This window comes from Zalophus californianus, chromosome 14 (assembly GCF_009762305.2).
Source record: "Zalophus californianus isolate mZalCal1 chromosome 14, mZalCal1.pri.v2, whole genome shotgun sequence".
Classification (NCBI taxonomy): domain Eukaryota; kingdom Metazoa; phylum Chordata; class Mammalia; order Carnivora; family Otariidae; genus Zalophus; species Zalophus californianus.
In genome coordinates this window covers 54102837-54247015 of record NC_045608.1, presented here as the reverse complement: position 1 = coordinate 54247015, position 144179 = coordinate 54102837, and the positions used below count along the sequence as shown (strand labels likewise).

General features: G+C 39.8%; 1 protein-coding gene across 1 annotated transcript; it reads left to right on the top strand.

The window, feature by feature from the left end:
- The first annotated feature begins 38251 nt into the window (after positions 1–38251).
- KLHL14 (kelch like family member 14) lies at positions 38252–133746 on the top strand. Its single transcript, XM_027576446.1, has 8 exons — positions 38252–39249; positions 66017–66138; positions 111048–111137; positions 118943–119021; positions 126011–126201; positions 126283–126441; positions 129118–129275; positions 131602–133746. The coding sequence occupies exons 1-8, from the start codon at positions 38294–38296 to the stop codon at positions 131740–131742; spliced, it is 1896 nt and encodes a 631-aa protein (XP_027432247.1). The 5' UTR covers positions 38252–38293; the 3' UTR covers positions 131743–133746.
- Positions 133747–144179: the final 10433 nt, after the last annotated feature.

Below are 144179 nucleotides of genomic sequence, written 5' to 3'. Positions count from 1 at the left end.
GTCTGTCATAACCAGAGGTAGAAATGTTCTTCACATGCTTCTGAAATAACATTCCCTTAGAAAATTCCAATCTCTCTTAACTGTGCTAAGGTAAATGGAAAATACAAAAGGATTGTTTTTGGGGTTTTTTTTCCCCAGAAGTATTGCAGAATATTCCCAAGTCTGACCAAAGTGATGAAAAATTTGGTTCAGGTGAGAAAACCCTAAAAGGAAAGAAATTCCTACAGGAAATTTGAGTGTGAATGTTACAGCCATCCTTTCCATCTAGAGATTGTCCTTCTAGAACATAATGAGAATTATAAAACACATGCTAGCATGAAATGCTTCTAACTATACAAGTATCACTGCTGAGGACCGAAAAAGGTGATGCTGTGATAATCCACTCCAGGAGGACCTCACACATTAGATCAGCAGTGATTGGGAGGTAGGCAGATGTGGGATTGTGAAGGTGCTGGACAATGATACTTAGCACCAAAGAAAAAACTTTTGTGATCTCAAGGTTGGTTCTTCAATTTACCCTTGTCCAGGATTTGCCTCTACCTGGAATACTCTTTTCATATCAACATGACTGTGGAATCTATCTGCCCTGTTGCAAGTTCCCACTCAAATGTAAATGCTTAAGATTCTTGACTCCTCCAAACACCTAATTCACATATCCTATAGTGCTTCTGTGGAATTTCCATCTCTCTTGCTAACATTGTATTTATGAATACAATGAATGTATTCTCCCACTCAGAATTAAATCTCATTCCCGGCAGAGACTGAAATGTTTTCATTGTTTCCCCTGAAGTACGTTGTATTTGTAAATAGTTGTTGGCAAAATAATTACATTTAGAAGCTTAGCTTTAATGAAGGTCTATATAGCATTCAATGTAAATCAAAGTGCAAGAAAATTCTTTCCACTTGTAGTTGTAGATAGTGCAATATACCAAAATCTGAAAGATATATAATAATAATTAAGGTAAAGTATAATCACACTACAATAGTGGTGTGTGTGTGTGCGGGTCTGTCTGTATGTGTGTGTGTTTGTGTGTGTTGGTGGAAATGTTATCTTTTTCATCTAACAATGGACAGCCAATTGTTGATCATTAATTCCAACAAATTCGTGCTTCATTTGTAATTAGTTACGTTTATTTGGGTAACAACAATTCAAATAAAATCAACAAACATCTTGTTTGAGTTCCTACAATGCAAAACACTGTGTTGTGCATTCTGAGAACCACAAAGAAGTATAATAGGTTAACCCTACCCTCAATAGGGAACATTCTGAGAAGTTAAGACAGCAATACATTAAAACTGAAAAATATCAATAAAAGAATTTAAAAAATCAAATTGAAGGGATGTCACCGAGCAATACATGATTAATTGCCTAATGAATTATAGAGGCAATCATTGCACTAGGAATTGGATGCAGTGTGAGTGCTTCCCAGGGTAGTGGTGGACAGGGCTGCCACTGGTAGAAGAACGCATGTGTTCTGCACAAAAAGCCCTGGGGCTGGGGGCAGGGGGTGGGAGTGGGGCAGCTGAAATGCAACCCCACTTCCACTCCAGCCCTCTCCCCAGATAAAGCCTGCTTCAGACAAGCTAGGACGGGCCTTTTTATAATTCACGTAGAGATACCATATATGCCAGGAGAGTGAGGAATTTTATGAAAGATGTAAGATTTGAACAAGGTCTTGGAGAACTAGAATTACAGCAGGTGAAAAGTAGGTTTAGGAGCCACTAGTGCGGGGAGAGTAAAGTGTTTGCAGGGGGGTCGTATTTCCAGATAAGGAAACATATGGGGAAGATATTATATGAATGTATGTATACATGAATAACCTTGTACTTTAGGCTAAAGAGTACAGGATTTATCTTCGAGATATTTATAGCCAATAAATGTTTGAACAGGTTACAAGTGGTTGCTTTTTTAGTAATTTTTGTCTAATGCAATATACTGAATGACAGACAAGAGTCAGGGCATCTCCTTGGGACGCCATTGTAATTGTCCAGGCATGATATGATGAGGGTCTGGTCTAAGGTGATGGCGAATGTCATCGAAAGAAAAATGTAAAAGAAATGCACAAATAAATGCAAGATAATTGAAATACTAAGAGAATTGGAGAACTCTGGAAGAGAAGGAGTTTTATTTTATAATGAAGATATTTTAGTTATTAAAAGCAATATTTCTTGTTCAAATAAGTTTGATATTCCCTTTCCAATCTTGAGTTAATGTATTCAGTGGTTTTTCTTAACGGAATTTCACCAGCCTCAAAAAGTTCTTCAAAAGATCATCTTTAAGATTTTACTTAAATCTTGAGACGAAAGTAATGAGGTTGCACAGTGTTGTAAGATGGCTAGACGCATGTCCTCTGGGACTAGTCTTCCTGCGTTCCTTCAGCATTCAGGAGTTCTGTCACCTTGGGCATGTTACCCAGTTTCTCAGTACCTCAATTTCATCATCTGCAAAATGGGAGCAGGAGTACGATCGCGTCGCGGTGTGGTGAAGGAAGGACACAGCACCTGGCATGCAGTGCTGGCTGTTGTTCAGTCATTCTTTTCCTTATTATTTCTTGTGTTTCCTGGGCCATGTCGGCCTGGGGCTAAGGAAAGGGTCCTAACGGCCACAAAACAGCATTTCTCTGACTTCATCAACCAACCTGCTTTGGGGAATTTCAAGCTGCCCCCTCACACTGCCAAATGATTCTGGAAATCACTGAGGAATGTCTCATTGGGCCAGCAGGATATCCGGTCCTGTCCCTTTTTTAAAGGCTTATAATGGGGGTATCTCCACAGTCTTCACCGCTGCCCATCAGAAGCTCTGTCATCCTTGATGCCTAATGTACACAGCAATGCTTCCAATAGCCGATTTTGAGGACTCCAAAAACACCCCATGGACATACATACAATGTTCAGTGCCCCCACTGCCTACCCCACCTGGACGACTATCTCCAGCACGGCCACTTCCAGGGCAGCATGAAGCCATCCACCCCTGACCCCTGATATCAATGCCGCTTATACCTTGTGTTCTTACTATCCCTCAGAGCTAGAGAAATTGCTCATTTTATTTTTACTTGGTCTGCTTTTTTCACATGCCTCATCCTAAGGACTCAAGTTTAAGTCCTATAATTAGCCTACTAGACACTCCACTTGACAAGCCCCGTGCCATACTTAGAATCTCCCCTCCAACTTGAAGTTTACCTTTTGCCCTTGAACCTCCTGGAAATGAAGAGGAATGAAGGGGAATGAAGGGGGATGAAGGGGGATGAAGGGAGTGGAGATGACGTTTACTGAGCAACTATCCAATGCCACACACCCTGAGGATGCTTTCTCTTTCTTTCTTTCTTTCTTTCTTTCTTTCTTTCTTTCTTTCTTTCTTTCTTTCAAGTAACCTCCTTGGAAAGAGGGGTCTTTCCAAGGAGGTTACTTGATCCCAGAGGGTAATAGCCTGACTTCTAGAGCCTCTACCTCCAGGGGCATGTCAAAATCTTGGTAAATGCAACATGGGCTCAAACTGGGACTCCTTATGTACTTGGCTTAAAAAAAAAAAAAAAAGCCAAGCCATATAGAAAGACCACTTTTCTGAAAAGGATCAAATTCATAAAAATAAATATTAATGTGAAGAGGTATGTTTTTCTATAACAGAAAGCTAGGCAATGAACAGAAAAAAAAATGTGAAGGCATTAGAAAAATAAAAGTAGTCAACGTGTTGCAATTTCAATCCCCTGACAATGACTGATAGATCACAGCAATGGAGTCAGATGGATGCTTGTCTCTGAGTACATTACAAAAATGTTCCCTCACACAGCTTGTGGAGCAATCAACAGGACCAGGGGCTATTCTGGACTTAGTCCAAGGAAATGAAAGTAGGTGAAATGAATACTGTAACATGGAAACTAATAAACCCCTAGGGGAAAGTTATAATATCACCAGATTGGAACACACTTCTGAGAATATTTGTGAATGGTAATAGAAGTATAAAAATATTGGAAATGTGGAATGAGTTAAAAAAAAGTTGATTGGAATCAACTGTTGTGCACTATAATGGAAAGGTATACAGTGCTAAGAATGTATGACATTTGCTATCCTGAAATTCAATTCTAATAACAGAAGTCAGTGTAGTCTCATAAAAATGTAGTAATGGAAATCAAAAACAATTTCCTTATTTAAAAATACTATCAGCTTTGATATGGGATTAGATTCTGGAGATTAAAAAGAATGAAAGAAGTCACAAGCAAGCTTCCAAATGTATTTAAAACATAGTTTCAAAGGAAGCTGTACAGAATTGCAGAAAGAGCAGGGATTTGGGAGCCTGACTGGCCCGAATTCATGATGCTCGGCAAGTCACTTCTCTCTTTCCCTCTTCTACACAAAGGGTGTAGGAATACCGACTTTACAGGAGCTCTTGTTCATGGAGGAAAGTCAGAGCAGTCATGTGAAAGCACCCCTAGGGGGGCGCTTGGATTGCTCAGATGGTTAAGCATCTGCCTTCGGCTCAGGTCATGGTCTCCAAGTCCTGGGGCTTCGGCTCAGGTCATGATCTCTAGGTCCTGGGATTGAGCCCCACGTCGGGCTCCCGTCTGCTTCTCCCTCTCCCTCTGCCTCTCCCCCTGCTTGTTCTGTCTCTCTCTCAAATAAATAATCTTAAAAAAAAAAAAAGAAAGAAAGAAAGAAAGAAAGAAAGAAAGAAAGAAAGAAAGAAAGAAAGAAAGAAAGAGAAAGCATCCTCAGGGTGTGTGGCATTGGATAGTTGCTCAGTAAACGTCATCTCCACTCCCTTCATCCCCCTTCATCCCCCTTCATTCCCCTTCATTCCTCTTCATTTCCAAGGCAACAGTGTACCAGTCATTAGCTCTCCTTTCTCATTTTCTTCTTTCTTCTACCAAGATAGTCATATCCTCATTTCTAGGCCAACTCTTTTAAGTCTGATGGGCCAGTGGGAAAGATGTAAGAGTAGAAATGGCCTTGAGAAATCTTGAGAGATAAAACATGTGGATGAACCACGTTGTAGGAAGTGCTTTTCGCCAGCTGGTGAACACTGACCCAAATGAGGGTAGCTCTGAAATATGAAATAACGTTGGCAGATCAGCAGAGAATTGACTTTTTTTCTTCAGTGCATAATGGAGACAATGCAGACGTTAGATGGGTAAAACCAAATAATTTTAAGTCTCTTTCAAGCTCTCTCTTCTGATTCTAGGCAGACTGACATGTTCGTACTAAACTGGCTTCCAAGGAACAAGGTTGGTGATGCATGGTTTCCTCAGATCTGTACCCCCTAAAAGTAAGCAGTGCACCCTTGAGTACACAGAGGTGCCAAGCAGAACTTGTTCTCAAAAGCAACCAAAATTGTGCACTTTTAATATGAGAGCTGTGTCCAAGTTTACAAAAGAATGTACACTATGAAAGCAAGAGAAATATATCTGCTATTTTGGCCAAGCTCAGTTTACGAGATATACTCAAAATGTAATTTTAGGGCGCCTGGGTGGCTCAGTTGGTTAAGCGACTGCCTTCGGCTCAGGTCATGATCCTGGAGTCTCGGGATCGAGTCCCACATCGGGCTCCCTGCTCAGCAGGGAGTCCGCTTCTCCTTCTGACCCTCTTCCCTCTCGTGCTCTCTATCTCAAATAAATAAATAAAATCTTTAAAAAAATGTAATTTTATTTTGGTGTCCCCTCCTCCTTTAAAATGTACTCAATGGGAAGGTTTTCCCTTGCCATTAAGAAACCCCTTCATCAGGTTCCTTTAATTCTGTGTTTGTTGTTTACTAATAAATGGTTCCAAATTCACTTTAGGTTCATACCATGCCACGTCAGTAGTCAAATGCCCATTGCCAGCAAGTATGAAAATTTTGAACTTGGTTTAGAGTTAAATCCTCTGCTGTCCACCAGCCGGGCCAGTTTCAGGAGAGCTGCCTGTCACCTGGAAGGCAGGACACTCATCTTCTCTGTCCTAATTCTTCTACTTTTTCTACCCCACTCATTCGCTACGGTTTTTAACCCCTCCTGGGTTGAAACACAGGGAGCTCTCTAGAAGCAGAAAGGCAGGCAGGGAATTTTCTTGTATAAATTGCTATTGTTCTAAGCTGACTTTATGCTACCTGGGCAGAGAAGATTGTTTAAGCTGACTCTTTCTCTCGTGGAGGTTTTAGTGGCTAAATTTGGAAGGCCCTTGCTGCGCCCCTCCAGCTACACCTCTAGCTTCTGCTCCTCCTTCCGCTGCCCCACCTCCCCCTTCAGCCTCTGGCTCTTAGCTAGCCCATTCTATGGAGATCTTTCTCTGCTGGAGTCCTATTGCCTCTTCTAGGCCAGCTTCTCTGCCGGGACAGAAAGTAGCTTCAGGCCATTCCTACATTGGATCCCACTCCGGTACCTGGGGTTTTGCTTCTCTGAAACTGGCAAGAGAGAGGAGTTACTTTCTGGATGCCGAGGTGACTCATCTCCGAGTAGCTGTCAAACCAGCTCTCCAACACATCTCCTCTGCTCTTCGATTTCCTGAGCTGAAGTCAGACTCCTTCACTCTGGGCTCAAACCCAGAGGAGGAATCACAAGCTCTCTGAACAATTGTTGAAATTCTCCCTTCTGTTTGACAGAAGGCAGGGGTGTCTCCAGCCCTCCTCCCTTAGGGAAAAAGGAAGCTCTCGACGCAGCTTTCCCTGTGCAATGGTCCTCAAATGCTTTCCCCTTTCCTTTCTTAACATTTTTACATCCTCCATTTGGGTCAGTGTTTCCCTAGTGTCAAGCTCCAAATTTGTGAAACCAGCTCTTAACCTTTTGCTTTAAAATATGAGCATTTTGATCCAGCACCTTACTTCAGTGTGCAATATCTATTGTATGGTGAAAACTTTCTCGAAACTTAAATTTTAGCATGCTAATACATACACACATACACATTTCTAAAACATTAGATAAGGGGAAATATCCAGCATTTTTGTACGAGGGAAACATTGCACCTAAGTATGGGGGCTATTCAATGACACCTGAAACTCTGAGGCCTCCACGGACTCGTTCATTCATTCACTCAATATTAATTGAAAAAGCATAATATGTAGGCACTGTGCTTGGCTCTGAAAGCACAATAGTGAACCAAAAAAGGCACGGTCCCTGCTAATGGACTATACCTCTACAAGGAAGGCATCTGTCCCCATTTTTATTTGCCCTTTTTATTTTTCAAATAGAGACTTTATTAAACTCTTGTACTCTTGATTCAACATTGTAAGTTCACCCCTTTCGTCAATGTCAGCCTGTACAAGACAATTAAGTCAACATATATATGAGACAGCTCGTTCTTGCCAAAAAGTGGCTGGAGTATATGATATGAGGTTGTTACCTAAAGTCCTTGCCAAGGTTTTGTGTTATTGAAACCTGAATGTTCACTTAATCAGAAGTACTTCTTGGTAGAGCACCATGGGTCAGTAGGTGAAGCAATGGCACGGAAAGGACTCTGGGAACATGAATTTTAATTTGGTTCTGCCACTGACTACGACCTTGATCAAGTCCCCAGACTTGTATCTCAGTTTCCCTGCTGTAAGAGCAGGATGGGGCTTGTAATAAAATTGGTTGAGTGTTGTTGTGCTCTGTTTTCTTTACATCTGGAGAAGGCAAGTTAGCACTACAATATCTGTTTTGTAGATATTGCAACTGAGCTCCAAAAAAAAAAAAAAAAAAAAAAAACCAAAGATATTTCTATATTCACATAGCAAATGAGAAATGATATAAAAGTTGGAACTAGGGATCTGTAACTCCCCAATCTTTTATCTTGGCAGTATTCTTCACAATGTTAAATCTGAACTCAAGTTTTAGTGGTTCAGCTTCTGTTTCCTCTCTACCAACTTTCAAGGAAAGGATCTATCCTGACTCCTTTCTACCCTGTAGTGAAAGAAATGTATAAGCTGCCTCTTGAAGCCATATTTTTTTTTTTTACCTTGGGGTTTAATGATGACATGAGCTAAATGAAACAAAACAGGTACGGACCGTGGCCCCACTCTGAGCCAGACAGTGATAGGCGCTAAGCAGACTAAACAATGTGATCAATCTGAGCTCATTGTTGTTGAGGGCTTACTTCATGCCAAGTGCTTTCTGTGGATTTTTCTTTTAGTTATCAAAGCAAACCCTCTGGGGCAACAAACAGCCATTTTACAGATGATAAAACTAAGGCTCAGAGTAGTCAAACATCTTTTCCAAGATCACACAACTAGTAAGTGGAGGAAACAATAGTTTGACCTAAACCTTCTAACTCCAGAGTCCATATTCTTAACCACTAACTTACTCTGCCTTCCAAAGATGAATAAGATTAGATAGAACCTCTTGTGAAGAAGGTCATGGATGAATGGAGGAGAAAAATTCATAAATAACTGCTATGGAAGTACAGAAAAATGTGCAGTGACATTTGTTTGGGGCTGGAGCAAAGGAGTGTGTGAGGAAGTGTTGCAAAGGAGACAACATATGAACTTGAAGGAAGCAAATGAGGGATTGGAGATAGGCATTCCAGAGCAGGAGCATGGGGCTAAGGCACTGGAAATCTACAAGATGTATGGGAGAAGGAACTCTGAGTAGCTGAGTATGGCTTAAGCATAAGATAGTTGGCTCCTTCCTTTCTAGATGCCCATCCTCTCTCAGGCCTTTCAATGACTTCACAGAATCTGAATGTAGACATGAGACGTCTCACTATTCTATCCTCCAGCCCAAAGCGCATGGGGTAGGGAGAATCTACAACTGCAAAGATATTGTCCACATCTTATCAAACACTGAGAAAAAGTTCAAGTGACTAGTTTGTTCCCCAAGGGAAAACATAAAATTCTGAGATACCCTTAATCTATGGATGAGTGAGTTTTGTCTGATTGTAAAGCCAGCCACAGACTGATGGTAGCTTTTAGGACAATGGCCTTCTTGACCCCGGGATCCAGGTTGATCCCACCCTCCATGCAACACCAACATTTAGGCAACACAAATAAGTTAAGGTTCAGAAATGGATGTGAATAATACTATTGAAAATAAGACAATGGGAGGGAGTGAGTAGCAAGAATGGGAATGCAAGCAGGCATCATGAAGAAAGAGAAAATTCCATTCGAAAACATTTCTCAAGAGCCTATGGTAATCCAGGCTCAGATCTAGCCTAGAAAGCAAGGATCCTGCCCTTTATTTGATGTTACTTTAATATTTTAAATAAAGTGCTATGGAAGCTCAATGTGAAGAAAGGAAGAAAAGATTTTTTTTTCTTTGTAATGGCATCCATCAGTTTCTGCCTCAGGAGTCTTCCATCTATGGCTGGTTTTTGTTGTTGTTGTTGTTGTTGTTGTTTTGTTTTTTCCCATACCAATTCACAGGGAGTAGTTAAAATAGGATTTAAATTAAAACACATTCTAAACTACTCCACAGTTAAGTATCAATGGATACTTAAGTACTCATTTAAGTACTGACCACACACACAACAGAAAGCCTTATTAACTAGATTTCTCTGTAGGAAATCCAAAGAATCACATGGAAACTCATTTTTGTGTGGTTTTTGGGTAGGGACCATGTAAAATATTTGCCTTGTGAGAACAAGATAAAGAAGGATTTATACTTGCTCTTCTCAGGCTTTCAGTCCTTCTGGTACTTCAGTCCATACGACTAGATGGGCACCTCTGGATGGAAGCTTGGAAACCATTTTGGAGGGGGGTGTTGAACTATATTTCCTCATAAGCTTATTGCTGCTTACCAGGACTAATAACAAAACTAAACAAAGACTTTTTGAAAGAAGATTGAGTCACTGGGTTAAAAAAAATCGATGAGAATTGCCATTTTATAGAATACAATACTTGTATTCTGAAAGGAAAGGGATAAAATTCCTGAATAAAAAAATCCCGGTTTGTAATAATGAGGGCTATAGTAATAATCATGTCTACAACTAATAGTTTTACATCTATTATTTTTATATGTTGAGAATATTTTGCACTCTTGGATAGGTGTCATTTTCATTTTACACTTGAAGAAACCCTGTCTTTGAGAGGTTAAGTGCCTTATGCAAGTTCATATAGCTAATAAGTAGGGTGACATGGACTTGAACGCCTATCTACAATGTTACAGACAGAACTTCAGTGCTATGTTTTACTGCCTAAAAATCAAATGGCAGATTTAATCCTTAAGGAATGTGTAAACTCAGAAATCCAGCTTCACAGACAGCTTCCAAATATTTTATTTGAATGCTCTCACAAAACACTTAATTCTTTGCCCTGTCCTTCTTCTGATCAAAAAACTGCCTGCTTGTGGACTCAGATGGACATGCCTTCCCCTGTAACCAGCTCCGGCCTGAGTTCAAGAGCCACATCCAAGTGCTGAGAACCGCAGGATCACTCAACATCAATTCATGATTTCTGTTTACATCCTATGCCTCTTATTCAGACTTTTTGAACAGCTCCTAATCTCTTGTTGTTGAGGGGTTTTGACCTGGACTCATGACCCCATGTTGCCAAAAACTTCTTTTTCACCCCCTGACCTTGTGTGTTCCGGAATCCTAACCTCAATACCTGATCCCTAATGCCGGTCTCCCTGGATTCTCGCCCTCTTCCTTGCTAACCTCTCCCTCAGCTGACCTCTCTGGAATTAATCAATGGTCCACCTGCCAGTACATTTGTGCCTAACCAAACTCCCAGTCCTGGCTTCTCTCTGGTCCATTGTCTCCCAGACGCTGTTAGAATATGCTTTGAAGGAATAGTCTGATTTTCAAAGAAGCAAAATCAGTTTGAAGCTTTATAAAACAGGAGCCTTGAAAATAAACATATCTACGAAACCCCCGAACGGAAGCTATGGACATATGGATCACATGTCAACAGAGCATTGCACCAGTCAGGAGTCAAAAGAGGAAGGAGAGGAGGGAATATAGAAATCAATGAACCACTGGAATGGTATGAAGTTTCAAATGCACAGTTGTTTATGTCTAACTTATCTCTTCTCAATTACAGTCTCTTTGAAAGCAGAGATCTGAATTTCGTTTCATCGTAGATCTCACACAGTGTTCACTATAATGCCTGGGCCTAGTTAGCCCTCATAAAGATATATTGAATTAATGAACCGATTGACTAATGCTTAATGAATTAACTAACAACAGCCCTTTGATCCCTGGGTCCTCTTAGACTATCTTTAGCACCTCGATACACAAGTAAATAATGCATGTCTATACCTCTGTTTATCAGTTCACTTTTTCTACATCGTGAGGATTTCAGGAGTCAAGAAAGGCCCAAAATTGTCTGTGTTGTGGTGTGGCATTCATCTGCATTTCCTGAAAGAAAGAGAAGTTAAATAATAAACCAAAGTCAGACAAAAAGAATAACAGAAGTCCGTGTTGTTCAGGCTCATTTACAAGAAAATAAAAATATTTCAAGAACTATTTCAAGGTACATCTATATCTGGACACATTAGAGAAAGTTACAACCCAGGGCAAAATGAAAAGAGAGCCAAATGTCCTACTACTAACTTACATTTGGGAGCAAATGGAAAATAACACTGGGACTTTGAAAATACGGGGGGTGGCCTGAGGATTTCAACTGAACTGCCTTCCCTTCTGCTTGAACAACTGAACAAAGAGCTGAGGGGCCATGTTCTCGCCTGAGAGCTCCCCACGTGTTTGCATTAGTGAGGTAAGCAACTGCAAGGAGGGGACTTAAAAGAAGACTTTGTATTGTTCATGGAGTCTTTCAAGCATAGCAAGGGTGGAATTCCATCTGTTCAGTTCAGTTCGGTTCAGTGAGCCGGTTCACTTTTAATGGTTCACTGAGTTGTGACACCTAGTAGAAATTACAACCAATGTTTTAAGAACAACAACAAAAAAACCTTTACATGATCATTTTTGAAACTGTGTGGCATTTATGAAAGTTTACTTTAAAGTTTTCAGCTCTGTGTGTGTTTCTGATCTGTTTCCACTATGACTTTCCCCAGTGGGAGAAAAAAATAGCATGAAAAATTGCCACTGAAAAAGAGGAATACATTTGTTGAGCTCTGTTTTGCACACTGGCTTAATTTGTGCCTGATTTCAGACAAACACAGGAAGTTACAGAGTTCTCACTCAAGGTTTGCATTCACCTAACCATGAGCTCTTTATACGTAGAAAGAGCTATAAATGCCTAAGTCTCTGCAACAGCTTACCAGATACTCTACCTTGAGGAACAGGTAGAATTCCACTCTCCTCGCTTGAATGACTCACTGAACAATACCAACTTATTAAGTTTTTCAATAGGGAGAAGGTGATGGGGGAGGGTGCTCCATCTGATATCTGCTCAGTGGTGTCTCACAAAAAGCCTGTGTGCTTGCATGGACCTTTGCAGGAGGCCAGGTACTGTTCAGCAGTGATTGTGATCTCAGTTAAATCATCATTTTCACTTACCTAGAGGAGAAGAAATCAAGTGGCTCATTGCTAAGATGATGTAAAGTGATGAATGGTTATTTGCCGTGTATTTTGCAAATAGCACATTGGGCATGATGAAGGAGAACCCTTGTAAGAAGTTCAACAAATAACACAAGGCATTCCCACTACACTTTAAGAAACCCGCCTCAAAGCTGCCAGACCTATTTCTCACAGGGTGAAGGAAGCATGCAATCTATCGGGAGAAAAAAACAAAATAGAGAGAGGAATGTTTAAGGAGGATTTCCACTGCATGCACTGGAGATTTGCAAAGAATGAAGGCAAATCTCTAAAACAGAAATGTAAGGTAGAAGGAAATGCAAGGAGGCAGACCACATCAGGCACCAAGTCCGGTTGATTATGCCTTCATCACTGAATGCCACTGATGGTTTTGGCTTATCACACATCATACGCTTCTGTTGACTCCAAAAAGTAGCTCCAACATTTTCATCTGATCATTGCTCAGTACAGGAGGGGTCTGTAACACAAAACAGACAGGCTATCCCTGGGTGTCAACACTAAAGAGTTTCCTGTTGGCAGTAACCCTTCATCAAGCAAAAGGATCCAGATTTGTTTGTCATCAATGAAAAGGACGCCATTTAAAAGTAACTCCTTTAAATGATGCTTTTGCCATTTTTTGCTTCCTATACATCTCTGACATTACTGCATTTTTTTCAAGTTCAGCTTACCATTTTACTCATTCCAAGACTGTCCTTTTGAATTGTGCTCTTGTGTTTCTTCCCGATCACCTCGGGGGTTGTCATTGCCCAGTCAAAGCAGGTAGGGCAGAGCAATGCTTGCTACAAAGAAAGCATTTGATGCAAGTTTTGCTTCTCTGAGGTCTACTCATATCTCTGATGAGATTCTTCCCTCTAGACTTTCGGGCTGTTAGTTGTTGGATGTTTGTGTCTTGGTTATGTCCCTTTGCATTTGTCTCAGACTCTAACTTCTGAACTGTTCTCATCATCTTCCATCAGAGTGGTTGGATGTCTCATTTCCGGCCTGTGTAAGACAGGTCGACAGCATGCTATTAATACGTAGAGCACTTGCTATTCTTGGTCCAAACCCCTTTTAGCCTATTTTCTCTACACTAATCTTCCTTTCCAAAGCTTCTCACTTTGAACAGTAAATTCTATCCATCAAATTAGTTTTTATCACTTAAAAACGAGGTGGCCTGGGAAGCATCTAATAGAGCAACTTTGTCCACTTTACAGATCCACTTTTTTTTTAAAAGAAAAAAATGCTATAAAGTGTTTTTCATGTTTATCACCCCAACATAAAGTAAGCACACATACACACACACAACTGTAATTGGGCCTGAATTTTTACTAAAATTTATAACAAAATGAAGTGCTTCTCTCTAGAAATGAATATGAAAATAAAGGGAGAAAACTGACAAATACACTACAGGGAAAAAAAAGATGTTTCTGAGTACTCTCTGGAAAGTGCAGATCAGCTACTTGTGTGTCTGTGTGTCAAATCTTTCTTTGAAACTATTTCAGGAGCTAACCTGGGTGGCATTTAGAAAATCACAGCATGATTAAAGATTGCTGGCCTGCTTTACAAAAAGAAAAGAAAAAGAGGAAGGTCGGGCCTCACTAACTTCTTGGAATTTCTGGAAGACACAACTGACTATGGAGACTGAGAGAATAGAATGAACACCCTATTCTTTGCATTTTTTTAAAGAAAGCTTTTGATACTGGTCTGTGTGAGATACTGTGAAAAGTCTTAAAACAGGTGAACTCATTAGGACATGGGGAAGAAGTGAAAATACGTATAGTTGTTCCCTGAAAAATGGGTCTGTCTGTCCATTCAAAAGGTAACAAATATCAAAATGTGTGTGAAAACTTCTAAAACAGAAACAGAAAATAGACATTTATTGGACACCTACTGTGTCCGAGGCACGTCACACACTTGCTCTCAGTGAATCTTTGCTCAGCCCTGCAAGGTAGATACGGCTGTCCTCATTTACCACATGAGGAGGCTGATGCTCCATGAGATTAAATAGATAGTCTCAAGTCACCTGGCTGGTCACTGAGTTGGGGGAACAGGGATTCAAGCTCAGGTCTAGCTGGCACCAACCCTCATGGTCTTGTTGCTACGCCGCATGGCCTCCTGGGGAAGCTGATGTTATGTTGGTGTCTCTGGCGTCCACACCCTTCAGCCTTCCTCTCCCACAGGAGGGCTTTCTGCTAGTCTCTTCTTCTAGATCCCCACTAATCAGATTCTGGATTTCTCCATTCTCAGTAAGGTACAACAATGGAGGTATTTGGATTTCCCCCACGTTTTCAGCCTTAAACTAAAGGGATTTTGTTCTAAGAGGAAATTCTGGCATGGAGGGAATGACAGGAGTGGAGGCTTCCCATCTCCTAGTGCCCTGCTCCTGGCTCTGCAGAAGGCCTCCCCTGCCCACGTATACCTTTAAATATGAGTGCGTGCAATGCACCGTGCAGAGTTCAGCAACATCTTTTGGCTAACTAGCTGACATTTTGGTGCTTAATAAAAATGGACAGAGCCTGGGGGAGTCAATTACAATGAGGGTACTGAGCTAGAACCTCGCTGGAAAGGAAGAGGAAAAACAAAAGAATAAAGTGGCTGGAGTTGAAGAAAAAGTTTAACAGGTGAACTTCAGTAATGGTTATATTAGTTCATATCACAAACATTGTCCCCGTAGCCATAGGATGCCTTTTAACGTTTTAGTGTCCATATCCCTCAGCTAGTAAATATTAGACACCGTGTATAATACGTCTACACACTACACACATATGTATATACACATATACATACACATGCATACACATATCTCAAAAAAGCAATCATAAGTTCAATATTTATAAGGCTTTTGAAAATTAAAGCAAATTACTATTATTGGATGCAGTTTTTTTTTTTTTTATAATCATCCCTTGAGATTATTTTTTACATCCTGGGGTATCACAAAATCAAAGTACCTTATGCTCCAGTGCTAGAAATATTTTGGCCTTCAGAGAATAAATGCCCTGAGGAGCTTACCAGAGGGACCTGCTTAAAAGGGAGAGTCACTTCCTGTGGTTCTTCTGGAAGTCCATTAATGACCCCCACCCCCCACGGGAATCCCCCCACGACATGCAACACAGCAATTTTAACTTTGTCCTTTCATGCTTACATGTGGCATTTGGCCAAGATTGTTGAGATCCTCCAAAGAGAGTATGATTAAGAAATCAAAACCTTACCAATAGTTGTTTTTTGTTTTTTGTTTTTTTAAATAATCCACACTACTGATTCTCACACACTTTGTTTCAGGAATCCTTTATACTCTTAAAAAAAAATTTAGTACTCAAAAGAGATTTTAATTACACGGATCATACCTATTGATATTTACCTTCCTGGAAATGAAAAAGCAGACATTTCAAATATATCTTTATTAATTCATTTGAAAATGACAAACCTGTTACATGTTACTATAAATCACAATATTATGAACAGTAACTATATTGTCCAAAACAACCAAAAATTAGGGAGCCATCTGGCATTTTAAAAATATATTTACAAATCATTTCAATGTCTGGCTTAATAGATGACAATTGGATTCTTATGTCTGCTTCTGCATTCAATTTTTTATAACATGTTGCTCTGGGAGAAGCATATGAAGAAAATCCAGCTTCACACAGACCTATAGTTAGAAAAGGGAGGGCATTTGGTGATATGGGTAAATGGTGATATGAAAACTATCTAAGAATGTAAGGCAGGATCCTTTTTGGATACTGTCACTCACTTTGTCAGGTAATTTTGGATATTCTTTTTTGATCTTACATCAGTACTTGACAGGTGGTAGTTTCCTTTGGATCAGTGGCAATGTGGAATATGAGATTATAATAATTAACTTTTTGTACTCTTTTCATTGAATCCATTGGTTTATCTTATATTTTTCCTTTTTTTTTTAAGATTTACTTATTTATTTGACAGAGAGAGACACAGTGAAAGAAGGAACACAAGCAGGGGGAGTGGGAGAGGGAGAAGCAGGCTTCCCGCTGAGCAGGGAGCCCGATCTGGAGCTCCATCCCAGGACCCTGGGATCATGACCTGAGCCAAAGGCAGACACTTAATGACTGAGCCACCCAGGCACCCCTATCCTGTATTTTTTCATTAATCCTTTACCCATGTATGATTTTGTACACCAAGCATCAATATTTGGAAAATATATTTCCATCAAATTATGCAAAGCTTCTAAGTGTTGACACATATCATTGCACAATATTTCCAAAAAATCATCTGTTAATTGTAACACCACCAATTTCATAAGATAAATATCTAAATCAAGTTCATGGTGGTGATATAGTTTTCCGAAATTATATTTTTCACTAGAAAGCTCAAATTTTATCCTTGGTGATAAGTATTGTCAATTGTTTTTCTTGAAACGACAGGTTCACCTTGTTCATTGTCAAGAGAATTTCAGCCATATATCCATGTCTGAAAATATTTCTCAGTCATTCTTTCAAGTCATGTTACATGAAAAAAAAAAAAAGGTTAGTTTAGCTTGCAACTCAAACAGTTGCACAAGAAGTTTTCCTTAAGACAACCATTACACTTTGGTATACAGGAGAACTTCCCATTTTGTCACACAGAACATTAAAAAATATATATTCAAAACTAAGACGTAATAGTTAATATTTTATTTCTTTATCAAAGACATTCTTAAGTGAAATTAACAATTTTTTAAAACCAAACGTGCATAGCATTTAAGAATACAATGATGCTTGTTTTGTTTGGTGCTGCTGCTTTGATTCTTCCTAAGGCACGAGCAGTTTTAACCCCCTTGTTTTTCCACTCTCAGTAAAATGTCAACATGGTAAAAAGTTCAGCTAATGTCTTTGTTTATTATTAAGATAGTTTTAGCTTCCTTCACCCTCTGAAAGGATTTCAGGCACCACCAGAAGTCTATGGACCACATTTTAAGAACTATTGCTCTATATAAATAATCTCTTGTGCTTATAACTACAAAAACCTGAGCATCCTAGAGCTATTAGAAGCTCTCCATCCTTGCCTTTAGGCTTTTTCTGACTGGTTTATCTGGGTATTGTGTATAAGGTATGTGTAACTTTGTATGTGTTATCATGAAAGTTCCTTAAGGTGAGTGTGTTTTAGTTAGTGCTTTGTCTGCCGGCTATTTTCACTTGCTTGACTTTAGCCCCCTACTCAACAATTACTCAGGTTCTTTTAGATACCTGTCCTTTCTTTCCTGTTCTTCAGAGCTGAATGGCTAAACTCTTCCAGAGCAGGTATTGTATCTCTTTCATTTTCGAATTTGTACCACACGACACTTCATAAGTGCTCTGGAAAGGTTGGAGTTCAGTGACTTAGAAGATAACAGGGTAGTTATCTTCCTGGGGGATACTGTTCATCTTTATTTTATTACTGTTCATTTAGGGTAAGTGGTAAATGGTGATATGAAAATTATCTAAGAATGTAAGGCAGGATCCTTTTCGGATACGGCCACTCACTTTGTCATCTTTATTTTCGTCTTTAAAAACTCGGTGCCACATGCACGTTACTAAAAAGGTTTGCAGACTATCTGAATGTGCCAATCAAGTTCCTTGTCTTTCAACATACCAGAATTCCAGAGCGGCTTGTTTTTGAATTACCAGGGAATTGTGCATGATTTTTCCTCATACAAATTGATAGAAGACTTTGCTAGTTCCTCAGATTTTGTGTGTCTTTGGTGCACTAACTGAAGAAAGTCACGAAATCAAACAGGCTTGAATTTTCCAAGTGTGGGCTTAGAAATAGTGATTCCCCAACTCTAATTGTTTCACTTTGTTTCTGCAAAAACTAATATATCAAACCTACATGTATGCATCCTTTTACGTTTTACGAATTATTTCATGTACATTCACATTGTTTTTTCACATAACAAGAGCTATTGTACATCGAGGACTTTCTGTTTATCAATCTCTGGCTGGAAAATCAACACACACAGGTCTGCTTGATATTCACAAAAATTCTATGAGGCAGGTATTATTATCAGTCCCAATTTATAGATGAGGAGACTGAGGCTCAGGGGGATAACTAACTTGGACTTAGATCTAGTAAGTTACAGAGGTGGAAATCGAGCCCAGTTCTCTAACGCCAAACCTTGAATCTTTTCCACGAAAGCACACTCCTGGAAATTTAATTTTGTTATTCTTATTGAAAATACTCCAAATTCTTTATCAGGAGTTTGCTTCATACCACATACACTGTGGCTTGGGATTTGCTGTTTTTGGAAAGCGTACGAAAAGATTAAACTTTTCTAAAAAGGGAAACTTTGGGGTCATCCCAAGTGGGAGTCTTAGTATTGATATTATTTTTAAGAATCTCAGAGTTAAAAAAGAATATTATCAAACCCTGAAATATTTGGTTGGGATGACAATCTGGAATATTAGTAAAAGTACTTAGTTAATGCCTTTAATAAACTTAGCACTTAGCTAGATGCTGGGTTTTGTTTTGTTTTGTTTTTAAGAAGTTCTTTGCTTTATTTTACCCCATTTCAAAGACAATTCTTAATTTTTTATCTTTAATATAATTTTTAAAAATACTCTTTAAACATATTTAGTAAACTAATGGAGCACAACAGTCCAATTTAGATTACAGGTATAATAAAAAATGGATTTAAGAACCATTTTAATCATTTCCTAAATATTATACCTATGTTCTTAAAAAAATATATTTTCCCATCTCAAAGTACTTAATAATAACACAGAAAGAATATTGGCTTCATGAGTGTGACCCAAGAGCTATCTTGAGCTTGTATTTTCCACTGAAATGAAGGTAATAAGTTAATCTCTACAGTGTATTTATAAGTCAATGAGTATTAACCTTTGTCAAATGTCTTAGTGTCAAATATATGGTTACAAAATTGAAATGCTTTTCATAAAGTTCTCTCTCTTTCCAAATGGACCTGACCTAAAACTCCATAGATTTTCCCCCAATCCACTAGGAAATATTATTCAAATGGTACTATTAAACACTATTCATTTAGGTGATCATTCATTAAATAATATTTATTTTACCAAGGACAGTTCCTAATGCCGGAAAACCAGTAATACAGGGACAAAGAAAAGAATAAAACATGACCCCACAATGGTTTGTTTTTATTATTTTTTCCTACAATTAAATTGCATTGCATTATTTGAATCCACTGCATAATCAAATGAAATTTTAAATGTGTCAGCACCTTGAGGACTGAAAAAGTACTATACATTGTTTAACTGCTTTATTATTTGTGCTATTTTAGCACAAACAATCACCTCATGGCCTGGTCCAGTTATCTGTAGACAGAAGATAGATGAGATAAAAAGTTACATAATTAAATGTTTGATACCAACTTATAGGAGTCTAAGATTTCACTTGTGTAGAAACGTTTAGGAATAGACCTTTAAACATGCTTGGTGGGTTCTTTTGAAGACATGACTAGACTCACTCGGGAACACTGGTTCTCAAACTTAAACAGTCATCAGAATCCTCTAGAAGGCTTGTAAAAACACAAATTGCCGGGCCCTACCTCCAGAGTTTCTGATTCAGTGGATCTAGGGCCGGGTCCAGGGATTACACTTTGTTCCAACATAACCAGAGCCATACTCACACTAGACGTCAGAAAGTGATATTTAATAACTAATTATTTCTGTGAGTGAATCTGTAGTCATTCCATTGATCAATGTATCAATAAAGGCAATCATGTTAAAGGTTGCAACTGCATTTGTGGTGGAATGAGAGAGAAAGGAAAAGGAAAAAAGCCTCTAATAAATGACTTCAGTAACTGAGCCAACATCAGTGAAGGAAATAGAGAATCTTACCTTGCTTGCTGTGTTTGCAACATTATCTTAAAAGTCATGACAGTAAGGTTGGAAGTGCTATCCCTACACAAAGATAATGACTTGATAGCGTCAGATTTGGGAACAGAAGAAATAAAAATATTAATGGGCGAAAAGAAATACAATCTTTTCTCCCTCAAGGTAAAAGGAACACTTTAAGTAAGCTTCGAATGTCTTTAAGACACTGCATTTCATCCATATGTAACAGGCCTAGCCTTAAGTCTGATAAAGGTTAACTTCATGGAGCATGGAGGGCACCACTAAGTGATCAATTGCTTTAACAGGCAATCTAGATTCCTGCATGCACATCTGTCCTTGGGGCTGCCGCCCTCCCTAGAACCCCCATGGCCAACTAGCCACTGCAAACCTATCACCTTTCTGTGGACAACAGCCAGAAGCACACAGACCTTTCTGAAATCCTAAGCAAGACCAGGAGTACCTCCCTGACTCCTGAGCCCACAGAAACGTAACAAAGTGACTTTTAATATTCAGATACACTCTCGCTGTCATAGGCAATAATAATACTTGGGAAACTTTGGGGTCATCCCAAGTGGGAGCATTTTGCCTGAAGTGAACCCACAATCCTGAAGGGATCTGTACCAATAACTCATCTCATTCAGCTCTGAACTATAGCGAATCCCTCCCCCCAGGAAAGGATTAAACACACAGGTTTTATTGTGTCATGGGAAAGCGATCTAGTGATAGGTAGTCCAGGACCAGTGGGGTGGTTTCATGAAATCATCAGGGACCCAAGCCCCTTCAAGTTCTCCCTGGTGTCAGCCGTGTCCTCGCAGTCCAGGATAAGCTGCTGAGGTTCCAGTTGATATAAACCAAGCATACTAAAGAAAAGGAAGAAAAAGGGCATGCCCCAACCCTTTAAGGGAGACATTTTATAAATCCCACACGAAAGCCCCTCTCATATCTGTCAGGAAGGTTGGAAAATAATAACTGGACAACAAGGAGCTCAGGTGAATATTAAGATTGCATTATTAAAAAGAAAGAAAAATACGGATACTGAATAACCAAATAGTAATTCTGCCACCAGGTCCAAGAAAAACAAAATTCTTACTTTCCACCATAGCAAGTGGTAAAGGGGGAAACACACCATCATTATGACTGCTCATCCCACACTTTGGGCGACATAAGACCTCCTTGGAGTGCTTGCTGAATTTCAGAATGCTGGTGCCCAGGAGATACTAAATTGACATTCTCATTCAGTGATTGTGATCCAGGAGGTACCCAGGGCCACGCTTTGAGAAACACTGCTTTGCAGCTTCATTACCATTTGTCAGCCTTTCACCCGGCTGCGTGGAACGTTCTTGGTCATCCCTTGATAACAAACTCTATTTTGTTCCTTTTTAACTCTTTTATTCTCTATAATTAGATCATATAAATGGGTTGGACATACTCCCCAGAATATTAGTTCCATCAACACAGCAAAGTTGGAAGGGTAATGACAGATGGGTTTGGGCATTGCAAGAAGCCCCTCCTTACAGGAAGGCAGTAAAAGTCTTCCCAGGAGGAGTTAACCCGGGTCCCAGATTGGAGAGGCAGGGCCAGGCCTTTCGGTGACTCTGATGGCCGGAAGCAGCCAGATCAAGCATGGCAGTCAATCTAACCGTGAGTGATTAATAGCCAAGCAGAATCTCTGGAGCTTTATTCCCCAGTCCCTGCTCTGCTTCCTCTTTAACACTCAGGTAAATGTCAAAAGTGGACCTAGGGATTATAGTTGACAAGGGGTAAATGCCTTCATGTTGTCCTCCAAAGGTTAAGGTTTCCCAGACTCAGTTGGAAGCCCCAAACTCCAATAACCATTAATCCACTCTACACTGGTAGGAGTGAGCATATTTATGACTGCAGTCATGAAAGGGTGAAATAAAGATTAGTTTTTAGTTAGGAACGCAAAGCTTTTGAGATCAATACAAACTCACTGCTGAAATCAATCTAAAGTTTGGAATTTTTAAGTAAAGATTTACTGGGCTTCCTTGTACAGTTAATTTTCCAAAGGGAAAATAAGCTCAGAAATGTAACAGAGTAATCAAATTTAGTGAACACTAGTCAGTTTGTAAACTGACCTTGGTTATGTGCATATCAAATAAGTGTGTAAAGCAATAAAAATGCTCATAATGTGGATTGTAAATTTGCCAATAAACAGGTAAAACCAAAATATATATATAGATTTACATGATAAAAATACTAGCAGCACATTTGCCTATTTGAAAACATAAATAATCAATAGACATTAATAATGAAGTTATTCGTGCATTTCCCCATTACTGTGCATATTAAGTGTCTCAATTATTTATACTTAGTTTGATAGATAAATGTATAGCCATATTTTGTAAAAAGCCTTCAGAAAAGATATAGAATTGTTCTTGAAAACAAAAGCTACTGTTTGGATGCGAGAACAAGTGGACTGGAAATACATAGCTTGTTATACTCCTCTACTGTTCATGTTTGATGCATGTATACAATTTATTATGCAATTTCTTGAGATTTGACAAAGTAATTGTCTGGCAAACCATAGGTTTAATGATTTTTTTTGTTTAATGTTTCATATGAAAAGACTGTAGGTATTTTAGGAAAATGGTTTAATAGATCAGTGTTTATAAGCACTCCTTTGCTTGTTATATATCTGTAGGTTGTGGAGACCCAGAGATATTTTAAGAGAAGTGTGAGTCCATGTAGTAAATTCATTTTCTTCAGCAGAGTAAGTGAATGAAAGCTTACAGGAAGCTATAACTTCAGAAATTATTTAAGCTACCCCTGGGCCCTCATAGTGGAACTGCATATCTTCTCCACTGGTATGGAGGGGAGCAAACAGGAGAGTGTCTCCAGTGCGAAGCGGGTCCTAGAAGACAGACACAACCTCCAGTTAATTTCTGACAAGGATATTGTGATAACAGGTTGGTGTTTCCTGTGGATGGTTGAGGGTAAAATGACCAACTACACTCTAAATGATCTATAGCTCAGACTCATTTGCTACCATTTGCTGCCTGGATGCCGGAAATGGGCTCAGAAAGCTCTTCACCTAAAGCATATTCCTTCCATTCACTCCATGCTGCGGGGCAGAGCTGTAGAAAAATTTAGATTCTGGGTACTGATGTTGTACTCCTTGAAATATTTAGAGGGTATAGTGAAATTTTTTTTAGTTGTTTAATGTTGGCATCTGCCACCTGGTGCCCCACTCTTGGGAAATATACAAAGCCACTGAGCAAACATGTACATGTTCTTAAATAGCAGATTCCATGTGGGTCATAGGAGACAGGTAATATTTTTTACTACACTAAAGTTATTACATTGGTCCTAAAACAGTATCTTAATAGATCATACCCTCTAAAGATGGGTAAAGCAATTCTTCAGCTTTACAAAGGGCACATATACAGTAATTATATACACTGTGTCTATCTATGTATGTGTGTGTAGATGTGTATGTATGGAGAAATATAATTCATGTGTGCACACGTGTATATATACATGAATGCATTTAAACACACATGCAAAATCATCATATCTACCCTGGGAGAGAGAACTTGACTACTTAAATTGTTATTCAGATGTTTTGATCAACAATACATTATTTTCCCAAGTAATTTGGTGGTTTTTAAATCACTTTAATCAATTATATTTTTATAAAGAAATTTATTTAGCACAAATATGCCCTCAGATTCTGACACATGGCCATTAGAATAAAGCAATTTGGGGTAAAGTTTGCTGAACTGCCATCATGTTATCTGTATGAGTTCAAGAAAAGCCAGATTAGGAGTTTTGATACCAGAAGAGTTTTTAGGTTTCTATAGATTTCAGAACCATAGCGCTAAGTGACAGGGTGCTTACATGATCTTACAGCCCCAATTCTTCTGTTGCACGAACCTCAAGACATTTGTTCTAAGAAACAACATGTGAGGACAAAAGTCATCACACACATAGCATTAAGTATTTGGTTGAATGAATGAATCCATGCATACATACATACATAGTGAGACCCATCTGCATACCAGCACAAGTGAAACAAACAAGTCCAACCCTTCTATCCCCAGTGGTGACCAGTTAACTGCCTAAGTGGCTCCAGGTAGCAAGTTGGGCCCTTGGGAGCCACAGGATTCTTCCAAGCCAGCAGGGAAGGAGGCCATCTAAACAGAAGGAAGCTCCAAGAGCCTCAGCTCTTCATTTCACAGGAATTCCTGAAATACAAAGGATCTAAAAGGAAACCTATATTCAGCCCTGTATCTTTGGGCATCACGGAAATCCATCTATCTTCATAGCTACTTGTTACAGACTTAGCAGAATTCTTAAAGAAGCAAACATGGGGTAGATACACATTCTCTGGTGCCTAAAATTACAAATTTTAAAAAGCTGGCAATAGCACAAATTTTGCAAAGTCCACAAAATAACATAATTTTAACAAATTAACTGTCTAACATATACCTCTATAATGCTCTTTTCCATGAAATTTTGATTTCATAGTCTTCGACTACATGATGGCAAAAAAAAAATTTGTAATACAATTTCCTAGAGGACAAAAGATCAGCATTTCTAGTCTTTCTTCTACCATGATTGATCAAAATTTGTTTTTTTAATTATTGATAGTTTAGAAAATTTCTTCAGCTTCCCAATGTGTATGATAAATCTCTTTCATATACCAACTATATGATTTCAATTTTCTTGTGCAGGGAATCGTCTTAAATACCCCGTATCCTTCAAGGACTGTTTCAAGAGTACATATTCATATCACAATAGAACTTCCAATCCTACACTTTTTTTTTCTTGTTGGTGTGTGAGTCAGCACAGTGGAAAGCCAGGATATTCCTACTAGTCATTCTTTCACTGGGGCAGCTAATAATAATCTAACTCTATGTGAAAGTAATTGTGAACACATAAATTACATCCTAATACAGCCTACTCCATTCACTCTACATTCTCTGTTCAACTTCCCTTTCACCGATGTCTCAAAAATGTTTATGGCTCCTTCTCCAACACCATCTAACATGAGGAAAAGTCCAAGTGGAAATAGAAATTTTAGTTGGTTGCAATTAAAATGTCTTATCTCTGAAACTTTTACACAATGCTAGAGCCCCTCCCAGAGCCTTGGAAGGGGTCCTTGCAAGTGAAGGAGCTTCCCAGAGTACAGCCTCCTCTGATCACTGAATTCAGGCATAATTTATGTGAGACCCCTCATAGCTTGCTTGGGAGGCCCAATCCTCCTGCTTCCCAAATTCAAGAGAATTTACCCAGGTTCTGCATTATGAGCTGGGAGCCCATATCCAATGCCTCAGTCAACATTTCAAGGAAATAGAGATTCAGACCTTGAGATTTAGAACTAAAAAGGATATTAGCAACCACACAATGCCCCTCTCTACTCTATAGAGGATTAAACTGAAATCCAAATGAATCCCATTCTACCTATAAAAAAATGGATTCTTTGAGAAATTAGGTTTCTTGCCTAATTTTACACAATTGGTAAATCGTGTAGTTGAGATTTTAACCCAAACAATCCCTTTTTCCAAAGTCAACATTCTTGATCACCACGCATATCACTTTCAACTACCTACATGGATATGAACTCCTCCCATAATATTTTTTGCATTGCTTTTATCAGTTTAAAAATTATTTTCACATTTGTTTGCTTTCTTGGCTGTTATATTGCCCTTAAAAATAAATGTTATACAAATTATTATTGTCCCCTTTCACAAATGAGAAAATTGAAGGTTGGAGGCATTAGGATATTTATGTTACCAATAAATTATAGAGGTGATCTTCAAATCCATTTCTTCCAATTCTAATTTCTGTGTTCTTTTCTCCTATTCCCCCTGGGCTTTTGAACTATTAGATCAACTGTAGCTACAACCATCCTATTATGGAATTTCCAGTGATCATCAGGATCAATAGAAGCAAGATCAGGCTAGGTCTGAGATGCTTTTTCTTATGGCCTCTTCTCAATAGGCCTGTGTTTGAGTTCTTCCTCTGCAGTTATAGAATTCTGACATCTACTGAAAAGATACTGAAAAAATATTGGACTTTGAAAAGTTCAATTAAAAAATTTTTGGACTTCAGTTGCAAAGTATTCATTTTCTGCATGTTACACATTTGAAGTATAACCCTATTAAATAATAAATCTGAAGACTATTACTCAATGGTTTATTCCTCCATAAGAGCACTTGTTTACATCCTGTGAGAGCTCAGTATACTCTGTGGTCTCATCAACCCCAAAGTAGGGACACTGTTTTGCCTGTTCTTCCTTCTTTCGTGTTTTTCCCATGTAAACCATTTAAGTTAAAATCAAGTTGGTCGGTAGTGGATTAAAGTTGGAGACATCAATATGAACTCATGGTTAGCTTAATATAGATACAGATGGTTCCGTATAGAAACATATATAGATATGCTTGCATACAGGATTACTATACATACATATTTCTTCTTGTCCTGTCCACTGTCAGGTCTAAAGGAAGCATCCCAAGAGCAACTAGCACACTTAATGTTCACATCTTCATTTCTAGTAGCATCTCCCATAAAAGGAAGCAAGATTCCTTGGAGAAATGGTTGATTTTAGGACTAAGGCATGAAATACACAAGGTAAGCATGCTATATCTTGCCATGCCAGGAAGGAAGGAAGGAAGGAAGGAAGGAAGGGAGGAAGGAAGGAAGGAGGGAAGGATGGGAGGGAGGGAGGAAGGGAGGGAGGAAAGGAGGGGAGGGGGTCAAGAGGGGAGGGAGGAAGGAAAAAAAGGACTGTCATGATAGGAGTATAGCAAGGGATGCAGGAGCCAATTGAAAGACCTCCCAATGGCTGAAGATGAAACAGTTCAAGCAACCGAATAAAGGGTAGTACTGGATTATAACCCGAAGAACAAAAATAAATATCCATGGGTCCATACTGACATAAAGAAATGATTAAATAAATAAATAAATGAGAAAGAATAGATCAAATCTCCTTTGCAGACAAGTTCCAAATACTTACATACATACTTCAGCCTCAAGGAGTTGGAGCATAACTCTTCCACTCCTTAAGTGTGAGCTGTTAACAATAACTTCTTTCCAAGGAGTACAATTTAAGGGGAAAAGTGTGGGGAGGGCTACCCTCAATGTGCAGAAACCTGGTAAATATTCCTTCAGCCGGGTGATCAAGTTTAACATCAACACTGATAAGTCATGTTGATCACATATACCCTTTGATATTATGAGATTAAAATGGCACTCTGTTTACCTTTGTGGTCTTCCTCCTAAAAATCCATAAACCCAGTCTCATCATGAGAAAAACATCAGCCAACTCCCAACTGGGAGACATTTTACAAATTATCAAATCAGTACCCCTAAAAACTCAAGGTCATCAAAAACAAGGAAAGTGTAAGAAACTGGACAGCCAAAAGGAGCCTAAGGAAATACGACAACCAATGTAATGTGAAATCCTGGATGAGATCCTGGAAAAAGAAATTAAGTAAAAACCAAGTAAATTTTAATAAACTATGGACATTAGTTAATAATAGTAATGCATTGATATTGTTTATTAGTTGTAACAAATGTACCATACTAACATAAGATGTTAATAACAGGGGACACTGGGTGCTAAGTATATGGAACTCTACTATCTTCTCAATTTTTCTGTAAATCTAAATCTATTCTAAAATAAAAAAATTATTTTAAAAGTACCTCTGTAGCTTTGGAAAAAAAATCTAAATAAAATATTATATTAATAATAGTTTCAAAAGAAAATACGTTTGGCAAGTACTGACAGCTACCCATGCTGAGGAATACTAACTTTGGAGAACAATAGGAAATACACACACACATTTAAAATTTTACCTTCAAAATTAAATACTGTACATATTACCTAAAATCATTATACTTGAGTTTTTCCCAAGCACATATTCATTAAATGGGCAAATAAGCATTTACATATGAGATTCAGATGACAACTTTTACCCCTTCAGAGATGCTATAGAATTTTGTGTCAAGAGTATATACATTTTTAGGGTTATGAAAGCAGTTACAATTGAAAGCCTTTCTTGAAGATGAGAGCTGCCAAGAGCTTCATCTTACACTCACAAAGGAGTGTTCTTGACATTTTCTTTTGAAGCATTTTGTTTCTTTTGACTATTGTTAGAAAGCCAAGGAAATTAATATACACATAAAACAAGATAAAACTGGACAAAATGTTCTTGCAGAGAAGATTCAAGTCCCCACAGGGAACTTAAATCAATCCTTATCTTGACCCGTGTTACTTTAATTTTGAGCTCAATAATATGTAAAGACAAAATGAAAAGTTTCCAATCCAGATTTATCAAGTTGTCTTAGCAGTGGCTGTATGTTCCCACCAGATTTTGAGAAAATATATCCTTTAGTTAGTTGGCTGTCTTTTAAAAAATAAAATAAAATGAAATACCCAACAGAATTCTTTAATTGTATGTCACCTCAGCCAACCAACTCCCAAAATGTATCCAAACTGTCAAACAAAACTTCAACAATATAACAATATCAAGTCATAGAATTTGAGCAATTTAAACTTTTCTGAAATATTGTGAAATATTATATTTTAAACAAACATAATAGAAGTAGAAATAGGATTGGGTGTACTGGGGTGGGATGGAGGAGTGGGAAGGGTATGGTGAAAAAGATAAGAGCAACAATGAAAGATTATTCTGAAAATGGACAACTGGACAAATTTGCACTAATATCAAAGAAGCTGAGAGCAGAAATAAATAGATATTTAAAGGTATAAACAGCCCATCTGTATACGAAACTGGACCTTACTCAAGATGGTATGTCCTTGTAATGATACAATAATATTTATTGATTAAGCATATAGGTATTTGACTAAAAAACTTACATCATTCTCTCTTGATTATGAAAAATTTCAATGGGCTGGTGAATATTCCAACACAGCAATACACATCTTCATTTTTAAGAATTAGTAAGAGAAAGAAAAAAATTGCCACAAACCAAAGGAAAACTTGAGGGGCACCTGGGTGGCTTAGTCTGATAAGGATCCAACTCTTGATTTCCGTTCAGGTCATGATCTCAGGGCCTGGGATCCATCCCTGTGGACTCTGCACTCAGCAGGGAGTCTGCTTGAGATTCTCCTTCTTCTTCTCCCTCTGCCTCTCCCCTGATCTCTCTTTCTCTCTCTCTAAAAAATAAATAAATTGTTTTTAAAAAGAAAAGGAAAAAAAGTTTGAGGAGGGGAAGGTGATTAGGATAATTTGCAAATTCAGGTAACAATTCTTTGTGATAAAGTTGCATTGTCTTGCTCATAGGGAAACATTTCCTTTACTTCCTTCCTTTACTCAACATTCAGAATATGGCATTTCTAGAGTAAAACAAATACTTTCCCATAACCTCAACTCTTCAAAAACTTTGATGCATATAAAATAATTTATTTGTGAGTGCACATAATTTCTGTTAATATGCTCAAAATACTTCCAATTGTTTATTTGTTTGTATCTGACTATTTGCACAAAGATGGCTCAGTAAATACTCTGGCCTCAAGCCTCTGGGCAGTTTTCAGGGGGAGGATTGTTTTCTTCTTATGGTATTGCTTAAACCTTCATCTTATTCCACAAGTCATGAGGAAAGTTCCCAACTGTTCTTTGGGGAGCATTCACTTTAGTTTTATCTCAATGCAACCCCATACTAGTTAAATGAAGAAAATACTCTCTCCAAATATGGGAAAACTGAGACCTGGAGAGTAAAAGTGATTTGTCCAGGGTCACAGGTAATGTCAAAGACAGAAGCTGAAGCCCGACAACCTCCTCTCTCATCTCAGTCATTGACGTGAAGGCCTATTGCCAAAAGCCACTTTTCAGAGTCAGGCATATATTCAACAACCTATCATTAAACTATTATTAATAATAAATGTCTTTACATTTTTAGAATCTCAATTACCCAAGACATGTACATAAAACACCAGATGTTCCCAAAGGTAAAAGAATGGTGGTTTTTAAAACTATAGGAAAACAAACTGAAACGTAAAACATCTAAAGAACAAAGTCAAAAATAGTGGTTCTTTTGTTAAAGTAACCAGTTGTTTTTTGAATAGTATTATAAATTATTACAAACCTGAGAAAAGCAGATGTCTTTATTCCTTCTATCCCATATTTGTTGAGTTCTGGGCATAATGTGCAGAAAAGAAAGAATAAAAGGAAAACTAAAAAGTCTTTAGCTACATATGTGTATTTTAAATATTTATAAAATTTAAGCATTATAAAACCCTAGGAGGCAGGTACTATAATTATTCCCATTCTTGGATGTGAAACTGGGCAGAGAAATGTTATTTACCCAAAGTTGCAAAGATGGAAAGTGGCAAAGCTAAGATTCAAATGTAAGTGGTCTGCTTCCAAAATGCAGGCTTAGAAACACAACTTTGTGCTACCTTGGTTTCGTAGTTTAATCAATTTTTCCATAAAAGTACCTACTCTGTTCAAATTTTTAGAGCACTTTGCTGAGTGATGGCTGCCATAGGTGAAGGATTGAGGGAAACACTCACAAGGTCCTATCAGACTTTTATCAATGTGGTATGAACAATAAATGTTTATTTCACCATGTTAAAAAGATTTTTTTTTAATTTTTAGCCAGTAGATCAGTAAAATCAAGAGATTGAGTAGCACCACGTTGGTTAAATGCCCAACACAGTCCCTGATTATGAAATACCCCTGTTCATTCTGATGTTACCCTGAAATATTTGAAAATTCATCTTTTGTCATCCATCAATATATTTATTGAATAACTATTATGGGCAAGGTACAGAGCTGTGGACCATGGGAGATTTTATCAGATACAGGGCTTTTTCTCCTCTCGAAGCTGATAATCTACCTGAGGTCACAAAATATATTTACCTAAATAAGCAACTAACAATACAAAGCGATAAATAATAAATGTCAAAAGAGTATTACAGGTAATAAGTACTAGAAGGAAGTTAGGAGACTGTTCTTTCTGCTCCAGTAGTTCATTACACATACCCTTATTAGAGCAATTATTACATTGTAATTGTTCACATGCTGTGTCTAATTTACCTGCCTGTCTCCTCCATTAGAACGTTAGCCCCTTGAGGGCAAGGCTGCAGTTTCACTCATCATCATATCTTCCATGTTTAGCCTGTTGTCTGGGATATGATAAATACTTACCACATGCTTGATGAATAAATGAATGAGGGTCACAGAAAGTAGGCACTTCTTTTGTGGCTAGTGTAGCAGAATGGTTAATTTCTGGAGTCAGGTTGTATTGATTTGGATCTTAGCTCTACCTTTGAAAAGCTGTGTGGCCCTGAAAATTTTACCTGATTTCCCTGCACTTCATTTTGCTCATTGGTAAGATTAGAATAATGGTACCTTTCTTTATTGGCTAATTTTACTAAGGAACAAGTCACCCCAAAAATTAATGGCTCAAAACAGCAACCATTTATTTTGCTCAGAGTTCTGTGCATTAGTAAATCTGAGCTACGTTGGTTCTGTCGCAGCCGGGCTCATTCGTACATCCCAGGTCAGCTGGGACCATGTGGTATCTCCTCTGCCACCAGACTAACCTGGACTTTTTCACATGGCCACTGGCAGGACTCAAAGAGGGGAGGCTGAAGCATACAAGGCCTTTTGAGGCTCAGACTTGGAATTGGCACAAAGTCACTTCTGCTACATTCTATTGACCAAACAAGCGACAAAGCCAGCTCACTTTCAAAGGGTGGGGAAGTAGACTCCACTCTTAGAGGAAGAACAGCAAAGCCACTTCATAATGGGGCATTTATACCAGGAAGGATAGAGAGTTGGCGCCATTTTTACAACCTACCATATTCTCTCAAAGGATCAATGAAAGGATTAAGCAAAAAAAAAATCTAAAGGATTTAGGCTAGTGTACACCTAATAAGTAATGAATTCAATAAGAATGAGCTATGATTATTCTGTTTGAAGTTGCCAGGAAGAGTTTCAAAATGGAAAGAAATCTGAGTTTAATCTGAGAAATAAGTGGGATTTCTCTATATGGAGAACCAAGGCCTCTCAAATGGATGCAACCTAAAGATGTGCTGTGAAAGTTGGTTGTGTTTCAGAAAGCAGCCAACAACAGACTCCCCAGAAGAGCTACAAGAGCCTAGGAACCTGGAGGACTGGCCAAGGACTTGGACTTGATCCTGGGGCAAGAGTAAACCGTTGGTTTTGACTATATACTAGCCAATTGTACCGTTTCTTATTTTTACTGTTATTTCAGATGTTTTCTTCTTCCAGAAGCTTCCTGATGCTGCTGGTTTTGTGATATTTCTGGCCATGTCTACCCAAGATTTCAAATAGAAACCTACCGTTTTTCTCTGGGTTTTGCCACTCCGTGGCTTTGGGGATCTAGGAGGTCCTTCTTTGTTCAATTTTATTATAAAATGAATAATCCCTCCCTTCATCCATTTTACAATTGGTGGCCATCATGAAGGTCAGGCCACAGGAAGTAGTATTTACTAATCAAAAGCAGCACAGGAGAGACCAGGCTTTGGTCTTTATACAGTTTGGTGATCACTCATAAATCTTAAGCAGAAAAGTCAAGAAAATAAAGTTTCAATGTGGCTGCCCCTTCATGTGAAGCAGCAAAAACCCTTCTGGAACTGTTCTGGAGATAATCGTAAGTTCATCCAGTCCAGTGAGATGGTCCTGAGCAACCAGAGCCACTGATCTGCCTGGGTCCCTGCCACCCGGAAGCCTGACCAGACAGCTTAGAGCTGGAGCTCTAGTAGATTGCTCAGTGGAAGCAGTTCCAGAATCTCTCCACTGTACGTAGTTTAAATGCAGATTCACTGATGAATAATTTTGATAATTCTGTCGAAGTATGAAGACTGCTTGAATTAGATGAACTACATGATCATATTTAGTTTTTTTATAAGACAATTCTGGCTTCTCTTATGCCATGTGAAATCCATCCTGCTGAGTGCTCTTCACTAGTCACGTCCTTCCTGCCATTTTAAAAACAATAGTGGCAGAGATGCAAGCTGCTGATAGTGCTCAGCAGGACAGATCAAACACACAGATGCAATTTCTGTACGTTGAACAGTGAAGTAGGATAAAATTCAGATACTTACAATCGTTTAGTAGCTAGCATCTGATTGCTGCAAATTGAATCTTTCATAACGGGATTTATTGTAAATAGTGTCATATCACTTGTGAGTTCTGCAATAATTTCAGTCAAAGCCAGTGCAAGATATTGGAGGTGTGAGACTTAACATGATATATATGCCAGTTAACACCCAGATTATGAAGTGATTTTTAATTATCAATATTATTTTTAATTGCTTACAAAACAGCCGCAATTGTAATTTTTTCTCTGAAATCTTAAACATTCTCAAATAGCGTAACTTTAAAACCCAGAAGAAAACAGCCTAGCCACTTCCTTTCAACAGCGTTTTAGAATTGCAAGACCCAACCCTTCTCTTGCTCTTCCACTCTCATTGTTAAAAAAGCATCAAAACTATAGATAGTTAAAATTTTTGAAATGTGCCTTTCTTATTGTTTGGGAGCAACAGAGATCCTTGTAATCATAATTAGTGATCAATATATCCTATTAGTAAAAAAAAAATAGAAATTCAAAATCAAGATATTTTGAGATCTCAAAACACATCTTACTTCCTTTATGAGAACATGGAGAAATGACAATAGTTTAAGTGATCAATACTCTTATTCCGCTTTGGATTTAGTTCCAAATACTTCACTGGAAGCTCGTAAGAGGTAAACATCAAAAGCATACTATACAAATTATACTTTCAATGTATGAGACTTTGGTGATACTGCACATACTTGATAGATTTAATTGCTAATGCACAGAACCCCGCAAAAGACACTATATCACAATTACATAATCTTCCTGTTCAAGACCTAAATAAGGGAAATTCAAAAAAGGAAAAATTCAAAACAAATAGTAGGGCCAGAAGATTTGGATAATCTGTTCCTTTTCTTTTCCCTGCTCCAAACAAAAAAAAATCCTTTTCTATTATTTTACCATGTATTTCAGCTTTTTATTATAAATATGAAATGTGAAATACAGTATCTCAACAAGATCTGAATAAAGTATCTTACTCTCAGATAACCTAGGACCTTGATAGAGAAGGGCCTTTGTGAGGAGTAAATGCTTCAGTTCGATCCTTCTTCATTTATTTAAGAGCAAATATCCCACATGCATGTTAAATGTTTATTATTCTAAATGGGGAACTCCTTATCTCTAAACCAACGAATTTTCAGTTTTCTCTCCCTCTCTTAAGGAGATGTCTTTCCATATCTCACAAATCAAAAGGGAAGGTGGGAAGACAGCCTTTCAGTGGTGCCCTGATGTGTATTTTAATAACTTTACTAATCAGAGCACATATAAATTAGAATGAATCATATTCGTATCTTTAATAGCAAGGAAAACTCAGTTTAACTCATGTCCAGCTTTCTTTCAGGTTCATTTTATTCAAGGGCATACCTTCTTTTTTTTTTTTTTGCTTTTTTTTTTCTTTCTTTCTTGGACACCTCCAACCCCCATTGACAACTGAAATTCAGGGCTATAAATGTAAGGGCGCAATACATCATGAGATAAGTCTAGAGAACATGTCCTCTACCAAAATGCACATGAATCTCTGGTACAGTGAAAATTCCAGAATCATTTGGGGGTTCATTTTGCATGCTAAGCAGGGTCAAAAATGTGAGCTGTAGGTGGTCATCCTTCTATATCAGATAAGGTCCAAAGTTTAAAGGTTACATTTGTGAAATTGCAGCTGGGTTTCCTAGCACTTGATTCTAGCTCCTGCAAATCAAAGACTCTTAATTGAAAGACAAATCTGACAATATGATAATCTTTCGATTAAAAAAATATGACTTCTGAACCCTTATCTGTTGAAGAGCTGACACAGAAGTTCAGAGATGTTTGTTTAACCAGACAAAATGATAGAGAAAAATATGTTTTCCAACAAGATCATAAAGCTTGAATAGTGCAGGGAAACAAATGTAAAGCGAAGAGCTGTCCTCTATTCCATCTACCAGCTCTAATTCCCCCACCCCCAGTTTGTACACTCCAGCCACTCACCTTTTAGGCAAGGGCTAGGGTCTTCCAAATTAGACTCAACCCCCAAATACCAAGACACTAGAAAGTGGCATCTTGGCATACTTTGAGATCAGACGTTTTCTGCATTTCATGGCGGGTGGGGGGGGGGGAGAGCAGCATACCAATGTAGTGAAATCTGGAAACAACAGCATATATACAGACACAAAAAAAAGTTTGCATATTGCACAGAGCGCTTGAAGATCATAAATCTATGCATGAGAAAGATGTAGTGGAAATTTTGGGGGGGATTAGAGTTTATTTTTGTCATCTCTGTGAGACAGCTACTCATTCATCCAGATCACAGCTAAGAAAAAAGCTGGTCACAGAAATTAGCAGTTTCAGCTCAGCAGCGAAGTCGCCAGCCTGTGAAGGCAGAGAGAAATTGACTAATTAGCAATGCGCACTAAAACTTGACGGTTCTTTATAGAGAGAGAGAAGAGAGAGGGAGAGAGAGGGAGAGGGAGGGAGGGGGGGCTCGCTTTTTCCCCTTCTTTCTTCCAAAGATGTTTGAAATCGCAGTCATTTACGCTCGACAATTTTTACAATAGCCTTGAGCCATAATTTTGCGAGTCTCTCCAGCATCCATCCCCCTGTATGGTCTCTCTCTACCGGCCAAGCACGACCGTTTCTCTCCCCAACCGTGGATTTCCTATTACTCTCGTTACGACTCACTGAGCCCCAGGCCCAAGGATAATGATGTGTTGTTTCTTGGTAGCATAATTTGTCACACGTACATTTTTTCTTCTTCTTCTCTTGCAGAAAGCTCTGCTCCCTCTCTCTCTCTCCCTCTCTCTCCCTCTCTCTCCCTCTCTCTTTCTCTCTTTTCTCCCTCTCCTACATTTTCTTGCTGTTGCTAATTCATGGTGATCAAATGATGTACGACAAAATAAATTGTAAAGAGTGACTGCCTGGAGTTGGGAACCAGAAGGTGTTTTCCCCCTCCCAAGGAGAGAGCAAACCTTTAAAAAGGAAGGACAATTGATTTTTGGGGGGGAGCTTAAGTGAGCCTTGACTTTGCAGCTGGTTGAAAGCAGGTAAGTTTCTGGCCTTGTGTCTGCCTTGTGTGTATTTTGTTCTGTCTTTTGGGTTGTTGGGGGGGAAGGGACGGGGAGGGAGTCTTTTCGGGGTGGGGGGTTAGTTGTGTGGCAAACGCTCATAAAGAATAAAACTCCTATTGCAAGAAATAAGCAGATGGGGGGGAAGGCAAAGGAGGAGAACAAGAAGGAAGGGGAACAGGAAAAGATGGGGTGGGGGGAGCGAGACAACGAAGCGGGGAGAGCGAGAGAGAGGTATGACCGGGTCCACTTAAAGGGAGAGACTCTGGTAGATGTTTCAGGAAAGCCAGAGCTTTGGGGGCCGGTGGGGGAAGGGGTCCTGCCCGGGGAGGGAGCTCGAGGGAGGTAAGGGTCCACCTGGAACGGGATGGTAAAGTGAGTCGAGAGGAGCCCAGTGTGGTATAAATAGGAAGCCGGCGATCCAGGACTGGCGCCAGGCAGGGCAGAGTGAGCCGCAGTGGAAGGGGCAGGTCCGGCGGGATCCCTCGGAGCCGGGCGGCGGCGGCGGCGGCGGCGGCGGCTCTCCCGGGCGGGCGGGCGCGCGGGCGGGATGTGGGCAGAGGGTCCCTTTCTGCTCGGCCCTGGAAGGTGTAATTACAGGTTAAGGACCTGGCGTATCGATTTTGCCTCGCCTCCCCCATCCTGCCGTCCTCCGCCTAGATGCGGGCGGTTCAGACTTTTTTTTTTACAGAAGTAGTTCCAGGGCCAGGAGAGTGGGGGTGCCCGAGTCGGGGGCCGCTGGGGGTTGTACCGAGGGTCTCGTAGGGAAGCTGAGGCTTCGCGCGGAGATGCTGGGTGGGATGCAGAGACACCCCCCACCCACGGAACCTGCCCCCCCCATTGGACAGGCCCCACCCCCTCCCCCAACACCTGCCAGTTAACTTGAACTTCTCACAGTTACTGGAGTTAAAGCCACTGTCCCTGGTGCCTTGGAGACAGAACCTTTCACGTGAATCCCTCTGGGCCTCCCGGCTCCTGCTCTAAATCCACCCCAGTGGCCCCACTTCCTCCCTCCCCGTCTTCCCCGGTGCCGCCCCGCGAGAGAAGGGGAGATACACGTCTGAACTTCCGCGCTTTGAAATGCGGGGGGCGGGAGAGAGGGGGCCGGGGGTGGGGGAGCTGAAAGATTCTCCTGCCAGGTTTAAAGGCGTCTCTGGAAAATTAGCAAAACTGAGTGGTGACGGGCAAGCCAACAGTTTGCGAAGCAGGCAAGCAGGCAGGGCCGGGGTGAGGGAAATGAGCTAGAATTGATAAGGACAGCTCCCGCCTCTGCCGAGTCCACTGAGCTGGTCCTCACCGCGCTCCACTGCACTTTCCCGGGAGAAGAAAGGGCTTTATCTGCTACCTCAGACTATTAGGCTAGGAGTTTCTCGGGGCAGCACGGATAATCGAAGGGGTTCCCAGCTTTTGGAGGGCTAAGAATCGCCCACCCGCACGCTTGTCAGGTCCCCTTTCCTACCCCCCAAACTGGACCAACTGCGAAAAGCAAAGCTGCAGGCACGAGTTGACCTGGAACCTCCGCCGACGGTCGCCTCTGCGCTCTCCGGGAACCCCCGGCTCCCCACTCCCCGGCCTTTCCTTTCCTCAGGCCCGGCATGGACACGAGCCCACGAGGTGTCTCGGCCTCCGCCGCCACTTTGCCGTCGCTGCTGCCACCTCTGTCGCTGCCAAGAGCCGAGCCAGGGTGGTTTTAGGAAAGTGAGGGACGAAGTGTGTGGGCGGTGGCGAGAGGAGTAGCAGGGAGCTGAACAGGCGCCCCGACCCCAGACAGGGCCCTTGTGGTGGCGCTCACGGATTCAGTGCCTTCAGACCTTACTCCTAGGGTCGGGGTCCTGGGGCGCGCCGGGCAGGAGCCAAGCTGAGCACTGATTGTCGTTCTTCGCCCTCCCCTCCCCTCCACACCCTTCCCCACCCCGACCACACCCACCCCCTCCACTACCCTTCTCCCCTCCCTCCCATCCCCCACCCCTGTCTGCCAGGTTGGAGGAGGATTTAAAGCCAGGTGCGCCGAGTCAGCTCGCCATGTCCAGATCCGGGGACAGGACCTCCACCTTCGACCCCAGCCACAGCGACAACCTGCTGCACGGCCTCAACCTGCTGTGGAGGAAGCAGCTGTTTTGCGACGTGACCCTGACGGCCCAGGGCCAGCAGTTCCACTGCCACAAGGCCGTGCTGGCCTCCTGCTCGCAGTACTTCCGATCGCTCTTCTCCAGCCACCCCCCTCTCGGGGGAGGGGTCGGCGGCCAGGACGGCCTGGGGGCCCCCAAGGAACAGCAGCAGCAGCCGCCGCCGCAGCAGCCGCCGCAGCAGCAGCAGCCGCCGCCGCCGCCGCAGGAGGAGCCCGGGACTCCTTCCTCCTCCCCCGACGACAAGCTGCTGACCAGTCCCCGGGCCATCAACAACCTGGTGCTGCAGGGCTGCTCGTCCATCGGGCTGCGCCTGGTGCTCGAGTACCTCTACACGGCCAACGTGACCCTCTCCCTGGACACGGTGGAGGAGGTGCTGTCGGTCAGCAAGATCTTGCACATCCCCCAGGTCACCAAGCTCTGCGTGCAGTTCCTCAACGACCAGATCTCGGTACAGAACTACAAGCAGGTGTGCAAGATCGCCGCGCTGCACGGCCTGGAGGAGACCAAGAAGCTGGCCAACAAGTACCTGGTGGAGGATGTGCTGCTGCTCAACTTCGAGGAGATGCGCGCCCTGCTGGACTCGCTGCCGCCCCCCGTGGAGTCGGAGCTGGCACTCTTCCAGATGTCCGTGCTGTGGCTGGAGCACGACCGCGAGACCCGCATGCAGTACGCGCCCGACCTCATGAAGCGCCTCCGCTTTGCGCTCATCCCGGCCCCGGAGCTGGTAGAGCGGGTCCAGTCTGTGGATTTCATGCGCACCGACCCGGTCTGCCAGAAGCTGCTGCTGGACGCCATGAACTACCACCTGATGCCCTTCAGGCAGCACTGCAGGCAGAGCCTGGCCAGCAGGTAGGAGACAACAAAGAGGAGGGCGGGGGGTTTGGGGGGGGGGGTTGGAAGCAGGAAAGGCCGGAGGGAGGGGAGGGGGCAGAGAGGAGCGGGGAGAGGGGTGGGCTGCGCGGGAGGCTCTGGCAAGCTGAAAACAAACGCAAACAAACAATTCAGACTGTGTGGGGAAAGTTGATTTCGGGGTCCCCGAAAGGTCAACGGGGAAGTGGCCTAACAGCATCCCTGAGCGCTAGAAAGCCCACGTTCTCAACATCCCCAGAGCAAGAAATGTGGGACTTGTGAAATTGACAGGCAGGTGGGGCCAAAGGCCCGGGCAGTTACAAGTGCGGCTCTGGAACCCTCTCTAACCAGTCCTCCCTCCAAATCTCAAAATGAGCTGGCTTAAGGAAAAGGTTTCTGCAATGACAAGTCCCACCCCACTCCACCTCTTTCCTGCCTTGGGTGAGCAGGAGCGCCCTGGCGTCGCTCCCTGAGGAGAGCTTTCATTCTTTCTGTCAGATACTCAAGGTTTGTTGTTGCTGTTGTTGGTTTGTTGTTTAGTGACTGAGGTCTGCTCGCTTTGGAAGTTAGAGCTCCCAAATGTTTGGTTTATTAGGGTCACTATTGGAAATTCTGGCATCACAGACCCAGGCAAACTTTTCTGTCTTGTGGAAAGCCTTTCTTTTTCACTTGTAAAGGAGAGCAGAGCAAGAGGTTTCAGGATGTCAGAGTGAATCATGCCTAGCAGCTCCCATCTCTAAGGGGAGCACAGCTGAAAACTGGTAGGAGGAGAGTCATCTGGCTCCAGTTAAGTCCTTGCGCTTGCTCTGAAGTCACAAAGAAGTTGGGGACTTTTTGTTGCTCTTTGGAATGTGTCTGTGTGTGCTGCAAATAGGGTTTCATGTCAAAGGGGAGAGAGAAATGATGCCTTTTTAAAACGTTGCTGAGTTTTAACTGTAGGAATTGACAGTCATATTTTATTGGCTCCAATTTTAAAACCCCTTTTAATGAGCCCTAGCAGAGCGTTTCTTTCTCTTTTTAAAAAAGAGAAACAGTATCTTCTCAGTTTCTCATGATAAAACATCATGATTTCAGATGCCAGGCTATCCCAGCCTAATCCACCAGAGTGTTACATGGTTTAAAAATCCATCATGCCATTTTCCCATTCAGAAGGATGTCTAATGTGGGGGGAGGGGGGTTCATTTTGCTCAGCTTTATGGAATTAAACATTTATTTTTTAGTCATGATGCTTCTACTAGACGCAGGTAGAAATGTTTTAAGAAAAGGAAGATACTCTCTACAGCAATGATGTTCAGGTGAGGCCCACAGGGGAATGGGAAATCTTGGATTTAGAAACCTTCTAAGTTGATTTTCTACTATTTGTGAGAGATGAGTTAATGAATCGTGTCAATAAATGACAGTAGGACAATAGCACAAGAAAGAACTCAAACCCTTGTGTGCTTGAATAGTGAGCACAGGAGTCCAAGTGTGAATAAGAACATGGAATGTACTTTTATTTTTGTAAGAATTTTTCATTTGTCTAAAGATCAAAACTTAGTGCAATGGGCAAATGTCACCACACCATACCATTATCTTAACTTTTATCACTTTTAAATGACCTACAGGTACACTTAACTTAGCATATATTATACATATTCAGGAATTCAGACAACACAGTTATAGTCCTGAACATACATTTACTGGTATTTTTAAAAACATGTAAAATCTAGTAGAAACTCAGAAACCCAGAGGGATAATAAGATTAAGGCTTACCTTGTTTTAAGAGTGACTTTGGGATATGAGCATTACAAATTTGATCTTTTAAAGAATTTCCGAAGCCCTCAATGCACTTTTACCTGATAAGTATGTTCTAGGGCTCAGTGTTAGAACAGTTGACTTTCAAAATGCAAAATCCACTTTCCACCTTCGTCTGGATTCAGCATACCAGCAGGGCCTGCTGGTTCTGTCCTGGTGGATGGCTGAGATACCAGGCTGCCTGGCTCCGTGACGACACCTTCCAGCTTCACTGGGCCATATCATTTGAAGGATATGTAGTGGTGTCTGACCACTAAATGCTTACAAGTGTCATGGATGCTGCAAGAATCTGATACTTCTGCGGTAGGAAGAAAACTGTATTTTTCTTTAAAAGCGGAAGATAGAAGAAAACAGTTCACGTGAACCTGTTGTTGATCTCAAAATAATATAATTTAGCTTTTGTTCCATTATTGATAACTGTAGCATTTTAATTTGGGGGGACTAATTACATTATTCCAATTTTAATTTGCAGAAAGAAAGAACGACTAACCATCAAGATCTTAACTTTAATGTAGACAAAAATGCTGTAAGTTGTAACCAATAGTATTATATTGGCCCATTTATTATAGCATCAGCAGAATATAAAAATGTTCTCTCAGACTTATATGTAGTTTAACAGAAGGATAAATGTGCTACACAATTGCTTCTGCAAATACATCACTTTTATTGAAGACAATTGAATGGAGATGCATTGTATATATTACTTTTTATCCACCTATAGTTTTTAAAGTCTAAACATGAAATAATTCCTCAAATTTAGGCAGGGAGTTTAAAAATTAAAATTGACTAATCTGTTGGAAAAAGTACAAAATATAAGGAAAGAGAATCACTTCAAAAAGAATTTATTTTTTTAAGAATACATGTTATCTATTGAAAGTAGGGCTATTAATGTAATGACAGTATTTTAAATATTTTTAAAGATTATTAAGTAATTTTGAATTTTTATTACATCTAGAAAAATAAAGCAACCCAAGCCTGAAGACTTTATAAATACCCAAATTAATATTTAATTTTTGCTCTAGTTGCTTTAGTCTTTCTGAGTATGCCATTATGCTCAGATTCATGTTTTATTTTAGTAAATTAAGCATAAGAATAAATTAAAAATAAAAGACTTATTGTCTTATATTCAAACATATGCATAACTAATTTAAGAGGAAAGGACTTCAGGAGACAAAAATTAAGACATTCAAAATCTTACTTCTTGTTTTCTTTTGGTTTTATTGAAAGAAATATGAAACTTAAGAAATAAGTTCTTGAAAAAGTTTCTGGAGAAGTCATTTTTAAAGACTTCTAAAGCATGAAAATTTAATAAGTGACATAACATGCAGTGTTTAATACATTAATAAGTAAATATCAGAAGACATACAGTCTAAGTTTAGCTTAAGCAACCCCAAAAGTTTTTTATTTGTATTTTTAAAATTTTAGTGCATAATTTAGTAGCTATTCAAATAAGTCAATTTGGACTGGATTCATTAACTTCTTTTTTACATCTTCATTGCATCTCACACTATGTAGCAGTTAAATAAATGCTTACTGAAAGTTGAAAGAATTAAGATTATAAAATAAGAAAGCTCAGTGTTGCACTTCACCAATATGTTCCTCAATCTACATTATTACTATGGCACATAAAAAAAGTCCATTGAACCTTCTACAGGAAAACACCCGTAATAGAAAAGCATTGTTGAAAATAATCATATTTTTTAAAACATTTAACCACCAGCTATAACAGTCCAATGTACAGCCTTATACTGAAGTGTAGTTTTCCAGAGAATATATTTTATAGAAGACAGAAGGCTACCTTATAAAGATTTCACTCTCTAAAAAAGTCTATTTAAAGATTTCATATAAATTAATTTAAAAATCTACTTAAACATCAGGAGCACAATTATCTATTGGCTAAAATGACTTGTAATGTTTAAAAAGCCATTAGATTTCCTAATACACAGCTTTGATTCCTGGCTTTGGTGCTTAGAAAGTGTTTCTTTAAATGTAGGACTATATTTTCTATTGGTTCTCTTCCTGAGGCCTGAGTAACAACCTTAGCAAAGCAAACTAATCTTCTATCCATGTATTCTCTAAATTGTTACTTCCCTTTCTATCAATTTGATACCCTCAGATTAGAAGTGGTTAGGTAGTTAGATTTTTGTATCAGAAGTTACCCAACCATTCAGAATACAATTTGTTTATTATGTGAAACAGGACCATTGATTACAAAATTATATCACAGGTATGGGAGCCAGATAGTTATATCCTATAATCAAAAGGCAATTAGAGTAGATATTAATGTGTTGTATTGGCTTAGAGGATTTACTGACAAAAGGGGACATGTTCAAATTTTAATTCATATCTTGTATTTTTTCCGTATTTATGAACATGTTGAGGTTCACTCATTACCTTAGCCAATTTCCAAGTATCTCTATTTTCTTAACTTAAAAATGCAGTAAAAAAAATAACACTTTATTTACAACAGCTACTTTATACCAGAGGATCTTCTAAGCGTTTTATAAACATTAACTTATTTAATGTTCAAAACAGCCCTAAGGGATGAGTACCAGCATTAGCCTCATTCAATAGATGGAAAAACTGGTACACAGAGAAGTTAAGCATGTTGTCCCTGGTTGCACAGCTGCTAAGTGGTAGAACCAAAGTCTGAGCCTGGGGAAGTGTGGCTCTGGAGTCTGTGTTCTCACCCACAGTGTTCCTCTTCTTGCTATGAGCCTCTCCATGCTAGGATATGATCTAGTGATCGTCCTTAGAGTTATATATAGACTTAAAAGACTTTCCTTTTGGAAAGAAACTTGTGAGGGTTAAATATTAACGTGTCTGACTTTAAAAGAAGTTAAGGAAAGGTATTGTTCTAGGCCTGGGGTCAGAATTTTTTTTTCCTGTAAAATACCAAATAGTAATTATTTTTGGCTTTGGGAGTCACACAATCCTTGTTAAAATTACTCCAGTCTTCCCTTGTAGCACAAAAACAGGACAATACGTAAATGAATGGGGTGGCTGTGTTATAATAGAACGTCACTTGTGGGCACTGAAATTTTGTATAATTTTCACATGTTATGAAATATTCTTCTTCTTTTGATTTTTTTTTCCTCCACCATTTAAAAATGTAAAAACCATTCAGGGAGGAGGGCATATATAAAAACAGGAGGCAGGCCAGATTTGTTGTCTGAGTCATAGTTTGCCAACCCCTGTCCTAGGCACTTGGAATGTATCAATGAACAAAATGGACACAAAATTTTGTCCTTATTCCGGTGTCCTCACTCTAGACCGGCCAGATCTCAGGGGGTTTGTCCTCATTCTAGTGGAAAGAATCCCATTGATCTTTCTCCCTCTGCTTGGAAAGAATACAAGTCTCAATAATCCTACCAATGCCAAATTAGAATTTCAAGTTTCCATAATAAAGCTTAAGAATTTAAGTAGCAATCTCAGGAAAGTAAAGAGTAATTAATTTAAAAAGTGAACGAGCTGCTCATTTTTTTCAAGCTTACTATATAGAGAACCAACTAACATAGATTGGTCATTATTCGGAAGAGGTTTAAATATCATTTGTATGATATTTTAATGATTTCCAATAGGAAAGTAGTCAGGCACATTTAACACATTGCTAAGATTGACGTGCACATGTCCAGCAGACTAATCAAAGCACATAAATGAACATATAAACAATTATTTTTCTAAATGCCATCCTATATCTCCAGCTGCTTTGGTCAAAGGGTATGTGTTGTCAGGACTCCTGACTTCCAAGTGAGTTAGCTGGATTGAGTAAATCTATAGTACCTCCCTGCCTTTTCCAAAATGAGTAACCACTGGAGGAGCCCTCCTGCTGTTGTAGGTTTGGTTTATGTGTCTGTCTCCCTCAGTAGATCAAGTGCCTGACCTTGATCTAGAAATGTGAGTTCAATTTGAATTGATATCGGTCTTAAGTATAATTGAGGTGGACACTTAGAATTCAATTAAGTGTGAATTGAAAAAGCCAATGTTGAAATAAAAATGGAGGTTATTTTAAAGATGACTGACACACACACAATGTTGTTTACCAACCACAATAGTAACTGTCACTGTTGAGTACCTACCATGAGCTTGACATATTACTTACTTACATATTCTAGTCCTTGTAACATTCTTCTCATCTTTTTAAATATTAGAAAATTGAGGCTCAGAGAAGATAAATAATTTGTCTAATTATCTAGATAAGATTGAGTTGGGAGTCAGTCATCATCGTCTGAAGAATACTCCCTTGTTGCGAGTATATTTTATAGATATGGCTTATACAGAAAGCAAACTCTAATCTACAACTTCTGTATCTTTGTTTTACCACATCACAGAAGAGATTAAAAGTTACAACTTTCTAATGCTTCTTCAAACCCACCCAAACAAAAGGAGTGAGAGGAATATTTTGGAAAGCCAAAATTCTTTCCCATTGGTCTAACATACTTAATTATTAGTTCTGAGATTAAGGAGCTCTATAATGGGGTTGCTGAGATTTTTCACTATGAAATTAACTTACTAAAAATACAATGAGCCAATATATTTAAGTAAATCAATAAAAATAAGAACTTTCAATTTAACTATGAAAAATAATTGTGAAAATAAAAAATAAAACAAAACAAAGCCTAGGAGCTCGAATTTAAACCAAGAGATTTTTTTCCCCCTAGACTTCTGTGCATTGGTAGAATACTAGAGTGGTATCAGCTTTGTTTCTGTGAGGACAATAGAAAGCTATTCGTGTTGGTGATACTTACAGGTGATAAATACAACAGGTAGAAGCCAGAATTATAAAAATGCCTGTATACTCTAATAACATAAAATAAGATTACTCTAATTGGAAATTTATTCTGTTTATATTTTGTTTCAAGAAAATCATTTTGACAATTGTTATGCCATAAATGTTTATACCTTCTGTCATTCACTTAGAATTTCAGAAAATATATTCATTGTTATGTCCTTTCCATTAACTTCCAAGATAATTCATGATGCATGAATTACTAGTGATGATTTCTTTAAAACACACACACACACACACACACACACAAACACTATTATGATATGGGCAGGAGAATGAGTTAACCAGAGGAAGGACTCTCAGTTGTAACATAGATGAAACCGTGAATATATCTATTTCCTTGTGAATATTAAAACAGCCTATCTAGTCACAAATAATGTTTATGAAAATAGGGTTAGAACTGTTTGCAACTTTAGAATTAAAGCAGAAAGATACTAGAGAAAGCCTACAATCGTGAGGAAATAAAAACAGTGAATGTCTATGATGCAAAGAGAAAATAAATCATAGGGAAGTGAAAAAAGAAGAAAAAACAGCAGTAAGGGAAATACAAGGAAATATGGGAAACCAAAGAAATTATTAAAAGATAAACCATCTGAAAAAGAAAGAAAAAGAGGACTAGCAGTGCAGGAAGATGAGCAAGGAAATTCTAGAGCCTGGAGAGTAGGTGTTCAGTATTTGTTGGACAAAGAAGTACAAATTCAGAAGCATTTAAGTCTCTACATACCCAACTAATATAGTTTACAAGGTTATTGATGGTGTTCCATTGAAAAGAGCAAAAAGTCAGTCCTTTACAAAAAAGACTGTTTCCCCAAGGAAAAGAAAAAGGTCAATCATGGTATCTTCACTCCTATAATTCAATTCAGTTCAGCAATTACATATTTGTAATTTGAGTTAATTAAGATGTTTTATTAAAAACTCTGTGTCCTTGTGCTAGATAATGCAGTAGTTCCAGAAGTGTCAGAGTTCAAAGGGGACAGTCTGCTATTCCAGTAGGAGGAGATGAAAATATAGCTGCATTCCTTGTAAAATCATCTTAATTTTCAGTATAATTGGAACTGGCAGCAGACCTGAGAAGCATAGGGGCCTTCACAACCTTGGGCGGCTTTTCTAAATCCATGCCTATGACCTCACGACCCCCACAGTGGGAACTTGGGACGATGCATTGCAATATACCACTAATAGGAAGTTCTGCTGTGAAATATCCCCCACGTTTGTACTGAACATAAATATATCATCCACTAAGCCCTGAGCTATGTCCTGAGATGCAGAGTTAAACAAGACAGACACATTGCTGACTTTGTGCAGTTTACAGTGTAAGGAAAAAGAATAAAGAATTACACAAATTAATCAGACTGGTAATACATGCTGCAGGTTAGCAAACTTCCATGGGATAACATGTAACAGAGTCCTATAACCTCACTGGGGAGACCAAAGAAGACTTTCTCTACAAAGAAGTTGAAGATGAGCTATCCAGAGTGATGAGTCTGGAGGAAGGCAAGGTGAGCACCCAGGGAAAGCACAAGCTGGGAGAAGAGCCATGCGCATGAGCACCAGGCAGAGAAAAGTTTGGTACCTTCCAGGAACTGAAAGAAGGTGTGAGCGGCTAGGGGTTATGCAGATGCAGGAAGGGTTGTCGAAATTAAACAGGAACTGGTAGGCCCACTAAGGATTATCCACTACATGGCCAAATTCCATAGTGGAAAATGGAATTTTTATTTTATTTTTATTTTAATTTGAACTGAGAAAATAAGCCATAGTATGGTAGAAACACTGTCTCTGAAATCATAAACCTAAATAGGTGTCCTAGGTCCACTTTAGCTGAGCCCCCCCATCAGTAAAATGGGTTAATAATTATAGTTCTACTTGCCAGGATAGCCTGGCACTAGCCTGAGACAATGAAAAAACCATATACACAGAAAATGCTATTTAAAATCGACTTATTAATTTTCAAAGATACAATAAGCAAAATTTACCTGAATACATTTTTGCCTATCAAGAAAACTCTCGAATATATCTGTGATTTCACTGGAGCACAGAATTAGTCAGATTTTTCAGACCAGATGAATGAAGTTGAAGGAACCTGAAGGTGAACACGAGGACATCAGAAGGAAGGGGGAAAATTAGACTTTCTGATTGCTCTCAGTAATCTATATATAATTCTTCAAAGGGAAAATGATGGTCTTTTTAGATGTAAAAGCCTTCCGTCTCTTCCATTCATAGAGGAGAGTCCCTCTTTTTAATCTCATAAACTCAAGCTTAGAGGCTTCGCCCGTTTCTTGCTGTCCCGAGTCCCTCACGTACCTATGTGAGGTCCTGGGCTCCCAGGGCGCCTGTGAGCGGGCTGGTAAATTGCACCTGCGCAGGGACTCTGAACTTCCTCAGAGCTCAGCTGGGCCACCGTATGGAGACTGGCTCACTGGAGGCTGCAGAGAAGTGAACTGAAGAATTACAGTCAGTTTCACTTCCCTGCCTTATGTGCCTTCAGGTCCCTCTGAAGACAGGCGAGGCCAGTGAAATGGAGAGGAGGAAGAGAGACAGCACCAATATTAGAGAAGAAAGAGTCCTTGCAAATGTAGGGGCAATGTAGAAAAACGCGGATAGGTGGATGTGTGTACATGTCTGTGTGTGTACCCACGGAAAAAGTGCATATTGCCGGGTGCTGGCTTTAAGTTTTCTGTGCAGTGATTTCTGAGATGTGTTTTTAACAGCCGAAGGTCTGTTTTGTACACGGCAATGGGAGTGGGACTGTCAACAATTCACAGTCTGGCACCAAGTGAGGAATTACTTGGTTGGGAGGGTCAGTTTTTCATCAGAAAGAAAGTAATCACATTTGTAAATCCCGCTTAGAACAAAGCCGCAGACCACTCTCTGGCCCTGATTTTTAGCACCCCTCAAAACCAACCACACCAGAACATCCTGGGCAAATGGGAAGGATTAGAAGAGAGAATGTAAAATCTGTGAGTCTGAGACAGAAACTTTGAAGGAAAAACTTTAATGCTTTAATACGCAGACCAGGACCTCAGCACTTTCTACCCCATATGCATTAACAGGGGTTCATTGATACTGTTCCGGATCCCAGACAATATTGGTGTATTCTATAGAGGCAGAAGTGTGTGCCTTGTAGCAGAGACCAAGTGGGTGGATTGGTTACCATGACAACTGTACCACTACTGTCAGTGGCAATCCCTGTAATCTCCCTGTTTTAAGGTTTTCACAAGTGTTCCCTCCAAAATGACATTTGTAGATAGGGACTACAGAGTAGAGCTAGGAAATACACATGAGGGGTTATGTTATAATGCAAGTATCTTAAACAGTTCTTTAGCATAGTAGTTAAGACCCGAACGTCACACAGATGTGGGTCAAATCCCACCTTGACCACTTACAAACTGGCTTTCTTTGGGTGATTGACTTAACTTGTTTTCACATTGCTTATCTATAAGCTGTACATAATAATACCCACTTCATTTGGGCAGTTCTGAACGTTGGGAGAATGTATGTACAACACTTCACATAGTTCCTGGCTATGAATACTTTATAATCGGTAGCTTTTATTTTTATGAGAATAGTTCTATTTATATCTAATTTGCTTTTCTGTTCACTTGTTAGGACTCCTAATTCCATACAATGTGTTCTTTCTAGAGCTGGATTATCCCAAGTGCAGCGCTGATAGAGATAATGTTTCTGCTGAAAGTTTCCATTTTATACACCTTTGAATGAACGACAGAGCCTAGGCCAGTCTTGGAGTCTGTTCCATCCTCATGATCTATCCATGTCAGCAATTGACAATGTTAGAAAAATCATGGTGGATTCACATTGAATGACTTTATTAAGCTCTAATTTACATAATACACAATTCCTTTTAAAGTGTAAAATCCAGTAGTTTTAGTATATTCAGAGTTGTGCAGCCATCAGCACAATTAATTTTAGAACATTTAGCAATCAGACCCCATCTCCTTCCTGCCACAGCACCACTCCCCACCCCAGCCCTAGGCAACCACTAATCACTTTCTGTCTCTAGAGACCCATAGTATTGTTTGTTCTGGGCACTTCAGATAAATGGAATCACACAATATGTGGTCTTTTTTCTGGCTTCTTTCATGTAGCATAAGGATTTCAACGTTCATCCATGTTGAAACATGTAATAGTGCTTCATTCCTTTTTATAGCTAAATAGTTTTCCATTGTATGGATATGCCACATTTTATTTATCCATCAATTGATGGACATTTGGGTTGTTTCCACTTTTGCTATTAGCAAATAATGCTGCTCTGAGCAATTTATGTACAAGTTTGGGTATGGACTTAGGTTTCTAGTTCTTTGGGGGATATACCTGGGAGCGGAATCGCTGGGTCATACGGTATTCAGTGAACAATGAATAAATGTTTCACCTTTTGAGGAACTGTCAGATTGTTTTCCAAAGCAGCTGCCCCGCTTTGCATTCTCACCAGCAGTGTATAAAGGTTCCACTTTCCCCACATCCCCGCCAACGCTTGTTGTGTCTTTTTGACCACATCATGGCTGTGAAGTGCCAGCTCACTGTGGTTTGCATTTCCTTAATAGCTAACGATGTCGAGCAACTTTTCACGTGCTTATTGGCCACTCATTTCGTTTGTTTGTTTTGTTTGGAAAAATATCTAGTCAAATCCTTTGGCCATTTCTTAGTTGGGTTATTTGTCTTTTTCTTATTGAGTTCTGAGCCTTTTAAGGATTTTTAGTATAGCTCCTAGATCATAGCCAGGGCCCATCTTCTGCAGGAATTGGCTGCTGTAGCTGACAAAAATGAAAAGAAAATGCATACAGATTGTATACAGTGAAAACTCTCAAGACACTTTTATATGATACATACGTCTATTACTAAAACTCTTGGTGTTGGGTATGACAGAGACAGTATCTATGGTCGATTTTGTTGTTTATTTTCTTCTCTGTATGATTATTCTGGCTTTATGTTGACTTAGGCATTCTATTTCTCAACTGATAATTTGGACTCGGTTTAGCAAAGCTTTCATTCAAAAAATATCCATTAGATTAATTTATTTAAATTTTCTTAGAGGTACATAAGACATTTCTATTCAAACTGTGTTTATACAATAACTATTTTAGGGAAATGAGGTGAAATTCTTTGGTTGCCAAGACAATGGAATGAGGTGATATTTTTTGGTTGCCAAGACAATGATAACTCACGATAGCCACTGCAGAAGAAGAAATGTGTAAAAAGAAAACAAAACTGCAAAACAGATGCTCTCAATTGGAAGGGGCTGCAAAAGTGTTCCTTATGGGGCTCAGCAGGAAACAGCACAGCCCAGGATTTTCAGTCATGGCTGGGTTTCAACTAAAGTCTTCACGACACGTATCGCCAAGGCGGTTTCTGCCATGGAAAAGCTAAATTTGACATGAGAATAACTTGCCCACTTTCATCTTCCTTTGCTACAGTCTCCTTGCAGTTTTCCTCAGGGATAAAAAAATACCTACTACTCTTGACAAGAAATTGTATTTACAACTCTTAGTAGATTAGGTATTATTACTTCACTAACTGTTGCTTTGAGTGTATGGATATGGAAGAATGTTCAGCAAATCGCTTCCTAAACTTAATGTTTATGCTTCTGGATAGACAATTTCTATTTTGATTATGAATCTCTTTGAACATCAAATGTTTGCTTTCTGTTAAGGTTTACAATCTCCATTACATAACAAAGAAGACTCCAGATCTGGGGGCAAAGTGGTAGGAATTCTGATGTGGATTTCTTTATCTAGATACAAAGTGTTATCAAAGGTATATGATAATTTTATAGTTTCTAGTATGCACTGCCAACAGATCCCAAGAAAGCAGGTAACCCCTCTAAATTAGTCATTTGTGTATGTTTAAAAGGCAGGCGTCTTACTCACACAGAGAAGGTACTAATTCTAGCTGTCACTTGAGTATTTCTGGAAGCTAACAAACTTTCAGCTGTCCCTCAGACATTCTTATATTGAAAATTTGGAAAAAGAGAAAGCAGCTGAAGCAAAACTGAAATATGTAAACATCACTCTAAAGCGCTCAAAGAAATTCAAGGTATGGGATTTCTCCCGACGCAGAAAGCAGCAAACTAAACCGGCAGCAAGTAGTCTAAGTAAAAAACTCTATTCCAAGGAAGGGGCACCCCCTGTACAGAAAGGAGCCCCTCAAGCCTTCCAGTAGCCTAGTCAAACTGAGAGCCCAAGTTCCAGAAAACGATAGTCTTTTTGACCTAGAAAGAATAATTCTCAACTCAGAAAGCTGTGTCTGGAAATGCTTCACTTTTTTTTATGGCAAGGAAACTGTAGAGTCTCAGAGCATAAGAAACACTTAAAATTTGTGAAAGCACAAAGAAATTCATGTCTGTGGCTTTACAGAGAAGAATTAGAGTCTGCCACAAAAGCGGATGTGAGTCACTTCTCTCCATTAGCTTGTATCTGTTATTATCCCTCCTTGTTGCCCTTCCTCCACTGGAACATTGTTACCCATTACATTTACTACATATGTACAGGACTTGAGCACCAAACAGAGGAGTACACAAGGACCCTACCTCCCCACATTCCAAATTCTCCCTAGAGAGTATAGATGGCAGGCTGCTATAAAGTAGAGTTATTTTGTGCTAAAATTAGGAAAGCTCTTTCTCCAGGTAGTTATGTACATTTCACCATAGAAGGCTCCTTCTCAAGTGTCTGTTCCCCAAAGTGAGTGTGAGATTCATTGGTCTCTTTCTGCCCTGCATTCCTGTTGACTGGACGGTTCTGAGGAAAGCTGTATTAGTCTGCTTGAGCTGCCATAGTAGAATAACACAGGCTGGATGGCTTAAGTAACAGGAATTTGTTTCCTCACAGTTCTGTGAGGCTGGAAGTCCAAGGTCAAGTTGCCAGCAAGGTTGGTTTCTGGTGATGTCTCTCTTCCTGGCTTACAGAGAGCAGCCTTCTCTGTGTCCTCACATGGCCCTTCCTTGGTGTGCAGAGGCAGAGATTCCTGGTGTCTCTTCCTCTTCTGATGAGGACACCAGTCCTATCAGATTAGTACCCCACCCCAATGACCTCATTTAACCTTAATTATCTCCTAAAGACCTATCTTCAAGTACAGTCACATTGGGGGTTAAGGCTTCAACATATGAATTTGGGGATATACGATTCAGTTTGTAACAAGAGCCAATAATAGGATCCAGGAACTAGAAAACAGGTTAGGGAAGCTAACTGAATTGTTACTTCTCAACTAGGTCTATAGGGCAAAGTTATATAGGCGACTGAGCAATGATCCAAGTCAGCAATACATTAATCGCTAGTCCAGGAATACAAAGCTGGAAGAGAAAAATATCCTCTTTCCTCGGCCTCATAAGGTCTTGCTTCAATTAGTAGTTCTCTTAAGAAGCAACAATAGAGATTTTTAATGAAATATATCTTCCCTAGCCCTACCTCTAAATAAATTTTTAGAGATTCTAAATAAGATTCTAAATAAATTGAGATTCTAAATAAATTGACCTGGAATGTAGACCCAAGAACCTGCATATTTTGCTACTGGTGGTTTTGGACCACACTTTGAAAATCATGAGACTAAAACAAAGAATTGCTTCTGCTTTCCAATTTGCAACATATCTGTTGTAGAAGATGGGAAAACATGCTAACAGTGATTTACTGAAAGCTAAGTTTGAGGGAAATGCGTTGCAAAATTAAAAGAAATCTGATAAACTGACACGAGAATGGGGGAAATGAGTCACAGGGAAAGTTATTGGAATTACCAGACTCTAAGGGATTTATTTCCTGATGATGGGACTGGGGTACCTACCGCACTAGAGAATTTTCAGAATAATGCAAGCCACATAGTTAGAGTGTCCACAGTTCAGCCTCAGAGAATGTGGTCAATTTCCCCAGGATAATTTGTTCCTGCCTGGCAAAGATCTGATGATTGAAACGGACATTGTCATGGGTTGGTTGATTGGGAGGGTCGGGGAGGCTTCCACGCAAACAGACGCCCTTTCCAGGGGGAACACTGGGGAGCCTCTTAGCGTCGCAAAGCCCTGGAGTTAGGGTTTACTTCAGCATTAGCCCCTCCAGGGTTGGTGAAGCAGCAAAAAACAGAAAGAACTGGCTCCCCACAGGGAAGGAGAAGAAAAAGAGGAGGAGGGTAAGAGATTCCTATTTCACCCACAGCAGCAGGGTGTCCCTAAGCTGGATCCCACAAGCCACACCTCATTGTCTCCACAGCACACACACCCCGGGCCTTGCTCAGTCCCTTGCTGCTTATCTACCCAAAAGTAAGGGTAACCTTCTTTATTTATCTTAACCCCAGGATGATTTCATAGGATTATTCTTCCCCTCACATCAAATTCTGAGCCCATTTAGAAGGTATCAGCTGAAACTCCCTTTGCTTGAATTAAAGATGGACACTTATTAATTGCCATGAATATTCCAAGAGAAGCCTGGAGTAATATATTCGGTTACTAACTAACTTTTCTCACTGTCTTCCTGCATGGCCACTCCTGCAGTGACTCTCCAACTGGAAACAGCCGGCTTGGCAGGAGGCTGGCTCCAGCTCCTCAGAACGAGCTTCCTAGTTTCCCCACGAGAAAGCTCTCCCTGGAGTTAAGAGTAATGGGTAAAATCAGGCTCCAGATCATGAGGTAGGATCTGGCCACGCTCCCCCGCAGCATCATCCAGAATGGCTGGACTTTCTTTGGAATGCTGCTTCTGTTAATATATTCATTTTGACTGTTACGACCTAGACCCTCAGAGACAAGTAACTGTAGCCGGGTATGTGATAGACTGAACTTGAATTTTCAACATTATTCCGCGATCTTGTGTCTTTCTGCACTTTTTCTTATGCAGCAGGTACCCATTTCCCCAGGTCAGGAAGTCACTCTTATTTCTTCGAAAAGCCGGCCAGATGGGCAGGAGAGAGAAAGGGAGAGAGAGAAGAGTCTCCATAATGAGATTAGTTCTCAGGGGGCAGCATAGCCTAATAATTGAGCTTTATTAGGAGTTTAAATGCAGGCATTACTTATGAGTCCATCACTAGCATGAGAGTGACACTTTATCTCCTCCTGTCACCAAGCCACCCAGAGCTTGAATGGCTCCTTTGTGACAGGCTGCATTGAACCACTTCTCCCTTGAAGAAGGAGAAGAGCTTTCTCCCATTACACAAACGTTGGTTGTCCCTGCCAGCCTGTTCGGTAGCAAGCATCTGTGCTAGTGAGCAGTGAGATCCTGTGTCCCACTTGCAGGCATGAGGATTAGTCTAGGAGGTAATACTTGCCACTCAACTTCCTCACAGGGATGCAGGGAGGATTAATGAGATGCTATTTCCATTGCAATTTATGCTCTTCAGAAGAAAGGCACTAAGTACTAGGTATTAGAATTAGGGATTATATAGGTAATCAAGCAAAGAAGATATTCAACTGCTTCTAGTTACTAAAGGAAGCTTTAATCTGGGAGTTGTGGAAGGAGGGGGGAAATGCAGTGAGTCTAAACTTGGCCAGGAGCCATGGTCCCTCATGAAGCAAAAGACCAAGGATGGAGTGTGAAGTGCTATCTATGTACAGTATAAACATGGACCTGTTCTGGCCCTGAAGGCTTATGATTTATGATCTAAGGTAGGAGGCCTACATTTCGTGGACTCAGATGAAGGCTTTCTTGTCACATCTACCTCTCCCATCATTAGCCAGTCTACCGGTTTGGTCCCAGAGGAAAGTGGCAAAAGCAGAAGCAAACTACCCCATCCACATACAGGAAGACATGGTCACATTTCCTAATCCACCTGGAATTCGCACGTGCCAGGGAGGAATTGTGGAAGACCCTGGCATGCTACAGGGGCTCGGGCGAGGAGTGAGGGGGCAGGAAGACGCTTACTTACAACTGCAATGTGCAAAGCTATGGTCCATAAAGAGGTGGATCTTCTCACAGCCAAACATAAGCAGTGGCAGAGTTGTAATGTAACATGGTTTCCAGAGGTTCAGATCTTAAAGTCGCTGCTTCTTCCACTTATTATAGTGCGTCCTCAAACTATGTTTGCCTTCCTCTGGTAGGATGTGAGACAATTTCAGACGGCACACTAAAAACCATTTTTAAATGTATTGTAATAATTAGGTTAGACATTACCACATTTGAGCCTGTATTAGAAATAAACAATTAACCCGTGAAGTCCATAACTCATAAATATGATTGCTTAGAGCAATAATTCTCAATATTGCCTGCACATTAGAATCACATGGAAAGCTTACAATGAAACAAACAAAACAAAAGAGCAAAAAACCAATGCTGGGTCCCACCTTCAGTCATTAAACCAGAATCTCTGAGAACTTGACCCCATCCTAGAGATTTTGTAAAAGCTTTCCCAAGTGATTCTACAGAGTGAGCAGCACTAGGAACCACTAAGATAGAATGGGATTAAATATTTTTTTAAATGAGCAGTTTTAAATAAAATATTAAATATTTATTTTTAAATAAAATATTAAATAATATCATAGTGTGTGGATATGGCAAATATCACAGTTTTTACCTTGTGCTAATAACTGAAATGTGGTAAACTTTCTCTCTATCATGGGTAGCTCCCATTCTATGAGACAATAATAATCCTAAAGAACAAAGAGAAAAACAGGGATATCCAATAAAAATCATGAATATAGTGGTATGACAACAGCAAGGCTGATCATTTGGACATGCTCAAGTGGGCATTAAGGACCAAAGGGTTTAGGTTGGTGCCGAGGAAAGGTGCAGTTTAGATCTGGGTGTTTGTCAATAAGACTGTTGCCCAAAGTATTACCCTCTGACTCTTCCACCTTATAGTTCAGAAACATGGATTTTCCTCTTCCCCTTTTGCCTTCCGATGTCCTCACCAACCATACTCACTGACTGGACCTTAAAACAGATGAGAGAAAAAAAAAAGGGGGGTGACAAAGAATCAGTAACGATGTGTTTTCTTGAAGGTGGGATTACCAGTGACTCTTCTCACCCACTCGTCGTTTTGTTTATCATTTCTTCATTCATACAAGAAGCATTTACTGACCACCTAATATATTCTAAGTCCTTTTTGCTTGTAAGTGTAAGTCAGAATTTTTCTCAGCGAGCATGAGTTGTCTTTATGATATGATCAAACAAATCTTAAAGTTACTTCCATCTTAGAAAAACTGAACCCTGTATATGACTGGCCATTCTCCAGTCACCATGCAGCGAGGCTCGTGGTGGTAGGAAGAGGGGCAGCTCCAGTGTCAGAAGCTGGGAAGCTAAGGCATTTCCAATTATTCCTGACCCTGAGGATCACCGAAGGGGGGGGGAGGGGGGAGGAGGTGTGTGAGAAAACCCTAGAGACATTTCCTCTGTGAGACAGAGGAAATAAAACTCATCCTGAGGCACTAGAAAAGATTCCCAAGCCCTTTTTCCTCTATTCTTTCATCTGTTAAATGGGGATAATGATACTTTGTGTTTACCTACCTCAGAAAGGCATTATCAGGTCTATTTAAAGGCTCTTCCAATGAAGGCTGCTGTGTAATTACCAAGAACAGCTATGATACAGAAACCTAAATACAACAGCAAATCAGCTGGAACAGATTCTCAAGGGAGTTTACTTCTCTGGAAAAATTTAAGAAAAGGGTAGCAGCTCTCCTCTGGGGACTTTTGGGTACCATTCTAGCTGGAAGTTTAGGGAAGGCTAGCTGATTTTCCAAGTCTCCTCCTGGCCAATCACTCAGGATCTTCCTCTGCTTACTTTTCCCCATGGTCTAAGCAGTTTCCATCTGAAATTCCTCTTTCAAGTTTTTTCAGACCTTAACTCAGAAACTCTTTTATCCCTGAAAAGAATCGCAAGCAAGGCATTTACCTGTGAGAGAGAAAGAGAGAGGAAAGGGAAGTTATAATGTGGGGACAATGTGCACCTTATAGATGATAGGTAATAGGGGGATTTCTTTGATAGTTTTTAAAAAGAGGACTGAAGTAGTTGATCATTAACGTCAGGCTTTGCTGAATTTCATTTGACAAAGTTATGGAGGGTAGATCCAATGGGAACAGGAGCACAGAAAACAGGAACACCATTCCTCCATCAGCTCAGGAGAGAGCCAACCCAGCTGATTCAGGCTAATACACTTTGGCTGAATATAGAGATAGGCTGAAGAAACATTATGGGTCTAGAATAGGACTTAGCAAAACATCAAAGATAGGAAGAAAAAGGAAGAAGTATCAAGATTATCATAAAACTTGGTGACTTGGATAAGGTTTAGTGACATCCTTAACAGAGAGAGAGAGAGAGATAGCAGACCAGAGAATGAGCAGTTTGAATTTATTAATGAGATCTGGATCCACACCACTGTAGAAAACCCAATGGTTTTATATTTTTGTGAAACTTACTTGTGCAGTGAAGATTCTGGCTATTTATAAACAGCACAACCTATGGCTTCTGAAAGACTTCTAAGCAATATAAGAAAAAGCCAAATCTCAATGATTGATTTTCACATGAGTGATTGATAAGGTTAATAATTATGCAGAATAATAATAGTTATCATTTATCTATTGATAACCATGGGAACTACATAAGAATTTTCCATATGCAACCCAAATGTCAGCTGGTGTCTTCCCGGATCTGGTAAAACTGTTCCAAACCCCACCAATGTCATGGCCTAGGGAAATCCAAAACCCATTCTCAGGTCTGCGAATCCCTGGGGACTTGCATCTCCCCGGCTTTTCCGCCTCCCAGACCAGACGTGAAATTGCCCATTCACTCACTGCTTGTGTAAAATGCCAAGCCATCACAGGCTTAGTGAAGTCCATTGAAATTGGAAAGGAATGGGAATGAGTCATAACTTCTTCCAATCTTCTCCAGCCTCTCTGCTGGATTATGTCAGAGGTACCAGTTGTTCTCTCCCTTCACTAGGCAGAGACACTCATTTCCAAGGCATCAGCAGCACAAAGTACTCTTCATTTGTTAAAGGGACTGGCTCTGGAAGGTGGTTTCATTCGCTAGTAGCAACCATTTATTTTCCCATTACACTTAACCCTCATGACATTCCCACTTTACAGATGAAGCAACTAAGGCTTAAAGAGCCCGAGAATATAAACCTATGAAGTGGCAGAAAGAGAATTTAAATTCAGGTCTGGCTGACTCTTACATTAAAATTAACGTGGCCTTTAGAGGATGGGAAAATGATTATCTACTCCAGTTTACTTTGCCACTTCAAAACTGCATAGTTTTTCCGTCAAATCTCTATGTTTCAAAAAAAAAAAAAAAAGACTATGTACTCCTAAAGACCGTAGATGAGGAACTCTAGAGTAAAAACCCCAATGAGTTAGCATTGTTACAGAGAGAACAAGTTAAGATAATTAAAATATCTAAACAATGGAAATACAGCACTGTTATTTTTAAGTAATAAAACTGGGATGGGAACATAGGCCACTAGCTTATCAAACCTGCAAATTACACAAAGAAATAGCTAACACTGATGATGACGATGAGGAGGAGAATGGTAATGATAGCACTTACCTAGCGCTACTATACATGCTTGGCAGATATTATTTAATTTAATGAAAAAAAAAAAACCCTATGCCTTTTAAGTCTGTTGTTATCCCTATTTTATAAATAGGGTTAAAAAAGGAAAAGAGGCTAGCCCAAGGTCATTCATCTCAAAAGAGCTAAAGCCAGGGGCACCTGAGTGGCTCAGTCCGTTGAGCGTTTACCTTTTGGTTTCAGCTCAGGTCGTGACCTCAGGGTTGTGGGATTGAGCCCCACGTTGGGCTCTGCGCTAAACTGAGAGCCTGCTTGGGATTCTCTCTCCCTCTCCCTCAGCCCCTCCCCCTGCTCGCTCTCTCTCTTAAAAAAAAAAAAAAAAAAAGAGGCCTGGGGTCTTGCCCAAGTTGTAGGACTTATATCCTTAACAACTTAACAACCAGGCTCCCTGTTTCGAGAATCATGATGTTTTCAACAGAGTCCCCTCTAGGATGGAAGTAAGTGCCATGAGGGACAAGGAATTTATACTTCATGTTCCCACCAACAACTCTAGTGTTTAGAACAGTACCTGGAACATAGTAGGAACTCAATTAATAACTGCTAAATAATAAGTGAATTGAAACAAGATATCTAAATCAGTAGAGGATATAAAAACCTTTAAAAATAGTCACACGTTGATGTTTAAGATATTTAACCAGAAGAAATATAAGATAGGAAAAACCTGGCTGAAAACATTTGGTTTAAAAAAAAATCTGTATTCATAATCCTCTGGAAGCTGAACAGGAACCCAACACTGCACTGTGACCGCTAAAAGACTACTGTAATTTTATACTGTAATTTTATAAAGCCTTAATTGATATATATACTTATATAATATGTATCATATCACATATCATATTTGTTACTTTGTGCACAATTCTGATCACATCTTAAAAAGGGGACAGTAATAGTCTAGAAATACTCAAAGGAGGTGAGTATGACAGTAGGGAAAATGGAAACTTTCTCAGAAAGAAATAAGGATTTTCGACACTAAGTAGAGAAGACATATGGCAACTATCTCGCAATATTTGAAGTGCTGCCATGACACAGATACAGGAACTTGCTCTTTTTTTTCCTAGAACACTTAGGTAGATTTTCAGGTCAGCATAAGGAGAAAAATATATTTAACACAACTGTCCAACATCTTTTAACAATAAGGTGCATTTGAAAAACCAAGGTCCATTTTGTTATAAATTGTCAAATTGATAAAAATAATTACCTATAAAAAAACTATTAAAAAGATTTCTACGTTAGGGAGAGAGGGGGACCAAGTCAGTGACCTCAAGCCTGGCTATATGCTAGTTAGAATCAACTGAAAGACTGTGAAACATTATTGATTTTTAAGGCGTCATTCCAACTGAATCATAATCTCTGGGAGTGGGGACCTGAGAATCTGTATCAAGAATCCAAATTTTGTAATCCCCTCAGATGATCCTGGTGACTCGCCAGGCTTGGGGATCACCGATCTAGGTTACTTCAAAGTTCTCTTCTAACTCTCTGATTTAATGATTCTTAGAAGATTGCAGAATGTTTTCTTTAATAAATAAATGAGAAAAGACTTATAATCTGTAAAATGAATTTAGTCTAAGTGTACATAGGTCGCTCTAAAGTACCAGCAGACCACCCGATTTCTTCAACAGGTTAAAACTCTCCTTGCAATCTAGTTAATGAAAACTTTTTCCATGTATCATGGAAAGGTAAACTTTATCTGGCCTGTTTCCCAATTATTAAAGTTCCAAATCACTGAAATATAAATAAATGAGACTTTACCGTACTTAGAACACCGGTATGATGAAAAATTTGTTTACACCGGGAGGTTTTAGGTCATCCTTCAATCATTCATCCCCGGAACCAAAGTACATATGCGCATGAGCACACATGCATATACACACGCGCATGCGCTTGCACGCACCCCCCCCACACACACACACACAAATGTGACACATGGTAAATGTTGGGCACTTACTGAGTTGGAACAAAGGAGACCTTCAAATTCCATCGCCTTTTTAACCTTATATTTTTCTAGGCAAGAATCTGAGAAGCCAAATCAAAGGCATCTAAATCATGTTATTAATCATGACATACTAAGCTCTTTGTCTCTAATTCCTCGTCTTTTAAACACATTACTTTGGTCTAGGTGGTGCTAAGTTGAGGAGTAAACGGGAGTATTTTGAAAATATTAACAAATTTGAAGAGATCATATTCACTTTGGCTAAATTGGTTCCCTATGTAAAGAGCTATACCAGGTAGCCATTTGAAGGAACTCTGATTATTGCAAAAGGGCTACACCTGTAGATTTTTCCTAATCTAAAATTAAACCTGTAAGGCTCTGCTGGAATCATTTAGAAAAGAATAATTGAAACTCCCTTCAGCAAGTTAATTCAGATTCTCCTAATTTTACTTTTCTGGTTCACAAGGTATCTTTTTTATCATGGTGTTTTCAAATTGAAACTCACACACATCAAATAAATAGCATGATAATCAGAGGTTTCAATATCCAATACACACTCATTATTATCTGTCATTATTGTCAGTGTCACTATTATAATTGCACATTGTAAAAAGAATGGAAGCTTTTCCACAGGAATTATTCACATGTATTACTTTCTAGGAGTAATTGAATAGTTGACATTGCATTTATATCAAAGTAAAATATGTGATGGTTTTTCTCATTTGTTTTATTCTTAAGAAACAAGAAATGTAAAGTGATCTCTATTAGTCCCCTTTATTTGGATCCAGAAAGGTTCAGTTTTATGTAATTTCCAAATGTATATTTTCTTATAACAAGACTCAAAAGATATCCAATATGATTAAAGTGATAATTTTCCAAGAACATATAAGGTAACAACTGGGTAGTGAAGTCCTCTTAATTAGCTTATATTTATATACATGAACTCAACAAGAATCTCAGTAAAAAATACTACTTTTCTTTTTTAACTATTTAAGCAGGTTTGGTATGTTGAAATGAAGCCCACGTTGTATTGCCAATATCTACAGATTAATAATAATTTACCTTAGAGTTTATGTAGAACTTTCACTTCGTCATTTTATGTAATCCTCATGACAATGTGGATTAGAGACAAGCAAGTCAGATACTATTAATCTATTTAAAGATGAGAAAACAGAGGCTCCAAAAAGCCAAGTAATTTATACAATATTACTCTGCTAAATAGAAAATTAGCCTTAGAGGAGCTCCTGGTTGGCTCAGTCAGCTGAGTGTCTGACTTTGGCTCAGGTCATGATCTTGGGGGTCCTGGGATTGAGCCCCATGTTGGGTTCCGTTCAGTGGGGAGTCTGCTTCTCCCTCTCCCTCTGCCCCTCCTCCTGCTGATTCTCTCTCTCTCTCTCAAATAAATAAATAAAATCTTAATTTAAAAAAAGGAAAAGAAAATTAGCCCTAGAATCCCGGTCATCTGGGTCTTTTTTTTTTTTTTAAAGATTTTATTTATTTATTTGAGAGAGAGAGAGAATGAGAGATAGAAAGCACGAGAGGGAAGAGGGTCAGAGGGAGAAGCAGACTCCCTGCTGAGCAGGAACTCCGATGTGGGACTCGATCCCGGGACTCCAGGATCATGACCTGAGCCGAAGGCAGTCGTTTAACCAACTGAGCCACCCAGGCGCCCCCCGGTCATCTGGGTCTTAATCAGAAGTTATGGTAAAATAAAAATTAAAAAAATAAATTTGAATTTTAGAAATATCATAGGCCTGGTAGCATTAAGAGGCCTAGGCCTCAACACTCTTTAGGCCATTTTATTTTACTATGGGAGTCTTCTAACATCCCTGTAAAAGGGAGTTATTTCTGTGCCTTTAAGGCTGTTTTGACAGTCAATGGAGAAAACGGGGAGAAAAACATTCACATGTGTTCTGTGAGTCTATGTGTTCTTTCTTCTGCCCTCTGCTACTTCTCACATGCTTTATCCTATTTTTGGTTTCTATGTGAATCACCTTCAGAAGGTAGAGTTTTAACCTTTATTTAGACTTAAATAATATCGATACTGATTAGAAAACTGAGTGACACAAGCTTTAGAAACAAAATAATCCAAGGGAAATGCCATAACAAAGTTGAATGAATGATAATATGAATTAGTAATGCAAGATTTAAAATGTGTTTTCACTCACTACAAGGCCATATGGATGACCTTAAAACACAGCTCCTTCACAGAAAACACACAACCAGTGAGGGTAGGTAGAATTTCCTTTCCTTCCATGTAATTCTTCATCACATTCCCTGAGGAGGCTGGATGGTTTAGAGATTTATCTTAGTTTATGTGGAGGCTTTCATGGCTGCTATGCTAGCTAGCCCTTTGAGTCACGTCATTGTTGGCAGGGGTGAAGGTTGTTACCATTTGCCAGCTGTTCAGTGGCTTAGGTATTGGTCGTCTCCGGCCAGTTCTTAGAGGACAGATGGCAGTGCGTGGCTCTTTGGGCAGAGAGAACAAAGACTCTAGATCCTCTCATCTGCAGAGATGGTCCATCTAAACTGCTGTTGAAAATCACCCATGTGGATGTGTCCAGGGAAACTGGCCTTATCAATTAATGAAACAACCCTACAAACATCGCTAAGTCATTCATTTCTCTCCATTTGTCATTCATGAAACACATTTTAAAAGCAGTACCTTTATTTAAATATGAAAACAGAGATTGAATTAGATTTCTTCGGTCCCACTACAGCTTCCCTGAGTCCTTTCCTCTTCCGCCTGACCATAGCTATCTGGCAGCTGGTAGATGTGTCTGTCATGACAGCCACAGAAGGGCGCCTTCCAGTTGACCAGGAAATGTCGCCACAGGGTACCCAATAGCAGCAACCTAAAAAAGAGTACTTGCTCTCATCTTGACTTGTCTTAGACTCACAGAGTGGTTGATTATTTGGACCAAAATGACAATAATAGAATAGTCTTCTATTAGTTCTGCAACCATGCATTTAGGAGATTACATAGCACATCAATTACATATGTTCTCATTTCAAAATAACAGAAAGCTACTTACTGTACTGAGTTTCCATCACCCCTCTTAGCAGACCACCCCAATCACTGAAATCCTCAAAGGATGGAGCTCTTTGCTATTGGATTCTGGTTTTGTTTCACAACTACTGGTCTATAAGGCATATGGGTACAGTTCCAAAGTACTTTAGATTCAAAGAAACGAGGGGGCTTTTTGTTGGTGACAAAATTAATACTGTAAGCTGATACTACACTAGGCATCCTTCCGGAAGTACAGCCCCTCTATCCATGATTGCCTGATAGGAGTTTCTCCAGAAGGTATTTTTTGTACTGAGGCATATACAATGCATTCAATGGCACCAGAGTTTCATTAAAGGAATTCTCCTGTTCCCTTCCTTCACATGGAAATGTCATTAACTCTATTAAGTTAACTCTCCGAATGTTAGGTTCTTAACCAACAAACAGTGCTTCTCCACAAGGGCATACTTTGCCAAGCGTCCTTGAATCAGAACGATGGGCTGACTATGTAATAACAGACTGAGAGCCACCACCGTGGGTTGCGATCATATTTAAGAGGAACCCTTTTGTATTTATTGACTTTTTTCCTTCAGTTATGCTTGTTCTGTTTCTTCCACCACCACCTTCAGCCTTTCAGGTAAATGAAAAGTTCAATTATATGTAAAGCGACCGTTAAATCAGCAGGCCCCTCGTGGGGGTCTGGGCCTCCCCTCCCTGCTCCAATCGCAAGTGTGCTCAATCCATTAGCCTTCCTGAGGATCGCACATCCATCAGGTCGAGTGTGCTGGCCAGGGTGCATCTTACAGCTTTTACTGCATATGAGACATTGCAGGCCTGTTCTCAGGAACTGCCAGGCAGACTGGGAATCACAGTCACGGTTAATAGCAGCGAATTGCCAGCTCTTGATGGGTGGGTAGTCACTCCTTTCAGTGGTTGCCCCCTGGGGGAGAAGGTAGAAAAACAGAGGGAGGGAATTAGAGTGACTTTGCACAGTTGAGCAGGTTCATGCGGCTGGATCAGTGGCAAGCATTGGCAGGGCTCCACTCTGGGGAGGCTCAAAACAGCCTCACAGTCTCATTTTTACCAATTGGTGCTGCTGTGTCACCAGTGGTACCCAAGGATGGGGGTTGGGGGGTGGGGGGCTGGGGCAGGGAAGGGAGGGGGCGCTGGGAAGGAGATGAAGGCGGAAGTCTCAGCTAAATTAAACAAACAAAAAGTCTTCTTGATGCTGGTTAACCTTCCCCAGTTAGCCCTGTGCTACTAATTGTACCAAACTGGTATTCGAAGTTCCCTGGGTGATTAAAGAGTTGGCTCACAAACTCTCTGCATAACCTTAATTTTTTCAAGGTTCTTTGAGTGGAGAATGGCTTATAATAATGATTTTGACTAATACGATTTTTGACATGCAACTTTAATGCTTAACCTTAGTACAACTCCAGAGCATTTCATGTGTACTCAGCTGTAAAGAGTGATGATTTAAAGGGATAATATAAGAAAAAGGTCGTTCTAGAATGAACCTCTAACAAATTGCATAAAGGGAGCTTATTATTCCATGAGTATGGGGATATGCTGCTCTTCTGATCATTTTTCTGCTTGGTTCAAAAAAATTGTTGAGACATGAATGGGAGAAGAAACAGGAAAAAATGAAATAGAAATCTGCAAGCAAGGAACATTCTTTTGATGGTTATGATTTTGCGTCGCCACTAAAAAGGCTCTACAATAATGTGGTTATTCATCTCCTCTTTTGTTTTGGGTGAAGAATTCGCTCTAACAAGAAAATGCTGTTATTGGTCGGAGGCTTGCCTCCTGGGCCGGACCGGCTCCCCAGCAACTTGGTTCAGTACTACGATGATGAAAAGAAGACATGGAAAATACTCACAAGTGAGTGCCCTTCTTTATTTATTTGCCCACCTATTTGTTTCAGGTTAGAGCTATCTCGATGAATTCGAAAACATGGCTAATCAAATTAGACATTTTATTGATTTGTTACCCTTTGTAGGTCTGTTTATGTATAACCGGGGATTTAGAGTAAAAGACTAAATTAACATTGCAGAGGTGGCCAATTTGGTAGTCGAATAGGCCTAAATTAAACTGGCCTAAAAGCACTGTGTGAGTTTGCGTCTCTGTGACAGAGAGGGGGTGGTCACAGAGACGTGCCGAAAGAAATGCCTCTGTTCTTTTTTTTGCTTATCGAAAAGCGAACGGTTGGTTAATAGCCCCAGTAAATTTTCTCACATCATAAGGGGTGTTTCGCTCATTGTCTTTGTAACTAACATTCATTTTGCCTTTTAGACATTTTCTGCTCATTCGTCTTTGGTCTGTAAAACGAGTCTTAGAGAAACACTCCCCTCAACAGAGCAATAGTAATAGCTCCACAGTTTGGATGGACAGATATCTGTGGCCTATCCCAGCTGCATTCAATTGTGCTTGCAAACTTCCACCCACAATTCCCTTCGTCCCCTCCTTAAAGGGTGATTGTGTTTTACAGCAAACCTCTTGCCTTGGGCACTGAGATTTGGAACTTACTGTTACGTCGGTTATGATTCCCAATCTGACTCAGTCATGGAATCAAAAATCATCATTTCTTGAGCGCAGCAGGCTCGTGTACCAGGCCCCTCGTGGGCACAGTGGCTGCTCTGGTCAATAAAACTAAATTTTAACTGTCAAAATTGCCCAGAGCTGTATAGATAAAATAATAAATGAGTAATTTTGATCCATAAATCAAAGCCATACATTAAAAACCGACAAAAGAGAAAGTTAGATTTTCTTAGAGCATGTGTCTTTTAAGCGGTTATATATTTTATCAGATTTTTTAAAAATCATTTCCTTTACTCTTACTAAAAGCCCTTTCAAATAATAGAAACAGGACAACACTTTGCCCATAAGAGCAGAAGAGGCACAAAGACATGTGAGGTGGTGCTTGAAATAATACATTTCGGAGCTGGCTTACCCCAGCGAGACAGCCAGTAGCATTGTCCAGGATCTGCAACGAGGAAGCTCCCTGGACACCCATACGCTACGGTTGTAGGAAAGAAGTGGGGGGATCATAGCAGGAAGCTTAAGGAGAAGGAAGGAAGAAAAATCAGTTAGAGATCCTTAAAATGGTTTTCATTCTCTTTTTTGACAAAAGGACTGTTAATAGTGATTTGAACATCTGAATGAGTGACCAAGCTGTATTTTTAAAGTAAAACCAAAGAATCAGTTATCTGACACTGATCAATAGAGAAAGCCTACACAGAGTAAGACATGGATGCTAGGAGGAGGAGAGAAGAAAAAGGAGAGACAAAGATTCTCGAAGAGAGATGAGAGAGACGTAGAGGCAAAAGAAGTGATACTCATTCACAAATCCATCTGCTTTCCCAAATACACCAGGCAAAACCCAATTTGCTACTGGTTTGAAGCCCTTCATTGAAGGCAAAAAGATTAATTAAAACCTCATGAATAATACCTAAGAAAAGTCTTAGGTTCATTTTAAAGCTTGTTCGGAGACAGAGTGATCATCCAGTTTGGTCTCCAAATGGGGACACTTCAGAGCATGACATGGGGACCTATTGATTATGCTGAGACAATAGGTATAGACTGGAACATAGGGTCACCCTACTCAAATTTTTCACATTGCCTGATTTAACTCTTTACTTAGAAGGATGTGGTAAGAAGACATGAACTTGAATCAGTCAGACCTGCATTCAAACCCATGTCTATGACCTTGAGCCAGGCATGTCAATGTCCCAAAGTCATGGCTTCTTCATTTTGTCAGCATCATCACAATTTTTAAATAAAATTGTGTTTATAAGTCATCTAGCACATAGCGTGAGCTCAACCAATTCCAGGTGTTGTGGCCATTATTAGAACACCACCACCAGTCTGAGCACAAGGACTGTGTGGACCTTTATACCCTAGAGGCGTGAGTCAACTCAAGCTCTCTATGCAGAGGGGAGACAAATTACACTGCAACAGATACAGTACTTTGACCCACAGTCCCGGAGCCAGGAACCTATTTTCCATAGTTTTCCCATGTTGCATGTGGTGATCTACAGACTCAGAAGTAGAGATAAATGACTGTCAGTTGACTCCATTCACCAGGTTTGAAATGGAAGGGAATACAGACATGAATGTATACAAAAGTTCTTATAATGGGAGCATACTCAAAGATCTTGAACCTCTTTCCTATAGTCAGGCATGCTTACAGCTTTGAAATAAATGTCTACTCCACTTATACTCTTCATTTCACTGGGACTTGTATTTTCAAAAATAGAGTTTATTACCTGCTGGGCTGTGACTACATGGCCCCAAGTGAAGGCATATTTTTCAGGTTTGTTGGAGAGATATAGACAGTTTATCTGGGTGATTTCTGCTGTTGGTGTGTATTTTTTAATTAAGGCATCTTATTTGACTAATAAATAAGTCAGGTCACTGACAGATTTCCCTACTATTTGGGCCATCTAACAATTAAAGGAAGAAATGTTTCTCACTGGAATAGAAAAAAAAAAAAATCCAAATTCTCCCTAAACCCAACGAAGCATCTGGGATCGCAGAGCTTCCCACTGCCATTCTTTTGACCCTGAAGGACAGCTAAACTTATTGGCAGGGAGATGAGGATGACAGTTAATGCTAGCAGACAGGGCCCGGCTTGGGTCTGCTTATTTATCACATGGCTGTCTCCATACAAACTAACAAATAAGCTAACTAGCAAAAACCTAAAACCCGAGGTTAGCTAGAGCCTCTGAATCTTAGAATCCTTTGCCCTCGTGGCTTGAGCAGACATTTCTCAGCTTGTCTCACAAACGTGCTCCTTTGAGAAAGATGGCATTCCCCAGGCAGGAGCACAGATACCCAGTTAGGGGAGCCACATGGCTTACACGAATTTTATAACAAAGAAGAATGCAAAGGATCTCTTTAGATCTTACCCTGTTATGTTTTAGAATCACAGTTTAAGGGGTACAGAAGTAATAATAAATTGAATGGAGGAGGGTGAGTAGAAGAGAGAAAGTGGATCTACATCACATAAAGAAAAGAAATCCAGCCGTCAGCCAGTCAGCGGTCTGGTCTACCCAAACAGCAAAGGGAACAATTACTCTCGCAGAAAAGACTGTTACGGTAACATGCTGACACAGATTGCATTTTTATCCGCCTCTTTGGAAAAATCATTTAATATAACATTAAATAATTAATGTTGAGAATAGTGACAGAGCTCCGTGGTCTCTCGTAGAAAAAGTACTGGGAAATAACATGTAAAAATGACTGTAAAGTCCTTTTGTCAGTGTAAAATGTTAAGTAATAACAGTAAAATTGGCATTGTTTTTCTCTTGACTGTTAGTAATAGAAGGGAAGTTGAGATGCACTTTCGTTCATTTTTATTTTACAGTACTGCTTTCCCTGCATTTCTCACTCCTGCACGCAGTCTCCCGTTTCATTCTTAACTTATTAGAAAAGCAGTACAGGAGACATGAATACTAAAATGGCCAGTGCAAAAAACATGCCTCTTGCACTTTGCAGGCCCTAAATCCTTGGTGCAAAGATCAAACGAAACAATTCCCATGGCTACTTTATTTTTACAACACAGCAAAGTTCTTATGAAGTCCACATGTAGAAGTCCCCACCCACCCCCGCAAGGGACAGCACTGAGGGGCCATCTATTTTCTTCGTGCTCCCCATTGGCCGAGTCCTTTACTGGTGGAGAAAGGTGTTTCCTGGGGACTGACTCCCTTCTTCCTGCATTTCAGATGAGACATTCTACTTGTTAGGTGCTTGTTACTGCTTTCTTTGAGCAATGAGGGGGGAAAAGGACTTCAAAACAAAGATCTGTCCTTCCATGTGCCCATGACGACTTCCCGTTAATAACATTAGGATGAAAATTAGAAGAACTAACTTAGAAAGGCATCTTCCTTCTTCTGGCCACCTCGGTTCTCTTTGCCAGAGGTAGGGGGAAATGCTTTTTTCCCCTCTTCCTTTCAATTGATTTGTGGCTCTATTCTCTACCTGGTAGTGCAGGGGTTGGGGGCCTTGTATTTTTCAGTGGCAGGACATAAAGGAAACCACTGTGTGGAGATTTCCTGGGCTGTCTCCTCTAATCCGTGGAGGACATTGAATTTGATCCCATCCACATGGGAGGGGTTCTAGGTCTGGGTGTCAGTGATTTCTTTTAGGAGAGTCACAAATATCAGAGGATGGTGGACTCTCCATTCTTTTTTTTTTTTTTTAGAGTTGGGGGGTGCTGAGGGCGAGGGAGAGAGAGAATCCCAAGTAGGCTCCATGCCCAGTGCAGAGCCCAACCATGGGGCTCGATCTCACGTCCCTGAGATCATGACCTGAGACGAGATTAAGAATCGGTTGCTCAAACCAGGTGCCCCTTCATTCTTTTTTTAAAATATACTGTCCAGGGATGCCTGGGTGGCTCAGTCTGTTTAGACATCTGCCTTTGGCTCAGGTCTTGACCCCAGGGTCCTGGGATCGAGTCCTGCATCGAGGTCCCTGCTCAGTGGGGAGTCTGCTTCTCTCTCTGTCTGCCGCTCCTCCTGCTTGTGCTCTCTCTCTCTCTTTCTCTTTGACAAATAAATAAATAAAATCTTAAAAAAAATAAAATAATATATACTTTCCATAAATGTTGAAGGACTAGTAGTACCAAGGAAGCAAATCTTATAGAAGACAGTGAACTTCAGTTCCAAAAGATACATACAGGTTTGATCATATCCGATACCTAATAATTCCTGATTATTCAGGAAATAATAAGCCTGCACACTGATACTTTCACCTGGACTTCTTTCCTTGGCCCCTGTGTTTCTTGACTTCAGTTTATTTCTTTGAGGATATGTTGGAGGGAAAGTCAAGTTAGTCAAAAGCTAATAATCATTTCTTATGATTATTTATTTAGAAAGAAATAAAAAGTAAATTCAATTGAGGGTTTTATACCTGTGGGTTTCTTTTATTTATATTATCTTTAGACCTAAACCCCACAAATTATTTAATTTTAGTTAATTTCATTTCATTTCTAGACAGGGATGCAGAATCCATAGACAGTGCATTTCTCATTGCAGGAAAACCTCAGAAAACAATTAGGTGCTTCCAGAATGACTCTGAAACTGCCTGGGAAGAATTTAGACTTATTTATAGACTTCATTCCTTCATATAACAAGCAAATTGAATACCCACTCTGTGCTGGGTGGGAGGGTAGAATGTGGATAAGACCATCTCTCCTCTCAAGAACCTAAAGAGGCAAATACAGTAGGGAGTGTTAAGGAATAGAGAGGGGAGGCTCAGGGTGCTATGGGGGGAGCAGAGAAAAAAGGTCCCTAATCTAAATATGAAAGGTTAGGGAAGATTTCCTCAAAGTGACCTTCTGTAAAGTTGACAAGATGGGTAGGAATTTTCAAGGCAAAGAAACGAATGAAAAAAGAGGGTCTAGTACTGGGAATGCCAAAAGGCAAGACAGAGTTGATGCCTTCTAAAAACTGAAATGAATTTGTGCATCTATAGGAGAGTCTGAGGCTGGGAAAGTAGGTGGTGGGGCTGGAGGATTAAGCAAGAACCGTATTATATGGGACTATTTCATGGAATTGTTAAGATTGGTTTAAGAAGTAAGAACTGAGTGGGGCGCCTGGGTGGCTCAGTCGGTTAAGTGTCTGACTCTTGATGTTGGATCAGGTCATGATCTCAGGATCATGATCTCCAGATTGTGAGATCAAGCCCCACATCAAGCCCCACATTGGGCTTTGCTGGGTGTGGAGCCTGCTTAAGGTTTTCTTTCGCCCTCTCCCTCTGCCCCTCCCCCCTCCAAAAAAAAAAAAAAGAACTGAGTGGTGTTAGTGAAAACATAATGATCTAAAGACTTTATATAGTAGCATGACAGTTGTCCTTTATTAGCTTGGAACTTTTTATTTCAGTTCATGGAGTGATTGTTTCCATGACTTTGGACAAAGAGGAAGGAAAGAGAATTGTGTTTGGACTTTTTAAATATGTTAGCATCTAATTTTACCTTCAATGAGCTCAATTCTAATTTGAGATACATGGCTGCACATTGCTATATATCTTGAATTATTTGCTACTGTGTATTCATGCACCAGTGCATTAGTGGATTTTTCATAGATTTAAAAAAAAAATATGTGTGGTGGTCACTTACAAAATACTGTATTTCGAGGAAGTTGGGTGCCTGGAAAAACTAGTTGACTTTATTTCTGGTTTATACCTCCCTTGAATATAGCAATTGCTTTTTCTCCAGAGAACAGCATGTATACGAATAATTCTGATGCTTTCTTTACATACAAGCTGTGATACTTGATACTGAGTCTAGTATAAAGGGGGTATGAGTCATATTTGCTGCTTAAATGTGCTCTGTGTCATTCCTAGGCAAATTGCAGACTAAGTCTGGCAAGCCAATGAATGTGAATACTAAGAGATTAGATGATCTCCTTGCCCAGCCCTCTATTTTACACATTAATTTCATTCATTCAATAAATGTAATTGATGTCTTCTATGTAACAGCCATTGTTCTCAATACAGAGAAAACAAGCCTGAGTCAAAGCAAATATTATCATGCCTTCACCAATCTTAGAGCTGGGGGGGGTACCATCATTAATAAATATTCTCAGATAGTGATATATAATAACAAAATGTGATAGTGATCTGAAGGAAGAGCACAAAGGTGTAAAAGGTATGTAAGATCTCGTAATGGAGAGACCTGATCTAGTTTAGACTTCCTGGAGAATTGTCACCAAAGAAGAGGCATTTGAGCTGAGAACTGAAGGAAGAGACAGAGTTAGCCAAGTAAAGATGTGAAAAGAAGATTGCTCCAGGTTAGTTAATAATCAGTACGAAGACCCTGTGGAAAGAAGATGCATGGCTGAAATCAAAGAGTCGGGGGAAGAAAGATAGGACACGTGGCTAAAGACATTCACAGCAACCGGACCATTGTAGGCTCTTCTATGGCAGGTTCACAAATTTGGCTTTTACTTTGAGTGACGGAAAGAGAGAAGGTGTCATACCCAGAGTCACCCGATGATTTAGTGGCAGGATAAGGAATAGAACACTTGTCTCTGTATTTCCATCAAGCAGTGCTGCCTCATGTACCACACCAATCTGTCTCACCAACAAGTGCCATTAGTCAAGAATCCAAGCAGATGAATGGGATTTAATCTGTGCTGACCCATTTCACTCATGAAAATCTAAATGGATCCAAAGTACTTGTCACAGTACCACATTCAGAGAATAAAACTAGTATAGGTTAATTGAATGAATATCCTACTTCTAGAGATTAAGAATATTATCTTGGTTTATGGACTGAACTACAAGTTATGATATGTAAGTGATAAAATTTGCATTTAATATTATTGACAGGTCATAATTCAATGCAAATTTCTTGACATTTTTAACTCTGTCTTTGAAGCAGTGTCAAAAATGAAACAACAAAACACCCCCCCACACACACACGCACACATACACACACACACACAGCCACATCGTTCGGGACAGATAGATCTAAATTGAAATACACCTCCGGGCACTTGCTGACTGAGCCCTTAGTATGCTGCTTTCACTCTGATCCTTCTCATCTGCAAAGTGAATATAATTCTACCCGCCTCTTAAGAGTTATTGAGAGAATTAAATCAAATAACACAAATAAGGCTGTAGGCTCAGTATTGGGAAGATAGTTGTTCCTCAAAAACTTTTTATTCTCTTTTAGTCTATTTTGCATATAGCCAAACAGAGGAAAGCAAAAGATTAAATCGTGCCTTCTGCTCTTACCATCAGGAGTTTGAGAAAGAAGACACACCTTTGATTCAGAATGAAATTTCTATCTATTTCTAGCATGAAGCCATGTGTATCAGTCAGGATGGGCTAGATTATGCTGTGGTAAGAAACAATTCCAAAAGCTCGGGGGCTTAAGCCAAAAAAAATTTATTTCTCACTCCTGCTACATGTCCAACACAGGTCGGCAGAGAGTACCTGTTCATCAGAGTCATTTAGGGATCCAGATATATGGGGCTGCATCTTAACATGGATCTCTATCATCAGCGCAATGGGGTAAGAATGTGCTGCAGTGTCTTGCACTGGCAATTAAAAGTGACATTTAGCATTTATGCTCAATCACAAGACCACACCCCATTTTAAGGGGACAGGGAACTGTAATCTTCCCCGGGTTCAGGAAGAAGAGAATCGAAGTATCTGGTGAACAGAGCAATGTGCCTGCTATAATCTGTCCTCCTGGACATTAAATATTCCATGTACTCTCCTTGCGATGCTCAAAGTATACTTGCTCCTCCACACGAGGGAGATCACCACAAATCAACAAGCTCAGTGATGATCTCTGAGTGATGGACAATCATCCCAGTATCAGGCTCATTTGTTCTTGATCTTGATCTGGAAACAAACTAAACAATCAAATTACCTAGTTTCCTCCCGCATCATGCACAGTGATGGATTAGGGACCAGATCAGCACAATAAACATTTTCATTTGGAAAGAGCATAGCAATTTAGGAATCCCACCAAACAGACCTTTTGAAGGGCGCCTATCCAACGTTGTGTTCCTTGATTAGGGCCCTCCCTAGTTCTGCTCATTGTCCTTTGTTCTCCGTGGCCCCTGGCTCCACCTAATGGGAGATTTTTCTTTTTCTATTATCTTCTTTGGACATATCTGAAGTAAACCTGAGACTATGCTCTTCCTGGGAGTAGAAGAGTTTTTAAGTACCTTTCATGTCTGTAGATATTTAAGTCTCTAATTTTCACAGCCTCTTTTAATCAAGTCTGGCAGGTCTTTTGGCAATTAAGTCCCTAGAAAGCATAGCTATCTTCTTAGGTTTATGTCCACTCCATGGCCACTGACCACATCCACAGTTCTTTTCCGATATACTTCTTAGATTGCTTTTTCCTTCTTTTTTTTTTTTATTTCCCCTTTTCTCTCTTTTTCACACACACACACACACACACACACACACACAAGCACATACACACACTCTAATACTCTATATATTTACCAATCTTTAATGGAAAAGCTCCCTTTTTACTCTTTTCCCTGAGTTAGAAGAATTTACTGGTATCTCACCCTTTATTGAAACTTTCTTTTAAGATACTCTAATGTGGTCAAATTACTGTGAAAGCCATATCTTTAATTTTGTCTTTGTCAGTTGAGTTGTAATTTACCTATTTTGCTCAAAATGTGCCTCATTTTGTGTATGATGCACCAAGCCAAAATCTTTTACCAGATGAGACTGAAAAAAATTACTTATTCCAATGTTGCACACTCCTAGATTTCTGGACTCCATTTCCTTTCACTCCTGCTTATAAATGGGCCAACTTTGTTTGTGAGATCATCTCTTTTCTGGAGATCTTGCCAAGTGCTACCAACAGCAACCAATGCACATTGTCAACATTCTGTCTTCCAACCTTGGAGTGGAAGATTATTAAATAAGCAATCCACTAAGTAAGAGCAAATAGCATTTTTACCAAGTGGTGTTCCATGCCATAACATGCATTTCCATCTTTCCACCCTCCAATCTTAGCTTCCTTGCCATCAGCCACTGTGGGCCTCCATGATACCAAAGCCTGTATCAGTCAGATTAGGGGAGGCTAGGCTAAGGGTCATTTAACAACTATCCCTAAATCTTTTTTTTAAGATTTTATATATTTATTTGTCAGAAAGATTGAAAGAGAGAGAGAGGACAAGCAAAGGGGAGCAGCAGGCAGAGGGAGAAGCAGACTCCCCGCAGAGCAGGGAGCCTGATGCTGGACTCCATCCCAGAACCCTGGGATCATGACCTGAGCTGAAGGCAGATGCTTAACTGACTGAGCCACCCAGGCATCCCAAAAATCCCAAATCTTACTGCCTTGTTTCTTTTCATGTCACCGGTCTATGGTAGGTTTGCTGGAATCTCTGTTCTACTTCTTCTTATACCAATCCTCAGGTTCATGACAACTCCACGATATGACTTGTCACTCTTGCCGTGGCAAGGGAGAGGACAATTTCACTCTGACTCTTCAAGCTTCCGCTCTGAATTTAGCACATTTTATTGGCAAAATAAATCACCTAGTCACACCTAACTTCAAAGTGGGTGGAAAAGTGCAATCCTCCCAAACTCTCATAAGGATTACCAAAATTTTTCTTTAATAGCCGTAATGATTACAAACCATGCACCCTTAGGTTCAACGAATAATTTGATGCACTGTTCTTATCACATGCAAAATATCCTCACTCCTCCTATGAACAGTCATGAGTTAGAAGAGATAGCTCGCTGCTCCATGCATCTCTCTATCTGTTCCTGTCTCGGCATGACTTCATCTTCAGGACCGATATTTATTCACAGAAGATTGGATGCCTCTGTATTAAAGGAAATATTTAAAAACACATTCCAAATATTATAATGCATTGGGGGTAGAATTTTTAAAATTTTGCCTCCCCTCAAATAGTTTAATTATCTCTTTCTGTGATTTTTACTATCTCTACGGCTTATTATATATATGTAAACTACTACACATCTATAATATAGATATGCAAACATGTGTATAGATAAAAATTGCATAGACACACATAATTCCCATAGAACAAAATGGTTTTTATCATTTAAAGAGAACTCTAAAAAAAAGAATTGAAATGACTTTCAAAATTACAACAAAAAAATGGAAAGATAATTGGGGTGAGTGATTATTGTATGCAAATATCTCCATCAAAAGAAAGGCGTAATTAAGGCAAAGTGCAAATAAGCAAACTGCTCCTTTTCAGATCCCTGAGATCACTTTGCACTGGAGTTCAGAAGTAAATCTGTATTTCATGACTATCTGGTCAGTTAGAAATGGGTTTTCTGTATCATACACAAGATGACCTCCCAAATGGGGAACGATCATTCTGATCACACCTTTGTATTTATTAATTACACTGTTTTTGATGGAGCAAACAGTTGTATTTCATGGAAGGTACCCTAAAAGCCTGGCCATATTCATCTGCTTAACAATGGTTTTGTTGAAAGGGGAGTGCTGAGCAGACACTTTCTTACGTCTGTGTCTGGATGCCAAGGCAAACTACTGCTCCTTACAGTGTGTGCTAATTATTAATCCTACTGGCATGCCTTGTTTGGTCATTAAGTCTTAATTTCTTTTAAAAAAATTAAGATTGAACTCCAGTTATTTAGCTAGAACAATAATCATTGTGAATTTCAAAGACCAAAATCTTCCCACATTTTTATGTCGAGAACCGCAAAGTGCTTTCAGAAAACCCTACTGCTAAGGCAATGATGTATCGCTTTCGCTTTCATTATATGTTTTTAATCAGAGCATGACTTCACACTAGACAAAGCGATGCTTTATGCATGGTCTCACTTGTTTTTGCTAAAATCTTTTGACATGATTAATTTTACTTTAATGCTTTTGTCTTGTTGTAATGGTAAGGATGATGGGTATAAACCAAGCAAAAATACATGCTTTTCTATTATAATGCCTCTGAGCATTAAAAATATCTTAGATGAAAGGGAAAAAAAAATCACAGGAGACTGGTCCGACTGGAATTAAATTTCTTGCTACCTGAACACAGAGTACATGAGATTAAAAAAAATGATTCAGTCATTGTTTTTAGTTTTATTTTTGGTATTTTTTATAGCAATTTATTCATCTGTATGATTGGATCTGAAGAGGAGGAAAGAGATTGTGGCTTACAGATTTTTTTATCTCATTTGTCGCCTTGTAGCATTTACTTCCCTCTCGATATTAAGGGACCAAAATATTAACCAATTTTATATGAGGTGTACCTCGGCCAGATGACAGTAAAGCATGCCATACTTTTCCACGGTGATGCCTGGCATTGGATAGAGGCGAGTTTTCAGCTATGCTAATTTTCGGTCTAAAGGAATTAATACAGTATCCTTTGTCCAAATTACAGAAAAGCAGTGATGTAAATGATTTTATGAAGAAAACAGTAGGCCATTCAGCAACTGAGATTTGCCTTGTGAGCAGCAGTCCAAGTATAAATTCCACCATAGTCACTTTTTCCTTTTTCTTTAATAAATGATGGAGTTATTTGCCCAAATTACAAGAATATGGAACTTCCCTTTTTTCTACACAACCTGTCCACTCGCTTTACTTGCCTCCCAAACAAATCTTATTAGCAATAATAATATCGTCCAGCATGGTCCAATAGAATTTTATGCGATGATGGAAATGTTCTTTCAAACTTCAAAGTCCAATACAGTAGCCACTCACCACATGTTGCTACTGAGCACCTTAAATGTGGCTACGACAGAGAAACTGAGTTTCAGATTTCATTTAATTTTAATAAATTTCCACTTACAGTCACCTCCTGTGGCAAGTGGCTTCTGTATCAACAGCACAGCTCCAGATGACAGAAAGCTTTGTGACGCTCGCATTTACTCTGGAGAGCTGTCTGCCACCCAGCCTTGCCGACCCAAACCTGTTCCCCTCTGTGTCGGGTGACCCTATGAAATAACTAAATTCAGAGAACACCCAAGGAACCACAGGCGAGCCCTCTTCTAGGTACTGAGTTTCACCTTTTAATGTCTCATTCTCTTCTTCCACAAGGCCCCACTTTCTCATCTAGATTACTGGGGTATTCATTTCCTGGAGCTGCCATAACAAAATACCAAAAACTAGGTGACTTAAAACAACAAAATGCATCATCTTTCAGTGCTGGAGCCTAGAAGTCTAAAGTCAAAGTGTCAGCAGAGCTACGGGCCCTTCCAAAGACAGGAGGGAAGAATGCTTCCTCTCTTCTTCCTGGCTTCTGACAGTTCCTGCCAATGCTCAGGAGTCCTTGGTTTGTAGCTTCGTTCCTCTCTGCCTCATCTTCACACAGACTCCTGCCCTGTGACCCTCTCCTGTTTCCAAATCTTTTCTCCTTTCTTTCGTAAAAACATCTGTCATTGGCTAATCCAGACTGGCCTCCTCTTAACTTGATTACATTTGCAAAGACCCTACTTCCAAAGAACTTTATGTTCACAGATCCTGGGGGTTAGGACTTAAACCTATGTTTTTGGATAACACAGTTGACCACACTACCCCTAGCAAATGACACAGATAAGGAAAAACACAACAAAACAGACACTTATTATGTGGAAGGCACACAGTCTAGTCACTTCACTGGCGTTTACTCATTTAATTCTTACACCACCACTAGGGTATTAGGCACTATGATTATTTCTACTTGAGATGAAGAAATGGAAGCACAGAAATATCAAGTCATTTGCTCAAGGTCACACAGATGGTAAATGGCAGAGCCAAAATGTGTACCCAAATAAAGCTCCAGAGCCTGCACTCTTGTGTTTCTCATTACTGGAGTAATCACAGAGTGTGGATTGTCAAAAGAGTTAAAGGTGAAGCAAGACTGGACCGGCCACTTCAGCACTGTATGCAGAATAAAATGGAATATTCTCTACACAAATTGAATATATTAATATCATAAATATGCATATTTGTTGAACTTTCCGCTATCCCCTTTGTTATTAATTAAAGATCAAAGGAAGAATATTTTATTGAGTTATTCCTGGGGAAAATCATTCTAGAATGAGGTGACCTTCCCTTCTAGGGGACTCGCAACTCCTGCCACTCCTCTCTGTGTGTACCTCTCCACTGGCAGAAATCATAATTGTAGGATCTGTGTTTGCTAAAGAGGGAAAGAAAAGCTGTGCATGTCCGTTTTCTTGCTTGTCTGTTTCATCTTGTACTAATGACGTGGACGGCCTCCTTTGTCTGAAGCGTGTTGGTAAATCTCAGATCTTCGTTTCCTGTCTGGTCATAAATTTGTTTGAAGTGTTTCATTACTGTAATCACTAAATTTACCAAATACCAGTAGCAGCTCTTGTGTGTGCATAAACATTTCCTAGGATTAAATTACTTCTTCCACTTTAGAGCTTTCATTTTTGAAAAAAAAAATGATAGAGCTTCCTTTTTTGTCTTTATTCTTGTCAAAAACCCAAGTCCTTTTTCCCACCTGAGTGATAATCAAAAGATCTATGTGCAGATGAATTAAGGAGAATTGTAATGGTTATGTGCTTTCAATCTTATTAAATTTGCAAGGTCTGATATCTTACATTGTGTTTGTCACAAATACATGTAAATGGGTTTCTAGATCTAGTTCAGAAAATAACCCAGGATGGTTCTATTTCGTGTGTGTGTATCTCTATTGTCCAGTTTGCTAATCTCTGCATAGGGGTTTCATCACCATCTGGTCTCCGCCCTGAACTGGAAAGCTTAGTACATGTGAGTCCAGGATGAAGCCAGAAGGGGGCACTACCAAGCACTCTCACTATACAGAACAAACTTTCCTGACCTTTGGAAAATTATTAAGTTTCCCATACCGTCTTTTCAAAAAGAAAACAGAAACATGAAATACATTATCTTTTTAAGAAGCAACTTATGTTCTTTTTTCCAAGTTTAGTCACTTACAAATACGATGGCCAATGCCTGATTGTACCATGATCTGAGGAAAGCCAAAGAAAAGATTTTAATTCCCTCTACAGCTCCACGGGCTCCACATGGAGGGAATTCTTTTTCCAAGGCAGGGGCTGTGCCCTTGCCTCATATAGGCATCTGTGACTCTTGGTAAGGCAAGCCCACTGAAAGAGAGGATGGAATGGCGCGAATCCATTAACACTGCTGAAAAATAACAGGACATTGATTCTGGTGAAAGTAGGTTAGTAGCATCATCCTCATGCATGTAGCTTCCTTAAGCAGAACTGATGGGGGCTTGGAGGGCACAAAGCAGTACCTTCTGAGGTCTTCTGAGTTTCACTTGTTTGCAGTGTATAATATGTCACTTGACAGAATGCAAACACGTGAATATAAACACATGTCCCAGAATAAATAATTTCTACCACAACTTTTCCTTTTGAGAAAAAAATATGTTAGTAGTAGTTGTCTATCCAGGGGTCAATGAACTTTTTCCGTGTAGGGCCAGATAGTAGATCTTGGGGGTTTTGCAGCCATAAGGCCTCTGTCACCACTACTCATCTCTGCCGTGGTAGCATGAAAGAAGCCATAGATGGACACAGAAATGAACAGGTGTGGCTCTGTTCCAGGAAAGCTTTATTTATAAAAATAGGTGGAGAGCTGGATTTGACCTGCAACCTGTAATTTGCCAACCTTTGCACTCTAATCTAAGGACATAACTATTTTATTCATAAATCATAGTAAAACAATACTTAGAGTCTCATAACTCACATTTTTTAGACTGACTAAGCCCTAAGTCCTTTACCTGCATTAGCTCATTCAATCCTCACAACAATCCCACGGTGCAAGATCCACTATCACTCCATTTTATAGAGGAGGAACCAAGGCATTAAGAGATAAAATGGGGGTGCCTGGGTAGCTCAGTTGGGCAGCTGCCTTCGGCTCAGGTCATGATCTCGGGGTCCTGGGATCAAGCCCCAAGTCTGGGTCCCTGCTCAGCGGGGAGCCTGCTTCTCCCTCTCCCTCTGCCTGCCATTCCCCCTACTTGTGTGCTCATACTCTCTGTCAAATAAATAAATACAATCTTTAAAAAAAAAAAAAGAGGTAAAATAATTGTCCAGTGCCCTGAGTAAGAAGCAAAGCCAAGGGGCCCCTGAGTGGTGCAGTCGGTTAAATATCCGACTCTGGTTTCAGCTCATGTCATGATCTCAGGGTCTTGAGATCAAGCCCCAAGTTGGGCTCTATGCTTAGGGCGGAGTCTGCTAAAGTTTCTCCCTCTTCTTCTGCCCCTCCCCTTGCTTGCTTGCTCTCTCTCTCTAAAATAAATAAATCAATCTAAGAAGAAGAAGAAGCAGCAGCAAAGCCAAGATTCAAACTCAGGTAGTCTCGCTCCAGCGATATTAAATCACAAACCATACTGACTCCCAGGGAATATTTTGTGAGTTTCACCTTTAACTTTGGAGATGGACTTTGCTCTGAACATAAATGAAACACTTCCCCTGCCAGCACCAGGAGCAGACACTCTATCTACCTTGTTGACTCACCCCACTCCCCTGCCTGGCTCACAGGACACAGCCCACAGACAGTGGGCAAAGGATGAATCGGGGGATTACCTCTCACTCTTGTCAGCGCCACAAGCCAGTCTCCGCAGTAGCTGAACACGGGCTCAACAGCCATGGGGTCTTCCAGGGGGTCATCTACTGCTTGTGCTGAGACAATGTCAGCCTTTCAAAGCTATGTCCAGCCCATAAATGTATGCAGTGACATTTTTCTGCTTGTCTGAATTCTATCTTTGAACTTGCAAGTGTCTGCTATGTAAACCAGCCTCTTTGCAGACTATATATGCAAAAGCAGTAAAGGATAAAAAGATAAGGAAGGGAGTTTTAATTTTAGCAACACCAAAACGATCATGAACATTTTAATTGAGCATTTATTACGTGGCCAGCATTGTGTTGCACAGATTGCATACATCTTATTTAGATCCCGTTTTAAGGCAGATGTAACTACCCTGATAAGGATGTAAAAACTAAATAACTTGTAGAAAATTACAGTTAAAATTCCAAGGCATGAATTTTTTACTCCCAAACCCGGATGCTTAACCACTGTATGACACTGTCTTCACTGAGATGCTCTCTCTCACCTTTATGGCTTGAGGCTACATAGATGGAGAACTTCTTCGTGTAAGACATTGTGCTGGGAGCCTTACATGGGATACTCAGAGTGACAATATGAGGTTGAGATCATTATTTTCTCCATTTATTAATGAGGAAACCAAGGTCAAGGAGTGTTTCCAAGATAGTTTGGTGGAGCCAGAATATGAAACTAACCAGTTGTCTTCTACTTCTTCAACTCAACCTTGTACTGCTTTTATTTTGTCAGTGGGATTTTAAGGATCAAAGTAGGCACGTACTGAGGGCTCTCCAGGATAATGGAACTTTACAAGTGTATTTACTGGATGCATTTTATCCTCATAACAACGCTGGGTAATATCCCTATCCAGTCCTCACATTCGAAAAGCACACCCAAGCCTATCATTCACGGAGTCGCTCAGAATAACCCAGTGAGATAAACAGGTCAGGCATTATTATCACTGTCTGATATATGAGGAAACTGAAGTTCAGAGTGGTTAAGTGACTTGTCAAGGTCATGCAATAATTGATGAATTTGTGACTCAAACCTGTGGCTTCTGACCTAATTTAGTTCAGTGTTCTTTCTATTAGGCCATGTTCTATGAAACCTTATTAAGAGTTCTTTGACCTGTAACTGACATTATTTGATCTCTTTCTAACACGATATTTTTTTTCCAACTGGATTATTTAGAAAAGTATATATCAGAAGCTTTTAATTCACAGGAGCCATTTTGAATGGAAAACAGTTAACTCCTTATTGCAAATTATGCAGACGTGAGAACTCACAAGGGGCCATATTAAAGCTGAAGCATACATGATGAATAACACAGGATTCCAACAGGAAGCAGATATAAGAGCTGCTCACCTCATGGAGTGTTACACCCCCCTTTCCTGTGCCCCGGTGCCAATACAGTGGGGCACTGTTCCCACCCAGGTCTAAAAGGCAAAGAGGGGAGGAATTAGCAGAACCAGGGACAGAGTGGCTATGTGGGGGAGATTATCTAACAGGACCTTCATTCAAACTAAAGACGCAGCTCACACTGACCCAGAAGAAGGAAGCCAGGAAAGGATATACCCTGACACTCCTCGCCTCCTCCCCCCAGTCTTCTGAAACCGAATCCAGCCAGAGGCCAGAGGAAAGAGAACCCCTAGATGTGGTTAGTACCACTGGTACCTGGAAGAACCAAGCAGGATCACTGGGGGTGGTGAGGGGATCTGCAGGGGTAATCAGAGGAGGCCCACCATTCACTATTCTTAAGCTGCCTTTTATTACAGACCAAATGGTGATTGAAAATGTCAAAATGCAGATACATTTTCCGTTCTTTGTAACTATAATATCTACTTTAGCTTCCCCCAGTTCCTTAACACTTGAGCGGTTTTGGGTCTAACTGGCTCAAATTGGGAGTGGAGGCAGGTAACAAAGGGACAGTGACATGAAACCACCAAGCCTGTCCACCAGTAACAGTTCAAGCCTGTAGCCAGTATTATCCCAGGTCCATCCCTCACAGTAAGAATAATGAGGAATGTTTGTTTGACTTTTATTTTTTTTTAAAGATTTTATTCATTTATTTGAGAGAGAGAGAGAATGAGAGATAGAAAGCATGAGAGGGAAGAGGGTCAGAGGGAGAAGCAGACTCCCTGCCGAGCAGGAAGCCCGATGTGGGACTCGATCCCGGGACTCCAGGATCATGACCTGAGCAGAAGGCAGTCGCTTAACCAACTGAGCCACCCAGGAGCCCCTGTTTGACTTTTAAAAAGATGAATTACTTTTCTTCTTCCCTATGATTCTTTTTATGAGTGGAAGACATTCTCCATGGTACAGCACTGTGCTCTGCATACTTTAATGGAATGAAGTAAAAATTAGGGGGCACCTGGGTGGCTCAGTCAGTTAAGCCTTTGGCTCAGGTCATGATCTCAGGGTCCTGGGATCGGGCCCCACGTCGGGCTCCCTGTTCGGCAAGGAGTCTGTTTCTCCCTCTCCCTCTGCATCTCCATACCCCATGCTCTCTCTCTCAAATAAATTAATAAAATCTTTAAAAGAAAATGAAGTAAAAATTAGTGGTCTGACTCACCTTTACTGGAAAACACTATTGGTATTTGTAGCAAGAACTGAAACCACTGTCTTCAGTAGCATGGCTCCCTGTTGGGCTCTGTGAGTTCCTTATTCACAGAGCACAGCTCTGCTCCTGTATTTGCTCCTCTCTATTTTCCCACGTTCTTCTTGGTTACATTTCCTCTCTCATTTCTTTTTTTTTTTAGATTTATTTATTTATTTATTGACAGCGAGAGAGAGAGAGAGAGAGACAGACAGCGAGAGAGGGAACGCAAGCAGGGGGAGTGGGAGAGGGAGAAGCAGACTTCCTGCCGAGCAGGGCGTTGCGGGGCTCGATCCCAGGACCCTGGGATCACGACCTGAGCGGAAGGCAGAAGCTTAACGACTGAGCCACCCAGGTGCCCCATCCTCTTGCATTTTTGTCATTGTTGTTTCTATCATGTTAGACTTAAGACTCTGTTTCTGATAAAGCAAAGGCACTATGTATCCAAGGGATGTCATAGGTTTGAGCTGGAGCCTCCTGATTGTCACTTAATGTAGAAGGAAAAGCCATTACCAGGAGAGTCCTATGGGAGAGTCATCCTGTCTCTTTTTCAAGGTCAGATGGGTAACTGCGGATCGAAACGGGTGAGTCGGGCAAGTGAGTTCACCGTGCTTGTGCTCTGAGACAGAGACTATTAGAGAAGGCTTCCCCGAACTTGTGTGAGAATTAAGTGTTCTAACATTCTTCACCACATAAAGATTTTTAGATTGGTAACTGAGGAAGGCCAGCCATGTGAAAAAGAAGAGCTTGATTAATTAGCCATTGAAAACAAATGTGTCAAGGTTGGGGGAGAGGAAGACTTCCCTCGAGTGAACAAAAAACAGGTAAAAATGTAAATTTTATGGGAATCAAGCCTGAACAAATGCTCAGTGAATGTAGATGTCAATAACGAATCATTCTTAATGAGTATTATTAACTTCAATAAAACTCTAGTTTGAAAGTCATTCTTTTCCTTTCTTTTATCCCTTAAATAGATGGTTCCCATTAGGAGGAGCTTACCTCTTACTTTTTACCTCTGCCCATTCTTTACCTCTGGTGGCAGACGCCTGCCGCCCCCCCCCCCCCACGTCTCTCCGAGACCACCCAGAGGTGTGCGCCCCTCTGCAGCCTCCCAAGAAATGCCCAGGTTTTCTGTTGGCAGGATTTTAAATATGGACTTTGCCACTTTTGTTGTCCCCTGTCTACTAATGTCACCTAAGTGTCCAGAGGCATGGAATTGAGGGTATAACTGTTAGAGTGGCTTAAAATTCGCCAGCCTCAGAGCGCTAGCACACTGCTGGCCAACATGGGGAAGAGAGCCTTCTCTTTAGAGAATGCACTTTGTTCTCTGCAACTCTACTTTTCACCTTGCTACTGCGTCATCACCATTCTCCCACATTTCCGTTTAATAAAACCAATGTGAAGATCACCTTAAAATACGCGTGTTTCCAAAGGAGAAGAAGAACTTGAGGAAGAGGAGAGGAATGACAATTTTTAAATTGTTAATATGTGAGGGAGCCTTGTGGGCCTGGTATTGAAATCATGAAGAATAAGGAGGGTTTTGTTGGGCAATGAGTTCGGTCCAGGGAGCGTCCATTCTGCACTCCTAGCACTTCTAATATATTCTTCATCTCAATGAATGTCCTATCTATCTAGTGAAGTCATCTTCTTCCTCTGAAAATGTAGCTTTGGGAAGAATATACTTTATCAGGTACCTTCCTGGATGCTTCTTTTCGAGTTACTCTTCAGGTACTAGTGTTTGGCAAAACATCATGCCAGCCCTCTTTTCATCCTGAACACTCTTCCTGCATTGTGGCATCCATGATAGCTGGTGATGGACCACTAATCTATGTTTTCTTCCCAGGCCTCTCTCTTGATACCGACTACCATATTTCCAACTGCCTCTGAACATCTCCACTTGGCCTCAGAAATTGTTACCTTGCCTTCAAATCCGTCGCCTTGATCTGTATTGCAATCAATGACATCTTCATCTCCCCAACCTGAAAACTTAAGTTTCATCCCTGACTTGTCCCTTTCCTCTAACCCTTCTTCATTCTGCCAATAGGTGCTGTCATTATTATCTTCGGTTTTAATCCATTTCTTCAACTCCACTCCCACTGTCAGTCCCTTAAGTATAAAATCTCCGATGAATCCTCATAACATGCAAGATGAAATCCACCTCCTCAGCATGGCTTCTAAAGCCTGCCTCCCCAGATTCACTTAGGTTATTTCTCCCATCCCACACTTTTTCCTCCAGCTTTTCCAGACCACATGCAGATCCTTCTAACACCTAGGCCACTGCTCAATGCCCTTTCTTCTGTGTGGGATGCTCTTCAGTTCTAATTCCACACGTAATTGTGCAACACTTGGTCTATTTCAAGCTTTGTGCTAGGAATTTGGGATACAGATAAGATATGGTCTATATTATTAAGGTCTCCACAACTTTCACAAGTGAATCGGTTCTAAAATAACTAACTAACTAAATAAATAAATAAATAAATAAAATACAAGTGCATCCGTTCGAAATAATATGATAGGCCAGGATAAAGGTAGGTATGGGATGTTAAGGGAGCACAGAGAGTTGCAACTACTCAGCTGTGCACCTCCTTCCGACCAGGCGCCGGGGTCACTCCTGCCCCACCTCTAACAAATAGCTGCTGCTTCCTTGGCAGTGTCACAGAGCCCTACCCATACTTACCTTAGAAAGCTTATTGTTTTGTGTGGTAGTTGTTTAAATGTCTGCCTTCCTAGACTGCAAGCAAGAATCTTGTGTCTTATTTATCTTATAGCCACTGTGTCAAGCACATGCAATAATTACTGAAGAAATGGGTGCGTAGTGTCTGAACCACAATAGCAGCTTAAGCAACCCTGGCAGTCAATAAACTCACAGGCACCAAAGCCACTTTACCTTCACTTTTTATTGATATACTGATCAATGTGGATATGAGTGTTACATCAAATTGTTTGAGATATACATACACATACATATACACACTCATACATGCATACATACGTACATAATGTTATATACATATATATAATGTCATAGAGTGAGGCCCAAAGTGCTTATAGTTGTTAATGATGACAGAAATACCTAATTTATCCAGATCTTTGAATAGCGGACTTAAGGGATATTGACATATTTAGAGTTCAAGTTCAAAAATTGTGGGCAAGCTTTGAAAATGTATTCTTTCCTATGTACTGTGTACTAATTGCCTACCATAGCTACACAAAACAGGTACTAGCTAAATATTTGTTGAAATAGTGTGTTTCTATCAAATTGTAGCACAGTGTATTATACATTTTGATGAAACTAGCAGGTGCTGTTTTTAACAAAGTGTTAATGAAAGCTAAACTGTAGCAGTATTGTTGAGTATATCTATATCACTGTAAAAATACACAAAGATTAAAAATAGAGCAGAGCAGAGGGTGCCTGGGTGGCTCAGTCAGTTAAGCCTCCAACTCATGATTTCAGCTCAGGTCATGATCTCAGGGTGGTGAGATCGAGCCCTGCATTGGGCTCTGTGCTGGGTGTGGAGTCTGCTTAAAATGATCTCTCTCCCTTTCCCTCTGCCCACCCCCCATGTCTCTAAAAAAAAAAAAAAAAAAAATAGAGTGGAGCTTATTACAGTGACTATAAAATACTGGTTTTTTAAAAACTCTGATTAGTGCAATAAATCCAATTTAAGAATTGGCTTTCTGTGTAAAGGAACTCTTGGATAAAATATATGACACCAAATACTGATGGGAACCTATATTCCAAGTTCATTTTATTTGGTAAAAATGCTATACCTCCATCTAAAATGTTTTTTGTGCTAGTACATATTGACATTTAGTATCTGGTCTCTCTTGCTAATCATAAGACCCTCAGTAAACCATTTACTTGTTCCTAGCCTTGGTTCTTTCTGTTTTAAACTCTAGAAAATAATCCCTGCCTACCTCACAGAAAGTGCATGAGAAAGTCCCTTGTAAACTGGCAAGTGACACACAAACGTGATGAGTTCTTATTCCAGCCAGAGAGAGAACAACATGAACAAAAGCTGAATGTGACATTGCATTTTAAATTGAGGAAATCACAAAGAGTGGGGAACTGCTAAAGGTGGGTTGAGAACAGGTGTAAAAGGTCAAGTGAAAACCATTTAGATCTTATGCTACAGTCAGTGGGGAGTCCCCAAAAAATCTTTGAGCAGGGAAATAACATAATTAAGCCTATATTTTAAAAGCTAATTTGGGGTGAATTGGAAAAGGAGAGATTGGAGACAAGCTAACCTTTTATTGCGTAACCCAGGCAGGAGATAATAAGGGCCTGATTTACAGCAATGGCTATGAAAACAATGAAAGAATGGCAAAATTAGAACTCATTTTATAAATAGAGTTAAACATCATGTGGTAATGCTGGGCAGTAGGAGATAAGAGACAGTCTGGCTTGGCCAAATTGAACTGATGCCTTTCCTCAGAAGAGGAAACCAAGAAGATGCAAGTTTAGAGGAGAATAGATTTAGTCTTAAATATCTGTGTTGCAGTGTCTCTATTCATCACATCCAGACTTGTGCCTGGTACATTGCAGGTGACTATTTGGTGAGCATTCGAATGAAGAAAGGAAGAATTAAAGACTGGGAGATATTTAAGGGAAGGTATCAGAGAGGGCTGGAATTGGTCTATATGACAGAGGAGAAGATGCTAGAAATACAAATTGTGAAGTCAGCATTAAACAAATAATATCACTGACATCTGAAAGGGCAAAGAGATGGAGTCAAAAGAGAATTAATGGCTCAACTCTAAGAAAATAGGATTGTGTCATATAGACTTTCTCACTTCCACGTGTTTTCTTTCCAGTTACTTAAATCTATCATCAAACTGCAGTTATAACAGATTGTTCTTTCCATTATACAACAATTATACAACAGCAACAGGAACTTTTTGTAACACTTTTCCATGCAAAGTGGGCCAAACAGAACCAAAATATTCAGTCCATTCACTTCAGTTACTATGACCCTTTTATGCAGCACGATGCAGAAGAGATTTTACAGTTATTGGTCCAATACCTTGACCACCACTGTGAAAGCCAATTGGAAAGAGAGGACATTTCAGTCTCAACCTGAGTTGATTTTGCTCTTATGGGCCCAGCCTAGACAGGCAGAGGACAGCAGGACAAATAATATGTAAAAAATAAAGTAAACCTAAAGCCTTCAGGAGTTATAATATAAAAGGCTCATATCTATGAAAGTAATATTTGAAAAAAATTAAAATCCAAACTAGATCTAAAATGATATAAAAAACAATTTCTAAGTATTAATTATACAAAGTGAAAGACTAAAATTGATTGTTAAAAGTCAAGCAAACTAAAAACTTCACCATTTATAGCATTTAAATAACCTTATCATCATTCTTTCACCACACACCCCTGCCCAAAAAGCAAAGTTTTTCATGGCAGATACATGATCAATTTATTCACATTTACCACTGCCCTTTGGCTTTACCTACTCTCTGAAGGATTAAATAACCAAAGGACAGGCTGAAAGGAGGTAACAGAAAAAATAATAATACTGGAATAATATATGAACCAGACCACTGGTCATTGAATAATCATGAGTTGACTATATTCCTAAAATATAGTCATCATTTATCATTATAGTCCAAGAAATCTCATCTCTCAGCTCATAAAAGGGTCCTTAAAATTACTTCTAAATGTCAGATGAATGTAATTCAAAAAATGAGAACATAAAATTAGTGTCTGTTTTCAGAAGCACCATTAAGGCCTTTTAGCAATTTCACTGATTTTTTAGCTTTTCCGATTGAAGATCCACCTAGAGGTGTTTTTTTCATCTCATTATTGTGTAGAGGAAATGGACTTTGAGCAGTCCTTGTCAGCTCTGAGGCCTGTTGGTTTGAAGACTATTTTCCCCACAGAGGATGATCCTATCAATTTGCTAGAGTCATCTTTGAATATTAAAGATTCAGAAAGTTAACTGCTACTTGAGATGAGGAGCTAAATTCATATAGGACCTAGGTTAATATGACAAGAAAGAGTAGGAGATATGTTGAAACTACTTAATCAGAAAAGGATCACCCATAGTTTAAATGCATGTGTTATTTGTAAAAGTTGGAGAAAGTACTTTAAGGTAAAGGGGAAGACTATTTTTTATTCTCTTTTTTTTTAATGTTTCAAGTTTTTATTTAAACTCCAGTTAGTTGGGCGCCTGGGTGGCTCAGTTGGTTAAGCGACTGCCTTCGGCTCAGGTCATGATCCTGGAGTCCCGGGATCGAGTCCCGCATCGGGCTCCCTGCTCAGCAGGGAGTCTGCTTCTACCTCTGACCCTCTTCCCTCTCGTGCTCTCTATCTCTCATCCTCTCTCTCACAAATAAATAAATAAAATCTTTTAAATAAATAAATAAATAAACTCCAGTTAGTTAACATATAGTGTAATAGTAGTTTCAGGAGTAGAATTTAGTGATTTGTCACTTACATACAACACCCAGTGCTCATCACAACAAGTGGCCTCCTTAATGCCCATCCCCCATCTTGCAAATCCCCCACCCACCTCCCTTTCAGCACCCCTCAGTTTACTTTCTTCACTAAAATGTTTGCTTCTTAACTGAAAGCAGGTTACTATTTTTTTTAAAAATTAATTCAATAAAGAGTAAAAGATATGTTGAGGCTACTTTAAAAAAAAAAAAAAGTCATCCACAGCTCAGTGCCTTTGCATTTGTAAAACCCCAAGAGAGAACTTTAAGGAGAAGGTCTTTATTCTTTCAACTTCTCTAAAACTTCTCTAAAACGTTTGCTTCTTAAAGCAATTTATTTACCATTTAAAAATGTTGTGTGAATTATTCCCTAAAAAGCGAAGGAAATCAAATCATTTTCCCAACCATATATATACTATATAGAGAAATACAAGTTTATGTTGATACATGGATCAAAGTTGCTTGTAGACTAGATTCTAATTCATTACACCTGTGCCACATAAACACCACAGGACTTATCTGCAGATCTTTCAATTATTGGAAAATCTGGCCTACTTTAAATACCTGTCTTTAATACTATTAGCGTAGGATAGCACTGCTAAGTATCTGTCCATATGAGTTTCTAAAAGAGAAAATAAATGATATTGCCTTCAGCACTGAAGTGTGAAGTTTAAAGACAGGTTACTATGAACAGCTAGAGAATCAAAGCAAGATTTTGGTCCATCTCAAATATTTGGGATTACTTGAGAAAAATGAAGTGAAGAGAATAATATCGATCTTATTCTCCAGCTCGGAGTGATCTGCATCCAAAAAAAAAAAAAAAGAACACTAGAGTTTTTTAAAGATCCTCTTAATTTTCGTCTTACTGTTGTACTTTTCCTCTTTGTTTTTGCTGGCTTACTAGAGCCCCATCTCTTGAGCATAGTTCTTGAGGCTTTTTCTGGGGGAACAAGCAAAGAACAGTGTACGCCATCTAGTGACTCAGTTCAAAATTGCAGCAGTCCAGGGAAGGCGAGTTTGAGCAGGATGCCATAATGGGTGTCTGCAGCCATGGCAATTAACAGACACTTCTTCCTTCAGCATTTCTCTGACTGCCTGAAGAACACTGAAGTGCTTGCCATGAATTCCAGAGGGAAGCCCTCACTGCACATAAAAAGATTCAATCTAGGAACTTAATTTAAATAGCCCACAGTTAAAATCCTACTTTATTCCGATATGTATCTATAATTATTCTGCTTTAATGAGAACTTTTTAGTTGCCTGCTTAGTACCGGAATTAATATTACTACTGTAACACTTTGTTATATCATGAAGTGAGCAACTGGGATGAAAGAGGAAATAGGTTCCATTTGTGATCATACGCTAAGTGAACTGTGTGTCTAAATCATCATCAACCAAAGCTGTGGTTGGCAGTGTGTGAACTCCTGGGGAGTCGCGGAGTCATTTCACAGGGTCCTTGAATCCACCCTCGCAAGGCTCGTTCTCTGTAAACGGAATCTGTGATGTCTTTTGCACACATTGGATTCAAAACTGCAATTCAAATGTAATTAGTAAAAGCATTCCTAAATTGTCAACAGTTATGTCATTTTCATCAATAAATATTAGTATATCACTCTCACCTAGGAATCTTGAAAAAATATTTATTTATATTTATGTAATTTATTACATAAAAAGATAGATTTTCAAGAAATATAATGGTCCTGGGACACCTAGGTAGTTCAGTCGGTTAAACCTGTGACTTTTGATTTTGGCTCAGGTCGTGATCTCAGGGTCCTGGAATTGAGCCCCTCATTGGGCTCCATGCTCAGTGCAAAGTCTGCTTGTCCCTCTCCTTCCCCCTCTGCTCCTCCCCACCCCCCCACTCACGCTCTCTCTCTCTCAAATAAATCTTTTTTTTAAAGATTTTATTTATTTATTTGGCACAGAGAGAGAGAGCGAGAGAGAGTAGGGGGAGTGGGAGAGGGAGAAGCAGGCTCCCTGCTGAGCAAGGAGCCTGATACGGGACTTGATCCCAGGACACTGGGATCATGACCTGAGCCAAAGAGATGCTTAACCGACTGAGCCATCTAGACGTCCCAATAAAATCTTTTAAAAGAAGATTCTCTCTCTTTCCCTCTCCCTCTGCCCCTCCCCCCTCTAAAAAAAAGAAATATAATTGTCCTGATTTCAGCAGCCCTACTTCCAGAAATTTGTTCTAAAGAGATAATCCTTTGTTCAAAGACATTCACTTCAGTGTTGTTTATCACAGCAATTAACTGGACTCAAACTTGTGTTTGATAGTTAGGGATTGTTGAATAAATTTTAGTTTATCCATACAAAGAAAATAGCTTATCACTATTAAAAACTATTAATGAAGATCTATAGTCCTTGAAATGAAAATATTTTACCATATATTCACAGTGGAAAAGAGCAGATTAGAAAAGCATATCTATCATAATCCATTTTTGTCTATTTGTGAGTAGGCAAAGAAAAAGTCTAAAAGGATATCTTTAATCCCAAGAGGAATAAATACTGTATTTTATCAAACATAATATGAGAGAAAGAAGTCAAAGATGCCCCCTCAATTTTTTGTCCTAAACAAGTGGAAGGACGGGGTTGACATTGACTTGGTTGGAAAGGAGAGTGTTTGAAGGGGAAAGCCAAGGGTTGATTTGGAGCATGTTACATTGGAGAGCCCATCTCATACCCAAATGTAGCTGTGAAGTCGTGTGGCTGGAAGATCACCAAGGTAGTGAGTATGGATAGAGGTGAGAAGAGATTTAAAGGGCATGCTCTTGGGGCATGCCAACGTTTGCAGACAGGAGATGAGAAGGAAGCAGTAAGGAGTGGGACCAAGGAACAGCCAATCGGGTAGAAGGAGGATCCAGAGAGAATGGTCACCCAGAAGGACACAGGTGTAGGAGAGAGTGATCTACTAGGTCAGATGCTACAGATCCTGTGAGACAAACACTGAGAAGTGACATCAGATTCAGCAATGTGGATGTAATGGAACAACAGCTGTTGTTTCCAGCCTAACTGGAAAAGGTTTAAGTGGAATTGAAAGGGAAAAAACTGGAAACTTTGAGTAAAGACAACTCTTTCAAGGATTGTTTATGTAAAGAGAAACAGAGAATTGAAATAGGAAGTGGAGGATATTGATCCAAGGAAAATTTTTTAAAAGATTTATTTATTTATTTGAGAAAGAGGGGGGGGGAAGGGGGAGGGGGGAGGGGCAGAGGGAGAGAGAGAATCTCAAGCAGACTCCCTGCTTAAGTGTGGAGCCTGTAGGTTGGGGCTTGATCTCAGGACCCTGAGATCATGACCTGAGCCAAAATCAAGAGTCGGACACTTAACTGACTGAGCCACTCAGGCACCTTGATCCAAGGAACCTTTTTAAGGTAGCAATTTAACAGCATTTTTCTCTGCGGATAGGAGAGATCTGATAAAGAGGGAAAAAACTGATGACGAGATGTGATAAAATTGCTGGGAAAATATCCTTGAGTAATTGAGAGAGAATGAGACCTAGTATACGAATGGAGGGCTTGATTTTAGAAAGGAGCAGGGACGGCCCATCCATCCTTAATAAGAAAAGGAAGTAAAAACAAAGGCAGAGTATAGGTATACTGTGCAGGTAATTTTATAGGTATGATGCTGGGAGCCTGTGGGAGTTCTTTTCCAAATGTTTCTATTTTCTTAGTGAAACAGAAAACAAGGTTATCAGCTAAAAGTAAGTCAAGGAGCAGATGTTAAAGAGTTGGAGAGAGAAGATGTGAAATTATCATTTTTTCTTTTTTTTTCCTTTAAATTTTTTATTGTTATGTTAATCACCATACATCATTAGTTTTTGATGTAGTGTTCCATGATTCATTGTTTGTGTGAAATTATCATTTAGGACAGAGGTCAGAAAACTTTCTCCGTAAAGGGCAAGATAGTAAATACTTTATCATTTGCAGGCCATTAGGGATCTGTCACAACTATTGGACTCTGCTGCTGCCACATGAAAGCAGCCATAGACAATATATAAACTGATGGGTGTGGCTGTGTTTCAATAAAACTTTATTTACAATAACAGATGGTGGGCCAGATTTGGCCCATGGGCCACAGTTTGTTAACCCTTGATCTAAAAGAATGGAATAAGGAATGGTCTAGGGAAACATGGTAGGAATTTCAGGCAACAATATTATGAATTTAAAATGAGGCCTGTTCTAAACCAGGAGCAAAACCAGCCACTCCCCTGTCACACATGGCGCCACTGGCCTGTCTGTCCCAAATCTACAGTCCAGCCACCCTCCTGCCCCAGTAGGTGTGCACTGCCTGCCACCTGCTCAACACCAAGTCCACACACCTTCACCCCAGATCAACAGGGACTCAAACTGAGACTCTCCCCCTCAAATTCCACCCCCTGTACTCAACTTTGTGCACAAAAGTGGACATAATTATAACGGCAGAATGAAGCAATCCAAATAGTGACACTAATTCTGTGGAATTTGTAATGGATAAAAGGAGTGTGCTGGGTTGGGAACATCTTCAACAAGTACATCAAAGAACAATACCTATTGCATGATTCTGGTTACTAAAAGAAACAAACCCAAACCTGGCCTTTTACATATAAGTTTGAAACTGGATGGTAGAGGGGCTGATCAGGACACCCGCCTCTAGGGAGGGGTGGGGTAGGATGGGGTGAGGGGAAAGGTGAGAGAGGCTTTTCCTTGTACATACCCTTCCTGTATATCTTTTTAAGTTTCTAAGACAAAAGGTAAATTAAGCAAACGAACAAAAATTAATTAATTTAAAAAAATAAAATAAGATGAGGCCTAGTCAAATGGTGGTATGAATGTCTCCAGCCACATTCAATTGTATGGGTCCTGACATAGGGTTGGATATAACCACGATTTGGTTTTGCACTGCAAGTATGAAAAACAGAGAAAGGAACAAGAGAGTTTGAGTATGTATGCCAGAAAAATTATTATGAAGATGAGCAATGAAAGCTAAGCTGAGTCAAGGGGGAAATGAAGACATGAGGGGTAGGGCTCTGAGGGCAGGCTTTTAATGGTTGAGGACTTTCTATTAGCCTTTGATGCTCAGATTCTCTTCCTGAGGAAAGAGGACAATTCATTAGCTATTTCTTAGCTAATTAGCTAATAATGATTCAAACTTTGTTGGCTCACAGTGCATACAGTAGTCATCATTTTGTGGGGTAGATGTAATAGTACTCCCCATTTATTACTATGAGGGGAAAGAGAATCCAAATCCAATTTGGAAGTCATGTTTAAATGACAGTTTGCTTACAATTATATTTAGTTCTTAATTATTAGGACAACCCCCTAAATTTTCTTGCCTATTCTCTCTCCACAAATAATGCTTATACCTATTGATATAATTTCACTAATGGTCTTTCTTTTTTTCTTTTGATGTCTCACCCTGCCATTTTCCTTGCCTCTTAAGCCTTTACATGTGGTTATGTTTTACTTTTTCTGGATGGTCACTTCAAAGTATTCATACTCTTCGTGTTTTTCCCTCTAGAACTTTCTCTCTTTCGTTGGATTTACGAGCTTTAAGATGACGGCTCTCTTTATTTTAGCAGAAACATACCCAGGTGAGGAAAGAATGTCAGCAAGATCTAAGGACAGGATCTATTCCCTGTTCACACACTTCGTGCTTTACTCCCCTCCCTAAACCTTCCATGCCTCTCTACTAAGAGTTGTAGAGTCTTTGGTATTCAGGAACCTCCGTGACCTTGTCTCTACTTTTCCAACTGTACATCCCACTCCTCCTCAAACTTTACACTTCAGCCCCACAAAAATGCCTAACAGTTCCCCAGCCACTGTGCATCTGTGCACACAGATGGCATTGACTTATTGACTTAATTTAATAAGCTGAAGTCTCATGCTTATTGAATTACTATTTCACCTGAACCAAATTGCTTTACTTTCCCCATCCAAAATGTAGAAGTATTGGTTATGAGTTATAGAAATCCAATTCAGTATAACTTAAACTACTGGGTTATTAACAAATATTTATTAGGTGCCTACTCTGTGCAAGACATTGTTCTAGGCACTAGAGATTTGGCGATGAGCTTGAAAGCCATGCACTACACAGCTAGTATATTAGTATATTGCCTACTTGTTAGTATAGAAATCGTTTATAAACAAACAAAAACCCTATATAATGATAGGCATTATCGAGTGCTGTCAGGAACATTAAAGCAGGGTAAACAAATGGTGAATGACAGGGGAGGCCTTTTGTAATGGGATTGTCCAAGAAGGTCTCTCTAGCAGACATCTGAATGAAGTGATGGAGTGAGCCATGAGAATACACAAAGGAAGAACATATGAGGCAGAGAGAACAGAAAGTGCAAAGTCCCTCAAACAGGAATATGTTTGTGGTGTTGGGCAGATCCCAGGGAAGCCAGTATGGCTGGGGCACCACTGGTGAGAGTAAAGTGGTAGAAAAGAAGGTTGGGAAGGTGGCCAGCAGCCAGACCATATGGTCCTTGTAGGCCATTCTGAAAACTTGAACGTTTATTCTAAGGGTGATAAGAAGTAAGGAAGAGACTGAGCAGAAGGATCATTAGGAGTGTTCTGTGAAGACTAAGCCAAAAAGGAACAACAGTGAAAGCAGGGAGGCAGGGAGATATTGGGAAGGTCCAGGGGAGAAATAGAACTTATGGGACCGTGTCAGCAGGAGGGCAGGGCTGCACTGCCCTTACACGTGACTCGAAACAAAATTTTGAAATCCTATCAGGATTCTTTCTCTGTAAGTCTCTTTTCTCCTCACTACACAAGCTCCTTTGTTCAGACCTTCTTCTCCATTGCCATAAGCAGCTCCAGGATCTGTGGTCAGAAAGAAAAGATTTCTTCTTGTCAGCCCCAGTACGAAAACCCCTCTGAAGGGACTGGCTGGGTCATGGGACCATTTCTAGAGCAATCATTCACCGTGTCCAGTGCTGTGGTTGTGAGCCCAGCTTTGTGGCCCAGGGAGTGGGGTGCTCTAAGGATAGCTGGAAGGGCCAGCAAGATGAAAGAATTTTGCATTTTCTAGTTTGTTTTAAAGACAAGGCAGGGCACCCTGTGAGAATGCAGAAGGATGTGATGGCTGGAGAGAGATGGAAGGTAGCACACCGCTACCTAAGCCAAGGCCTGGGGACTCCTTCCTTCTTTAGATTTCTTTGGCACAATGCTCCTACACCACTGCATTATCCCTTCCAAGTGGTCTCAAATATGTCTATTTAGTGTTTCAACTAGACTGTAAATTTTCTGAGGAAATTAAAAAGAACCACAGTATTAATTTCTTTGACAAATCCTGTGGCACCTCTGACAGGACAGAGTTGGCCACTAGTGGATTCTCAGGAGAGATTTACACGTTGATTCCAACCAGAGGAAATCTGGAACCCATGCCTCTCCAGCTAAAAGGGTTCTTCAGGAGTCCAGAAGCAATCTTGTCATAAGCACATACATCTATAATCAGTTTCTTGAAACAGCTTCCCACATATCGGGCCAACTAAAAACAACTTGATTTTTTTCCAACCACTAATTTTTCAAAACCTCTCTGTTGGATGTTGCATCTCTCCATGGGGCTGTACCTCAGCACATTCTAAAAGCAGCCTCAGTTACACTGGGATATTAAACCAAAACCTCATTCTCTCAATACACTAGCAGATTCTCTGTCTCCTATTGTATCAGAGATTTCCAAGACCACCCTTGGGTTCAGTGATTCACTAGAAGAACTAACAGGATCAACATATAGTTGTACTCACAGCTATGATTTATTACAGTGAAAACATATAAAGCAAAATCAGCAAAGGGAAAAGGTGCATGAGGCAAAGTCTGGAGGAAACCAGGTGCAAGCTTCCAAGAGTCCTCTCCAGTGGAGTCCCACAGGACACAATTATTTCCTCCAGCCTCGAATTACAGCAACACCTGTGAAATGTTGTCAACCAGTGAAGCTCATTAGAGACTCGGTGCCCAAAGGTTTTATTCGAGGCTGGTCAGGTAGACATCCAAAATTCCATATTCCCAGAAGATAGGTGTTCAGCATACCACATTGTTTTTCAATTTGGGCACAAATAGCCACTCTTAGTTAAGGTAGTGGGAACAATCCTGAAATCTAAATTCCCAGGCCTTTCAATGGATAACAGTCTCAGGCCTGCTGTGAGCCCTTTGCTGCACTGATGTTTCTGTGAGCGCGAGAAAGTCTGACCCGCCCTGGAGGAAAAGTCAGCCATCCTGGGTCATCTGGCTCTACCAAGGATAGATCCCGAGGGAAAGGCACAGAGAGAAAAGCTCTTATTTACCTAGTGTTTTTAGAACTTGGCTTTCAAGAGACAAATGCTATAAATCTGACTTTGTTTTTGATGAGCTGCCTTTACACGTTCTATTCTGAACCTCTTTTTAAAGACTTTGCATCATACCATGGGCTATCCAGCACATAGCTTCTATTAGGGTCACCTTGACCTGGCAATTCATATTCTTGGGTGCAGGATCCTCTTGTGGCCATTCTAGCCAAGCAAGCTTCCCAAGCATCATCTCAGCATGCGGGAAGGTACCAGGTACCTTTGCCCCACCAAATCTAGAAATGTGGTCCACTTCTGCCCCAGCTCTCTCCTTCCACATTCCTATCACAGCCGGCTCCAACCAGCTTCTTGCCTTCACACTTCCCCTAGTGCCTGCCAAACCCCAAGAGACAGAAACATCTGGCCCAAGAATCCTCCACCAGTTTTTGTCTTTGGGGTGAAGGTAGGAGGAGTGTTCTGTTCTCCTGCAGACGGAAAATGCCCAAGGCTCCAACAAATTCCCACAACACTCTCTTAAGGAAAATTCCCCACTCACTAATAGTCTTCCACATCATTGTATATACAGGCTAAATAGGGGTGTGCATGTGTGTGTGTGCATACACATACTACCAGACAGAACAAGTTTAGGCGCCACTTTTAGCTAGTCCTGCATAGATGGCCTGGCATATATCTTTAAATTAGCTTCAGCTTTAGGGTCTCAGCCTAAATTCTAAGACAGGAGAAGTGCCAAATATTCATGCACATTCATAAATATATTTATAAGTAAATATCACTTAGCATTCCATGGCTATCTAGTTTTGCCAGTAAAAAAATGGTGCCAAGAAACAAGAAAAGGCAACTTCAGTATTCATCATATTTCCCTACATGTTTCTCTCTTTAGATCTGCACAGCTCAATTCTCCACTTTTTCCCAGCAACACGGATTTCAGAACTTTCTCAAGACGGCTCTAGGTGCCTTCCCATGGCAAATACCACCCAACATGGGCTCATCTCCAAAGATAGTGGGCTGCACTTTAATTTCTTTTGTGTGTCATAAGCTATTGACTTAGGATAATCGTCACTGCTAGGCTCAACTGCCCTGGTATTTCCCAGATTTGACACACACATGAGTTTGTGTGAGTGGGCCCAGGCACACACCATGAAATGGTCATGGGAGGAATGTACAGCAAATCCTTCTGAATCTTTGCAGTGAAATATCCTTTGAAGTCAAATAAGTACAATAGCCTAATAACACACAGAAGCAACAAGAGCAAATGCGGGGAGGGGTGGCCTGAAAGGAACAGAAGTATTGCTCACAGTTCTGATAATCCTACCAACTGCTTCTAGAAATATCAGGTGACTCCACATGTTGGGAGAGATTTAATTAGAGCAGAGGCCATTACTGCTGGATTGTCTAAGGAGAGAGTGCTCCAGAGGGAGCCTGAGTTGGGCAATAGGACAGCTGCCTAAAAAGACGGTATAGATAATGGTTCATCCCTTTTATTCGTTTCCACATTCCCCAAACACATTTCCTCTGGCCTCAACAAAACAATTGATATTGTAGTGTTATTATCATAATATTAAGAACATTTTGGAGATTAATTTTAACAATTTTTATAAAGCAATCTAACAAAAATAATATCAATAGTGCTTAGTCAAAGTTCCAGCACATAGTAGGAACTCAATAAATATTTGTAGAATCCATGTTCCTTTTGCTGATAATGAATGACTTTTGCTGCTGTGACAACCTGGAAAATGCTTTTTTAGCCTTATGATTTAGCTTAAGCCTCTCTTTCTCCCTGAAGTTTTAGTCCTTTCCTCCCTGGTGCTTCTATTGCTCTTCTCCTCGAGCACTATGTATCCTATTTCATTGTTTATATGTTCTCTTTCACTGTGAGATCTGGAATACAGAAATAGTGTCCCAGAGGGGTGCCTGGGTAGCCAGTCATTAAGTGTCTGTCTTCAGCTCAGGTCATGATCCCAGGGTCCTGGGATCGAGCCCCACATCGGGCTCCCTGCTCAGTGGGAAGGCTGCTTCTCCCTCTCCCGCTCCCTCTGCTTGTGTTCCCTCTCTCGGTGTGTTTCTGTCAAATAAATAAATAAAATCTTAAAAAAAAATGGCATCCCAAGAGTTTAGCACAATAACTACTAGTTCCTCAACACATGTTTTGGAATGAAATGAACAAATGAGTTAATAGACAAGTAATCCTTAAATGTACCTTTTGATATCTCATGGGTTTTAATGTGAACCACTAGTGTTCACTGTCCAATATTGAGTTTATGGGATCCATATCAAAAAACTCTGTGTAAATCCTCATTACATAGACCACACCCATTTCCTTCTTCCTGCCCTCAATAATTTGGGACAAGTAGGGGGCCAACATCTAAGAGACTTTAAACTATTTAACGAACATATTTGCTGCTCCCTTGTTGCTGGACCATCCACAGTGTAAATAGCCCTGGCTCCTTGACCTTTATCAAGGGTCTTATTTGCACAGCTTTAAATAATGTGTGCTGCTCTACTACTTTAATTCATTTAAAGAGTTTACTATTTTTTTTTTAGTGAGGTTTTTTTAGGTGTAGAATGAAAGGTGCAATTTCTCACTGCCCCAGAAAGATAAAATAAGGAAGCTAACAAGGAAGGAAGGGGCATAGATCAAAGCACCAGCATGTTTCATCAACCTGTCCCTGAAAACACAACACTTCATAAAACAGAAACAAACAAAAAACAGAACTAATCATTGCAAGAGACTGTAGTTTTTATTCCCAAAGATGTTTTACTTTCCAAAAGTGAAAATCAAACTATATTTAACTTCAAACTAACATGCCAGGAAGTATCCAAAATTAAATAGTTAATATTATAATAACATAGTCATAATTTAGGAACATATTAGTAAAAATATTCCAATTAAAATAAAAATAAGACTTTGAAAGTCAGTTTTGTTTAAATAGATAACAGAAGTCCTATTTGAAGTCCCCTTGGCTTTGCTGATTGTTAGTGCTTCCCCAAGTAAAGTGCTCAGAGCTAAAACTGTACATCAACAAGGATTTATTGAAAGCCTTTGACCTTGGCACATTTAGGTCCATAATAGTTCCTGAAGAAATATGTCACAGTTTTTGAGGAGCTTTCAAACCTCCTTCGTTTAAAACATATGTATTGCTTACAAGGTGACATCTCTCCTAGAAGTCAAAGAACCTGAACTTCTTCCCTTTCTTCCTTCAATCCCTCCCTCCCTCATATCTACTGGGACCCATCCTATTTTGCACACCTTCCAAAGAAGTAAATTCCACAGTCTCTCTTAGCTATCATCCACTCATTCATGCTACTAATGTTTATTGATTCACTAATATTTCTCTTTTTTTTTAGATTTTATTTATTTATTTGAGAGAGAGTGTGTGTGAGCAGGGGGAGGGGCAGAGGGAGAGGGAGAAGCAGACTCTCCGCAGAGCAGAGAGCCCAACGTGGGGCTCAATCCCAGGACCTGGAGATCATGACCTGAACCGAAGGCAGATGCCTAACCAACTGAGCCACCCAGGCGCCCCAATTCACTAATATTTCTAATTAATGTATTAGGAATAAAAGCTCAAGCTAATGCCAGAGTCTGTCCCAGTGCTATGTATTGGGCACCGTGCTAGGCATAAAACCATAAAGATGACACAGTCCAGCCTAAAGGAGCTCACAGATCTTTCAGTGGTAACAAACATACGACAGGCAATTTTAATAAACTGTCATGATTTGGCAAGTGTACAATAAAGGCATGAATTTAGTACCATAGTTGCACAAAAGAGGAAGTATCAAAGCAACACTCATTGTCAGGAAAATTCTCCCTTAGATACAATTTTGAACCATAAGAGAGAAACAAACTCTCTTCGTTCATGCACAGTGTCCAAAACCTAATACACATGCAGTTTTTTCAGATTTATGTATCATGAATTCACCTCAATAATTTTGTCTTCAGTGGGACTATGGGAACGTGCCTCAATGTGTGCAGGACAAGTTGGGGATGAGGGAGAAAAGTGTTGGTAACCTTTGGGTTAATTCAGAACTTCAGCCAACTCATCACTGGATTCAGACCATGTAAATTTCTCACAGGGCTTAATTTTCCAGACTAATTGTCCTTAGTGATCAAGTCATCCCCAAATATACAAACTACTATTGGTAGTTTGCAGAGACAGTACCGTCCAAATATGACAGGAAAAAAAGGTAATAGAGCCTTTTCTGTGGATTATTTATTCAACAGTATCTATCAAGCCCCTGCTTCATGTAAAATGTTTTATTATACATCTGTTTCTACCTCCAGGGAATCATTGACCAAGTTGCTAAGTCTTTGAAGAAAGACTAGAGGATAGTATTAAACCAAATAGTAAATTTTTAATTATTTATGTTTCTCAATTACACTTACTATAAAGTTGAAGAAATTGTTTTTAAAAATTCCTCTATGGTCCTATGGCAAGAAATACTCACCAGTATTATTAAAGTGGGGCATCTTTCTTTCAGGTTATGTTTGTTTTCAACAACATGTAAATGCTATTTGAATTTGCTTCAATGAGTAAATATTCCACAAATATACATTCTAGCAACATCATGCTTCCAAAATATCATTTTTATTTTGCCAGTCTAGATAACTCCATAGAAAAGAACAGTTCAAAAATGGAAATCACATAATTATAGGTAACATAAATTCTGATATCATGAAACTGAAAACCCAACAGAAAAAATATATGAACGATTTTGGGGCTCAGTCACTACAGCATGAGACTCTTGATCTCGGGGTTGTAAGTTCAAGCCCCACATTGGATGTAGAGATTACTTAAAAATAAAATCTTTTTAAAAAAAGAAAGATAGATAGACTTGAAATTCATGAAAAGATGCTCAACCTCTAGCATAATTCAATATATGCCCATTTACATTTTAACTTGATCCCAATTGTTCACCTACCATATTGGCAAAGACAGAAATGTAAAAAGGGGTGCAGCGTAACAATATCCAACAAAATCTAAAATGCAGCCATCCTTTGGCCCAGAAATTTCCCTTGGAGGAATCAGTCCTACAGATGAACTCCCGTGTGTGTGCATTGGGTGCCTCCAAGGACACAACAAAGCACTGTTGGTAGCAACAGCCTTCCACAGATGTCCCTTCTGTCCATCCCTAGCTTTGCTTCCTGATCAGGTGTCCATGATCTCCATCCAGACCACAAGAGTGCTCTACCTAGTCTCCCTCTTTCCCCTCCCTCCCTCTCCGCATCTACAGGAGCCAGAGTAATGTTTTTAAAACAGAGATCAGATTACATCATTCGGGGGCTTAAAACCCCTCCAATGCCTTTCCATCATGCCAAACATGAAATCCACTCCACTAACCTTGGCCTGTGAAGACCCATCTACCCAGTCTCAGCCTGCCTCCTGACTTCATCCCACGACTCTTTGGCCTTACTTACCTTCAGAGTTCCAGACACAGAGACCTCTCTGGGCTTCTCCGGCACACCCGGTTCTTTTGTGCTTCAGAGTCTCTTTGCGTGGACTCCTTGCCCTCGTTTTATAACAGTGCCTCCCTCTAGCCCTTCAAGCTCTCTCTAAAATGCCATTCCCTGGCCACCCCAGCTAGAGCAATAACCAGGCGCTCACTCTGTAACACATCATCCCATTTTCTTTCTCCTTACATCATCTATTTTCATTTGGCTGTGTTCCTGTTCATTATGTAGTTGTTTACACACTTCTCTCCCCTGTAATGTAAGCTCTATGAGAGCTTAGTTCCCTGCCACATTATCAGCAATCAGAAAAGTGTCTGCACATAATGGGTGTTGAATAAATGCTTGTTGAATGAATTAAGAATGGAATACATTATAGGATACCCATCAAACAGAACACTGTGCAGCCATTTAAAAAAAAAAAAAATGCAGTGGTGGACAATCCAAGTGTTGTCTTCTGACCAAGCCTGCACCCTTGCACCTGACCTGCCCTTGGTCGGACCACCTAGACCTCATCTCAGATCTTTCTGTTCTGGTCTTCTTGCCATTCTCGATTCATTCCACGCCTGTGCCTCAAGGCCTTTGTTCTTGTCATTCCTGCACTTTTTCCCCTGCCTGGTTCCCTGGCTCACCTCAGTCAGCTTGAGAGGACTCAAAAGTCTGCTCACAAATGCCTTCCCTAACCACTAGCAACATTCCCCCCACCCCCATCACTCTCTCTCTTCTGACCCTCCTGTGCTTTTCTTCATTGCACCTGTCATTTGAAACAAAAGTCCCTACTTACTTGTGCACACGTGTACTATGTGCTTCCCCTGACTGGAACATTCCTTGATGCTCTTTTCCGCCATGACCTCCCCAGCGGGTAGAACACTGCCTGGCATAGAGTAGCAGCTGAACAAATATTTGACTGGCGGAGAAAGAGTAAATGAATGCATCCTTGAGCGCAAAAAAAAGCAAGGTACTAAACAGTATGCCCATAGTTACGCTGCAGCCGTTTGTATTAAAGGAAATGACTCCTATATATAAACTCTCTGAAAGGGAAATCCAAGAACATACTAACAGTGACAGCCTCTACGATAGGAACTAAAAAGCTGAGGTACGGGGACAGAAGGAAAACTTACTGGTCCTCCATATCCTTACTTTTAATAAGATTTCATTTTTACCATGGGCATGGTAAAAATTAAGAATTATCTCATATTTGACAGTTTTGCAAGCTTATGTGTTTGAAGCCAATAGAAAATCAAGGCCCTCATAAGCATTACGGCAAAATGTAAGCATTCAACAACCATTTATTTAGCAATCCTATAAACTTAGCATAGCCCTATTCAATCTCTTCTTTGGATGTTCATGAAAATGTGTGGCTAGGAAAGATACCTATACTTTCTGCTGGAAGAGATATATATTCCTTAGGCATATATGGGAGGAAACAGGGTAATGTGGATCTCTGACAGGATAAGACCTTATATAAATACAACAAGCCCTCTGCACGTTTCGTATGCCAGAAAAGCGCCTCTATACCCAAGATGCTTTGAATCTGCTTACAAGGTGGAAATAAGACCTCAGTGTTTTTTTAAAAAAATAAAAACTCTCCGCCAATAGACTCTACCCATCCTTAACTGGCTCATTATTCAGTGTTTTTCTGAACACTGGCTTCGTCAACCAACCATACCTTACTTTAAGAAAACCAACTATTTGAATACCTGGATTTATTAAAAAAAAATTATAGGAGTGTCCACTTGCTCTAATTAAGGATTCCTTTCAATATGAAAATAATAAACTTTTAAAATATGATTCAATACAAAAAAAGACACAGAAATTTCAGGAGCACCATCACTGAACACACAGGTACTCAGTAATTACTTGCTGGTTGGATGAGCATACCTATTGAAAATCAGTAGAGTGAAATGGACAAGAGCGTGGGTTGGGATCCAGTTTTCCCTGTGTTCGGGTTCTCTCTCCACCATTCATTAGCTGAGTATGACCTTCAACAAGTGACTTAACCTCTCAAGGCCTCAGTATTCCTTACCGAGATAAAACAAATGAGTATAATGCCTCCCTTGAAGTTTGTTGTATTAAATGAAAGATATGGGTAAATAAAACATTGGTACATTTTATCACATATTGCCTTTTATCATGTATTATAATATCAGATATGATTTCATTTACTAATTTCTGCTTGCCTGAATGGAAGCAAATGAATGGCAAGAATAAAACACAAGTGTTGTTATATTTTCGGAGATACAATATAGAAAACTATACACGAATATAATTACATATTTAATTTCTCTATCTATATCTATAGCACTCGAACAGTGTCTGGCACATGGTAAATGTTTGGTAAATGGTGGTTGGTAGTATGAAAAGGAACACAAAACACTGAGGGTTTGACTCTCCTTTGTCATATCCACGAAAACCAATTTTGTATGTAACACTCTAGGACGCTTTACTGCGCTGGTACAGGGAGGGGGTAAAAGACTGTGTAACTCAGATTTTTTTTGTGTGGCCTGAAACTTAGGAGAAAACAGTTAACAGGTATATAAGTAAATTGTGGCTGCTTATAACAATTGTTAACATCTCTTTTGTGTGTGATGATTAGTCATTCTGCAGAGCAAATACTGTGACTTAATATCCTGTCCAAGTTTATTTTATAGTGTTACTTGCTTCCCACTTTCTTAATTAAAAATACTAAATGTAAATGTTTTATTTAACATCCTAGACTAGAATAGAATATCAGGTGTTTGGGGCGGGAAAGGGAAACATGGTACAAATTGCTTCTGATTCAGAGACTAAATGAATGTGTTCCCTTAGGTGACCAAAGGTTTCTTCTTTTTCAGTTTTCTGGCTTCCCCCCCGCCTTTCCTTCTGGCACTTCTAGTTTGTTTAGTAAAGTTTAGAATTCTCACAAAAGGCCTTATAAACACGTGTTATGAGATTTTAAATCTGATTTGAAAGTGCCTCTTTCCTACTCCCTCTGAGTAAAGTGACCTTTTTAAATGGAGGGAAGTGGGTTTAGATGACAGTCATGATAAATGCGGTCATGTTCACTCAATAAAATAAGGCCCAGTGCATTTGAGGATAAATCAGTGAAATGTACAGCCCCACCTGTCTGTCTCCATCATTCATTTCCACTGTCACTTTCACAGTGGCTGATGGATCACAGTTGCTGTAAAATTAGACAGCCTTTAATCTCATTTCATCCTGATTAGCTTCTCTTTACCCTTTCCCTCTAACTCACTGACTGACACGCTAAAAACTCGCACTGGGCTATATATGAACATGAGTACAAACGTCTCCTCCAATACCTGCCTGTGAGGGCAAGGCTGGTGTCCACTTCTCGAGAAATCTGGAAAGGGTCAGGCATGTATCCCTTGTTATTTAAAAGGTAATCAATACGTGCAGTACCCAGTGCCATTTTAGACAGATGTTTGCTCTTGCTCACTGCCCTATTTATTTTGCTTTGCTTCAGGTTTAATCAGAAGTCAAATTAGGTCTTTTGCAAAACTCGAACATTGATTTAATATAGATTTTTTCTAATAAATTTGGAACGTTTCACATTCAGAATAATTTCAAAGAGTTATTTGTGTGTATTTATAGCCTCTCGATTCACAGTAATAATTTAGAAAAGACAATAATTCAGGAATGAGACTACTAAAATACTCAGCCAAGAAATATAGCACAGAAGGTTTAAAAACAAGAGTAAAAAATGGGAATGCCTTCAAGTAGCCTTTATATTAGGACTTCAAAGAGCTTCTCTCTTATTTTGAAGGTTTCCATAGTTTAGGGCAATAGTTTCATTTGTTTGCATAAAGCATAACAATAGGAGTAATCAAATGAAAAAGAGGCTTAAGAATAAATCATGTATTATTTCCTTCACTTAATTTCTGCTTGCCTGAATGGGAGCAAATAAATGGCAAGAACAAAACGCAAGTGTTGTTATATTTTCAGAGATTGCGCTTTATGATCAAACTGGACCTCTAGTTAAAAAGATGCTAATACAGGTTTTCATTACCTGTAAGGTTTGGGCACTGAGCTGACCAAAAATTTAAATATCGAAAGAGTGGAAGTCATAACGTGAGTTGGTTATAGCCTCTATTCCCATACCCGCGTCCCATGTGAATAGATGCATGCAGATGATAATCAACACAGTGAGCTTACACTGCCCAGATGACATGATGATGAACTGGAGTAGCACCAGACTGCTCACAATATACACAATATACATCACGTATGAGTAGCATAGTTTTCTGTTTGCTATTTTGGAACTAGCATCATAATCTAAACAATGATAATTTTTTTTTAATGTTCAAAACTATTCCATCTTAGTTGGTCGGCGAACTCAACATATATTCTGCCCCACTGGATTCTGAGAAGCTATATGGTATCTTTGCAGAGCCGTATGGTTAAAAGCATTTTCCAAAGAGATAACTGAGGGTTAAGGGGCAAAAGGACATCCCCAAGATGATTCCTTAAGTCAGTGACCTAATTAATGGACCACACACAAATCCACGGATCGCACAAATCCACATCCAAGTTCCACATTATCACAGAAATCAGGGGTTTCTGTACCGAGGCCTTCTGGCATTATAGATATAAGTTCAAAAAACAATGAATATTCCTAGCAAAAAATAAATAAGTAATAAAATAACCCAAACTCCTAAAATCGTTTAGTAAGAAGCTTAAATGATCTGATTTGCTCTTTCGGAAGCTGTGTTACAGATTTCAAAGCTATGCCTGTTCCTCATTCATTGTATTTACATATCTTAGCCAGCATAAGTGCATTCTGAGAAAAATAAAAGATAGGAAAAACAAAATGAAATGAGAGATATATATCATCCAAAATAAGTTGGCCATAAGATAGGCTCTCTCTCTTTCGGCATTGGCAAAAGAGCACAAAGAGCTGGCCCTGACTCATATTGATTTCCCACTGCACTGGTTTCTTAAGTGCTCTGTTGATCCGTGTCAAGCAATACGTTCCCTGCCTGAACATGCACATCACCTCCCCATTTGTCCTCACCTAGATTTAAGGTGCCCATATGATGAGCTGAACAAGGACATCATTTTTCCTACTGGTGTCACTGGGTCCAAACCACCGCATGTGATATGATAACTAATTCTGTGTGAGTTTACATTTGCCATATGATATGATAATAGCAGAGACCAGCACTGCACTGCACATGGGGTGACAGGGCTGTCCTAATCTCACTGTGCGTGTCCCCGAAAGAAAATGTAAATGAGAACAGACAAATACAGAGACACCTGGCTTTGGTGGGTTTCTGAAGAACACACCCTCCTCGCAGCCACCACACTGGGGCCGGGAGGGTTGGGGGGAGAAGGGCGAGACCAAGGGAATGGATGTTTGTGATGTTCCTGACAGTTTTTATCTTTGTTCCAGAAGAGCTCCTAAGCAGATAGATAGAAAATGTGTGATTGTGCTGCTAATGACATTGTACAGGAGATTAAGCGTATACATTTGGAGAAGGCATTAAATCAGCAGGACCTTAATTTAAAAACTTAAAACTGTATGGAAATTCAGCTTGCTCATTGCTGTGGAATAGAAAGCTCCCAAGCACCCCGAGTCTGTTTATGGAAAGACTGCCAGCAAACCAAGTTTGGGCAGAGCATCTTCATGGCTCCAAGTGTTTGCAGGGTTATTTCTTCCAAGCAGTAACCCCCAGCCCTGTCCATTTGGGAGGATCCGTCATTGCTTTAGAATTCGATCCCCATCATCAGGCAGGTGAGGAGAACTTAAGAATCGAAAGCAGCATGACAGGTTGTCCTTGACTAATTTGCGGAATAATATTATGTAAAATTAGTCAAAAGGGGTTGGGTTTGAGATTGCTGGGAACACACGGCTGAGCCACAGTGGATGGGTGGGTGCCCCGCTCTGCTGCTTATGCTCTCTTCTTCCTTCCGACTTACTCTCACATTTTATGCCCTTTGGTGGAAGCAAATAACCAGGGAGCCAAGGTATCAAGTCCTAAGATGAAGAAATTCATGTGTCTTTTTCTTCCCCCCCTCAATTCCAGTTATGCCGTACAACAGTGCCCACCACTGCGTTGTGGAGGTAGAAAACTTCTTGTTTGTGCTGGGTGGAGAGGACCAATGGAACCCCAATGGTAACTATTGAACTCAACAAGTATGTGTGTTGTGGAAGGCGCCGCCAGTAGCAGCCCGTTTCGTAATTACTGTGGAAAATGTATGTCTGTGCACAGGGACAAATGAAACAGTCGGTAAATTGGGCTGACAATTGGAGGGAGGGTCAACCATTGAGCCGGCAGAGGACGCACGCAGCAGAGCATTCGCTCATTGACTGTCTGGGGATTTGGCTTCGCAGTGATGCCCCAGCCCCTCTCCTTATCCATCCCCTGAGGAATGCCACGAGCATAAGCTCAGACTCCCTAGAGGCAGGTAGCAAGCTGCAGCTATTAAGAATCCTCACCACCTTCCCCACCACTTTTCTCCCATTTTATCAATACAGTAAAGCAGTTTTCCATAAATAAGCTTTATCTGCGGTCACAACGCATAACCCCAGCTGAAGTTCCTTTGCAGCTTTTGTTACTTGAGACCCACTCGGGTGGCTGCACCTTTTGCAAGGGCTCCTTTCGAAGACTATCCACCACCTTCCCTGTTGATGTGATTACTTCAGAAATTTATCACAAAGAGAAATTGAACATTTTAACACACTTCCCAAGCCAACACAGGGAGAACACTGTGCCTTGCAGAATACGCAAAATTATCAAGATATTTTTGGAACGCTTGCACATGAAGGAGGAGTTGCGGTTGTAGCCTTCTGTGTAACAGAGATCATTATGACCGAGAAACCATAAAACAGCTTGCAGGTACACATTTTTACTTTAAAACCCCAGAACATCCAAGCGAAATTACATATACTGCATGTATTTTATTGTGAATGCTCTCTTTCAGCATCTGCACCAAGGCAAATTATAGAAAATTGTTACATCTGTTCACTCTAGAAAATCTTCCAGGAAAACAACCCAGGCCACCCTCCAAGAACACTTCTTTGAGGAGAGCAGGACATTCTTTCTCAAAACCTGCAGCTTTGTTGGTTCCAATCCTTGAGCGTTCCAAAGCGGACAGTTCCTGAGCTTTGTGAGAAACAGGTTTAGAACAGAAACAAAAGGGATAGTTAATATGTCTCCTCTAACTTACCTTTGCAGTGACAGACTTGACGTGTCCCCAAAAAATGCTGGCAGATGTACAATCTACTGTAAGCTCCCCATTTACTGCTTAACCTGTTCTCCCTCCAAAGTGATCTGAACTGAATAGAGCCTTTGTAAGTGAACAGTGCACAGCCATCAGGTTTATCTAAGCAAAAAATCTGCCGAGCAGTCTTTTTTGAAGGCCAGATTAGAACTCACATGTGACAAGAGAAGGCTGCAAAGTCCTGTTTCTGGGGACCATGCTCTCTTAGCCTGCCTCCCGTCCCAGGTGGAGCAGGCCTCTGTTAAGATGCCAGTCTTGGTGCGACCACTTGGTGTTCACAAAACACCATGAACTTCCCATTCCTCTGAGACAGACCTTTTCAGCAACACAGAAAACCTGCTCCCAGGGTTATGCCCCTCCTCCTCAAAATAACCTACATCTGCTTACTGTTTCCCATTGTCTTATCAAGCATAGCTGAGAGATTGGGTGGGGGAGGGTGGTTAGGGAAGAGCATAATGGGCGTATTCCTTTGTCTGGTCTAGAGAGTCAGGGTTTTATCTACGAACTAATTCAGACTCCCATAAAACTGTGCCATTGGACCTCACTGATTTGCTTTCCCCCACCCCTCAGAGGAACAGGAATTCAGTTGAAAGCCCTCAATGAATATGCCGCAACAAAAGACTGTAGAAAATAGTGTTGCATTTACTGCAGAGACACCTGTCACTGTCACTACTCAGCATGCCCCATGTGAAGAGCTATGTGACAAATTCTTGCCAGACTGCAGCACTGAGGCATTGTGTGCTTTGGACAATTGCTACTAATACATTTGTGTGATTTAACGTGTCTCTCTTCTTTTGCTTGAGCCACTAGGAGGCTCAGAATTGAATTTTAGTAAAACTTTAATTTTATGTTTACTCTCAATTTGGCCGTGGCAGCTAACTCTTTTTCTGTTAGACCCCCTTTTAGAGCTGTGGGAGTCCTACCTGAAAAGCTGAGTCATTCTGTCCCTGATGTGTTTGGCACGTGAAGCCATTTGTATAGATGTGGGCAAATGCTGATGAGCCACTGACTCAGCTCTCCTAAACAGAGGAGAATTGGTCACATCAGGAGGCGGGCAGGCCAGTCTTCTGTACCCCTGGGTCAATCACTCAGTCATTGGCTGAGGTCTTCCCCCAGGTCAGGGGGAGGGTAGGCAGGGATATGGCCTCTACAGCTGAGAGCAGTTCCCCAGAGAGGGAGCAGCTATGACAGTGAGCAACCTGGGGAGCACAGCACCAATCTGGTAAAGGTATCTGGGCTAGGTACCAAACACACCTCTAACACAATCCTTTAGACATTTTCCATGTAGCTTCATATTCTAGCCATCTGGTCAACCATACCTGATTTCCCCCCCCCCTTTTTTTTTAACCATGAACAGTAGTATTTATTGAGTACTCATTATTATCCAGGAATTCGCTAAGCACTCACCTGCATAATTTTACTTAGTCCTCACAACCATCCTGGGAGGCCTGTTGCATGATTGTTCTAATTTTACCATGAGGAGTCCAAGCCCGAAGAGGTAAAAGAACTTGCCAGGACACGCAACTTGCACAGAGTTGGGCTGATTCCAACCTAGGTCTGTCTGCCTTGGTGTTGAACCATTGTATAACATTTCCCCCCTCACGCAGACATATGTATTTTGTTAGATACTAAATAACAAGTCATGTTTTTGCCTTTGATCTTGTGAAATTAAGTCAGTATTGTATCACAGTGGAAAGTGGCTCTCATTCCCAAGGAACTCTTCATCACTTCTCATTTAGAAAACCATGCAGGGACTCAATCATCTCAAAAATATGGGATTTTCATATTATAATACAATTATGCAATTAAAAAGTAAGCAGTTAATACCAAAACTTATAAAGAATAGCAATCCTATGATAATATGTAACTTTAATTTCATTGCTACCAGGGAGGAAAAATTAAAAATCCATGAATTCAGATGTTTTGGATATGTCAGTTCCAAAGACGAAATCTTAAGTTAAACTTCAGTTCTGAAAATGATGCCTGAGGTGCATGTCTTTGAATGAAATACAAAATTGTAAATTTTAATACATGCTCATAAAACATGTACGTACTCATAAAATACAAATATAATTTTTTTATCTATTATCTTGATTACAAGACCAAAATTTGAAATCATAAAACATACTACTTACTGGAAATTTAAACAGGACACATACATTGCTTTTCTAGTCAGCTATAGATAATAAATCCTATTAACTCCCTTCATGTCATTAGTGATTGGAATGCATTATAATATTCTAATACATATACATACATTCTGTCAGTGCCCCAGCTTACAGAAAACCGATTTACATTTGTCCCTTCCTGATGATTGACTCCCAAAAACACTGCCTGGAGGAGACTTCCTTCCCTTCCCATTCTAACCTTTCACCACTGGCTGAAAACTGCCACCCCATGCTCCATTTACCTATCACTTAAGGGATAGTCAACAATGGTGTCAGGTGATAGGACATCATCACACAAAGAGAAGAAATTGGGGCAGATTTAGGAAAAAATGGAAAAGATGAGAAGAAACTAAAGGAGTGGAGTAATCCAAAATCCCATTGCATATGGCCACCACTCTCAAGCTGCTGGTAGCGTCCCAAAAGAAGCCACAAGGAAGGAACAAATAACTCCTTTTTAGCTCACATTCCTCTCGCCACCACACTCATTTCTTCTGAGGTTCATTATCCCCTCCACACATCCTTTGCCAACTCCAGAATGCCTTCCTTCTTTTTCTCTCCCCAGTCCTCGGTCCTCACCCCTCTTTCACACCATTGACCCTGGCCCTGGAAGGCCTTTCTTCATCTTCTATCCATATCACACCGGTCCCTGCTTAGCCTTTTCTCTGAGTGAAGGCCGCTACCAACACAACCAAAGCAAACATTGCTCATTTATACCAGAAGGCACTCTGCCCCATTCCTGAAAGGAGGCAGATGTCTTCCTCCAAATGAAAATTCTAAACCAAACTTCATAGAGAAACGTTCTTATATATGGCAAATATGCTCTACATTCCTATTAACAACATTCATCTTCAGGTGCTTTGGGGAATTAACCTTGGAACCTATCAAGATTTTTTTTTTCCTAGAGTGAAATGATTGCAAATTCTACAAAAACTCCCTTATAAACCAACTCTAGATGTAATCCTTCCTTGAGTTGGAGCCTCCCTTTGTGGAATCCAAGTCTTTTGGCTCATTCTCACTCTTGGAACTCTTAACTCTTTCTGTATACTCCCAAATAAAATTTAACTTACCACCCAATCACACCATCCAGACCCTTTCACAAGGTCCTTGGAACTCAATGTTGTCACATCCACAAAATCCCCAGAATCCTTAAACTCTCTTCTGAATGGTCACCTCCATTGTCTTCTAGTCAAAACCTGGCAATCTTATGAGAGTACTGTTTTCCCAGCCAGCCTCTCTAATGGACACTGTGTTCTGCTCCCCAAACTGACCCAGAACTTCATATTATTGGAGGCAGGTAGATTCCTACTACCTCTTTGTTATCACTCCCACAACCTTAAAACCCACCACTTTAAAGCATGTCGTCAGGTTTTACCACCCGCTGCCCCTTTATGTGGCAGCTATCTACTCATCCTGGACATGCCACCTTCTTCACTCTGCCCTACCACTTTCTCACTGATGTCCTTACTTCCCTCCTCACTGGCCTTGTGTTGCCCATCCCTGTAATCACATTAGCGCATATTCCTGCAGCCCTTGCATCCATCTCTCCTTCCATTATGCCTGCCTGGTAAAGCTTTGGCCCTGGTTAAGCCCGACACTCTTCCTCCTCCTCCTCCCTGCACCTGAGTGACTAAATGTGGATAGAGAATACTGGCTACAAGCCAACCGCACTAAACTTCCCTGGTCAGTATACTCTCCCACCCTCCAAGTTAGCTATCTCACGCTTTCTCTCTCTTCAAATGCCTCTTTCTCCAAAACCTCCCTCCTCACTCTCAGCTGATGGCCTTGCTTCGTAGTTCATTGAGAATAGAAGCAATCAGAAGATAAAATCTTCATCTTGCCATGACCGAGTCTAGTGCCACTTATCTCCATTGCTACCCATGTATTTTCTCTTCCCTCCTATTATTTTCTCTTCACTCCTATTTCTGCTCCAATCTAAGGCCTATTTCTCATTCTCACTTGTCTGCTCAAGGACTTTCTGGTACTTCTGGACTTAAAAACACAACCAAACTACCAAACAAAACCTTCTCTTAATGCTGCATCCTCCAGCTATCATCTTCTCCTTTTTGTGACAAAAGTCCTAAGAAGCATTGCCTTCCCCTTGCATCTGTTCTCTTAGATCTTAGTCTGTCTTGAGGAGTCCCTATGTGTCTACTGAATCAACAGTTGTCAAGGCCACCACCAGCCTCCACGTTGCAAATCCTACGGTCAGTTTTCAGTTGTTCACTCGTCTTTCTGAAGCACTCTTTGACATTGTTTCCAAAATATCGTACTTCTCCTCCTATCTCTGACAATTCCTTTCCTTTGCTGGTTTTTCTTTTTGTATTCTAGGGCTCAATCCCAGGACCCATTATCTTCCATGTCCATACCCTCTGCCTAAAGGGTTTCATTTTGTTCTATGATTTTAAATAATATCTCTAGACCAGTGACTCTAAAGTTTGCTTCTGCAGCCTCAGTTAGCCAGTGGCCTACCACACACTTCCACTTTGAGATCCTGTAGGCCTCTCAAGGTTAAGTCCAAAACAGAACTAGTGGTTTCTCTTACCAACCCCCACACTGCTCTTGCCTGGTCTTCCCTACTTCAGCAAATTTCATGACCTTCCATCTAGTTACTCAGGCTAAAAATCTGGCAGCCAGCCTTAATTACTTACTTTTTCTCATACCAACATTCAATCTATCTGAAAACGTTATCGGCTATGCCCGTACAATGGATCCCAAACTTGGCCGTATCTGAATGTCTCCACCTTCATTCAAGCCACCATCATCAGCTCTTGCCTTGACTGTTATAATGGCTTCCTGACAGCTCCCCTGCTCCCAGAGTGGCCCCTCTATCGTCTCCTCTTCACACAACAGCCAGAGTGACCTTTGTAAGAGAGAAATTAGGCCATGTTCCTCATTTGCTCAAAACCTTCCAGTGGCCTCCTACTGTTCCTATAACAGAAGGCACAATCCTATACCAGTACACAAGGCGCCCCAGATTTGGACCTCATTATGCCTCTGACTTCTGTTCAAGTCACCCCAGAATTTTGCTGGTTTTAAACTCATGGCCAACCCCAGGGACTTTCTACTCACCTGACCCACTGTGTGAGAGGTTCATTCGGCGGATATTTGCATGGCTGGCAGAAGACATCTGTAGGCAGGGAACACTTCTATTTAAATTAGCCTCCCCACTATCAATCCCTGCTTCATTTTTCTTTATAGCATTCCTCTCTACTTGAAAATATGTATTTCTTTATTCATTCACAAGAACAGGGACTTTTCCTTTCTTGCTTACCAATATATTCTCAGAACCTAGAACACATAAGACATACAATAAATACTCAATATATTTATGCAATTAATAATTGTGTTGGATATACGTGCCTGTGTGAGCATGTACACACACACACAGACACACACACACACACACACACACACACACACACACACACACACCCCTGTCTGTCTATTCCTGTGGTGGAGTTTGGTACCTGTATTTCAATGTTTAGTTACATGTATATGAACAAAAACAGACTTTCAGAGTTAAAACTTCAAGTGCTTTAGATGACTGTCATCTCAGGCGCTACACAGAAAATGGAAGGCACTCTTTTGCTTCCATTTCTTGCTTTGGTGTCAGTCTGTATGAAAAATAAGATTCATATCAATGCCTTGGAGGCACCACTGTGCTTCCGAGGCTCAACAGAGGGGATACGGGTTCACCAGCTCTGAGGACTCCTGTTGTCCATCTTAGCACATGTGCCTGTAACTGTGCTTCCCCCGAATACATGCACACAACTAATGTGACACGCACAGGCTAAACCTGATTTCCTAAGGCAAACTCTTATTCTAGTGATTGCTGTGATTTCCATGGGGAGAGAGCTGACTCAACCATGACTAGGGTTTTGGATCATTAAAAAAAGGGCTCTCACCAGAGATATCACACAAGGTGGTCTCTGGAACTGATTATTTACAGACAATAACTTCATGTTTTTAAAACACAAAAATTACCAAACCCCAGAAATTTGTCCCCTAACTTTGTGGTAAAACTGGTTTGATAAACATACTTGCTTTTCTTCTCATGGTTGATTTAGTTTTATTCTGATTCCTTCCAAAAAAAAAAAAAGGAAAGAGAGAGAGAGAGAGAGAGAGAGAGAGAGAAAGAAAGAAAGAAAGAAAGAAAGGAAAGAAGAAAGAAAGAAAGAAAGAAAGAAAGAAAGAAAGAAAGAAAGAAAGAAAGAAAGAAAGAAAAGAAAGAAAGAAAGAAAGAAAGAAAGAAAGAAAGAAAGAAAGAAAGAAAGAAAGAAAGAAAGAAAGAAAGAAAGAAAAAGAAAATAAAGGAACATGGAGGAGAAGAGAAGAAAAAAGGAAAAATAGTTGAGGTGGCACATTTATTTTTCCACTGACTTCCTGCTTCTCAGACTGTGTTAGATAGTCCCTCCAACTTAATTCATCTCTGTGTTAGACCTGAGAACAGAGACATCTTATAAACACTATTAAATGTTCAAAACAACAAAGGAATCTAAGTTTTAAATGTCTCAAATATATTTTTACAGGAAAACACAGTACAAATTTTGTCAGCCGATACGATCCTCGATTTAATAGCTGGATACAACTTCCACCCATGCAAGAAAGGTAAGTGTTTATTTCGTATGTCTGAAACATTTGTGGCTGCCTTACAGGAAGCGTGGATGCTGAATGGTTTTCTGTGATAAATTATGCTAAGCGGAGCCAATGAGAGAATGCAAAATTTGGCCTGGCCAATTTAGAATTACTACTTTGTTAACGCAATGGAGAAAAATAATCAAAAAGTCAATTATTGGTTCTAATAGAGGAAGAAAAAAATTGTATGACTCGTCTTCCGTTACTACATTGCTTTGGATTTTTGGCAAGTGGAGCTAAAATCTCACCGCCCCTCCCACTTTTCTCAGTGGTAATATACTTAAATCCTATATATAAATATAAAACACCATTCTTACGGTGGTATCCATTTTGATGCAGAAATTGCAAGTATTAAATTTTCCAGTCTCACTAACTCAAATCCTTGACGTTTGCCCTCTCAACTATCCTCCCATCATACATTCAAAAAGAGGTCCTTTGTTAGCTTTAAAAAAAGAAAAAGTTTTGCAAGCTGTCATCTTGTTTTTTTTTTTATGTACTTGGGTTTGAATCTCACGCCTGTCTCCCGGCTGCCAAGGGGTAAGTGGCTACTACATTCATACAGATTTTGCCTCTCCTGCTGTTACCTACAGGAGGCCGCATCTTAACCTGCACATGCAAATTCCCATGCTAAATCTTGAGCACTCAGGGCACCTGGGTGGCTCAGTCATTGGGCGTCTGCCTTCAGCTCAGGTCATGATCCCAGGGTCCTGGGATCGAGCCCCGCATCGGGCTCCCTGCTCCGCAGGAAGCCTGCTTCTCCCTCTGCCATTCCCCCCCTGCTTGTGCTCTCTGGCTCTGTCTGTCTGTCAAATAAATAAATAAAATCTTTAAAAAAAATAAATTTTGAGCCCTCGATTCTTTTCAAATAATACTTCAGCATCCTCTTGAGCAAAGTATCTGATATAATAACAATAAGCTGCAACTTATTTCTTCTTCTCAACTGAATTATTGAAGAAATAATTTTCTTTCCTGTTTCCCTCATGACTCTTCACCTTAACATCTCTTTTATAAACATTCAGTTAGATTATGCTAAGATCAACTTAGATCCTTATCATAAATTCCAAGTGAACAGGAAGTTCTCAGATAATATCATTGATTCAAAAATGTGCATTACTGCAGCAATGCTAGGAGAAAACTCTGTATCTAACACTCTCTTCCCTATAAATATGTTAAAACCGTCTTTCAGGAGACTAAAAACTATACATTGGAAATGATGAGGCACAATATAAGGACCACAGACACTTTTAGGAATGTGTAGTTCAAAGGTACCTCGAGAAATTATTCTTTTTTTTTTTAAGATTCTATTTATTTATTTGAGAGAGAGAGAATAGGAGATAGAGAGCACAAGAGGGAAGAGGGTCAGAGGGAGAAGCAGACTCCCCACCGAGCAGGGAGCCCTATGCGGGACTCGATCCCGGGACTCCAGGATCATGACCTGAGCCGAAGGCAGTCGCTTAACCAACTGAGCCACCCAGGCACCCTCGAGAAATTCTTCTTTTTTTTTTTTAAGATTTTATTTATTTATTTGAGAGAGAGAGAGCACATGAGAGGAGGGAGGGTCAGAAGGAGAAGCAGACTCCCCGCCGAGCAGGGAGCCCGATGCAGGACTCGATCCAGGGACTCCAGGATCATGACCTGAGCCGAAGGCAGTCGTTTAACCAACTGAGCCACCCAGGCACCCTCGAGAAATTATTCTTAAGTCAGCTAATACCCTGACAAACTTCTCCACCCCCCGTCTTGCACATACCTGTATGCATGGTAGCCTCCTGATGACTTTCTCCAGTGCGCCTTGTTTCTCTCCCTTTGGGGTTATTTCTTGGTTGCTCTTATTGTGGCTGCATCACTTTACCCTTTAATCAAAACCATCCCAAGAAGTTTTACTTAAAAAAATATATATTTTTAAAATAAATATCAGTAATATGTTTGAAATGGCAGCATCTCATCACCACAGTCCCCTTTGCTGGGGGCTGCACACCATGATAATTAACCTTCATGCCTTCGGTTTGGGAGGCATAACTCACGTCGCGGTCAATTATCTCACTGTAGAGCCCCTAAGGATGAGAAGTATTGCTGCAAAACCTAATTAGTAATTTTTTTAAATGTGTATTGTTTACTTGATATTCTATAATGACTTCCTCTGAGGCACTATGGCCTATCATGGCAGGGTCCTACTTAGACAATTTTTAGCAGCTCATTGACCTGATAAAAAGACCTGCCATGGTCTGTTGGCGCCTGGCAGCCACCGTTGACAGGATGGACTGTTTAACGTTTCTTTCTAAGTCATTATGGTATATCATGTCAGGTCCCTAGTAAGAGAAGGTTTTTTTTAGATTTAGAACAATCAACTCGGTAGACCAAATAAAGAGCTCCTTATAGAGCTGAGCGGGAAAAGGCAGATCTCACAAATGCCCAGTCAATCTTCTAGCTCCGGATCTCCTATGCGTTGGTTGATCCAGGTAGCAATCCATAGCTTAAAATGAAATTTTTCTGTCGTTGCCAAGCTTCCATTCTAAGTAGCAAGTATGATCAGTGACCGGCGTGGCTTAATTGGTGATTAAACGAAGAAGAAAAGAAGAAGAAGAAGAAGAAAATATGAGAGACACGCTTCAGACCCAAAAAGAAGTTTCTTGAAACATTTCAATGAGTTAATTCTGCATTTTATAGATCATGAATCAGACTTACCAGAACTTGCCCCACCTCCCCCCTTCCATTAGTTGCTACCAAACCGCGGAGGAATGGTTATGCTGAGAAATTACCAAACTGAGAATAATAGAAACATGTTGAAAACCACCTCCGGGGTAACCCACTCTTAGAGCTGGCTGGACAGACTCCTAGGATATCTTACCCAATCAGAGCTTCCTAAGGAGTGCTATAATAAAAGTGCAAATATGCCCCTCCCACCCAGTCCAACAGGGCAATGGGCACACTGCCTCTAGGTTTACTCAAAACTAACTCGCGAATTGTATCCCCGCTACCTATGAAATAATTGCAGGAAAATATACATTTAAACGTAATGCTACTGAGTTGTTTTGGTCTCAGATGTAGGATTTGATTCTTCAGTGAAAAGAGGTTAAAAGTTGAAACCAGGATCAATAGAAACGCTTTGATGACTTTACATTATTTTCCAGTAAAAATAGACATTTTAGGTATTATTTATATGGAGATCTTACCTCCTAGCTAGTGTAGGAAAAAAAAAAAAAGGCGAGAAAGAAAAAGCAGTTTGGAGAGCACTAACAACAAAGTTTATATTTCACAGAGTAAGTTTTTATTTCACAGAGTAAGGAAATACATAAAAAATTGTTTCCAAATTTAAATATTTTGTTTCTAGAAGGCTTACAAGAAACAACGTGAAATTCTATTTGAAAAATCTGTTGCCATTTGAACCTGATGGTGAAAGTCAAGAATTGAGCTAATTGAGTACTTCAGTCTCATGCTTTAGTATATAAACTGACCACCCTAAGGGTCAGAAAGAACTAGTAAAGACCTGTACAATATGCAGGGTTCAAAGTATGTTTGTAGAAGTTGCTGGTAGTCTTTTTTTAACTTATCACAATGCTTTGAATATTGCCTCTGGCGTTGGGGAAGGAGGGGCTGGAGGAGAGAGAGAGATGAACAATTGGAAATACAAATAGTGTAATCCCATTTAAAAATCTTCAGTAATCTGGAATTTAGTTTTCCAAAAAAAGCCCCAGAGAGCCTAATCCTGTGTGGTTCTTCATGGGGGGGGGGGGGGGGGGGGGGGGGGCGGGGGGGTGGAGCGGCAGGGAGCACTCCCAAGAGAGACCTGGTATGGTAAAATTTTAGCCTGGAGCAAAGGTTCACAGTTGCTGACAGACCATTAACTATCCAGTGCTCCTATAATGCATTTCATGAATTCTCGCTTTGGGCATGCAAGGGGCTAAGTCCTAGGCTCAGAGTCTTCCCTATTGGAATTTCTACATAAAAATGCACTTTTAGTCAGGAAGTGAAACCTACTGATTTTTTTTTTCCATTTAGATCCTAACAGTGACACTGTGTGGATAAAGCTAGGAGTACACATGAAGCATCAAATTAAGAAAATCTTGGCTAAAAAGAGAGCAAGTTCTGACAGGCTCACTCTGTGTCACTGAGGAAGGAAGGAACCAGGACAGACAAAGTGAGAGAACTGAAATTTAAACTAGGGTGCAAGGAGTTCACACTACCATGAAGAGGTCTGGCTCTTATTCTCCATTATCTAAACTTATTTAATGGAGGGTTTTCATACTTGTCATGAGTAACAGGCATTTTCTCTTCTAGACCAGTATATAGCACGTACAAGAATGCAACATCTTACAGCCCACATAATCCAAGTTATTTAAAGCTGGCCCATTAGTAAAATTATTTCAGAGGCTCTAAGACTTGTTATAGATTCCTCATATGGAAGAGGGTTACTGACTTACTCTAGTGTCCACAGTTTAAAGAAATATCTGTGTTCCTTCGGTCTCTTCTTGTAGACATGTCAGTCTTTCCAATGAAACATTTTCACTGAGAAGGTCAAAGCACTTGTAAGACACCCGTGACCCTGTCATATTCAATAAGAGAACAATGGAAATCTGGTTAGAGAAACAGAAGGAAGCAATGGACATCTGTGGGCACTTAATTTTGCAACTGTTTTTAACCTAACATTTATAACCTAACATTATATTTAACCTGTATTATATTTAAATGGGTTTTTACTTCTCTGTAACAGGAAATCTCAAAATTTTTAGATTAATGATTGCTCTGATAATCCAACTAAAAGCTTCTTCCAAATACCTTTCTCCAAACTTCTATGTGGAATCTAAAAAAAAAAAAAAAAAAAAAAGTCAAAATTACAGAAACAGAATGAATGGTGGTTGCTAGGGGCTAGAGGATGAGGGAAATGAGAGCTTGGTCAAAAGGTACATACTTTCAGTTATAAGATGAAAAAGTCCCAAGTATCTAATGTATAACATGATGATTGTAGTTCATATTGTACTGTATACTTGAAATTTGCTAAGAGAGTAGACCTTAAGTGTTCTCACCAAAAAAAAAAAAAAAAAAGTAGCTATGTGAGGTGATGGATGTGTTAATTCACTTGATTGTGGGACTCCTTCAACAATGTATGCATACATCAAATCACTGCAGTGTAACTTTAAATATATTACAATCTTATTTGTCAATTATCCCTCAATAAAGCTGGAAAAAATTAAAACAAAACTGAATACATCACCATCTATAACATATACCATTACCGATAATAGTAATAAATCACCTAAACAAAGAATTTAACTGTCTTTTACAATATTACTAGGAAAAGTTTCCTTGCAGACATCTTGATGGCGGATTTTTAAAAACTTTTTTATCTGGGTAATGGCTGATTTTTAAAAACTTTTTTTTTAAAGATTTTATTTATTTATTTGACAGAGAGAGACACAGCGAGAGAGGGAACACAAGCAGGGGGAGTGGGAGAGGGAGAAGCAGGCCTCCCGCTGAGCAGGGAGCCTGATGCGGGGCTCGATCCCAGAACCCTGGGATCATGACCTGAGCCGAAGGCAGACGCTTAACGACTGAGCCACCCAGGCGCCCCTAAAAACTCTTTTATCTAGGTAATGATGGTTCCAAAGCATGAACAAAATGCTGAACACTACGATAGTACTTTACATATGTATTTTCAGATAACCCTGTAAGGAAGGTACCATTAACATCCCCCTGTTACAGATGAGCAATCCAAGGCCGAGAGGGGTTGAGGCACATGTCAAAGGTCACACATCCAATAAATCATGTAGCCAGGCAATCTCTTCCAGAGACTAAACTGTTAATCAAGATGCTGTATACTGCTTCCCAGAGGTTTTGGCACTTTGTAAACACAACTTGGAAAATCTCCTGATAAAAAGCTCTAGGGACTCTTGATCTTACTACTCACATTGCCCAAGAGTCTTGGCACTAATTTTTATGAAGACCATACAGTCATCAAACAAATTATATTCTCTGAGGGGCTTGGCACTTAAACACTGTATTTACTCAGTATTGGACCATGTGTTATCCCCATAAAGTATATTATTCCAGTAGCAGCAACAAGATAAAAGAAGCGAAGGGTCAAGGACTTGCTCAACATATCAACCTAGTCACCCTCCAAATTTCTGAGTCCCCTTTGAACATGTGTTCTCCCTCAGCTCTCATGTCTTACTAGTTCCCAAGTCTTACATCTTCCTTTAAAATACCTTTGGCATCAGCCCTTGTGGGTCTTCCATAAAACTCTAATTCAAGTCCTCAATATCTCACTCCTATCTTATGGTCTGCCTCAGAATTGGTCCTTTCAATACAGCTGGTGTCTTTGGCCCTTGAAGGCGTAATGGGAAGATTTAATAAATTGCGTCTCTGGAAAAGACTAAAAAATATCCTGTAGCTTTGTAAACAGCAACACCAAAAACCATATCACTAAAATTCCTACAATAGGTTATGTAAGAGCAAAATTTCAACACTAAATTCAGTGCACAAAAGTTTCTCTATTTGCAGTAGTACTGAGAAGGAAAAAAAATGATAATTGAAGAAAAATTTTGATGATGTAGTTCTCTTACAAATTGGGAACAATGACCCTTGAAGGACCATGAAAAAAGTGAATGTCAAGATAATTTATTATTGTTACATTATCTACCTCATTTTTCACTTTGTCTTACTGAGCTGTGATATCCTTACAAGGTACCAAATATCCCAAACATTAGTGAACATTTTAATGGTGTATAAAAAAGCAAGATAAAAGGAGCTGAAACAGAGTTGGTGAATTTCTCCTCTATTGTTACTTTAATACCAAAAATGTTAACCAGAGTGGGCAATGCATATGATTACTGTAAAGGTCTCAGATTTAGAAGGGAGCTGTGTGTGTGATTTCCAAGTTCCTGCAACCCTTTCTAAAGCAGGATGTACCTCCTTGGCCTGACTGAGCTCCTTTTGTGATTTACGGTGGGTTGCTGTTTTCATTGTAGAAGAGCCAGTTTCTATGCATGTCGGTTGGACAAACATTTATACGTTATTGGTGGAAGGAACGAAACCGGCTATTTGTCCAGTGTGGAGTGCTATAACCTAGAAACAAACGAATGGCGTTATGTGTCCTCTTTGCCTCAGCCTCTGGCGGCTCACGCAGGAGCAGTGCACAATGGGAAAATATACATTTCAGGCAAGTCATTCCTCTACTTTATGTTACAAAGTTCAGTGCCAAGGCCCTTTCTTGACTGGTATGTATATGTTTCATTCACAGGGGGTGTGCACAATGGAGAATATGTCCCCTGGCTATATTGCTATGACCCTGTGATGGATGTCTGGGCTCGAAAACAAGATATGAACACAAAACGCGCCATCCACACTTTGGCTGTCATGAATGATCGCTTGTATGCAATTGGAGGAAATCATTTGAAAGGTCTTTTTTTTTTTTCTGAAATCACAGTATCATTTGCATCTCATGTTTCTTGCTAAGGGGGTTTCTCGTTAGATAATCATAGTTAACCAAGTAAAAAACATGTTGACCAAATAAAATCGACTCCGTGTAAATTAGCTGGACCCTTGGGCAGGCAGTTATTTTAGCTCTTCTGCAGACAGGATTATTTTTAAGTTACCACACAGATTAAAGAAATGAATAATGATGTTAACAGAAAGTAAAAAAACGAGAGCATTAAAGCACAAACAATTTGTTGTTACAATGAGTTCAGTAAAATAAATTATTCCTTATCCCCAAAATTATAGTAATAAATTTTTTCCAGAAAATTGTTTTTTGTAGTAATCATAAAGAACTTCAGTCATAGCGGCACAAAGAAGCTAATACATGATTTTTCTTAACGAGAACATTTCATAGAATTTCATGTCTAAATTTAGAATTATTTCTTTGAAGAGTTGAATACCAAACCTTCTATGACTCTCAAATTCTTTCTGTTTGCTTTATAATAAAAAATATTTAAAACAGAGTATTTTAAGAGTTTTGTTTGGCTCCTTTCCTTCTCCATATATGTCTATGACCACAACTTCCTGTAGCTTGTGCACGTGTGTGATTTTATGCTCATGCGCAGCACCCTGGGTGCGACAGGGAAACAGAGAGAACTCTGGTGTTGAGAAGAGTCCTGAACTGCTTCGGGCCACAGTCTCTCGTCACCCGAAAATGAAGAAACTGGTCTAGTTGATTTCTAAAAGCTCCTCCAGCTCTGGCCAGCCATGATCCTTGAAATTGAACCAAACGAGCAACAGGTCATCCGAGTGTGGTAGCTGAGGCTCATCTGTGCATTTATTTTTCCATAGTACACCCGTCTAAAAACTGGGTTCAATGTAGACATTCCTGTCTGGATTTCCTAATACATATGTACCCCTCTCGTAATAAAGGCCACACAGGCTTAATGTTTATGGAAATGTTTCCAAGTTCACATTCAGTCCTAAACGTCAATATCCTGGTCCACGCTGCTCGTCTTTGTGCTCTCCTCAGTGGGAGATTATCTTTGTGGCTGTAATTCTTCCTTTTTTATTCTTTTTCTCTCTCACTGGTACTCCTTCATTTCAATCCATACACCATTCCTTTACATCAAAATATTTGTATGCAGTATTAACTTTGTAGCTTTCTACATTAAAATGTGACTTCTGCTAATTTCTTTTGCATAATAATGACTAAACATTCTAGGAACTCTTAGTGCTTGAGGTTGTACCAGAACAGAAAGATTTGGGGAATGACAACCTAAATGATAAATAACACATACACACACACACACATCAAACTAGGTTGGCTCAGGGAGGCATTATGGCTTAGAGGGAAAGGTATGGATCTGGGTCCCAGATCCATACCTTTTTAGTTGTGTGGTCTCACTCAAGACACTCAACCTCACGTCTATAAAAGTGGGATCATTGTCCTTTCCTCGGTAGTTTTTGTGAGGCTTACAGTCCACATATGTAATATATGTACTGGGCATGGAGAAGGCACACATACCCTCCTGTGATGCCATTGGAATTCCAGAACTGGGAATTTGCCCCAACCCTCATCCACATATATTATCATCAATAATCTTAATGGTAAAGGAAAGGAATATGCCACAGAATTCCAGTAAGTCCTTTGTTCTCCTGTTCCCAAAGCTGTGATTTATTTTACGTATGAAGTTAGTGGCCTGAAAGAATTTGTCCACTTCTTCCAGAATGAAAATTATTCTTTTTGGTCTATCTTCTCAATTACTTTGGAGAGCCCAGTAAGTTGATTAATTTAGTGTATGCATTGGAATTGTCAGCTAGCAAATAGCCATTGCATGCATTTAGATAGAAGAAAAATATTACCAAGGATTTGGTCTGCTCGGTGACCATGAAGCTCTCCCCTACGGATTTTTTGACTTCCTAAATTAAAAGCAGGGCCCCAGTGGAGTCCAAGAACTTAAGTTGTTCTCTGTAACCTGCTTATTGCCCCAGCCACTGAGAAACTTCATCAGAGGTGAGAGGAGAAGCCCTCAGCAGAAGTTAGCCCCCTACTCTACCTTGATCCTTAGTAGATATTGGAAACCACTCACATCATCATAGTTGTTTATAAACATAAACTGTTAAAAAGGTAAAAGAGCTGAACACCATGTTTTTAGTTAAATAAAACATTTTGAGAGAGTTAAATATTCATTTAGGAAAATGATACTGTTTAGTCTGTAAGAATATCAGCTCTGAAGCCTGTTTGCCTGAGTTTAAACCTCAGCCTGTTTGTGGAGCACTGGGTGTTTGTTATGGACAAACAATGACTCATGGAACACTACATCAAAAACTAATGATGTAATGTATGGTGATTAACATAACAATAAAAAATTATTTAAAAAAAAAAAAAACCTCAGCCTGTCTACTTGCTGGCTGCGTGCCTTATTCAAGTCATTACTTCTCTCTGCGCCTCGGTTTTCTCATCTGTAAAATGAACATAATGGCATAACTATCCCTGTAACATGTTTCCCAATTTCACCAGTAAATTTATACTTTTGTCCCTTTAGAGACAAAATTATCTATTTCTTGGATCTAAAGCTTTTTTAAAAAAAGAAGTCCTAGCCTTGAATCAGGACCCTGAGAGTTTATTCTTACGTGGTTCCATTTTGCTACTTAGGTTTCTCCCACCTTGATGTGATGCTCGTGGAATGCTATGACCCAAAAGGTGACCAGTGGAATATTCTCCAAACTCCCATTTTGGAGGGTCGAAGTGGTCCTGGCTGTGCAGTGCTCGATGACAGCATCTACCTTGTGGGCGGCTACAGCTGGAGCATGGTATGTGTCCACATTTACCTCACCCTCCGTGTTTCTGCTTTCTTCTTACTTTATGTTTCCCTCCATGTGTGTTACCATCCACACAAAAACCTTTTAAGAGTGTGATGTTTGAGGGCGCCTGGGTGGCTCAGTCGGTTAAGCGCCTGCCTTTAGCTTGGGTCATGATCTCAGGGTCCTGGGATCAAGTCCCACATCAGGCTTCCTGCTCGGTGGGGAGCCTGCTTCTCCCTCTCCCTCTGTTGTTCCCTCCTCTGCTTGTGCTCTCTCACTCGCGGTCTCAAAAAAATTAATTTAATTAAATCTAAAAAAAAAAGTTTAAGAGTATCACGCTTGTATGCAAGCAGTAAGTTACTTTAAGTAATAAAAAAGAATCAGCATGGTTGCTGTCAAGCTGGCTTGCTCTCTGATCAACTGTATCCCAAAGTGTGGCTGGTCTCCACTTCTCTTCTATTCCCAGGCCTTTGTGATTCTGGCTTTCCAACTAAAAATGAGACTGAGTGGTTTTAAAAATGTTCTGTTGAAGTTGTTTGCATAGTTTGTTGAATTGTGTGAATTGTCCGAAAAGTTTCTGACCAGGGAGGCATGAAAACTAGAAATTGTTAAATAATCTACAAATTCTCTTTAGGATATATAATTTGCCATTGCTTTTCACTTTGCCCCATCTTTATCATGAAAATTTCCAAGCTCACACAAAAAGCGAGAGTACAGTGGACTCTCGTTAACCCAGCATGCAGCTTCAACATCCATCAAGATTTTGCCATACTTTATCTGTCCTTCCTTTTAAAAATTTTGGCTGAAGCAATCTGAAGCAAATTCTAGACATCATATTATTTCACCCTGAATGCTTCAGTATTTATCTTTAAAAAAATTATTTGCGTATGTAAACATACCATCATCACACCCAACAAAATTAACAATAATTCCTTAATATCTAATCTATATTCAAATGTTTCCTATTGAAATGTATATTTCAAGTTGATATGTTCAAATCAGGACCCAACAGTCTCACTTGTATTGGGTTATTGTATCTCATCCATCTCTTGAAGTCTGGAAAATTACCCCCACTCCACTTCTTCCTCCATACCATTAACTTCGTAGAAACAAACAAACAAACAAACAAACAAACAAACAAAAACCAGGGTCAGTTATCATAGAGAATAGCTGGCATTTTGGAAGGGGCAAATGACGACCTTGCGATGTCATTTAAAACAGTCTCTGTCTCTGTATTTCCTATAAAACGGGAAGCTAGGCATAAGGACTTAATAATTAAGCTCAGCTTTTTTCTCTTTAAAATTTCTTTTGTTCCCTTTTTTTCTCTTTTGTCAAGAACACCTGAGGAGGTGGCCATGTAGTTGGAATTACATCACATTAAGAGCCACACATGCTGTGTGGTCAACGTATTCATTTTTTAAATGATGACTGTCTTTATATTTTCTTAGTTATGGGGTGGTTTTGTAAGACTAATTGGGGGTTTATTTGTTTTGCATCAAACAAGGTTGTTACATAGTTTGGGGGGAGTTTTCAATGGATCTTAGTTATATGGAGGCAAATATAGATTGATATATAAATAACTAGATCTTCAGACCTGTGCTTGGTTCGCTGGTACACAGGACTAGCTGCAAAGCATACGCATTTGGAACCAGACACCAGCAGTACACTTTCAAAAACTGATGACTAGGTTGGTTGGAATTTTTGGGTTTTGCCTTTGATATAAAAACCAAACAGCTCTGGTTCTAGAAGGGAAATGCTACAGAAGCACTACCACTAGACGTTAACAAAGGAAACAAGATTAAAGACATTTTTTTATTTCTCATGTGGCCACTTGAAAATCAATCAGTCAATCGATCAATCAATCAATGTACAAAGAAGTTGGCAAGCCCACTTTTCCAGTTTACTTTAAGCTAGTTTTGGATGCCAGCTCTGATTCTCTAGGGTAGTAAAATAAGAATGGAAAAGTGAGGCAACAATCTCAAATCTAATTTACTGAAATTATTTGAAAATTGAAGATGAGTTGTTTTTTTTTTTAACTTAAACCAACTGGACAAATTCCAATTTTTGGTCAATTATTTTGAAGGATTTGTTGATCATCTAGGTGTTGTAGGCACTTGACTTTTATTATTAATTACACACACACAGATTTTGAAATCTTGTGAATCTCAAATTTTCCTTTCGAATAAACCAGTTTAAAATCCACTGCTTTCATTTGGAACTTTTTAGCAAGAGCAGAGAATTGATGTTTTCTTTCCAACGTAAATGTGATCAATAAGATGGTCGTTGCACTTCTCTGAACATTCTTCCCTAAATGCCCCCTGCTCTGCCATTACAGGGGGCCTACAAGTCATCTACAATATGCTATTGTCCGGAAAAAGGCACCTGGACAGAACTGGAAGGAGATGTAGCAGAACCTCTGGCAGGCCCAGCCTGTGCAACGGTTATCCTGCCCGCCTGCGTACCTTACAACAAATAACACCAGCAAGCCCTGGAATGAACAGTATCACATTCTTGGAGACAGTGACAGGTGACATCACTATTATGCTAGGAACAGTGCATTCTAATGGTACAACTGCCGAAACCCATCCTTGGTTTCTAACGATATTTCCAAATAACTACAAAAGAAAAAGACCTGTTCTTGAACAGATACCGTGTCTGTAACTTGGATCACACCAAACGCGCGGTGGTGACAGACTCTTCCACTTCAGACTGGTTTTAACTTGCCCCAGCTTTACAAAAACTCCTCACGTGGATTTTAACTTTCAAAAGGAGAAAGATAAAATACAGAAGAGTGCCCCCAGAGAGACCTAAGATCAGTATTGTGCATTGTAGTCTACCTGCATGTGATCTATGTTGAAGTTTTGGGGATATTGTGTTCATGAATGATTCAGAATTTGACCCACTAAAATACTTACTGCATCACAGAAATTGCCACTTGACTCTATATTCCTAACCTGTGGCGACTTCACAGACTCCATAGGCAACACAGTTGTAGAAAATCATATAAGATTAAAGAGGAACATGTTTGTTTCTATAGATCTGCATTTCATTTACATTCTGCCCCTCACAGCACCTCATGGGATCAGAGAAGAGAAAGATGTTGGTTCTTGTAGCAATTGCTTTCTGCCCTGTAGGTTCTAGGCCAGCCAGTCATAATCTGTGTCCTCAATTTCATAGGAAAGATTAAATCAAAATATACTATGTCACTGTTCATTCCACAGAGGCTCATGTTTTCTCATTTTCTACAGTATATAAAAAAGTAGTGAACACACCTGTCATTTCTTTCAAAAGGTAGGACTGACAAAGTCACTCGTACAATATTGAAGAGATTCTGTTGAATAACACATCTGACCCAAACTTAACCCATAATGAAACTGGGAGATTGCTTTTAGGAATTCAGGGATGAAAAGAAAGAATAATTTCTTTTAAGTACAATCCCAGTTGTCTCTCTGCGCCTAAGACACACAACTTAAAAGAGCCACAGGAATGAATCAATAGCTCTTAACAAATATTTCTCCCTCTTCCTCACCTCTGGCTCTAGAAATGGCTCTAGATTTGGCTCTAGAAAAGCACATGACTCACCCTGATTATTCTCCAACTCATCATATTCGTTTGTTATCACCAAAGATGCCTGAGCTCAGTTAGGTGAGCAATTGCTAGTTGTCTTTAGGAGCATGAGGAATTTAGGAGCAGAAGGTCAGGAAAGCATGAGATAGTTTTCGGTGCGGCCAGTCAACAAAGCAAAATGGGAAGGAACATGAATTTGATGTTCAAGCCCTTCAGAGCTGGAACAACAACAGTTAGGAGTAAATACTAGCCTAAAATATTTTTCAATCACCCAGAGGTGCGTTGAATCCCTCAACAAAGGTGTCATTCGAAACAATGACGTGGGGAAGCCACAGATTAAAAGATGCCTTGGTGATAAGCTTTCACCGTGGAGCATGTCAAGATAGATGAGTGTACTGGAATCTAATGCCGTTTCTACAGTAAAGTGCAATCTTTGTTGTTTTTGTATTTATTTGTATGTTCAGATCCAAAGGATCCGTTGTAAAAATATATATATAAATATATATATACATATATATATATATATATCTCCAGTGCAATCAACTTTCAAGCCTTTCACTTCTTTTTCCTTGAAAACATACGATATAGAGAAGGAAAGAAAAGTTACAGTACTTTGTGAGGAAGAGCCTAGCTGGCATCCTGAAGAGAACAAGGTCAGCTTCAGAACTTCTGATCGTCAACTGCTACCATTTCTTCTGAAAGTCACAGTTTATACGAGGATATTCGCCTTCCTTAGACTTGTTCTTCATTTATTTTTTATTTCTAGCCAAAATAAATAAGAGCACTTATGAGAACTATAAATAAAGCTTTCTGTATTTCAGAAAGGCACAAACTATTAGAAGTGAAAAGTGAGTACATAAGTCACAGAGATTGTAAATTTTGTACAGTATTAGAATGTGTAAATGAAGCTTGCTTGGAAGGGGAAAACTTTAAATAAAAACTTTATGTATTAATTCAACTGTCTCATATTCCTACCTATAAGGCATACATATAAATCTCTATGGTGAATTGTTTAAAGGTTTACAATATGTAAGTGCCTAAATATTGTTATTCTGTTGATACACTTTGCAAGTTTATTTAGCTTCCTGGCAATATATAAATGTATATGGTATGGATGAGGCAAAAAATTATGGAATGCTTCTGAAAGAAATGTGTGAGTTAAAAATTATGAGTAGAGGGGTGCCTGGCTGGCTCATTCAGTATAGCATGCGACTATTGATTTTAAGGTAGTGAGTTCAAGCCCCACGTTGGGTGTAGAGCTGACTTAAGAAAATGAATTTTTAAAAAATCATGAGTAGAATCTGATTTATCCACTGCAAGAGTGCTGTGATGAGGTATAAGTTATCTAAGATCTAATAATTAAACATTTATGTAGATTATTAGAAGCACCGTATGTATTAAACAGTACTTGCACACTTTCTAAAGAATAAGTGAATCAAGCACTTAACTAGATCAATTATCTTAAAACATAGTATTTAATTGTATTTTCTTTTTTAAAATCTGAAAAGGAAGTGCAGCGGAAGGAAAGAGGCTGTGGGAGATAGTAGGGGAAACTGAGGCATGTAGCTGAAGGTAGAAGTTGGGCAACCTTCTAGGCAAAGAGCTATGAAGGGTTGGAAGCTATTTCCTGAAGCCTGCAATCTGGAAAGAATTTACTTTAGTTTTTTCCCAGCTAAATGGACCTTTGTTGATGATTAAACCCATAATTAAAGGATCATTTGATCCCTCCTAGTATTCCATGAAAGCAAGAGTAATGCGGTTTCTGTGTTCTTCTACTGGATCTCCAGCCTTTCATGCTTGATCTCTGCAGTAGCCTCTGTTACCATCTTCCCTGAGCCGATTGACTAGCTGTTGCGGGGCTTTTCCCAAATGCCCCGAATCCCCAAAAGCTCTAGTACTGACCAGATACCATGGAAGGTTAGGCAAAAACTGTCTTTTTCCTAGTCCCAAGGAACCGCCTACTTTAAGTCTGTAACTAGACTGACAAAAACTGGGAGATTGAGCATAGGGACCCAGTTTTTTAGTTAATTAAGCTGTTTGTAGGCTTAAAATTAGTACCTGTGTTTGTGCTCCCCTGTTAGGGCCAAATTTATATTTTCCCAGCTGCTTGACATTTATATCACCTAACAAACTGTCATCATTATCGACATTATAAGTATCAAGTATTTATTCAACATATCCCAAAAGGCATCACTATAAATGCCTGAGTTCTTATTAAGCTTGGTTCTCTAGGTCAAAGTATTTTTTTTTAAGATTTTATTTATTTATTTGACAGAAAGAGATGCAGTGAGAGAGGGAACACAAGCAGGGGAAGTGGGAGAGGGAGAAGCAGGCTTCCCGCGGAGCAGGAAGCCCGATGCAGGGCTCGATCCCAGGACCCTGGGACCATGACCTGAGCCGAAGGCAGACGCTTAATGACTGAGCCACCCAGGCGCCCCTAGGTCAAAGTATTTTTTAAATGAAATAGCAAATAAGCTAAAATAAGGTTGGTAAAGCAGCCCAAAGCCAATTAAAACACACTGGCAGACATCTTGATTGACTGAGTTCCTATAGATGAGGTAGTAGGAAGATGATGACTCATCAAGGCTGACTTCCTAGAAGCACCTGACCTAGAGGATGTTGAAACTGTGATAGAAAATAAAATGGCAGGACACCTGGGTGGCTCAGTCAGTTAAGCGTCAGGCTCTTAATTTTGGCTCAGGTCATGATCTCAGGGTGGTGAGATTGAGCCCTTTGTAGGGCTCCATGCTCAGCGTGGAATCTGCTTGAGATTCTCTTGCTCTGCCCTTCCCTCCACTTGCACTCGCACGCTCTGTCTCTCTCTAAAATAAATAAATAGGGGCGCCTGGGTGGCTCAGTCATTAAGCATCTGCCTTCGGCTCAGGTCATGATCCCAGGGTCCTGGGATTGAGCCCCACATCGGGCTCCCTGCTCGGCGGGAAGCCTGCTTCTCCCTCTCCCACTCCCGCTGCTTGTGTTCCCTCTCTCGCTGTGTCTCTCTCTATCAAATAAATAAATCTTTAAATAAATAAATAAATAAATCTTTAAAAAAAAAAAAAAGAAAAAACAGCAATGAGAAGCAGCAGAAAGGTCAATATAAAAAGAAAATATCTAAGTAGTATGTGTTCTTTGCATGGTTGTACTTGTATAGCTCTGCTCTGGTTAGTATCATAAATACAGGCCAAGTATCAGACGGGGTTCTTAATGGAGACATTCTACATGTGTTGAGTTTGCAGGCTTGGCGCAATAACAAAAAGTTCACTTCAACAATGAGCATGAAAAATACGCTTCAAGAATGCAACACAACAGTATAAGGATAAGAAAAGAGTCTTCTACAAATTGAAGTTTGAGTGGCTTATTCTATTCTAGGTTATTGTCTGACATATATTAAGGACTCAGTAAATGTCATTTCTTAACATTAGCAGGAGTAATATTACCTTAGTGCTTCTAGCTCACTAATGATGCTAAAAACAAGATGATTGGAGTGAGTTAACATGTAGAACTATCTACTCCTCAGGCTAAAAAGAAATATATAACTTCAGGTAAAGTGGTCCTTGATTCTAACCTCCCCTTCTGTTTTTTATTTATTAGGGTGACTCTTCCTCTGTGGCCTTTGAAATCCCCTATGTACAACAAAATGATACATGGAGTTAGGTGGGCTGGGGAGGTAAACATTTGGCTGCGGGATGAAGTCATCCTACATTTAGAGACATGGCAGGCTTCTTGCTTCCAATCAAGTCACTCAAATCCAGGACATTTGAGGGGCGGCGCCTGGGGACTCAGCTGGTTAAGTGTCTGCCTTCGACTCAGGTCATGATCTCATGGGCCCTGGGATGGAGCCCCATGTAGGGCAGGCTGCTTCTCTTTCTCCCTCTGCCCCTCTCCTCCCCCATTCATGGTCCCTTGCATGCTCTCTCTCTCTCTCCAATAAATAAATAAAATCTTTAAAAAGGAACATTTGAAAACCAAACTAAATTAGGAAAAAAGAAATAAGAGAAATAGGATTTAGTTATTAATTCAGTTATTAAGTCAACAATATTATAACAACATAACACTTCCACTGATTTACTGCTTGTTATGAATGAGGTATTATGCCAGCATTTTATACATGTTTTCTCATTTACTCCTCTGAACAGTTCCATAAGGTAGATATTATTCATAAATTAAAGGCCAGGACACTTAGGCTCAGAAAGGGTAAACTCTTTGATAAGGTTAGACAGCTGATAAGTAGTGGAGCTAGGAGTCAAACCAAGGCTTTCAAACTAAGTCATCCTCTGACCAGCATCTTCTTCCAACAAAGAAACTTCTTAAGTCAACCATTTGAAGTCACGTAGGAACTCTTAGTGAATTTGCCCTAGATGAAGAGGAGGTGCCGGAGGGGAGAGTGAGCAATTAATGATGATGCATCGTGGCAAATGCTATATCTTGTTGGTGTAAATTAACTACAGGGAAGTGCAAGAGTGGGCAAGAGGAACTTGCTCTGTGACCTTGGGAGGTCATTGAGCTTCCCCAACTTGAGTTTTGTCATCTGTATATGGAGTGATAATCTGTTATTCAAAACATTGTCATGAAAATCACATGTAACGAATGTGAAAACCCTTTGCAGCTGGTACGTTCCAAAGTGAAATATGCAGATCAGCTATTGGGATGCAATGACACAGTCCAACTTTTCCCTTGGCATGCAAGATACCTTAAAACCTGGCCTCAGCCTCACTTCCAGGTCACATTTTTTCTTTACTACCGTGTTCACTGAACAATGTGAATCCTTGCTTTTCCACAAACACGGCTATGCTTTTCCATCCTTGCCCTTTTGCTTGTGCGTTTTCTCAACAGAGAATGCCATTTCATGCTCAACACTATCTATTAAAATCATGTCCTTCAAGGTCCCGTTCAAACTCCACTGCTTTCATTAAGCCTTCATGATCACAATAGTCTTGTGTGATATTTTTCATCTGACTTACTATGGCTTTCTTTATTCCATATTGTTTGTGAGATTTTATGTCTTACCCTTTTACTAGATTCAGGGTTCCTTGAGGGTAGAGAGAATACACAATGTGCCTTTGACAAAAAAAAAAAAAAAACCGCCATAAAATATTTATTGACTAAAGATACTATTTTTTTAATTATCAATGTAATATGACCAAATTATGGACACTTGGGGAAATAGAGAGGAAAAAAGAAAATGACCTTTAGTCCACCGTCCAGCACAATAACTTTTATCTTTGGAGTCTGATCTTACTTGTCTTTTTCATTTGACATTTTGCATTCTATGCAATTGAATTTATATCTTGATGTCTTAAATTTTTTGCGTTTCACAAGCATGTTTCCATGTGACTAGGTGGTCTTTATAGTAATTCTTAATAATTTCATAGTGTGCTGAAGGAACATTCAAGCGTTGGCAAATTTTGATTTATGTACTGGTGTCACGAGTCCTCAAATGGCGTTCTTATGTGTTCTTTCTGATTCTCTCCCACCAATTTGCTCTACAGTTCATGTTCCACCCACTGCTAATATTGCTTCACTATAACAAACACTTTGAAATACATTAAAGCTCTGGCTCTCCAGAGATACTGCTTATTCGGTTCATCTCCAGTCCTTTTCCTCACTTAACATTTCTGATGAGAAATGCTGCAGCTCCCCCCACCTCCAGGCTCTTCCAGAATAGTTGTGGTAACTTGTACTTTCCTTGTGAATGGACTTAGACCACCAACATCCCACTTCAGGCCAGATGGCATTCATATAGTTTGGCAGGAAGTTCTTTACTTGTCTTACAAGTTTTCTTAAAAGCAATTCAGACTATTAAAACCAGCTGGGATAGGATGCCATATTAAATGTATTCATTTATTTTCCAGCATGATTGGCCATGTTAATTAAACTCACAGGAGAGAAAAAAGAAAGAAAGAAAGGAAAAGAGAGAACTTTAAAACCAAAGGCCTTTGAGGCTACATGTCTGATGAGAAAATATAATTCAAATCTCTGACTAGACCATACCTAGGGCGCTCATCATCTCCTTTAAATCCTTAAAATATTTACTACCTATACTGTTCATATAGCATGAATCATATATTTTATTACATTGATGGCATTATATGACATACTTATGCCTTGTTTTAACTAATCCTCTTGGTGTAGAATGGATAATGCCTGAAATGTTGTGTTTTCCCACAGTGCCTTCCCCATAGTTGTGCTCAATAAATGGGAAGAGGTTGATTTTTGAGGTATTAGAATCTGTGAAGTAGCAAAGTCATTTCTGACTCAGAAATTTTATGCTCATAATCTTGAAATTGTAAGCTGTACATGGATTTTCTCAAAGACAATTCTGACTGCTATCAATATGACAAACTCTACAATAGCCTCTGTCTGTAAGTGTGGGCAAGGTAATTATCTTTGTCATATTAACCATGTTTCCTCTATTTAATGACTGTGAAAGCCAAATTTTAATGCAAAAACTCTTGTTCAGTTGTATTAAAACCTTACTATCATGGAAGTCTTTGCCCCAGTACACAAATGAGATAGTACTGGTATAATTCTGGCCTCTAGCTCTGAAAACATTCACAAATATTGCTTCTTAGGGGATCTCTTCACAAATGATAAGGATGAATAGGTAATAACTCTTTTGGTGTCCCAGAGAGTATCTCCAGTATTATGCTGTCGGTTTTTTGCTCATTTATTCCTTTCACTATGGACAAAGCTCTATGACGTGCCCTATAAAGAATATAAATATAAGTAACTATAATGCAAAGTATATATGCAATAAAGACATATGAATAAGGTGATGTGGAAGTTCCTGGAAGGAAGCGTTTATGTCCAACCAGGGGTATCAGGGAAGGCTAGGGTAGAGGGAGTATATAAAGTCGGTCTTAAAGAACAGGTAGAAAATAAATAGAATTTTTTTCTCTTCAATTAATGTTTGTAATGTAATTCTTGAAAATACAGTAAATAACAACTAGGTTAGTTTCATATGGAAAGCTGCTAGATAAAAGATATTATAATCATCTCCAGAGTAGAGTACTGAATGGTAGCATAAATGATGAAGAAAATGAAGAAGTGTGAAGACAAGAACTTTTCATGTTTAGTTAGAATGAAGTAATCCCCAGCAAGCCAAGACATTCACTGTGGCAACTAACAAAAAGTGAATAAGTTAATTTTTAAAAAAAATATTTTGCAAGGCATCAGAGAACACTAAAAGCAATTGTGACTAAACGAACTAAAGTTCCAAAGAAGGGAACAGTGTTCTGAAGTGAGCTGATGATGGCCGGTAATTTTTTTCTCTGGGGACATTTTCAAGTCTTGGCCACAAGTTGATCAGCCTTGGCCCAGGCAGAGAATCTGTACTGTGGGAAAGAAAAACCAGCAAACTTTTAGCTGTCATACAGAACTGGAGTGACAAAATGAAAACTTGAGGAATCCTAAACACACAACCAGTTTTCCCTGAAGGGAAACATTTGGAATTCTGGTGTTGTTCAGGAGAATGGGGAACTAGGATGAAAACTTCTAGAAGGCAGGAAAAAGTTCCCACAATCTCACAGTGCTTAGGAGTTAAATATTTGCCAGGTAAAGAGAACTGTTTCAAATATATGACTCCTCATTCCCTTAAGAAATTTGTGAATTTTAAAGTTATACAGGTTAGGAAGATAAAAAATTAAGCTGAAAGCCACTAGAGGGAAGAGCTGAATCTTCTTCAGACTTCAGGCTCAAGATACAAAGACCAGACTCTCAGCCAAGAGCTTGGGTTAGACGGCCCTAGGAATAGGCACAAACCAAGGGTAGACTAAGAAATCCTGAAATGAGCCCCAGCGAAGCTCAATCCCTTAACGAATTGAGATAATCACCTCCTCACTCTATCTGAATAACAGAGTTAGGAGGAAACTTTCCCTAATGGAAGATAAAATTATATTGATCCACTATAGTTCTTTTATACACAAAACCATGCATACAGTCAAAAATTACTAGACAGGAGAAAAAATACAAGACCATATGACCTACAATCAACAGGAAAAGGAGAAAACAAATAAACCCACTACTGACTAGACTTTTGAGTTAACAAATACCTATGATCAATATATTAAATAAAATGTAGGAAAAGTAGACAAAATAAAGGATGGAAAATTCTCCAAAGAATTAGAATCTGAATTTTAAAATAATCAAGTAGATATTCTAAAACTAAAAAGAAAAAAAAATACAGTATCGTAAATTAACTCAGTGAATGAAGTTAACAGCAAATTAAATACAGCAGAACACAAGATTGGTAAACTGAAAGAAAGATTAATAGAAATTATCCAAATGAAGCACAGAGAGAAAAAAAGAATAGGAAAAAAAAATATATATATATGTAATATATTTCTTTCTCACAGCACAGATTCTCTGCCCAGGCCAAGGTTGAAGGTTGATCAATATATATATATATATGAAAAGTGTATATATATCCATATATATATATATATATATATGGATAAATATGTGGCAAACTATAAATGAATATTGACCATACAAAATAATTGCAAATTCTTGTGAAATTTAAAATATATAGATAACTAAATTCTATAACAAAAATAATTCAAAAGACAAGAAGGAGTGGTAATAGAGTTCAAATGTTCTAAGTTTCTAGCAATATTAGGGAGGAGGTAAAATAATAATTTGTCATAAGTCAAGGAGACGTGTTGTGGTCTCTGGGTTAACCATCAAAAGAATAATAAAAAATGTAAAATTAATGAATGAATAGGAGAAAAATGGTATAATGAAAATAATTCAAGAAAAAGCAAGAAAGGAGAGAAAAGAGGATACAAAGCAGACCAAATAAAAAGCAAATAAGATGGGAGATATAAAACCAAATATATCAGTAATTTCATTAAAGATAAATGGACTAAATATTCTAAGTAAAAGAATAAGATTGTCAGACTGGTTTTTAAAAACTCATTATATGATGCTTACAGGAGACAAAATTGAAATGTAAGAATATGCCAAAAGAAAGCTGATGTAGCTGTAATACCACTAGGTATAATATAAACATAAGCAGAATTGTTACAGTTCACCAAAATGGGCAAGCTTAGCACCTTTGGGTTGGTGGTATTTGGCATATTAGATGCTGTTTTACATATTACAAATCAGTCATAACTAATCAGTGTTTTAAGAAATGGTTTCGTACAAAAAAAATATTTAATATGAAAGAAAAAAGGAAAGAGACAGAAAAAAGATAGATGATCGATAAACAGGGAGAGAGAGCGAGTAAGGTGATATTGGATATTTATCATAAGCTCTCCCAGAATTTATATCTGTGGCTTAAATTTCTAACATACTCTTAGATCTTTAGACCATCCCCGCAGCATTGTTTCTTTAAACATGGTTCCTAGGCTCCAGGAGGTCTGCACTGCGTGTCCCCCAACATGTGCCCACACACAAACACAGCCATCTCGGTAATGTTTAGGAGAAAAAAGTTACGACGTCCCCCCAAAAATCCTAAAACTGGGGGTGGAGGCGGAGGGCATAAAATAATGATAAAGGTGGGATGACATATTCCGAGAATAAAAAGAATCTTGTTCTGTAGGAAGGAAATATATAAAGAAGTATTATTCATCCCCAAATGGAAAGAAAATCAAAAAAAAAAAAAAAGCTCTGTTTGGGAGTAAAAAGTCAAGGAATAGGTCTGGTATATATTACCTCGGATATCAGTTAGATTCTCAAATTCAGGTTTGACTCCAAAACACCAGGAGGGGCAGACCAAATGAAGTGTGTGAGAAGTGAGTGGTTAATGGGAGAGGCAGATAGTATTAATAAATTCCAAAGGGCTTGTTCCATCAAGAAAGATTCCATTAATCTGCAGAAGCCTAACTCATAGGACCTCATAAGACACATTCTGTTAGTGTCAGTGTTCCACACCACTTACAGATTTCTGAAGGGCCATCAGAGCAAAACTATGCCCTTAATATGTAAGCCGGCACTGCTGTAACTAAGATTGCAATTGGACTGGGACAAATCTCTATGATCTTGATATATGAAAATCCAAATAGATGGTTTCCACAGAAATGAATAAAAACATTTCCAAATTACTTATTCAGAATTAATCCACTGCAGCTCTGCAAAGCAAATACATTTGATGAGGCTCAGTAAAGCAGCCAATGAAAAATAAACCAAAATCGCCCAATAAGGTAGTGCTGTTTGCTAACACAAAACCCATGCACAGTTAAAATATGAATTTAGACAAAGTGTTATCTTTTAATTTTAAGTGTATAAATCCAAAAAAGTTAATAATTGGAAACACCTTAAAGATCACTGGACGCAGTTTTAACTAGATGAAAAGAACAAAGGCTGTAACCACTGAACCTCCTATCCAAATCTTGATTCTGTTTTTTCCTAGCTAGGTTAACTTGGCAAGTTAAATTCATCTCTCTCAGCCTTAGTTTTGTCATCTGCAAAATGGGAATAATCATACGTTTTCTTGGGTGTAATGAACTAATTTTACATTTTCAGATGAAGGAAGCATAGTTCAGAGAGATGAAGGGTTGTATTCAAGACTATCATTAGTAAGAGAAAGAGAGAAATTTAGGAGGCACATAACTGGTCTCAGAGTCCCAAATCAAACCTCTTCTCTTTCTGTTCTGTTTCCTTTATGGTTGGGTTTCCATTTATACAAGTAAACTGAGCTAGAAACCTGGGAAATTATCCCAAGAATTTATACTAAAATGATTTTCTTCAAATATTCTGTTGATTCAAATCTACCCCTCCCCCCTCCAAAAAAAGTTTGAGTTTCAGATACCTGGCAGTAAATCAAATATTCTAAAATTTGAACCCATGGCATGTGTGGCATGATATTACATGGATATTTTTTTTTCCTGTTGTTTCAAATGAAAATTTGGGCTAAGCCATCAAAACTGAAGACAGTAGGTATTAAGTGCAAATACGTGTTAGTTTAGGTTCTCTAAGAAGCAAACACCAAGACGGGTGTGGACATGAGAGAGACATATTGAGGAAAATGCCCATTAGGGAAAAGGGGAGGGCACCAATGGAGACAGGAACCTTGAGAATGCAATTTGGGTCTGACCCCAGTGAAGGAGAGAGGGAAGAAAGGAAGGTTAGGCAGGGAGATTCTCAGCCTATAGCAAGGTTTGAAGAAGACCAATGGGAAGTTCTGGAGGCAAAAATCACTCTTCAGAAAAGTTCTCCATTTGGTAGGAACAAGCCTGTCTTAGCATCCCTGACACACTCAGTCATTGGCTGGAAGCGATCTATTGGAAGTGTGGCCCTGGCCTAAATGCAGTGACGGATTCAGAGCACAGCAGCTGGGACTGTCCGTCAAGTACCCTCCCTACAGCAGAGGATCTGAGTGGCTCATTTTCATGGCTACTGCAC

Coding starts and splice junctions, on each gene's coding strand:
- KLHL14 (XM_027576446.1), top strand. CDS start 38,294: ATGTCCAGATCCGGGGACAGGACCTCCACCTTCGACCCCAGCCACAGC. Junction 126,202..126,282: donor TGGGAAAATATACATTTCAG/GCAAGTCATTCC, acceptor TTTCATTCACAG/GGGGTGTGCACAATGGAGAA. Junction 126,442..129,117: donor TGGAGGAAATCATTTGAAAG/GTCTTTTTTTTT, acceptor TTTGCTACTTAG/GTTTCTCCCACCTTGATGTG.